At 38.4% G+C, this 144,179-nt stretch overlaps 1 protein-coding gene across 1 annotated transcript; it reads left to right on the top strand.

The window, feature by feature from the left end:
• Window positions 1-84,062: 84,062 nt before the first annotated feature.
• RAP1B (RAP1B, member of RAS oncogene family) lies at window positions 84,063-138,810 on the top strand. The gene is made up of 8 exons (XM_066368708.1): window positions 84,063-84,218; window positions 127,287-127,369; window positions 128,495-128,563; window positions 130,588-130,644; window positions 131,552-131,692; window positions 134,404-134,547; window positions 135,212-135,328; window positions 137,487-138,810. The coding sequence occupies exons 2-7, from the start codon at window positions 127,313-127,315 to the stop codon at window positions 135,296-135,298; spliced, it is 555 nt and encodes a 184-aa protein (XP_066224805.1). The 5' UTR covers window positions 84,063-84,218; window positions 127,287-127,312; the 3' UTR covers window positions 135,299-135,328; window positions 137,487-138,810.
• The last annotated feature ends 5,369 nt before the right edge of the window (window positions 138,811-144,179 follow it).

The following is a 144,179-nucleotide window of genomic DNA, read 5'->3' as shown; positions in this document are numbered from 1 at the left end:
GGTCTCTTCTCATGTTCACAAAGAAGTGCTATAAATCCTCTCTTTTTCCCCACCATGCACAGAGCAGCATCAGTACACACCAAAATAAATTTATCCATCAGTAAATTTTTTTCTTTGGCGAACTCAGTGAGAGACTTGAATAAATCCTCCCCTCTTGTTGTCTCTTTCATAAGCAAAACAGCAAGACTTTCCTCACGTAGTGTGTCACCGACAGCATACCTTGCAATCATGCTGAACTGGGATAACTGGCTTACATCTGTTGACTCATCCAAAGCAAGAGAAAAGAATGGTGCTGCATTTATGTCCTTCACTTGTGTTGCCTCAATTTGATTTGCCATCATGATGGTACGATGAAGAACAGTTCTTGCCGATAGAGGCATGTCTTTTATTCATTTGATTATCTTGTCTTTATCCAAAAAGTCATCAAAAAGTTCATTGGCAACATCAAGCATGAATGTTTGGCATACTCCCCATCTGTGAATGGCTTTCTGTTTCTCACAATGCTGAAGCACCAGCAAAGCTAGCCAAATTCCAGTTACCTTGTTGGGTCCAAACATGGAGTTGCTGCTGACTAGCTTGCACTCTGCACAGTAGCTCTTGACATGCTTTCTTCCTGCTGTCCCCTGCTGGATATTTCGATGCAAATGTAGTATGGCATGTGTCGAAGTGCCACTTTATATTTGACCGTTTCATCGATGCAATTTTATCATTGCATATTAGACACACTGCAGAACCTGCTCTCTCCACAAAGGCAAATTCCTCTGTCCATTCCTGCTGAAAAGTACGATACTCCTCATCTTTTTTTCTTTTAGCCATCTTCTTTGTCAAAAGGGTTTCTGCAATTAGCTAGCTGACTACTTGATTAAAAGGAGAGAAGTTTACTTCCTGACCTCACAATGACCAGTGTATGTTACACATTATCCAATAAAAATTTGGAGTTGTCCTGGAGGACAGCTGTGTTTGGCTCCAGCCACCCACAACCATGAACATGAGCGATAGGAAATGAATAAATTGTAATACATGAGACTGTTTTATACTTTTAACAGTAATTTTTTATTAAAGATTTGTCTGCAAGCAAAATGCAGCTATCAAAAGAGCCACATCTGGCTCGTAAGCCATAGGTTCCCGACCCCTGGTACAGATACTCACACATACATACACAGTGTTTTTATAAAGACTCTCCACTAAGTTCAGAGAACCCATTCAAGAACCAGCCCTCCCATTCCCATTCTAATCATTATAGGTTTCTGTCCTTAGTCATCACTCTGGGTTCTTCTTTCTCTCTTATGGTGAGTTTCTCCCTAAAAGCAGTTAATGTCTTTGTCAAATGACTTCAGTTTGGTCTATTTTAATCCATTTAATATTCTTCTAATAATATTAGAGTTTTATCTACTACTTCCCAGAAGAATCTTTGCACCTTATACAAGTATACCAATTTTTTTTTTTTTTGCAATCTCTCAGAAGGGCATTATTTGTCAATATAAAGCATAAGTTCTGTTACATACATTAATATCTATCTAAAAGAGATCATTTGAGAGATTCTTCTCAGATAAAAAGATACTTGTCTCAAGGAAATTTATACATTCTAACACTGGAAATAGAAGCTACTGACAACTTTGAAAAAACAATTTATCCTAATTTTTTAAAAAACTATTACAGCTTAGTGTCACTAAACACTCCTTTACAGAAGATTTTCCAAAAGTAAAAAGAAAGTTTTAGGAAAATGATCATAAGTGATTTGAAGAGTAAACCAGAGTTAGGAAGAGAGTTGGATCAGGATAATCAGTTATTAGACAGATGTAAAAGTCCGATTCATATATAAAAAAAGATGTGACCTAGAGATGATAGTCATAAAGGAAAGAATGAAAATAAGTGATTTTTAAATAAAGAGATTAATTAAGATTTGGGGAGTGAATTGTGGAGAACAAGAGAGAGAAGGAAGTCAGAGATGGCAAATTAATGGAGAAAGTGTCACACATCTTTAGAAAAAAATGGTCAGTACATAGTAAAGTATAAAGGGCAAGTCTGGAAGGAATGATGATCAGTTCACTGGTGGATGTGTTGAGTCTGGTTCAAATGTTGAAAGGCAGTAAAAAGTATTGAAGAATGGTTGGGTTCTAGTTGTAGCACTGCCACTAAATGACTGTGAGATAGTGGCAAACACTGTTGGAACCTGCCCAACATTCACTTCCCACTGTACCTTCCTTTTTTCTAATCTAAGAGAAATCATATTTAATTTCTGCATCTACTTAATTTGGTAGTGCCATGAGCTTCAGAGGAGGCTGAACTCAGCCTCAAAGGGTTCATTCTGATTGGTCTCTAAGCCAATTACATGTTTCCATTCCCACGGCATGTCACAAGTCTGACCAATGAAGCATGAAGGGAAGTAGGCTGTGTGCTTCAGGGTATTGAACATTTACTCTGAAGATACGGCCCCTTCTTTCACTGGACATTGTCAGGTCTCAATGGGACCCTAGGTGCAGCTATCCAAACAGAGCAGGCCTATGGACAGACCAACACTCTGAGGATGGCAGAGCCAGTAGATTGAGAGAATCTGGGCTCTTGCCACTACCATTGAACTCCTACATTAAGTGATTGTAGCATGCCATACTATTGTACTTCTTGTTATGGAAGAGCATAGACTTAAGTGAGTTACATTAGGACTTCTGTTATTTGAAGCTGAAGTCATCCTTACTGACCCAGCGGCCTTGGTTCAAATCAATTTACTCTCCACACCACCATTTCTTTCCCTGTAAACTGATATGCTCTCTCTAAGAACTCTTCCACTGATAATCACCCAAGATTTTTATTATTACAGGTATAAATAGATATATAGCAGTCTATTAAAAAGGAATATGGAACATCTAGAGAGAGATCAAAACAATAATACAGACATAAGAGTCTGCTGTGTAGTGTGAATCAAGCCCTTGGGATAAATGAGGGGAAAAAATGATTGCTACACATGTTTACAATGATACCTCACTGTACCCTCAGAACCCACTGCAAAGTTGACATCATTGCCATTTTTATGAGCAAACCAAAACACAAATATCAAGAAAAGTACAAACAATTCTCCATACTCTAAGTGATTGTCATGATTTCGACAGTGTCACATGTTCAGACAGGTCAGGAAGAATTATGAGGAAGAAAAGGTCCAATGCCTTAATGATTAGATGGTTCTTAATGCTTTCAAGATAACAAGAAATGAATAGACACTTCTCCAAAGAAGACATACAGATGGCCAATGGACAAATGAAAAAATGTTCAACATCATTAATCATTAGAGAAATGCAAATTAAAACCACAATGAGATACCACCTCACACCAGTCAGAATGGCGCTCATTAACAAAACAACACAGAATAAGTGCTGGTGAGGATGTGGAGAAAGGGGAACCTTCCTGCACTGCTGGTGGTAATGCAGACTGCTACAGCCACTGTGGAAAACAGTATGGAGATTCCTCAAAAAATTAGAAATGGAACTTCCCTTTGACCCAGCCATCCCACTTATAGGAATATATCCCAAGGACACCATATAACTGACGGAAAAAATAAATGCACCCCCATGTTTATGGCAGCATTGTTCACAATAGCGAAGATCTGTAAACAGCCCAAATGTCCATCAGTGGACAAGTGGATTAGAAAGCTTTGGTACATATATACAATGGAATACTATGGGGCTATGAAAAAGAAGGAAATATTACCTTTTGCAACATTATGGAGGGACCTGGAAACTATTATGTTGAGTGAAATAAGCCAGATAGAGAAAGAAAAATATCATGTGACCTCACTCATTTGAGGATTCCAAGGAATAAGAAGAACTGAGGAACGGAATTAAGACAGAGGAGGGATGGAGGGGACCAGAGGAAAAGAGAACAGAGGGAAAGGGGATGGTAGGATGGGATCAACCTGAAGGGAAGGGGGGAGGGTGATGTAGGGAGGGGGGCAAGGGAGATGTTGAGGGGAATGGGGGGAGAGGGGATGCATTCGGGATGACCCTAGAATCTATGTAAACACAATTAATTAAATTAAAATAAAAATAGCAGTTTCTGGGGTGAAAAAAATAGCACAGTCACAGGGGTGAAAGAAGGGAGTGAAGAGTGGGAGATGTTAAGGAGGTGAAGACCACTTTTAGCAGAAGTTTAACAGTAAAAGATGAGGGAAAGATGAACAGTACTTTAAGGGAGCAACAAGTTTGAGGGGGGGAAATAGTTTGTTTTGTTTCTTGTTTGTCAGGTGGAAAAGACCCAAACATACAGGTGGGCGGAAGACAGGGGCAAATGGAGAAGAGCGGAAGGCACAAGAAGGAGGGCCTCACAGAGGGAGCCGGGTCCGGGGACACAGGAGGAGGGCCTCACAGAGGGAGCCGGGTCGGGGACACAGGAGAAGCCGTGCTCTGGGCCCTCCCTCTGCTGCCTGCTCCCTGAGCTCCAGCTGAAGTGTGGGCTCTGATCGATGGCCAGACTGAGCTGATGTAATCACTGATACAAGGTATTAATAATGAATGAACGCTATATCTTTTATACATTATTATAATGGCCCTTTATAAAAGTACTATTGGAAAAAGGCCAAAGGGTCTTTTCAAAGTTTAATTTTAAAATACATAATTACTACAGGAAAGTGTCTCTGTACCATTAAAACCTATATTTATCTCATTATCCTAATAGACTATAACCTACAAAGAAGAAAAAAATGAAAAAAGTATTGTTAAAAATAAAATGGTTTTATAATGGGTCCCAAATTTCACTGTAAAATTACCTAAACCTACATGACAGAGCGAAAATTCAAATAGAATAATAGAAGTCACCATTTAATAGGAACTTACTATGTGCCAGGCCCTGTGCTAAGCACTTCCTATATATTATTTATTTAATCCTCATAACACCCCCTGAAAGGAATGTTATTAACTTTATTTTATGCTGAAAGAAGTGAGGCTCAGAGAAGTTATATCCTTAAGATATCACTATACTATTTTATACCAGCCTAACAAATATTCATATATCCTGAGTGTTAACTATGTTTCAAGAAGTGCTAGGTACTTCCTAGTCTCATGGTAGCCATGTGAGGTGTCTGTTTTTATTATCAGGGCCACAAAATTAACCATGGGATGGTAGAGTCCATCTTTTCAACCAATATGCTCTAATGCCTACAAAGATTTTAAAAAATAAAGTTGAAGTAAGACTAATTTGAAAATCGCTTTACAGCTTGACCGGGCGGTGGCACAGTGGACAGAGCATTGGACAGGGATGCAGAGGACCCAGGTTTGAAACCCTGAGGTTGACGGCTTGAGTGCAGGATCATCTGGTTTGAGCAAGGGGTCACTTGGTCTGCTGTAGCCCCCTCGGTCAAGGCACATATGAGAAAGCAATAAATGAACAGCTAAGGTGCTCCAAGGAAGAGTTGATGCTTCTCATCTCTCTCCCTTCCTGTCTGTCTGTCCCTATCTGTCCCTCTCTCTGTCTCTCTCTCTGTCACGAAAGAAAGAAAGAAAGAAAGAAAGAAAGAAAGAAAGAAAGAAAGAAAGAAAGAAAGAAAGAAAGAAAGGAAAGAAAGAAAGAAAGAAAGAAAGAAAGAAAGAAAGAAAGAAAGAAAGAAAGAAAGAAAGAAAGGAGAAAGAAAGAGAGAAAGAAAAAGAAAATGGCTTTACAGATCATGTAACATATCCAGCAAGTATGAGCCAAGTCCCCAATTCCTTGAAAGGAATAAAGTATGCTATAAATTTCCAAGGATGAACATGTTGCCTCCAGCAAATAAGCTTAATAGTATAATTAAAAATCTTTTGAGTCAAAATTGAATGCCAGTCACGAGACACTAAAGAGTGATATGTTTAGTATTTCCCCCTTTATAAAACAATCGGTAGCTGATGTTCCAAAGGAAAGAATGTGTTTGTTCTATGGTGTAATTCACTACTGGCTTCCAAATGCCTAAGCCTTTTAAGGGACCTACCTCATCCATTTTCTCTGCATTCAAAAGTAAAAACTAGAATAATCAGAAATACTGCAAAGCATCTTCTTGCAAACCAATGCCATTGCTCCATTTAGTAGAAAGGAGTAATACTACATAAAAAATTCTAAAGTCATACTGCCTTGGTTTAAGTCTAGGCTTTGCCACTTCCTTACCTATGTGATGTCTGGTGATTTTCTTATCCTTTCTTGTGCCTCATATCCTCAACTCTAAAATGGGGACATGATGACAACTAAATGAGTTAATGCATGTGAAGCCTGGCACAGAGTAAGCACTATGTAAATGTCAGTTGTTATATGCATTTGGTTGTTTATAACACATTTGTGGTGTCTGTAGTCTCAGTTTGCTCTTGCCTGGCTGGAAACATAAAAATTATAACTTTTTAAGGCATGTTTTCTGAAACATTCTTGCAAGGAAAACAAAAGCCCCTCTATGGAAGCCTTTTTCCACCTCTTGCCATCAGGACTGTCTATATCATTTCCAGGGCCCAACGGAAAAGTGAAAATGCGGGGCACCTTGTTCAAAAATTATTAAGAATTCTATGATGGTGAAAGCATTAAGCCAAGAATAAAGCACCTCTAAATGCAGGGCCCTGCAATGGCACGGACCACATGCCCGGCATCATCTCCTTTGACTAAAAGGTGAGATTCAGAGACTCTCTAACTTTACTCGGTTACTTATCTATTTTTTAGAATATTTGTGTCCAACCCGACCTTGTCCGGGAAAAGATTTAGGTAAGTCTCCTTCTGTGGAAACAGTCCTAGAAAGAAAATGTTCTTCAGAAAACCTACTTCTGTTCCCAGGGAGACTTTCACTATGTCATTAAACACAGCTGCTATCCTAGAGTGGGGAGTGGGGGATGGGAGGATTAAATAATCATCAAGGTAATATGGAGTCATTCTGTTCATCAAAAAGCTCAGAAACGTTTTCCTGGACTGGGAGCTGCCCAATAACCTCTCAACAAACACAGCATCAATGAAGGCTGAGGCACAGCGGCAATTCTTCACCTCCAACACAAAGCATGAGTAATATGTTAGCAACTAAAGGTTTTTATTCCCATTGAGAAAACAGACTGAATTTTTTAATGTGCTTTTCTCCTTTGAGATTTTTTTCAAGTTGTTTTTTAGATCATTTAAGAATATACAATGGTCCTGGCCGGTTGGCTCAGCGGTAGAGCGTTGGCCTGGCGTGCGGGGGACCCGGGTTCGATTCCCGGCCAGGGCACATAGGAGAAGCGCCCATTTGCTTCTCCACCCCCACCCCTCCTTCCTCTCTGTCTCTCTCTTCCCCTCCTGCAGCCAAGGCTCCATTGAAGCAAAGATGGCCCGGGCGCTGGGGATGGCTCCTTGGCCTCTGCCCCAGGTGCTAGAGTGGCTCTGGTCGCGGCAGAGCGACGCCCCGGAGGGGCAGAGCATCACCCCCTGGTGGGCAGAGTGTCACCCCTGGTGGGCGTGCCGGGTGGATCCCGGTCGGGCGCATGTGGGAGTCTGTCTGACTGTCTCTCCCCGTTTCCAGCTTCAGAAAAAGAAAAAAAAAAAAAAAAGAATATACAAGGCTGCCTGACCAGGTGGTGGCACAGTGGATAGAACATTGGACTGGGATGCAGAGGACCCAGGTTCGAGATCCCGAGGTCGCCAGCTTGAGCGCGGGCTCATCTGGCTTGAGAAAAAAAAAAAGCTCACCAGCTTGGACCCAAGGTCGCTGGCTCAAGCAAGGGGTTACTCGGTCTGCTGAAGGCCCATGGTCAAGGCACATATAAGAAAGCAATCAATGAACAACTAAGGTGTCGCAACGAAAAACTGATGATTGATGCTTCTCATCTCCTTCTGTTCCTGTCTGTCTGTCCCTATCTATCCCTCTCTTTGACTCTCTCTGTTCCTGAAAAAAAATATATATATACAAGGCTGAAATCTATTAACATTAGTTTTTTATCAATATTAGATTACCAGTGTTAACATCTATCGAACATTAAGAGAAATGCCAAGTCCCCTTCCTTTGAATGAAGAGCTCGATTTTATTAGATTCGACTAGCAAATAAGTATAAGATTGCACATAAATATAGTGTCTTTTATTTTTAAAATGTCTAGTGCCTAACCTAGATTTATACCATATGTTCTTCTTATGAGTTAACTTAATCTACAAAAGATTTGCATGTTCGCTCAATCTCCTCTGAACTCTTTGAACTGACAGCTAAGGAAGAGCTACTATTTGTTTAATTCATTTGCTTCATTTTTTTAACCTAGTCACCCTTCAAAACTCTCATCAGTCTTGAATCTCCAGGAATTGTTTAGAAATAAGGCAACCATGGTCTTTGCAAGTATTGGTAGATGTTAATAACACTAAAATATTAATATCTGCTTAAGTCAGCTCATTTTTTATCAGCACTTGGATTTCAGTTGTGGTTGGCTAAGCCAAAGCTAGGAAGCCAGACAGCCCTGTAATCAGATCATAGAATATGGCTAGGTGTCACTCATTAAAGCAAAAACAATAAGAATCTTGAGTCCAAAGGTTTAACACAAAACTAAGAAGACCTGCAGGATAGAAATACCGTGCAATAATCAAAGCAAATTCAAATGCTAAGGCACATATTTAAGCTGTAGTGGGACAGCTAAGCAATGGAAATCAACACAGGATGTGATGATCCAAGCAAGAGCCCATATGTATGATGTCTCATCATACATTGCAGAACTTGTACAACTCAGTCAACCCTGACTCAAGAAAGAATCATTGCAAAACTAATATTCAGGACAAAAACCAGTCTCTGCAAGGATGGTGCTATAAAGATATACTAGACAAAGACAATAAACACCCAAAAGTCACCACTTCTTAATTATTTTACTCCATTTTACTCTTTAGGTCATATCCATCTATTATAACTATGTGGTGGTAAAATAATTTATAATGACATGATCCTGTGTATCTCTTCCCACATCCATGTTTAGTGACATCACATTGGTAACTTGAAATTGGCCATGACAAAGCATGTACACTATGGAAATAAAAAAACACATCAAACCAATGCTTTGGAGAGGAAAGGGGGAGGAAGCAGCACAGTGCTAGTTAGTATCTCCCATTACAGAATTTATAGCATGAAAAGTATAATATTATGGATATAAAGAAAAAGGATTTTGTGACCATAATTTTCTGAACCCAGTATACACTATTGTCTTCACAATCTGTTCAATCTACCTGTTCAGGTTTAGCCCCTACCCTCTATTTACTAGCCCCATCTAGGCCCCTCTAATAATATACCATGTTTTCTCATACCTCTATTTATTCAATAGACATTTGCCAAGCTCCTACTGAATACTGGCACTGTGCTTTGAATTGAAGGATCAGAGATGTAAGGTATCCTTTCTGCCCTTAAGGATCTAACAGTTTAGGAAAGAAAAGGAAGCAGCAAATGAACAAATGCTTCTAATAGGGCATGGCAAGTGCCATGATAAAGAGAGATGTGTGTGTGTGTGTGTGTGTGTGTGTGTGTGTGTGTGTGTGTGTGTGTGTGTGTGTTCTCTCTGGGAACACAAGAGATGCACCCATAAGGAAAGACTTCCTGGAAGAGACAAGAGTTGAGTTGAGTGTTGAAGAGGCAATACACTTTAGTGATTAAGCACATGGGTTCTTGAATCGCATTTCTTGGGGTCAAAGCCCAAGTAAACTGGTTCACTAGCTAAGTAATCTTGAACAAGTTCATAACCTCTTTAAACCTCAGTTTTCTCATCTATAAAACAAGACCCCTTCTTCACAGGATTATTGTGAAGATTGAGTGACATACTGAATATAAGGCATTCAGCACATTGTTAATGATAAATAAGTGCTTTTACAACATATGCTTTATATTGTGTTAGCCAAGTGAAGAAGGGAGAAATAAGTGTTTCTGGTAGAGAAAATGGTGCAAGCAAAAATATACAAGCTTAAAAGATTATGACATATTTCTCCAAATAAATCTTTGAAACATGACTACAACCCAAAACAATAGAGTAGTGGGCATTTACTGTCTTTCAAAAAGAAAATGGCTGCTTCTGTAACTACCACACCCAGTTGTCAGAGAAAGAGTCATCTTACACTCCTTGCTTCCACCCACTCCCATATTCACTCAATCACCAAGTCATACAGATAAGCGCTTCTCAATCAACTGTGCTGAGGTTAATTTTGTACTCCCTGCTCATATGGTCTAATACTTTTCTAAAATACAATTAAAATAAGTTGTTTTAAAAAATAAAACAAAAAGCCAAGATTTATATATAACAAGTCTAATTTTTTTATTATTAGATTTAACAGTTATAAAATTCCTCTTTGAACTTACCACATAAGTTTCTAAATTCTTATTCTCAATTTCTTTATTTATCGCATAACAGACTGGTAACAAACAGTTCACAGGCTGTCACTAGTTCAGGAACCATATTTTGAAAAGCACTGTTGTGGAACACACTACCTCCTTAATATTTTAAAACATCCCATTTTCTTCCTTTACTTCGGCCATTAAGACCTTAGCATCTCTCCTCTAAATAGCAACCTTCAAAATGGCCTCACTGCATCCAGGATCTTATTTATATTCCTCCAATCCATCCTCCATTTTATAGTCAACCAGATCTTTTAAAATTCCAAATCTAATTATGTTACTCTCCTGTCTAAAAACTGTCAGTTGTTTTCCATTGCCTTCAGGATAAGAGCTTGTAACTCTACCATCTGACATCTGTCTCCACCAATCTTTATTTTACTACCACATTTTCCTCTATTTCCTTAACACACACACACAGTGGTCTATAGGCAAACCAAATATCACTAGCTGTAGCACATTTCCAAACCTTTGCTCATATTAATGCCTCTATCTAAAACACCTTTTTTCATCTTCTACCTCCCTCCAAAAATATCTACTTACCTTTCAAGGTCCAATTCAAGGGTCAGATGCTCTATGAAACTTTTTCTGACTTCTCCCTGCCCAATCACTGTCTCCAAGATCTGGAACATTCTTATGTATCTTCACTGCACCCTGTACATATTGTGATGACTATAACATTTATCAAACTTATTTATGTCTATTTTCCTCACAAGAATATAAGTTGCTCTTGCACAGAACCATATCTAGAGTTCTTCGTCTTAGTTTCCTAGCACTTAGCCTAAACAGTTTCCAGCACATTTTTGGTATTAGTGAATAGAAGAAAAGAAGAAAGGAAGGGAGGGAGGCACAAATAAGGAGAAAAAAAATTGGAGAAGATACAACAACGAAATTAAGAAGTGCCTTAAATATTTTGTAGTGGAATAGGAACTTTATCCTAAAAGCCATTGAAGACTTGATTTTCTTTAATAATTTTATTTTTTTATCCTGATTTCAATAAATCAGGATACATATATTCAAAGATAACAAGTCCAGGTTATCTTGTCTTTCAATTATGTTGCATACCCATCACCCAAAGTCAGATTGTCCTCTGTCATCTTCTATCTAGTTTTCTTTGTGCCCCTCCCCCTCCCCCTTTCCCTCTCCCTTTCCCCCCTCCCTTCATAACCACCACACTCTTATCAATGTCTCTTAGTTTCACTTTTATGTCCCACCTATGTGACTTGATGTATTTTAAATGAAAGTGTGCCTAAATCCCTAATTGGGTTTTTGAAAAATGGGTCTGGCATGGATTATAGCTAAGAGGAAGCAAACAAGTTCTGAGACAAGTTCAGTATCTATTGCAGCCATCCAAGCAAGAAGATAGAGAGGAGATGAAGAGAAAAAGATTGGCTCAAGAGATATTTAAGGGTTGAACCATGAGAACTTTTGGGTCAATAGGATTGATGGGGGATGATTTCCAGATTTCTGTTTTGAATCATTGATACCAACCATTGATCAGAGGAATAAGGATAAGAAGTGGGTTTGGGAGGAAAAATAACATGTGAGCTCCTTCCTCTGTACTCAGTGGCAACTTCAAAGCTTCACACTTTCCTGAAGTTTCATTTCAGATGCCCAGCGGACAGCCTCACTTATTTCCCCTTTAGAGAATATAACAGTCATCAGGCAAGAATCTCTCCACTTCCTTATTCCCCCTGACTAATTTGTATGCATCTTCCTCATTCAGACCTCAATAGAAGAGGTGCCCTGTGAGGTCTCACCCAACCCTGTGCCCCAGGACCTCTTCTTATATCTTTTTTTTTTTTTTTTTTTTGTATTTTTCTGAAGCTGGAAACGGGGAGAGACAGACTCCCGCATGCACCCGACCGGGATCCACCCAGCACGCCCACCAGGGGCGAAGCTCTGCCCACCAAGGGGTGATGCTCTGCCCCTCCGGGGCGTCACTCTGCCGTGACCAGAGCCACTCTAGCGCCTGGGGCAGAGGCCAAGGAGCCATCCCCAGCGCCCGGGCCATCTTTGCTCCAATGGAGCCTTGGCTGCGGGAGGGGAAGAGAGAGACAGAGAGAAAGGGGGGGGGGGTGGAGAAGCAAATGGGCGCTTCTCCTATGTGCCCTGGCCGGGAATCGAACCCGGGTCCCCCGCATGCCCAGGCCGACGCTCTACCGCTGAGCCAACTGGCCAGGGCTCTTCTTATATCTTTAACCTCTCCTTCTCCACTAGCTTTTCCACAGCATATAGCTTCACATATCTCTCATATGAAAATGTGATCACATCTCCTTCCACCTGTTGCTTATCCCTTACTTTTCTTTTTTTTTTTAAGATTTTATTTATTCATTATAGAGAGGAGAGATAGAGAGAGAGAGAGAGAGAGAGAGAGAGAGAGAGAAGGGGGGAGGAGCAGGAAGCATCAACTCCCATATGTGCCTTGACCAGGTAAGCCCAGGGTTTTTCAACCAGCAACCTCAGTGTTTCCAGGTTGACGCTTTATCCACTGCGCCACCACAGGTCAGGCCTCCCTTGCTATTCTTTAACAACCAACTTTCTTTAAAAGAAATGCCTATTGTTAACTTCAAGTATATTTGCAGTACATTATTATTGTAAAAAGCTCAAAATATAAAGGAGAAATTACTTGTGATTGTACCTCTAAAAATAGTTCTTGCTAATACACTGATATATTTCTTTCTAGAATATTTTTCTATGCAGATACAAGTATACATAAATATTTATTTTATCAATAGTTCTCATTTCAAATTATATTTTGCCATTTTTTATCATTGTTTTTCCTTTAGCGTTCTTTTAAAAAGTGTATGAATAGTCCATTGTCTGGTTAAACCAAAATGTATTTAATTTTCTCTTACTATTGGATCTTAAAATTTTTCTAGTATTTTGTGAAAATAAATAGTATTGCATATTATAAACAACTTGACTCACATTTCAGATTGTTTCCTTAGAATAAATTTCTAAAAGTGGAACTCTTGTGTCCAAGAGTATAAACATCTTTGACATTTTGGATATATATATATATATATATATATATATATATATTCCCAAATTGCTTTCCAAAAAGTTGTACCAAAATACATTCCTATTCACTTGGCCACTGTTATGTTTATTTTCATTTAAAAAAAAGGAACTTTTTTCATTTAATAATCAAAAATTGTATCTGGTTTGTTCTGTTCAGTATTTCTTTAATTAAAAGTGTAGTTGGAGGCCCTGGCTGGTTGGCTCAGTGGTAGAGCGTTGGCCTGGTGTGCAGAAGTCCCGGGTTTGATTCCCGGCCAGGGCACACAGGAGAAGCACCCATCTGCTTCTCCACCCCCCCCCCCTCTCCTTCCTCTCTGTCTCTCTTTCGCTCCCGCAGCCAAGGCTCCATTGGAGCAAAGATGGCCCGGGCGCTGGGGATGGCTCCATGGCCTCTGCCTCAGACGCTAGAGTGGCTCTGGTGGCAACAGAGCGACACCTCAGATGGGCAGAGCATCGCCCCCTGGTGGGCATGCCGGGTGGATCCTGGTTGGGCGCATGCGAGAGTCTGTCTGACTGCCTCCCCGTTTCTAGCTTCAGAAAAATACAAAAAAAAAAGTGTAGTTGGCCACTGAACTGTACACTCAAAAATGGTTAAAATAGTAAATTTTGTTATTTATATTTTGCAACAATAAAAATTTTTTTGAAAAAAGTGAAATTGAACATTTTTAATACTAGTCATATCTATTATTTCTTTAATAATTTTTTTTTTTTGAAGCTAGAAGCGGGGAGGCAGTCAGACTCTTGCATGCACTTGACCGGGATCCACCTGGCATGCCCACCACGGGGTGATGCTCTGCCCATCTGGGGCGTTGCTCTGTTGCTGCGGAAGCCATTCTAGTGCCTGAGGTGGAGGCCATGGAGCTGTCCTCAGCACCTGGAGCCTTGGCTACGAGAGGGGAAGAGAGAGATAAAGAGGAAGGAGAGGGGGAGGGGTGGAGAAGCAGGTGGGTGTTTCTCCTGTGTGCCCTGTCCAGGGATCGAACCCAGGACTTACACACACTAGGCCAACACTCTACTGCTGAGCCAACCGGCCAGGCCCCTTTGATAAACTATTTATTCATATCCTTTGCCCATTCAAATATCAGGCTCATAATACTCTTCTTATTGATTTTTATGAGTTCTTTACATATTAAAAGCATTAAATTCCTTGCTGTGAAATTTAATGAAAATGCTTTCCCTTATTTATTTTGTCATATAAGTTTGTTTATGAGGTTGGACATTTATGGGGGAGAGGTAGTGTAAGAATATAAATATAAAACATTTTATATTTTTTGCTGTATATTAAAATCTTTTAATAATCTTTTTTAGGTTTCTTTCATTGTTATTATGCTCAGTTCTTTTCCAGCCAGCCATCAGATAATTAGCTATTCATCTACATGATTCTATTACAAGCATTACTCACTAGTCCTAGCAGTAAAACACAGATGTAAACATTCGTTCACTTTCTCAAGGAAGTCTATTAGTGAGGGAGGTAAATACAAATGCATAAGAAACTGTTGAAGGAGAACTATTCATTTACTTAATAGAGGCTCATGACTAGGTGAGGGGACCAACTTTGCTGAAAGAGGTTCATTCCCTGTTTTTATTATTGTTTATTAATTTTGAACCATTTAACACATTCACAAAACAGTGCTGTTTTTAAAAATATATGAAATGGGAATATGATAGCTCATCCCAGCTAATCAGCTACTTCTTCCTAGCTTCGGAGGTTTTGAAAACAATGACTCATGTAATATTCCCAGGCAACCATCCATCCAGTCTTCCCACAAGTCTGTCTCTGTCAGCCTGTCTCAATTTCATCTAAGCAATTAAATCTCTATTTTAACATTATTAGCATGTTTACTGGTTTGCTATTTTTCAGAAAACACTTTAAAAAGAAACATGTAAGATAACAAGAAATGAAAAGCCTCCAGTACAATGACAATAATTGTTAAATGATAATTAACAAATGTTTCAAGAAATTAATCAGGCCCTGACTGAGTAGCTCAGCTGGTTAGAGCATCATTCTAACTTGCTGAGGTTGAAGGTTCAATTCCTGGTTGGGGCACATACAAGAATCAACCAATGAATGCATAAATAAATGGAACAATAAATCAGTGTGTCTCTCTCTGTCTCTCTCCCTCTTTCTCTAAAAATCAATTTAATAAAAGGAAGGAAGGGAGGAAGGAAGGGAGGGAGGGAGGGAGGGAGGGAGGGAGGGAGGGAGGGAGGGAGGGAGGGAGGGGAAGGAGGGAAAGAAGGAGGAAGAGGGAAAGAAAGGAGTGGCAATCAAGTGTAAAGGAAGTTCTAATAGAAATGCTATAATTTGAGGTTCTGGAAAATGCTCAGTCCCATACACAGTTAACAGGAGTATGAAATTGCTACAACTTTTCCACAGCATAAATTTTGAATATGAGTTGAGGCTTTAAGGCAGGGATCGGGAACCTTTTTGGCTGAGAAAGTCATGAACGCCACATATTTTAAAATGTAATTCCATGAGTACCATACAACGACCTGTGTACCTTACGCATTATCCAATAAAAATTTGGTGTTGTCCCAGAGGACAGCTGTGATTGGCTCCAGCCACCCACAACCATGAACATGAGTGGTAGGAAATGAATGGATTGTAATACATGAGAATGTTTTATATTTTTAACATTATTTTTTTTTATTAAAGATTTGTCTGTGATCCAGATGCAGCCATCAAAAGAGCCACATCTGGCTCACAAGCCATATGTTCCCTATCCCTGCTTTAAGGGGTTTATACCTTTTGATTAAATAATTCCATTACTTGAAATTTACCTTTAAAAATTCACCAGAGGTTTATGTATACAGATGTTTACTGCAGTGATATGTACTATGGCAAATATTCTAAATAGTCTAAACATATAGGAAAATAATTAAAGTGGTGGTACAGCCTACATAATTTACACAATCCTACATAACCATTCAAAACTTTGTTTTTAAAATATTATTATGTATAATGACATAAGAATATGCTTTCTGTATAGTGTTAAGATGAAAAAATAGATTACAGAGGTATATATGGTTGATTTTAACTTAGGTATACATTACATAAAAGAGATTGGAAGAAAATACACCAAAATGGTTTTCTCTGGCTAGTATAATTATGGACCCACTTTACATTCTAGATTTACCAAATTCTCTACAAGTTTCATGAGGAAAAAAGCTAGTATCTGTGAATGTTTGCTCTGCACAGTAAAATGACCAATCCTAGTGATCAGCTCTGAGTAGGCCTTTTTTTTTTCACAGAGACAGGGAGAGAGACACAGACAGACAGGAAGTGAGAGAGATGAGAAGCATCAATTCTTCATTGCAGCACCTTAGTTGTTCATGGATTCCTTTCTCATATGTGCCTTGACCCAGAGAGCTACAGCAGAGCAATGACCCCTTGCTCAAGCCAGTGACCTTTGGGTTCAAGCCAGTGACCATGGGGTCATGTTTATGATCCTACGCTCAAGCCAGCAACTTTGGGGTTTTGAACTTGGGTCCTCTACATATCAGTTTGACACTCTATACGCTGTGCCACCACCTGGCCAGGTGAGTAGGCCTTTTTCCACCCAGACCCATCTCCAGAAAGCTGACTGATATTTACAGATATGTAGGGTTCTAAATGCTTCCATGGAAAGGATATAAAAGACGTTTTTGACCCTTTACTTAAAAAATGAATCAAAACATACTCTAGGGTGACGTCACGGAAATGGCGCCGTGAGCAGCGCGTCCGACAGATCTCCCCAAAATCACACAAATTTATCAACTAGAAACAGGAAAATTTATCTTCGGAGCAAACTGAAAGCAAAAGGACTGTTATCACTCGAATCTGAGAGACGAGGGTGTGGAGGAAGCTACCGCAGGGACGTTCATTCAAGCCGCGAGGAAGTGCGCCTGTGGTAAGTCATCCCGCACTCGGAAGCCGCGAGCGGCAGCCACCGCCGCCAGCCGCCGCCGCCGCGAGCAGCGCCCGGGTCGGTTGCAGAGCGAGTGGCAAGCAGCCGCTGGCGCGCGCCCGGTCTGGTTGCAGACCAAGCATTGCAGACCGAGCACCGCTAACGTTCCCAGCGGCCCGCGCACGGGGAGCGGGAGAGGCCCCAGGGCGGTATTCCCTACTTGGGAGATTCTCTCCGCGGGCGGGGCACCTCACCCAGCCATTCAAGCTAACAATCAAGCGTTGGGGGAGGGGCGCGCGCAGGCAGCCTGAAATACCTTCGGGAGCACAGCTGCGACCCAATTACTAAAATTAACTTAACCCGTGAAATCTGCGCACCCTCGGTACTAATTGATAAGATCTCTCTCAGTTCACCGACCCAAGACAAGAGGCGTGATATTTTTTGGTGCCTCTCGCTAAAGGGGCGGGGGCAACTTCTGATTGATAGAGCCTCCATATTCAGGGATAAACGCTAACAAGAAGGACTTGGCAGATAATAAGATCTATACTACACTAGTCGCAAGCAGAGACTAGTGCCTCTTCTTACCAGCCAAAACAGGCTACAAAGTGTGGAAAGCCTGGGTTGAGAGGTCCAACGGAATGCTAGGCGCTGAACAGTCACCTTGACAACAATTGACTCCCACCCCCGCCTGATTACACTGGAGGCCCTGACTGTCAGAGCCCTCCCAGAGCCTTGCACTGAGTGGGGATAGAGTGGGGATTTCCCAGCTCTTTGAGCCTCTTACTCCCCAGGCAGAAGCAGTGGCAGCCTTGTGGCTGGATCGCCAGGCTGCTGGTTTGGGAGGGGGGGACTGGGAGAGAGAATCCACGAAGGCGAACTCTCTCGTCGTTGGACCCTGCAGACGCCGGCAGGCCTTGACTACCAGCAAGACTAAAGCCAATTGTATGACATTGCCGTAGAACCCCATCAACTGCAAGTCCCTGCCTGGGTGTGGCGCAGGGGCAGGGCCTGGGGTGCAGAGTCGCCGACCGGGAAGAGGGAGAGAGGAGAAGGAGGAAGAGGTTGACATCTCAAAATCAGGAAAAATCCACAGACTTTGCAGCCTGTTCCACTGGTTTTTTTGTTGTTGTTGTTGTTTGTTTCTTCTATCTTATTGCCTTTATTTCCTCCACCTCAGTCCTTCTATTCTCTGCCCATCTTATGCTTCCCTTTTCTTGAACTACACTACCCATAAGTGTTACATTTTATTTCTCTTCTTCATCCTCACCCTCCTTTAAGATTATACTCCAAAACACTTAAATCTCACTTTCTCCTCTTTTGTTTTTTTTTGTTTTGTTTTGCTTTATTTTGTTTTTTTCTCTTCCTTTTTTATTTCTTCCTTCGTTTTTCTCTTTTTCTTATTTTTTCCTTTCTATTCGTTTTTTCTTTTTTTTTTCTCGTTTTACTTTCCTCCCATTTAATTCTCAATCACGAAAAAATTAGTTAATTTGGGACTCAAGGCTTTTTTTTGGCTTTATTTTTCTTTTTTGCTTTTGTTTTTGTTTTTTTCTTGTTTGTTTATTTTTGTGGCATTTTGGGTCCTCCCAACCCAAGGTCTCCATTGTATTTAGTCTCTGCTCCACTTAATACAACAGATTTTTACTTATTATTTTTATTTTTTCTTCTTTATTATTCCTTTTTTTGTCCTTTTTTCTGGTTCCCTCTTATCCCTCTCATTATATCTCTTAGTTGACCATCACCCACAGGCAGATCAACTTATGCTTGTCTAAGATTTTCTTCCTTTTTTTTTTTTTTTTTTTTTTTTTTTTTGCCCCCTTGAACTCTTCACCGCAAACCAGGCCCTCCATTATAGGCACGATATTTCCCTGAGGAGGGGAGAGGAGGGAAGGAAAACAAAGAAAAAAAAAAGGGGGAAATAATAAATTATTACTGCTTTTTTTTGTGGGGTGTTTTACCCTTTGTTTTTTTTGTTTGTTTGTTTGTTTGTTTGTTTTTTGTTTGTTTTTTACTTTTTACTCTTTATTAATTCTAATTAGTGCTATCAACAAGACCACCCTCAGATGCCAATAAGAAAGAGGAAATCGAATATTATGGATACAAAAGAAAGAGAGGTAACACAAATAGATGTGGAAAAATCTATGGAGAAAAGACTTAACATATTGGAAGCCTTGGAGCTAAATGACAGAGAATTTAAAATAGAAATCTTAAAAATACTCAGAGATATACAAGAAAACACGGAAAGGCAATATAGGGAGATCAGAAAACAACTCAATGAACACAAAGAATATATTACCAAGGAAATTGAAACTATAAAAACAAATCAAACAGAAATGAAAAACTCAATTCACGAGCTGAAAAACGAGGTAACAAGCTTAGCTAGCAGAACAACCCAGATTGAAGATAGGATTAGTGAAATAGAAGACAAACAACTTGAAACACAACAGAGAGAAGAAGAAAGAGACTCAAAAATAATAAAAAACGAGAAAGCCCTACAGGAATTATCTGACTCCATCAGAAAGAATAACATAAGAATAATAGGTATATCAGAGGGAGAAGAGAAAGAAAATGGAATGGAGAATATACTCAAACAAATAATAGACGAGAACTTCCCAAGCCTGTGGAAAGAACTAAAGCCTCAAATTCAAGAAGCAAACAGAAAACCGAGTTTTCTTAACCCCAACAAACCCACTCCAAGGCACATCATAATAAAGATGACACAAACCGCCCTGGCCGGTTGGCTCAGCGGTAGAGCGTCGGCCTAGCGTGCGGAGGACCCGGGTTCGATTCCCGGCCAGGGCACATAGGAGAAGCGCCCATTTGCTTCTCCACCCCTCCGCCGCGCTTTCCTCTCTGTCTCTCTCTTCCCCTCCCGCAGCCAAGGCTCCATTGGAGCAAAAGATGGCCCGGGCGCTGGGCATGGCTCTGTGGCCTCTGCCTCAGGCGCTAGAGTGGCTCTGGTCGCAATATGGCGACGCCCAGGATGGGCAGAGCATCGCCCCCTGGGGGGCAGAGCACCGCCCCTGGTGGGTGTGCCGGGTGGATCCCGGTCGGGCGCATGCGGGAGTCTGTCTGACTGTCTCTCCCTGTTTCCAGCTTCAGAAAAATGAAAAAGAAAAAAAAAAAAAAAAATTAAAAAAGATGACACAAACCAATGACAAAGAAAAAATTCTCAAGGCAGCCAGGGAAAAGAAGAGTACAACATATAAAGGAAGGCCTATTAGATTATCATCAGATTTCTCAGCAGAAACTCTACAAGCTAGAAGAGAGTGGACCCCAATATTTAAAGCCCTGAAAGAGAGGAACTTTCAGCCAAGAATACTATACCCATCAAAGCTATCCTTCAAGTATGAAGGAGATATAAAAACATTCACAAATACAGAAAAGATGAGAGAATTTATCACGAAAAAGCCCCCACTCCAGGAAATACTAAAGGGGGTTTTCCAACCAGATTCAAAGAACAAAAGAAAACAACACCACAAGTAACAGCTCCACCAAGAACACAATAAAACCAAACTTAAACTGTGACAACAAAGGAAAAAAAAAAGGGGGGGAGAGAATGGAGATTAACAGTAGCAAAGGACGATGAAGTGCAGAAGTACTTATAAGATAGGGTACTACAATGAATATGGTAGGTACCCTTTTCATTACTTAATGGTAACCACCCTAGAAAAAAACACCACAAAAACACATGACTTAAAAAAGGTAGCAACAGAGGAAAGAAGTATGGAACACAAACAAACAGAAACAAATGATAGAAAAACAAAAGAGAAGAATCAAACTAGATACAAAACTAACAGAAAGCAATTTATAAAATGGCAGTAGGGAACCCACAAGTGTCAATAATTACACTAAATGTAAATGGATTAAACTTACCAATAAAAAGACACAGAGTAGCAGAATGGATTAAAAAAGAAAATCCAACTATATGCTGCCTACAAGAAACACATCTAAGCAACAAGGATAAAAACAAATTGAAAGTGAAAGGCTGGAAAACAATACTCCAAGCAAACAACACCCAAAAAAAAGCAGGTGTAGCAATACTCATATCTGATAATGCTGACTACAAGACAGAAAAAGTACTCAGAGACAAAAATGGTCACTTCATAATGATTAAGGGGACACTGAATCAAGAAGACATAACAATCCTTAATATATATGCACCAAACCAAGGAGCACCAAAATATATAAGACAGCTACTTATTGACCTTAAAACAAAAACTAACAAAAATACAATCATACTTGGAGACCTCAATACTTCGCTGACGGCTCTAGATCGGTCATCCAAACAGAGAATCAATAAAGATATAGTGGCCTTGAACGAAATACTAGAACACCTGGATATGATAGACATCTACAGGACACTTCATCCCAAAGCAACAGAGTATACATTTTTCTCTAGTGTACATGGAACATTCTCAAGAATTGACCATATGTTGGGCCACAAAGACAATATCAGCAAATTTAGAAAAATTGAAATTGTACCAAGCATATTTTCTGATCATAAAGCCTTGAAACTAGAATTCAACTGCAAAAAAGAGGGGGAAAAACCCACAAAAATGTGGAAACTAAACAACATACTTCTAAAAAATGAATGGGTCAAAGAAGAAATAAGTGCAGAGATCAAAAGATACATACAGACAAATGAAAATGAAAATACGACATATCAGAATCTCTGGGATGCAGCAAAAGCAGTAATAAGAGGAAAGTTCATATCACTTCAGGCCTATATGAACAAACAAGAGAGAGCCGAAGTAAACCACTTAACTTCACACCTTAAGGAACTAGAAAAAGAAGAACAAAGACAACCCAAAACCAGCCGAAGAAAGGAGATAATAAAAATCAGAGCAGAAATAAATGAAATAGAGAACAGAAAAACTATAGAAAAAATCAATAAAACAAGGAGCTGGTTCTTTGAAAAGATCAACAAAATTGACAAACCCTTGGCAAGACTCACCAAGGAAAAAAGGCACAGGACTCAAATAAATAAAATCCAAAATGAAAGAGGAGAGATCACCACAGACATCATAGATATACAAAGAATTATTGTAGAATACTATGAAAAATTATATGCCACCAAATACAACAATCTAGAAGAAATGGATAAATTCCTAGAACAATACAACCTTCCTAGACTGAGTCATGAAGAAGCAGAAAGCCTAAACAGACCAATCAGCAGGGAGGAAATAGAAAAAACTATTAAAAACCTCCCCAAAAATAAAAGTCCAGGCCCAGACGGTTATACTAGTGAATTCTATCAAACATTCAAAGAAGACTTGGTTCCTATTCTACTCAAAGTCTTCCAAAAAATTGAAGAAGAAGCAATACTTCCAAACACATTTTATGAGGCCAACATAACCCTCATACCAAAACCTGGCAAGGATGGCACAAAGAAAGAAAACTACAGACCAATATCTCTAATGAATACAGATGCTAAAATTCTAAACAAAATACTGGCAAACCGAATACAACAACATATTAAAAAAATAATACATCATGATCAAGTGGGATTCATCCCAGAATCTCAAGGATGGTTCAACATACGCAAAACGGTTAACGTAATACACCATATCAACAAAACAAAGAACAAAAACCACATGATCTTATCAATAGATGCAGAAAAGGCTTTTGATAAAATACAACACAATTTTATGTTTAAGATTCTCAACAAAATGGGTATAGAAGGAAAATATCTCAACATGATAAAGGCCATATATGATAAACCATCAGCCAACATCATTTTAAATGGCATAAAACTGAGGACTTTCTACCTTAAATCAGGAACAAGACAGGGTTGTCCACTCTCTCCACTCTTATTTAACGTGGTGCTAGAAGTTCTGGCCAGAGCAATCAGACAAGACAAAGAAATAAAAGGCATCCATATTGGAAAAGAAGAAGTAAAGGTATCACTTTTTGCTGATGATATGATCCTATACATCGAAAACCCGAAGGACTCCACAAAAAGATTATTAGAAACAATAAACCAATACAGTAAGTTCGCAGGATACAAAATTAACATACAGAAGTCCATAGCCTTTCTCTATGCCAACAATGAAATATTAGAAAACAAACTCAAAAAAATAATCCCCTTCACGATTGCAACAAAAAAAATAAAATACCTAGGAATAAACATAACAAAGAATGTAAAGGACCTATATAATGAAAATTACAAAGCATTGTTAAGGGAAATCGAAAAAGATACAATGAGATGGAAAAATATTCCTTGTTCTTGGATAGGAAGAATAAATATAATCAAAATGGCCATATTACCCAAAGCAATATACAAATTTAATGCAATTCCCATCAAAATCCCTATGAGATTTTTTAAAGAAATGGAACAAAAAATCATCAGATTTATATGGAACTATAAAAAACCCCGAATAGCCAAAACAATCCTAAGGAAAAAGAATGAAGCTGGGGGCATTACAATACCTGACTTTAAACTATATTATAGGGCCACAATAATCAAAACAGCATGGTATTGGCAGAAAAATAGACACTCAGACCAATGGAACAGAATAGAAAGCCCAGAAATAAAACCACATATATATGGTCAAATAATCTTTGATAAAGGGGCCAACAACACACAATGGAGAAAAGAAAGCCTCTTCAACAAATGGTGTTGGGAAAACTGGAAAGCCACATGCAAAAGAATGAAACTCGACTACAGCCTGTCCCCGTGTACTAAAATTAATTCAAAATGGATCAAAGACCTAAATATAAGACCTGAAACAATAAAGTACATAGAAGAAGACATATGACTCCAATGGCAAGAGAAGTGAAGGCAAAGATAAATGAATGGGACTACATCAGAATAAAAAGTTTTTGCTCAGCAAGAGAAACTGATATAAAAATAAACAGACAGCCAACTAAATGGGAAATGATATTTTCAAACAACAGCTCAGATAAGGGCCTAATTTCCAAAATTTACAAAGAACTCATAAAACTCAACAACAAACAAACAAACAATCCAATAAAAAAATGGGAAGAGGACATGAATAGACACTTCTCCCAGGAAGAGATACAAATGGCCAACAGATATATGAAAAAATGCTCAGCTTCAATAGTTATTAGGGAAATGCAAATCAAAACTACAATGAGATACCACCTCACCCCTGTTAGATTAGCTATGATCAACAAGACGGGTAATAGCAAATGTTGGAGAGGCTGTGGAGAAAAAGGAACCCTCATTCACTGTTGGTGGGACTGTAAAGTAGTACAACCATTATGGAGGAAAGTATGGTGGTTCCTCAAAAAACTGAAAATAGAACTACCTTATGACCCAGCAATCCCTCTACTGGGTATATACCCCAAAACCTCAGAAACATTGATACGTGAAGACACATGTAGCCCCATGTTCATTGCAGCACTGTTCACAGTGGCCAAGACATGGAAACAACCAAAAAGCCCTTCAATAGAAGACTGGATAAAGAAGATGTGGCACATATACACTATGGAATACTACTCAGCCATAAGAAACGATGACATCAGATCATTTACAGCAAAATGGTGGGATCTTGATAACATTATAAGGAGTGAAATAAGTAAATCAGAAAAAAACAAGAACTACATGATTCCATACATTGGTGGAACATAAAAATGAGACTAAGAGACATGGACAAGAGTGTGGTGGTTACCAGGGGTGGGGGGAGGGAGGACAGGGGGAGAGTTAGGGGGAGGGGGAGGGGCACAGAGAACTAGATAGAGGGTGGCAAAGGACAATCTGACTTTGGGCGAGGGGTATGCAACATAATTTAATGACAAAATAACCTATACATGTTTTCTTTGAATATATGTACCCTGATTTATTAATGTCATCCCATTACCATTAATAAAAATTTATTTAAAAAAAAAAAAAAAAACCATACTCTATATCTATGTTCCCTCTCAGGCTTACAGTATTCTCACACAAAAAATAAATAAATAAAAAGAAAACCATCACTTCTTAGGGAAAATAATTAAGAAAGAAAAACACATTGAACGCCTACCATACGCTGGGTGATTTTATATACATTACTTTATTTGATCCTCACAGAACCCTATAACATTGAGTTTGAATATATTTAAGAAACTTATCCAACTTTATGGAAGTAATAAGTACTAGAGCTAAGATTTGAAACCCAGTGCACCAACAACAAATCAAGAGGTTAGCACAGCTGCCTCCTATATGAACATCTGCACATTGGAGAGAGAGATGGTCCAAAAGTGTCCATGTTGTTTTAACTAGTAGTCAACTTAAAGAAATGAGACATTCATATATTTGTACTCATTTGTTAAGTATATAATTATATACATATATATAAACACACACAAGAGTGGGTTAAGGTAGGTTTACTGTGCCATTGTGGCATTCCTTTAAATTAATAAAGCTATTGTAATAAACATAAATTGCATGTCATTTTCCATATGAACAACTGTAAACCCACTTTTGTCTACCTCTGTCTGTGGTACTTTCTATTCTATTCCATAAGTATAAATATATATATATATATATATATATATATTCTTACATCCTTGCATAGAAATGACATTATTTTAGTTATTTTATGTTTATGGTAAACATTGATATCTGGTAATGCAAGTCCCCAAAATTGGCTTAGCTTTTGTTCTTTATAATAAATTTTAGTATCACCCTAACAAGTTCCACAAAAAAAAACATTGAATTTGTAGATTGATTTGGGAAAAATTACATTATTATAATATACAATCTTCCTTACCATAAAAATGTTATACATTTCTATTTATTCAGATCTTCTTTAATGTCATTTATTAGTGTTCTAATTTCTCTAGAAACTACTACAGATATTTTATTAGACTTATTCAAAAACCTCATAGTTTTGTCATTGTTATTAATTATATATTTTTTCCACTAATTTTCCACACTATAATTACCAACATAATAATGCTATTGTGTTTAGCAAATCCTGCTGGATTTTTTAAAGATTTTATTTATTGATTTTACAGAGAGAAGAGAGAGAAGGATGAGAAGTGAGAAGTATCAACTCAAAGTTGCTTCACTTTAGTTGTTCACTGATTGCTTGTCATATGTGCCTTGACTGGAAAAGCCTAGCATTTCAAACCAGAGACCTCAGTGTTCCAGGTCAATGCTCTGTCTACTGTGCCACCACAGGCCAGGCTATTGAATTCTTACTGGTTATAATAGATGGTCTTCAGGTCATCACATCCTTTGCAAATAAGAAAAAGATTTTATTTTCTTGTTCAATGTCTTATTTTTTTCCTTATCTTATTGCATTTGCTAGTGCTGCCAAAGGCCTCTTAGTCTTGCTCTTAACTTTAACAAGAATGCCTTCAAATTTTTACCACTAAAGTATGATATAAACCATTATTAGGCTTTTGAAGTCTCCTTTCTAGCCATAATTTTCTAAGAGTCAATATTTACATGTGGGTGAGTGTGTGAATATGTTATGAATTTTAAAAAATGCACCTTCTGCACCTACTCAAACGATCATATAGTGATCAGGAAGACAAGGATAACAAGGAGACTTATTCCTGTAAACCCATTTGTATCTGTTGAATTTGTACCAGGACTTCCATTTCTAACAATAGTGTGGGCTAAATAACTGGAATAACTCTCCAGCTGACAACTAAAAATACTAGATCAAATATTAGTATAATCTTTAAAACATCACAAGAATGTTAGGAAGAAATTATTAAGCCAAAACCTTAGTAAAGATGACAACTCAGAAATGAACAGGACACTGAAGGCATTTAGCAAATCTGGCCACACTTAACCTTGGTTGCCGTGGGCTCAGGAAATGAGCTGGAACAAAACCTAAAGCTCACAGCCTGCTTGGGGGATCTAATAGGCTACTCAGATCCCAAAGGACTGGTATAAGGACAAACTCTTGGTGTAAGAATGAATCAAAAACAAACTCCACAGCTTTGGCCCCAGAGAAGACAATAATAAAGGAGAGGAAGTCCCCTGATGAGCTGTAATGACAAGCTAGCCCTCATAAGGATTTACAGCCCAAATTCACAAAAGTTGATCATCCAAGAAAAAGTAAAAAACTGGTAGTATTCCCAAACATAGAGGCAAAGCAAAAACAAATCCCCACTGGAAGAACCCACTATTGAATCAAAAACAAACTCCACAGCTTTGGCCCCAGAGAAGACAATAATAAAGGAGAGGAAGTCCCCTGATGAGCTGTAATGACAAGCTAGCCCTCATAAGGATTTACAGCCCAAATTCACAAAAGTTGATCATCCAAGAAAAAGTAAAAAACTGGTAGTATTCCCAAACATAGAGGCAAAGCAAAAACAAATCCCCACTGGAAGAACCCACTATTATCCAAGGCCTCAAAGGATGTTCACAAATAATTTCCTAAGAAAATGAGCAGCTCACAGTTATTAAAGAGGCAAAGCTAGAGTAAAACACAGTAGAAATAATAGAAAGCAGGAACAGAACTTTAAAACATTTGATACTAAAATTGTCAGACACATTACAAAATGTATTAAATAAAAGTCAAGCTTAAAAACAAATCCAGAGAACAAAATATTATATAGTATGACCAAGCGGATTTTTAAAGAGAATTAAATGGAACCTCAAAAAGTGATAACTATGATTGTAAGTAAAAAACTAAATGAATGATTTTAACAACATATTAGGCATAGCTGAAGAAAGAATGATAAATGGAAGATAGACCAGAAGAACTTGTCTAGAAAGAAGCACAAAGGACAAAGATATAAAACTTGAAAGAATGGTTAAAACACATGGAAGATAGATTGAGAAAATAACATGCTTCTAATCAGAGTTCCAGAAGGAAAAAAGAGCAAGAATTAAGGAATATTCGAAGAGATGATAGCTGAGCATTTTCCCAAGTGAACGATCTCAATTACAAATTAAAGAAGTCCAATGAATTTTAAAAGGAATGAATTTTGAACTCTGCGAATGTATTACATATTTGAAATTTCTTTGATTTAAATAGTTTTTGAAAAATAAACCAGGTTGAAAAGAATGCAGCAGAAGATAATCTAAAAAAAGCTTTCATGTTGTATTAGCATCTCTGATTAAATTCACCTTTGTGAGTTAACTTGTACATTAGAAACTACACTGAAAATACAGGGAGAAAAACAGGTATTAATTTATTCATTTAATATTTCATTATATGAAAACTGCATATCTAAATTTTCCTTAAATCCAAATTTCCCCTACATCTATTGAAGTACAAATCATGTAACTTTCTCATTTAAAAAAAAAAAGTATTGGCTAAGAAAACTAGCCTACTGAGAACTTTTTTAACCACAATTTTGCTTCAATTACAGAAACATTAACTGAATCAGGAATCTGAACTAAAGTGAACCCTGAATCAAAAACCCAAAATGAAATATACAAATCTGCATAAACACGAAGGGAACTAAATACATATATGATAATAACTTTACAGAACCAAAAATATCTTAGAAAATTATTTGCTTATTTTTGTTTTCTTCCTGATAAACTATATTTTTTCAATAATTTTAGAAAAATATTATCCATCAAGATAATGTGTCCTTAATAAGAACAAGTTGGATATTAAATAAAAGGCCATTCCACTCTCCTCTCCAGAAACCCCTACCCAACGCATTCTGCACACAGGGTTCTGAGCACCTGGTCCTAAAGGGAACTCCAGAGAAGCTAGGAAAACACAATGAGGAAACCAAGAGAGGAGCTGCAAGTCCCTGGCCCTGTTCTGAGGTGGAGAAAGACCTAAAACCTGGAAGAAAGGTATGAGAAAGCTAACCTCTTTTTCCTAACTCTCTCTCTCTCCTTCTCATGATCTTTTCCCCCTTTTCTTCTCTCTTTTGTGTTCCTCATCTCTTTGTCCTGCATTTCTTTTGCTTATTTCCATGTACTGATTTCTGTGTCTTCTGCTCTTTTCTCCCCCATTTGTCTTCTCTCATCTCTTTTTATCCCCTTTTCTTTTCATTCACTTCTTCTACTACTTTTCCTTTCTCAGGACCCTATTGTTTCATTTTCCAATCTTTTTCTTCCTTCATTTCTTCAGTTATCTGATCTCCACCCAAAGCAGAGTATGTTTATAATCTTATGAAGCAGAGATTTGAAAGTACTTACTTATTTGCTTTATCCAACATGATGATATACATTGTTCATAACCTTAGGGAGAAAATATTATTTACACACTTATCAGGCTTTTTTGTTAAATGCTATTTTCATTTTTGCACCATCATCATTGCCCCATAATTTGCAAGGCACTTTTTAGTGAATATTGATAATCAATTCAAAATTCTAAACAGTGGTAGATTTTAAGATAAAACCCTGATATTTTTCATTGCAATGAGAGATTGGGAATCATCTGTAAGATGATTTACAATGATTCTTATCTCCTTGGATTTATGCTTTCATGTAGTCCCTTCCCAAATTGCATAAGGATTGGTTTGTGTGACTAGTTAAGCATGGTAGAAGTGATGGCGTGTGACTAAGCTTAGGTCACCAAAAGACGGTAACTCCCACATGCTTTACTTGAATCTCTTGCTCTAAGGGAAGTCAACGACCCTACTGTAAAGACATTCAGGCAGCCTTATGGAGAAGTCCACATCCAGAAGAACCAAGGTCTTCAGTCAACCACCAGCACATAAGTGCCAGCCATGTGAGTGAGCCATCTTGGAAGCAGATCCTCCAGTGCAAGTCAAGCCTTCAGACAACTGCAACTTCATGAACACTTCCCATCAGAATGTTTAAGCTGCTCTCTAATTCCTCAAAGAACGTGTAAGAGATAAATGTTTATTATTGTTTTAAGCCACTGAATTTTGTAGTAATTTGTTAGGCAGAAATAGATAAATATTTCTGCATATTTTGAAGACAAAACTAAAACAACTTGTACATACACACCTGAAAACAATTCTTCTTTTGGCAGTAACAAAGATGCATATGCCAATTTCAGAAAGGTAATTTTGAAAAATTTCCAGAACTTTCTTTCATACTTTCAGCTTAATTCAGCGGTGCTTCTGTTATTTTTATCTTATGAGGATGGAGAAAATAATATACATAGAATACAGTGAATAATTTTTATGACTAACAAGTTTAATTACATTATAAAACAGGCACTTATGACAACATATCAGAAATAAGATCCCTGCCCTGGCCAAATAACTGTTGTTCAGAGAGTCGACCCATGCACAAAAGTTGCTGGTTTGATCCTCAGTCAGGGCACATACAGGAACAGATCATTGTTCCTGGCTCTTTCTCTCTCTCTATCTCTCAGTCCTTTTCCTCTCTCTCTAAAATCAATAAATCTGGTGTGAATGAATCAAAATTAAACCTAATTTTTGTCAGATCCTCAAAAAAAATTTTTTTTAAAGAAAGAAAGATCATCCAAGAAAATCAAAGCAATAAAGTATGAAGTAGGGCCTGACCTGTGGTGGCGCAGTGGGATAAAGCATCAACCTGGAACACTGAGGTCGCCGGTTCGAAACCTTGGGCTTGCCTGGTCAAGGCACATATGGGAGTTGATGCTTCCTGCTCCTCCCCCTTCTCTCTCTCTCTGTCCTCTCTCTCTCACTCCTCTCTCTCTAAAAAAATCAATAAATAAAAATATTTAAAGTATGAAGTAGAAATAGAGTTTTGCCCTGGTCAGTTGGCTCAGCAGTAGAGCATCACCTGGCAGAAGTCCTGGTTCGATTCCCGGTCAGGGTGCACAGGAGAAGTGACCATCTGCTTCTCCACCCCTCCCCATTCTCTCTCTATCTCTCTTTCTCTCTCTCTCTCTCTCTCTCTCTCTCTTTCTCTCCCACAGCCATGGCTCGAATGGAGCAAGTTGGTCCCAGGCGCTGAGGATGGTGCTATGACCTCACTTCAGATGCTAAAATAGCTCAGTTGCCAAGCAATGGAGCAGTGGCCCCAGATGGGTAGAGCATCACCTGGTAGGGGGCTTGCCAAGTAGATCCTGGTGAGGACACATGCAGTCTGTCCCAGCCTCCCTGCCTGTCACTTAATAGAAAAAAAAACAAGAGTTCTGCTCTCTCAAAACAGTGCATTTGTATTCTGAAATATCTTCTTTAATTATCCATAATATGGAGCTAAAGAAAATTTTTAGTGTTCTCATTTTGGACATTTATACATTCCTTATTCATAATTATATATTTTTAAAAATATTTAATCAAAAATAATATTAAATCGTGTTAACTCTTATTAATGGATATTATTATCTAACTTCCACTGCTGAATTTTTTAAAAGTGAATCCATCTTTCTAATGCTATTAACCTAAAGCTAAAATTGAACATCGAAACATTCCTCCATATAAAAAACTGAACTCTGTTATATCATTTAATTGAATCTCTAGATTCACTATGAGTGCAAAAAGGCTATAATTCTGAATTTTTCTTTTGCAAAATATCCCAGTGTATATAATGTGATCATCACTTACATGATCCAGGATTAAAATGCCAATGAAAAGAAATCAGATCATAGAATATTGCAATGTAAATTTTCTTTATAATTATAAATAGGCCTGACCAGGCAGTGACACAGTGGATAGAGCATCAGACTGGGGTACAGAGGACCCAGGTTCAAAACCCCAAGGTTACCAGCTTGAGCCCAAGGTTGCTGGCTTGAGCATGGGATCATAGACATGACCCCATGGTCACTGGCTTGAGCCCAAAGGTCCCTGGCTTGAAGCCCAAAGTTGCTAGCTTGAGTCCAAGGTCTCTGGCTTAAGCAAGGGGTCACTCACACTGCTGTAGCCCCCCAGTCAAGGCACATATGTGAAAGCAATCAATGAATAATTAAGGAACTGCAATGAAGAATTAATGCTTCTTATCTCTTTTCCTTCCTGCCTGTCTGTCCCTCTCTCTTTCTATCTCTCATTTAAAAAATAAAATAAAAAATAATAGGCCCTGGCCGGTTGGCTCAGCAGTAGAGCATCGGCCTGGCATGCGGGGGACCCCGGGTTCGATTCCCGGCCAGGGCACATAGGAGAAGCGCCCATTTGCTTCTCCACCCCCACCCCCTCCTTCCTCTCTGTCTCTCTCTTCCCCTCCTGCAGCCAAGGCTCCATTGGAGCAAAGATGGCCCGGGCGCTGGGGATGGCTCCTTGGCCTCTGCCCCAGGTGCTAGAGTGGCTCTGGTCGCGGCACAGCGACGCCCTGGAGGGGCAGAGCATCGGCCCCTGGTGGGCAGAGCGTCGCCCCCTGGTGGGCGTGCCGGGTGGATCCCGGTCGGGCGCATGCAGGAGTCTGTCTGACTGTCTTCCCCCCCCCCCCCCCGCCCCCACCCCCCCCCCCCCGTTTCCAGCTTCAGAAAAATACAAAAAAAAAAAAAAGAAACAAAAAAATAAATAGATTCATTGTGACCTGTGAAGATTTTGATCATCTCTACATATTAGATGTTGAGTGAAATTTATTAAATAATTCAGCAAATATTTATTGAGCTCTGATTAGATACGAGGCATTATTCTAGAGTGAGAACATGAGTGAACAAGGAGCGCCAGTTCTCCGTTTTTATGGTCTGCATAGCAATAGCTGTCAGACAGACCCAAAGAGGTAAATTTAAATGAATAGGATCACTTCAGACAGTAATTTATTGTGAAGAAAACTCAAAAGGTGGTGTGCAAGGGAAAACTTTGTAATAGGTCATCAGAAAAGGCGTCCCTCAAGTGGCAATGCATCTGAAATCCTGGGTCAGAGTATTTCAGTTGTTGGAAACATCTGCTGACATTGAAACATTTCTTAAAGTCATATACCATTATGATTTTTATACCCCCAAATCCCTAAGACACTTTGAACTATGATCCAACATATTTTGTCCATTAATTTACACTGTGGTCCTCTAAATTGGATCTTAGAAGAGATATGATCACATGCAAAGGGTCCAATATGTTGATCATCTTTCACTTGCATCTTAGCAACCTTGGCTAATGAAGAATCCTTTGCTAATGTTAGCTAGCCAGTTTACCTGGTTCTGAATTTATCCGTCATTCTCAAGGACTTGGAATTGATTTTGGAAAACTGGTGTTATTGGATGTTTATGGAAGGTAAGGCTAGGATCTTAAAAGTTCTTTGTTATTCTACTAAAGCTCATTATTTTCCATCAGCTAGCTTCTTGTATTAAAATTATTTTTAAGTCTAGCCAGTTCAAAGACTGCAAAATCAATTGTGGTGCCTGGTGTTTTTCATAGTCATGTTTCCAAGCACCTATCCATGAAGTCTCTTAAGACCAGTAGGTTCTCACCAGTGATGACAATTCGTTCACCAAGTAGTCATTTTGCCCATGAAGTACCTGATTTAACCAAGATGCCACCAGGGGTTCTCTCACTCCCTCAGAGATTTCAGAAAACCTACCTAGATCTGTGAATTTCTAGAGGCCTTCCCACAATTTCTAAAATAATTCAATTCCTAGACATGTATTCTCAGCCGCTTTTCTCTGCCTCCACTCGTGGATCTACACAAATTAACTCTGTTCTCCATAGACACAAACTTAGCCCTCACACAGGTTTCTACCAAAAAAAACCCGGCTTGCACCAAATATTTAATCACTTCATTAATTTAAGCAAAATTTGTGCGGGGGGGGGGGGGGTGGGGGCGAGGAGCAGTCACGTGGAGCAGATGCGAGCCTTCTTCCGCGCTCTCATTGGCTGCAACCCCTCCCTGTCTCTCCAGACGCTGCAGCCAGGAAGTTCCTGCCAAAGTGCTCCCTCTGTCTCTCAGAAGCGTTCCACCCACACCCGAGCTCCTCGGGAGTTCTCTTCTACTCTGCAGCTCTTACCAGGGTAGTTTTCAAAGTAAATGTATTTCCCTTTCTGAGAGGAATTCTATTACCAACTGTTAAGAAAATAAAGTTCCTCCGGCTTATGACATGTGGCGCACCAATTTTCATATTGGGGGCCCCTTCCTCTGCAGGAATAGACAGTGGGAGCTTTCGTGTAGTTTAGAGCTTGGTAAGCTTAACTTTTCGCAGAAATAAAATAATTTAAAAACAAAGTGGAGCCACAGGGAGGGGTGTTTTGAGGAGAGGAACTAACAAGTGGTTTTCCCCGTTTGCTCAGAGGGGAGGCTGTTGATCTGTGTGGTTTGTCACCACCGGCTTCCAAAGCCAAGTTACATAAAGTTCAGACCGTCTCACTGTCTGTGGGTCTGTGTTTTGCTACAAACTGTTACATGCATAATGAATTTCTGATACATTTCTTTTTTAACTTGCTCCTATACGGTTCTGCGTTTTCTGATTCTTCCCCTCCTGAGGGATTGCCACACGTAAGATGACATCACAAATTCCTTAGTTTCATTAGAAACAGCCTGTACTTGACTTAGGTCAGGGCCGGTGTGAGAGTTGCTTTTCTGAAGGGAATACATTTAACTGAAAACCACAGAAAATTTCTAAATACAGGGTAATTTACTGAAACAGCAGGAGCTAGTACCTTCCATACTTATTTATATGATGCAATAAAATTTGATTCTTTTGAAATTGACAAGTAAATATAAATAAAGAAAATACTGTCATTTTTTATGGAAACATTTCAAGGAGATCTTAGGTTTCACATCATTACATATTCTTTGGCTTAGTTGATAATGGGCATGTAAACTGTTTTATGCAATTGAGAGGAGTATAATTTTCACATAATTTGGGGGTGTGATTATTATGCATAATTATCATAAACAAACACCCATAGATTTAATTCATCTGGGCCTGTATTTCCATGACCACCACCCCCCCATCCCTTCTTGACCCCTGCTTGGTAATTTCTTCTGACTCACTTTAATCATGTTTTATCATCACAGTACTTCTTAATAAGACAATCAGTTCTTGCCATCTCTCTGCAATGAAATGCAGTTCATGAAGCTTGATCTGCACAGCTTAAATAATTTCTGTAGTCAGTATCACAGAGTGGTTTGTCCCAAATGGACAATGAATGATTGTTTGTCCCAGATGGACAGTGAATGTTTCTAAAAAGCAGTTCTTAACAAACCCAATTTACAATGCTTTTCAAAGATATTATTAGTATTAGTGATGACTAGCTTAATCAATTTTCTCTCCGCAGCTGTTTGAGCACCTCATGAAAAAGCAGGTGACAAAGATGTAACCCAGAGGAGACAAAAATGACAATTCCTTCATCAAATCTGTTCAGAACTTCAATCGTCTGATTTCTACAAATGTGAGTCACTTCATGTACCCAAAGCCTCTACCAGCCCATAAAAATCAGGCTCCCCAGGAAGACCAGGGAACAGTAGGATCCAATCTAACTAGGGCAGGCTCAAAATATAGGGTGACATTTAGATGTATAGCATATGCTTTTGAGAAATACACCAGGAATTTATTTTTAGGGCAGTAGAGCTTCAAACACTCGACCTGACACCTGCAAGAAGAACATGCTGATTATAATAGTCATATTTTTGAGGAGCCTGGGGCCAAATGCAACACACTGAGATTTGTTAAAATTTGGATCCTATTCCATTAAATAGACAGTTATTAAACATCTGTTTTATACAAGGTATCAGGAGGAGCGCAAGATGAGTAAAATAGTTCTTTCCCTCAAGAAAGGTATAAAACCTCACAGTGAATAGAGTGTGTTAGCAGTAAAAATAACCCTAATATTTGCTGAGTGTTTACCGTGTGCCAGATGTTCCACACGCATTCTTTCATGTAATTTCATGACAACTGTTCAAAAAATGATTAGTTGTACATCTGAAATTTACGTGATATTATTACTAATTTTACATCAAAAAATTAATCAGGAAGACAATTTAGGTGATACAACTTCATGAAATTGATGGGCTTCTTTCAGAGAAGTGCAAAATAGGGCAGAAAACAGAAGCTTTATTCGATAAAGAATAAGGAAGAGACAGAAAATATCTGATTGTCTGGGGCCACATAGTCAACCTTGTGTGGGATGAGAAGGCCCAGAGTTGGCTTAGCATTTGGGGACTGACTGACTGAATGTACTGTATTCCAGGTCAAGCAGACCATTTACAGGGACAGGAAAGTTATCTAAGGTTCAGTTTGCTGACATGACACCCAGGCAGCATCAGCTCCATCTTGGGCCTAGGAATTTATTTTAACACGACCTTGATATAAAAGAATTGTTCATATTTCCATTTGCAGATGAGGAAACCGAAAGTTTAAAAAAATGTGCCAAGGACAAAAGAAAGGGTTGAAGCCAAGATTCAAATTCCAAGTCTGCTGCCAGCATTTCTACCCCTAATCATTTTACTATAGTGTACCTGTAATCATGATGTTGAAGCAGAAATGTGCATGGGGCCTGACAGACAGTGGGGAGCAGATAAATTGAAAGAGCTAGGAGAGAATTTTTGAAAAGCCAGTGTCTCCTCTCTCTCTCTCTCTCTCTCTCTCTCTCTCTCTTTCTCCCCACACACATACACACACCCACAGTGTCCATTCACTTGAACTGAGAAAACGAAAAGCACTATTCAAAAAAAAATGAGGAAAACATTTTTCCATTTCTATCCTTACTCTAAATATCAGTTTATTTCAAGTGAAAGGTTTTGAGGGATAAATTATCCTGACACTTAGATGTGCCTGCCACATTACACATGTAGTCAGAACTTCCATCCGGACTCACTCTGACAACTTGTATAAGGAAAAATGAGCTCTATGGAGTAGAAATTACATTAATCATGCTCATTTTAGTCCAGATATTTCAACTATCTCATATTCTAAGATTGTCAAGATTTGATTTCCAACCAGAATTCTCTACTTCATGGGCAAAGTTCCCAGCATCTTCAGTGGGGGCGAGTTTCACACATCAGGTCTAACAGCTGGATTGGTGGGAGGCCTTTATTGAATTAATACCCAAATAAATTAAGGTTTTTGAAAGCTGATTTCAATCCTCATGAGTCAAACACTGATAACACAGAGAAGAATATTATATCTCATCCAATTGGTTCAATTCCTCAATTTGTTAACCAAGTCATTTATGATTTTTAGGTTGACTCAGATGGAGACACACAGATCACTAGCTAACACAAACAATAATATTGACACATGATTAAAAGGTAAAGAGAAAAAAAGAAGAAATAATCCCTAGCAACAGAAAATAATACAAGTAAACAAGGCTAGCAGCAATGTGCATGTGCCTCAGCAATTTCCATTTTCTGAACATTCACACATTTCCTCCAATAACAAAGTTAAAACCATCTCAACAACTTCATACCTTCATCCTTCCCCTGCTCTCTCCACTAAAGAGCAACCCCAGTGGGTGATCCTATATCTCAGAAGTATTGGTAGATTGATGGCCTAAACTCTTTTTCTATACAGAGTGGAGGGAGGGTTTAACACAGGGGTCCCCAAACTACGGCCCGCGGGCCGCATGCGGCCCCCTGAGGCCATTTATCCGGCCCCCACCGCACTTCTGGAAGAAGCACCTCTTTCATTGGTGGTCATTGAGAGGAGCACATTGACCATCTCATTAGCCAAAAGCAAACCCATAGTTCCCATTGAAATACTGGTCAGTTTTTTTATTTAAATTTACTTGTTCTTTATTTTAAATATTGTATTTGTTCCCGTTTTGTTTTTTTACTTTAAAATAAGATATGTGCAGTGTGCATAGGGATTTGTTCATAGTTTTTTTTTTATAGTCTGGCCCTCCAACGGTCTGAGGGACAGTGAACTGGCCCCCTGTGTAAAAAGTTTGGGGACCCCTAGTTTAACAGATACTCCCTGGTTGACCTTGCCCTTGCTCTTAACGTGCCACCTTTAAGCAGGGGCAGAGACAGACCTCACAGATTCTGTGGGAGCCAAGAATGCATTGCCATATAGCCTCAGATCAGCCTTTGAATCTGGACTCTCTCTTCCTACATGGCCTTAGGTGCAATACTGAAATCCCCACTGTCTCAGATTCCTTGTAAATAAAATCTAAACAACACTTATCCTGTAGGGGAGCGGTAGTCAACCTTTTTATACCTACTGCCCACTTTTGTATCTCTGTTAGTAGTAAAATTTTCTAACCGCCCACCAGTTCCACAGTAATGGTGATTTATAAAGTAGGGAAGTAACTTTACTTTATAAAATTTATAAAGCAGAGTTACTGCAAGTTAAAGCATATAATAATAATTACTTACCAAGTACTTTATGTCAGACTTTCGCTAAGTTTGGCAGAATAAATCTTTATAAAACAACTTACTATAGTTAAACCTATCTTTTTATTTATACTTTGGTTGCTCCGCTACCGCCCACCATGAAAGCTGGAACGCCCACTAGTGGGCGTAGGGACCAGGTTGACTACCGCTGCAGGGCTTTCATACCGATTAAACTTTGTTTAAAAAATAACATGTCAGAAGCGTAGTAACACTCACCAGCTTCTACTTGTGCACCTTTCTCCACCCCACCCCCTATGTACTTCTCTCAGTTCCCTGCAATTGAGGACAATACCAAAGGATCTTTTCTTTCTATATCACACTATCTCTTCTCAATTTTTCCTACTCTGTCCCTCCCTACCATGAAAAGGATTTATCCTCACAGCCCCAGAGAATCTGATCTCAACCACAGGGGTTACCCCTTTTTCTTTTCTGCATTTTATCTTTGATAATAACTTGTATTTGCTTAGCCTCTGTTACAGTCTGAGTGGTTGTGTGACCCCAGAATTCATATGTTAAAACCTACTCCCCAATGCAGTGGTATTTGGAAGTAGGGCAGGATCCCCAATAATGGGATTATTATTCTTATTTTAAAAAACAAGAAAATTCCTTTGCCCCTTTCACCATGAGAGGACATAGCAAAAAGATGGCTGTCTATGAACCAAGAAGCAGGCTCTTACCAGAGAACAAATCTGCCAGCACTATGATCTTGGAGTTTCCAGCCTCCAGAGCTGTGAGAAATAAATTTCTGTTGTTTATATAAGCCACCCAGTCATTGGTATTTTTGTTCTAGCAGCCGGAACAGACTTAGACAGCCTCTGACAGTTTATGAAGCCCTGTCATAGTTGAGCTCCCATTTGAGCCTCCTCATGTTTCTGTAAGACAGGCAGGAAGGCTATTATTTTTCTCCTCATTATATATAAATAAATCAAGGGTCCAAGTGATGAAATGACTTGTTCAAGGTCACATCAAGAGAGAAAGAAGCAGAGGTGGGGTTTGGTGCCAGGTCTCCTGCGTTGAGATCCCTTGCTCTTCTTCACTTATCCGTTAGTTCACTCAATTATCTGTAGAGCGCGGGCTTTGCTCTGGGCACCATCCCAGAGCTGAAGGCTCATCAGACAGCAAGGCCATGTCTCTGCCCTGCTGGAGCTTCTGTGCTGAGTACGATAGACTTATCAAAAATAAATTAATTCCTATATAATAACAATTATGTGATTTATAATGTGAAGAGTTATAAGTATAATAAAAAAATAATAAAGCTGAGTAAGGGGATAAATAGAAAGTGAAGTGAGGGAATGGGATTAAAGAGGAGGTTCTTTTAGGTGGGATAGTCAGGAAAGAGAGCTCCTGAGCAGAGACCTGAATGAAGTGCTTCATGTGAATATCCACAGAAATAGCATTCCAGGTGGAGGGAACAGCAAGGGCAAAGGCCCTGAGGTGGGTGTGTTCTTGGCAGATGTGAGGAACAGTATGTCCACTGAACATTAATTTCACTGGTTGTCACTAGATATTGCTTGAAAGAAGCATTCTGTAGTCCCATAAGTTTTGGAACCTCTGGGTCAAGCAGGACATTCAAGAGCTTGTAACGTATGAGCGCACTCTGAACCTTCGTGAGCATGCTACAGCCCACGGCATTGTACAGTGTTATTCAGCCATGGAAACCTTGCCTCAAGGAGCATCTCAGGGGATTACTGTTCTACAGAACATCTCTGGAAAATGCTGCACCACACCCTGCTTTTACTGGAAAGAGGAAGCTAGGGTAGGAGCTAGACCTCCAGGCCCTGTGGATGGGAGGCCAATGGAGGACACCCGCAGAGGCCAGAATTGTGTCAGGCAGGGGCCGGCTCCAGAGATCCACAGGGGTGAATGAATGTTCAGCCAACCGTTTTGTCAACTATCTGAACCTACTCTTGGCCCCTATTTCCTATCTGGACCTCTGGTGTTTTCCATGATTTAACCCTGGCTGGCTGATTCCAAGCTCTGCTGACCTTCCTCGGGGCTCTCATTGGAGAAATGGAAGAAGAGCAGAAGAGGAACATAGATAAACTGGTTTAGATGGGGCTTCCCCTCAGGTTGGAGGTGGGAGGAAGGGCAGGGGAATTTCCATGGCCCTGAATGAGGGTGCATTTGATGGCCTCCCCTACAGTCTTGGGAAGGAATTCATCTCAGGTTGGGTGACATGCTCTCAGCCCTGGCTGCCATGCACACGTCCAGAAGCAGTTCGGCGGCAGGCAGGCGGGGGCTGCAAGAGGAAGACTCCCATTTGGCAGGAAATCGGCCAGCTGTGAAGAATGCTGATCACTTGAGAAGAATTCCCAAGCCCTCTGCAAGCAATGAAGCTAGGAAATGAATGGGAAGCAGCTAGAGTGGGCCAGGCAGAGGGGACAGCCCAGAGAGAACAAGAGAGGGCCAGCCGTGGCTGGACCCCAGGGAGCCCAGCAGAGGCCAGCTGGGCCCACATCACCAAAGGAGGCTCTCAGAAGGGAATGGCTGGTCCCGGGGATGTCACCCTGCAGATTTGGACCAGGTCACATCAGAAGAGTGCCAGCAGGAATAATCTGTTGGCTTTAAAAACAATAATAAACTGTATAAATAGAAGTTAATTCCAGATGTTGCTTACCCCTAAAGTACATAAAATGTAAGTGATCAACTATAAATACTAAATGAACTCTTTCAGGACTTCCAAAAAATCTAGCTAAGAGCTTGACCACAGAGTAACAAATACATCCTAGGTAAAATTAGAATGCTTTAATTGGGATGGCTTGTCATAGTAGTTTAAAACATCAACTCTGGACTATGATCTATGCACAACTGAGAAATTCTACTGAAAATAGCAAACGTCCAGGCCACAGTTTATGGGCATTGTCTTTTTGTGTGACATAATAGATAAAATTAAACATGAAAGAACTATTATAACTTCAAGTTAGTGTTGAGACCTTTTTGAGTGCCAGACATTTTACACACAGCATTTTTAGTATTTACAGTAAGTTAATATTTTATGCCTATTTTACAGATGGAAAAAACTGAGGTTCAGTTGTTTAACATGTCCAGTGCCACAAGGTTAATCAGGTGGTTGATCTGGGATGCAGATCCAGATCTCTCTGACTAGAAAGTCAAACTCTTATCATTCAGTGACTATGTTATCACACAGATAACACCACAGGGTAGAGAGAACTGAAGACTGGAAGTACAAGACATCATTAAATTTCTTCTTAGCACACCCATCCACCCACTAGCAATTTGCGAAATACATTTCTTTTTGTATCCTCTTAGTCAGATGTTAGCAAGATCAATAAATATTTGTCTCGTGCTTTGAGAGAATTAGAAGGAAAATATTAGATTAAAAAAAGAATCACTTATGCCAAAGATAGACCAGACATAGACTTAGACCAGTTACCCACACGTTAGTAGGTAGCTTTGAACCTTTATGTGAAGCTGCTGGATTAAAGCTCCACATGAGATATTAAAGGCAATCACAGAGCCATGGTCACTACCTCGCCAGCTTCTAGGAAACTTGTGTTCTTCTCATTCTTTCCTGCTCCTTAAACTACTCTTAAATTCTGAAGACCCTTTCAGAAGCAGATAAAAATGCAATCAAATAACTATCAAATTGGATTTGGTAAGGTGTTGGGCAGATAAAATATATTATGCTCACTTTGTTAAAGATGGTGCTGCCCACGTGGAGGCCGTCACCCAGGTGATATTAATGTGTGTTGGGGGCTGGCTGTGGGCAGGCAGAATCCTTGTAGCCTGGGGCTTGGTTTGGGGATTAAGCCTTTCCCACCCTTTTTGATGTGGGGTGGTACAATCCCATCATGCCCCAGATAAGTAACTTTGTATTAGAGCAGGGGTCCCCAAACTACGGCCCGCGGGCCACATGCGGCCCCCTGAGGCCATTTATCCAGCCCCCGTTGCACTTCTGGAAGGGGCACCTCTTTCATTAGTGGTCAGTGAGAGGAGCATAGTTCCCATTGAAATACTGGTCAGTTTGTTGATTTAAATTTACTTGTTCTTTATTTTAAATATTGTATTTGTTCCCGTTTTGTTTTTTTATTTTAAAATAAGATATGTGCAGTGTGCATAGGGATTTGTTCATAGTTTTTTTTATAGTCTGGCCCTCCAATGGTCTGAGGGACAGTGAACTGGCCCCCTGTGTAAAAAGTTTGGGGACCCCTGTATTAGAGACTTCCCTATTTTGTATATTGGATTAAAGGTTTTAATTTCTGCACTATAAAATGGGGACAGAACGAGAGCTTGCTCGCTTGGTTCCTGAGATTAGCATTAGAGAACAGAGAGCAGAGAAAGGCCACATGGAAGAGGCTAGGAGAAGCAGCCAAGATGGTGGAGTGTTGAGTGAGAAGCCAGTTAGTGCAGAGTTTGTGCAGGGAGAAGGAAGGAGATGGGGAACAGAGGTGAATAAGTCTGGTGAGCTAGAAACCTTTGATTCGAGGAAACTCGGATAAGTCAGTAGCTTTGTGAGCACTGAATGTGAGTGGGTTTTGGAGCCCAGTGTATGTTTTTACTTGCCCGCCAGGTGCAAGCTAGGATTAAAATGATGGCCCACCAGCTTTTGGCTCTGCTGTTTCTTTGCCGACTGTCCGAATCTAATGCGAACCTGCATGGGCCAGGCTGCTGTGATGGGGCCCTGGCTACTGGCTTTACATAAGGTCTATGTGAAAACCTCATAGATCCTCATATACTTGGTCACTTACATGGTGATTTTTTTCTCCTCCCTCCAACACTTCTTCTAAGAGCTATATGTCACTAACATCCCTAACTAAAGATTAAATCCTGCCTGACCAGGCAGTGTGCAATGGATAGAACATCAATCTGAGATGCTAAGGACGCAGGTTCAAAACCCTGAGGTCGCCAGTTTGAGCACAGGCTCATCAGCTTGAGCACGGGGTCACCAGCTTGAGCGTGGGATCATAGACATGGCCCCATGGTTGCTGGCTTGAGCCTAAGGTCGCTGGCTTGAGCAAGGGGTCACTGGTGCAGTTGGAGCCCTCCCTCCATCAAGGCACATATAAGAAAGCAGTCAATGAACAACTAAGGAGCTGCAACTATGAGTTGATGCTTCTCATCTCTCTCCCTTTCTGTCTGTCTGTTTCTGTCTCCTCTCTCGCGCGTGCTCTCTCTCTCTCTCACTAAAAGAAAGAAAAGATTAAATTCTTCCTGTTTAATTTGCTTTTATTTTAATATGTTATTCAATTATTCAATCCATAATCCTACTACTAGGTGCCAGCCATATGTTCTCACACAAAAAGGAGAGGGGAATTGGTTCCCCCCCAAAAATCAACCATTGGGGTTGCTTATATATTTTGTTCTTATTGACAAGATTGGGCATTTACACATTTTTAATCTACGTATCATTGCATACACAACTGGGGCTGAAAATAGTGCCTAAACTCAATCACAATGATAGGTTGATGAGTATATAATTCATACAACCCTTTAGTTTTCTCAAGTTATCTAACTTCAGTTGATAGTGGTAACAGTGAAAAAACACAAAAGAGAAAATATACGTTAGTTATATCAGTATGATGTGCACTCCAATATCATGATCATATCTTAGAAAGAGTAAAGTATTTATAAAAAACATTTTCCAATGGCTTTTATTTACAATCTCTATCCCCATACAATCATAGATTGAAAATATCTACAGCTGAGAGAGAAATCAAGGGACAAAATTATTTCATTTACATAAAATCCACCAAGAAAGTTAATAACAGTATGCAGTCTGAAATCTAGTTCAATTTAAGTTCAACATTAAAGCTCTGGCATAAAAATTTCTTTGTAGTAAAATGAGCTTTAATTTTAGAGGCTTTGTAACCATTCTTATAATCATTCAAGGTCAAATGCAAAAAGATACAATAAAAGAACAAAGCTTGCCCATGCTTGCAAAAAGAGTGGCAAATTTCCATTCAATCTTTTTTCTACCTCAACAAACTGAAATCAAACGTTTTTCAACCTAGTTCTATGCAACTGTATTCACTCTCACTTGCCTATCATCTGATTTTTTGTGGCTTTAGATGATTTATTTTAGCATGCGGACCGAAAGCATCATCCATTTTATGCAGAGGTGGAGTTATTTAATACTATAATCTGAAGACAGTAGAATAACTTCCCTTGTCCTTGATATTCTGAATTCCACTACCAACAAAAAAAAAAAATGCATTTCTTTGGGTGAAGATATTACCCTTTATTAAAACATAAATATTTACTTTTATCATGCATTAGAATCACTGGAGGACTTTAATCTATTAAAAGACAGACTTCTGGGACCCATGCCCAGTTTCTTATTCTAAGGAATAAGAAATTCCCAAATTCTTAGGACCAAAAATTTGCATTTTTAGCAAGTTCCTAGGTGATGCTGATGCTCTTAGTCCAGGGACCATGCTCTGAGAACTTACTGTATATTTAATGTTGCAGATCGAGGGAGATATCAGAGCTGGTTCCATCGGGGGAAATAAGGATCTGAGCCTAGGACTGCTAGCATGTATAGGGCTAGACACAGATTTCCAAGCAGCAAAATACCGTGGTGAAGGTGGACATAAAAATAAATAGGAATTCATGAAAAGGAAAACAAACACTGAAGGCATGATGGGAGAAAGTACTTCTGAGAAACATATCACCACTTTCAACTTAGAATTTGGATGTTTGATGAAGCAGTTTACAAGAAGAAAAATAGCTTCTCAGATGTTAAACTTGAGAATCCCAACACTGTTTAAGCTCCAAACAGTAAATGCATCCATGATTTGTTGAAAGAGAGAACTCCCAGGTTAAATGGGAGAGAATAAATATGTAGGTGTGTCCCAGTCAATGCTTGGATGATCAAAAGATTGAATGACTCTTCTTGAAATCATGGCTAGCCAGTGCTTATAGTGTAATATCTTTAGTCCTTTCCCTTGTTTCTTTCCTTTTCTTTTCTACAGTTTATATATTTTTAGTTCCTACTTCTCCTCCCTAATTGCTGTGTAAGACTCTTTCCTTAAATCTTACTTGACACCTCTAAAAAACATACTATTATCTTTAGGGAAAAATCATTTAGGTCATCAATCTTTTCTTTCTTTGTATTTATCCTCAAAGCCGCTCAGAAATCAAGAAAGAGCCACTTTCTTTTTTCTTTTTCTTTTTTTTTTTCTTTTTTTTGTATTTTTCTGAAGCTGGAAACGGGGAGAGACAGTCAGACAGACTCCTGCATGCGCCCAACTGGGATCCACCCGGCACGCCCACCAGGGGGCGACATTCTGCCCACCAGGGAGCAATGCTCTGCCCCTCCATGGCATCGCTCTGCTGCGACCAGAGCCACTCTAGCGCCTGGGGCAGAGGCCAAGGAGCCATCCCCAGCGCCCGGGCCATCTTTGCTCCCATGGAGCCTTGGCTGCGGGAGGAGAAGAGAGAGACAGAGAGGAAGGAGAGGGGGAGGGGTGGAGAGGCAGATGGGCACCTCTCCTGTGTGCCCTGGCCGGGAATCGAACCCGAGAGACCTCTGCACGCCAGGCTGACGCTCTACCACTGAGCTAACCGGCCAGGGCCGAGCCACTTTCTTTTTCTTTTTCCTTTCCTTTCCTTTTCTTTTTTCTTTTTTTTTTTTTTTTTTTTTTTTGAGCCTCTTGTCACATTATAAGGAAGAAATACCTAAACAAAGTTAAAAAATTACATAAATGTTAAAATTTGGCAAAATAATGCTTTGAACACTTCCCACTCAACCCCTCACAAAGCAATGTAATAGTCACAAGATAATTCCAGGATTTATTCTAAGATATTCACTCATGGTGATATAATCCAGTAATAAGATGTACATTTAAAGTTGTAGAATGGATCTTGTCACTGAGACTACATGATGATGACCACATTTGGGGTGACACATCAAAAAACCACAGTTAATGTCATTTGTGAATATAACTACTTCCAACCATGATAAGATCTTATTCCCTAGAAAAAATGTTTGGCAGTGTACTTTCTTCTAGAACAAAGAAGGAAAAAAGTAGATTTAGATTCTACTTTAACCATTAACTCTCAAAAAAAGGGATCTTGAGTCTGAATTCCTTAGAAAGCATTATCCTGCCTGACCAGTGGTAGCACAGTGGCTAGAGCATCAACCTGGGATACTGATGGTTCATGTTTGAAACTCCCAGGTCACCAGCTTGAGCTTAGGCTCATCCATCTTGAACATAGCCTTGCTGGCTTGAGTGCAGGATCATCAGCATGATCCCACAGTCTCTGGCTTGAACCCAAAGGTCACTGGCCTGAACAAAGGGACACTGGCTCATCTTGAGCACCATCCCCCTTATCAAGGGATGTATGAGAAGCAATTAATGAACAACTAAAGTGACACAACTACAAGTGGATGCTTCTCGTCTCTCTTCCGTCCTGTCTCTCTTCCTCTCTCTCCCAAAAGAAAGGAGAGAACAAGAGAGAGAAAGAAAGAAAGAAAGAAAGAAAGAAAGAAAGAAAGAAAGAAAGAAAGAAAGAAAGAAAGAAAAGAAAAGAAAAGAAAAGGGAAAAGAAAAGAGCCTAACCAGGCAGTGGCACAGTGGATAGAGTATCGGACTGGGACGCGGAGGTCCCAAGTTTGAAACCCTGAGGTTGTCAGCTTGACCGTGGGCTTATCTGGTTTGAGCGCGGGGTCACTGGCTTGAGCTTGGATCATAGACATGACCCCATGGTCACTGGCTTGAGCCCAAAGGTTTCTGGCTTGAAGCCCAAGATTGCTGGCTTGAGCCCAAGGTCACTGGCTCTGCTGTAGCCACCCCCTACCCCCATAAAGGCACATGTGGGAAAGCAATCAGTGAACAACTAAGGTGCTGTGATGAAGAGTTGATGCTTCTCATCTCTCTCCCTTCCTGTCTGTCCATATCTGTCCCTCTGATTCTCTCACTGTTTCTGTCAAAAAATTTTTGAAAAGGAAAGAAGGGAGGGAGGAAGGGATGGAGGGAAGGACAAAAGGAGGGAGGGAGCAAGGAAGGAATGGAGGAGAAAGAAGAAAGAAAGAAGAAAAAGAAGAGAACATTATTCCATCAGGAAGAATTTATTGAGTATGCAGTTATTTCTCTATACTATGCAACCCAACAATTTAAACCCTAAAAACAAAAGAAGAAGGCTTTACATATCAATGGCAGAGCACAGAAGCATATACATATTACTCATTCATCAAGTGTTAGAATAGTCGCAACACAAAAAGTTTAACTTAATAAACTAAAATCATGTTTCTTAAATTATTAAAATACTATACAAGGATACTTTAAAATAAACTACCTCTGATGCAATTTTCTAAGAGAAAAATTTCTACAAATTTTTATGGCTCCTGACGTATTTTACTATATTTTCCAGATGCATATCACAATTCTACCTGATTATATAAATTTGAGCCTCATTATTATGTAGTGGATTTCTTTTAAAATATGGTGAATAAATGATTTCTCATTCTAGTTTTAATATTGTCAGGGTTAACCTGTCACCACATTTCTTTGTCTATTTACAGAATGTATGGTTCATTTTTCTCTAACCTTTCAGCTTTGCTGGAAATGCTGGGCCACAGGAAAGAATGAGTTCATGACTCACCAGTTTATTAGGCTACTCTTTGCAGTTACTATAAACGCTGCCGTCAGTCTCGTTTTTATGGTGCTGATAAAGAAAGGTAACCTGTACAACGGAGTTAGTTAAATGATCCGAAATATCATTGCTCAACACTGGAGATGCATTAATCTGTAGTCCTATAATTGCAAAACAGGAAATGAAGTCATTAAGGTCTGGCTGGCCAGCTAGTCTACCAAATAGTATACCATTACAACAGCAAAAGGGAATGTCATATGGCTCTTCTCTAAGTGCATTACAGAAGTTATTTTGCAAATGCCTTCTTTTTATATTTTATTGAGTCATTTGCAGTTTATATTTGCTGTACTTTCTAACTAAAACATGCTTTACAAGACTGTGTCTTTTCTGAAAATTATCTGTTCTCATTTCCAAAGGACAGTTTCTCTGCTTAGCAATACGAAGTAGTGTTTGTGGTCATTTTGGAAAGTAGCACAGTTAATGAGATTACTATTAAATCAATAACACAGTAAAAAGCAGAGTAACTATAGTTTTATGCATTTTCCTCTTGTGACATTGACTTTTTATGATCATATTGTTTAAGCAGCCATATAAATCATTCAATACACAGAAACTAAACAAATTGATATACATGAGCACAGAAAACAAAGTGTGTCAGGGAATTAAAATCTATATTTAGGGATTAGACTAAGGTAAAGAAAAATTTTGTATAATTATGAAAATAATGTTGAGATGTGATTTAACAGAAGTACTTGCAGCTGAGGTCTTACTCTGCATTTAGTGATCATACCAACCACAAAAATATAGAGAACACATTCAACAGAGTGAAAACTCATTAGAGATTCATTTAAAAAGAGGACTAAAATAATGTACATTTAACCAAACCCAGACCTAAATAGAAATGAACATATATTATTGCATATAAAACCATAGGGTTAAAAGGTTATCCTTGAGCTTGACCAGGCAGTGGCACAGTGGATAGAGCGTCGGACTGGGATGTGGAAGGACCCAGGTTCAAGACCCTGCGGTCACCAGCTTGAGCGTGGGCTCATCTGGCTTGAGCAAAAAAAAAAAAAAGCAAGCTCACCAGCTTGGACCCAAGGTCACTGGCTCGAGCAGGGGGTAACTTGGTCTGCTGAAGGCCCGCGGTCAAGGCACATATGAGAAAGCAATCAATGAACAACTAAGGTGTCACAACGAAAAACTGATGACTGATGCTTCTCATTTCTCTCCATTCCTGTCTGTCTGTCCCTATCTATCCCTCTCTCTCTGTCCCTGTAAAAAAAGAAAAAAGTTATCCTTGAAAATGAAAAATACCTTGTTTTCAAAATTCCTGGAATAAAATTAAGTATTTACTATGGAAATGATCTATCTCTGAGTAAGATAGTAGCCAACTAAATAAAGGTATGGGCAAAACATGTTTTAATTATCTTGTGACCAACCTGAACAAGATTTTGTTTCAAGGGAAAGAAGGGAATAAAATAGACCAAAGAGAAGGTTGTGATAAGAAAGTTTCTGAAATATCTAAAGATTTCCATAGCCAACACAACCAGGGCCCCTCTGGTGATAAGTCAGAAGCATTGTTGAAAACCAAATTCACTTCAGTTTCACATGAGAGGCCTTTAATTTTGAGTAGGAGTCTGCAATGAATAAATCTAACTTGCTAAAGTAAATTCTCACCATCGAGCTGTGAAATACTGAAGACTCTTCACATTCAAGAAATAATTTCTATGTTCTATGAGTTCACAGGAGAAAAGTTAAGTTTATAATATTCTTCTAATGATACTCTTCCAGATATACCCACTTTATTTCATGAGTCTCCAAGAAGCTTTCCCAAATATGGCTCTTATAACATCAATCAATTCCTGATAGAATTCCTAATTCTGCCTCTTGACAGCTGCAGTTCAGCCGTAATTGAGAAGTAGGATGAAAAGCAACCTAAGACCAAATTCATGGCAATCATCAGTGCCTTGATCTCTAAGAGATTGCTATCAGCAGGCCTTCCAGATATGCTGGAGCAAAGGACATTTCACCTTCTCAATTCCCTCCTCTCTCTAGGAGTCAACTTAATAATAAGAAATTTGGCCAGCCCAAATTCTGCGCTACCCAACCATCTCAAGCAACTGAAAATTACTGCACAGGAGTACTTTGGCTTATTCCAAGTGAAAGGGTAAATAAACATTTATACCAAAAAAAAGTGATTTTCTTACTGACCCCATCCAAACTCAAGGACGCTTTATTATTCATTCATGATGCTGCTTCCACAAAGAAGGTAGGTGGATGAACCAATTGAAACACAATTAAACCTAGAAAAGAACTGTGAAATTACATTGTATAAAAGTATAATGTTATTCTGTCATAATTCTTTAATTATGCTCATGTAGAATCATCTAGATACCTCCCCTCTAAAAAAATGTGAAGACAAAAATTTTTATTCTTTTTTGAAAAAATATTTTACCCAATTTAATTAATTCATTTTTAGAAATTTGTCCATGTGCCCAGCATCATACTAGGCACTGGGGAAAGAAATGAACATTGCATAACAAATTATGTACTAAGAAATTGTGTCCCAGAGGAGACAAGCAAGAAAATCAATGATAACCATATAGTCTAACAAGCATTATGCTACAATTATGTTCAGGGAGTTGTGAGAATATACTGGAAGATATAGATTAAAGAGTCAAGACATGTCCACTGAGTACTTAACTTGAATAGAGAAGAATAAGTGTGATTCAGCTAGTCAAATGAAAGGGGAAAGATTTCTGTGCAGAGGGAATTGCATGAGCAACATTACCAAGGTAGGAAAGAGTATGGTACTTTGAAATAACTGTAAGCAGAATGTTATGACCGGGCGCACAGAGGGTTTAGTAGATTATAAGGCTAAAAAAAGACAAGAAAGTACTTTAAAAATCCTGTATGCAGTGCCGAAGAGTTTTCCTTAGATCCTAAAGGTGCCCATGAAGGATTTTTAAGCAAAGGAGCTATATAGTCAGTTTTGGCTTCAGTGAAAAGAAATATCAATAAGAAGACTATCTGTCAGAAGAGATGGATTGTAGTAGAGCAAAGCTAAAGCAGAGAGATCAGTTAGAACACCAGAAGCAGTTACTTATCCAGGGACTTGCAATGGAGCTGCAGGTTAGCAGGATGATTCAGAAGACAAAATGGAGCCAACAAGATCTAAGGATCAGTTAGTTACAGAGTTGGGAAAAGGAGAGTCTAGGATTTACTTCCAGGTTTCTGGCTTGGGCACCTAAGAGAAAACTTGGGGCAGTAGATTTAAGAAGAAAGATGTTCACTTCAGGACACTTTGAATTTGAGGTACTTGGAGACTACCAAGGGAAGCTCCCAGGGAGACGGTTAGAAATGCACATGCAGACGAACTGCCTGGTGGAAAGTACAGGGCTAGGAGTTAACTGTGCACAAACTGAAAGCCAAGGGTGTGGATTAGATGGCCCAGAAAGAATGTATATCATTGGAAGAGGGCTAAAAAGAGAACTTTGGAAACACTAACAAAATTAAGGTCTTTTTCAAAGTAATACATTTTGTTTGGAGCAGTGTTCCTCAGGTAGCAATTCATAATTAATGTTAATGATACTCAAATAATAATCTAAGTCTCTTTCAATATTTCATGCTTTGGGGCTAACATAAAATGGTGGCTTTCTCACTGCAAACCCAAATGTCCCTGTTCATAACAACCACCATGGATCCCAATGTGAGACTTGCCTAGGAACCACCAATTCAAATACCACTACAAAAGTATTTCAGGAAATCCATGTGATCAAACTTATTTTCATGACAAAACCAAGGCATTTTTTTTTTCTTTTTCACTGGCAGTGACATTGGACAAAACTGCTGGCACCGTAGCGCTAATCAAGGAAGTGGCACTAATTATACTAATTTTCATGATTTTCTTCACCACTATGCATTCACAGCAAAAAAAAAAAGAAAAGAAAAGAAAGAAAACTAGTACTTCTGTCACTAAAGATGCCCCAATGAAGCAGTAAAAAGCATTTGTTTCTTACATCTCAATCTTTGAGAACATTTTGTGTGATGAAATGGAAAATACACATAAAACACTGCTGCAGACCAAAGTCCAATGAGCATCTCTTGAATAAGCACTTGTACAAATGTTTGAGTTGCAAGGATGAACAAACCACTTTTTTTTCACAGACTGCATTTTTATTTAAAAGAACAACTGACAAAAAAAAAAAAACTATGATGATTTAGACCTGAATCTTTGGCAGACATTTTCTTGAAAAATGAATAAAGTGAGTTTGTCACTTCAAGGAAAGCACCTAACAATATTTGTCAGCAATGACAGAATTTAAGGTTAAAGTGAAAATTAGAGTTATGGAAAATTTATATTTACCACATTAAGCTTGACAACTTCCCAAAGCTTAAAGATTTTTCTGATGATAACAGTGGTGACATTAACAAATGTAATTTTTAAAATATTTTATAATGTGTCAACCTTTCAGATATTTGCATAATTCAGTGAACTTGTATTTTCTAGATGACCAATGAATTATGTTACAAAATGAAAACTTGCAAAATATCCATTCAAAGTACAAAATAAACTAATGGATTTTAATGTAACAGAGAGTACAAAAAGATCGTTGATATGGGTTCATATTGCAACTAACCTCTATGTTAACATGCAATAGGTCTACTATTGTTATTTAAAATAGTTTTAAATTTCTCAATTTAAGTTTTGAACACAGTAAATATTGGTAGATATAAACTACATAAACAAAAGCTCTTTAGGAGCCTCAATAAATTTTAAGAATATTAAATGACCTTAAGACCAAAAGTTTGAGTACCATTCCTTTAGACAAAAACAGAACAGGTTTTGGAAAGGATATTCTCCCTGCCCATTGCTCTCCAGTCTTCTCTTCTCTCTTACCTTCTCCATAAATCCCACCTAAGCAGTATTTAGGAATGTCAGTCCACTTCTTCCATCCATTGACTATCTGTTTGCTTCTTTAATACACCATTCAGTGACAGGGCATGGTTTTATTGCAGAGAAAGTTCTGCATTATTAAATTGAGAATCTGCCCTTCTCAGAAGCTGGTCTGACCTGCAACAACAAAGATATCTTCTCATTCTAATTAATACATGTTTTTCCTACAATATTTTTAGAATCATTAAGAACTCTGGTCATTTTTTTATATTATTTTTATTAATTTTAATGCAGTGACATTGATAAATCAGGGTACATATGTTCAGAGAAAACATCTCCAGATTATTTTGACATTTGATTATGTTACATACCCCTCACCCAAGTCAAGTTGTCTTCCATCACCTTCTATCTGGTTTTCTTTGTGCCCCTCCCCTCCCCCCACCCCCTCTCTCTCCTTCCTCGTCCCATTTTTATATGACTCTAGTACATTCTTAGTTTTGAATGCCTGTGTTTTATTATCTAAACTGTTCAAGCAGAAAAATAATTATTGCAAACTCTCCTAGTCAATAAAACTTCATTAGATCATCTCCATGCACATGTTGAACTTTAATTATTGTGGTTTCATCAAGATGTGTAAATACATTAAAATGAGTAAGTTATTCTGATCCCAATCAATGAAAGTAACAAGAAATTTATATTTATGAGCAAATAATATTCTTAATAAAATATCCACATGCCTAACTTGAGTTTAATGCTAGAACAAATGTTTTAATTTAAGAATAACGTGCTACAGACCTAGGTAGATGAATGTTTTCTATGCTTTCTACCTCTTTATTCAATCCGTGTTTGAGTTAAGTGAATTTCTTCTGCCCTAAACAAATTGTGTTGCATTGAAATAATTTCATTTCTAAGACATGTAGCCAGTGTTTGGGGGCTTCAAATAATAATTCTGATTTCATTGGAACACATAAAATTCATTCTGACAGATACTGTGGATGAGTAGTTGACACATATAACATATATTCTGACACACTTCTAGCAGAAATTGTAAGAGCAAAACTATATTTCTTAGACTCTTTTGAAGCTGGGTTCTGGGTTGACAGAGGATTCACCAATCAGATGCAATCATGTGAGAACTGGTTTTGAAAGGAAGTTAAGGAGACAAGAAAGAGCATAAGGTACCATTCTGGTGTGGATCAAGCTGGCTCTGATTGAGGCTGCAACAGTGAGACTCCAGAGTCAAGACCTCAGACAAGACTCTTGATTTAACAGATGGATTCTTTTTTTTTTTTTTTTTTTTTTTTTGGTGACAGTGACAGAGAGTCAGAGAGAGGGACAGATAGGGACAGATAGGAAGGGAGATAGATGAGAAGCATCAATTCTTCGTTGCAGGACCTTAGTTGTTCATTGATTGCTTTCTCACATATGCCTTGACTGGGGGCTCCAGCAGACCGAGTAACCCCTTGCTCAAGCCAGCGACCTTGGGCTCAAACTGGTGAGCCTTGCTTAAACCAAATGAGCTTATGCTCAAGCTGGGGACCTCGGGGTCTCGAACCTGGGTCCTCAGCATCCCAGTCCGATGCTCTATCCACTGCACCACCGTCTGGTCAGGCAACAGATGGATTCTTGATCATGGCAGGAGCAGCAGCACGGTTCTGTGGGGGCTTTGAGAGTTGTCCATGGAAGCTCAGCCTAGGGGCTGTTTCTTCAACTACCTATCCTCAATGGTCCTGTAAGCCATTTTAAATCTTGCAATATATTCAATTTTACTTCTGCTAGCTAGAGTTGATTCTGTCCTCTCAACAGTGACCAAGACTTCCATTTAAGACATTGTTCATCAGATATGATACTATCATTGAAAATTACTTTCTTTATCCATATCACAATTATAGTACATGTAGCTGGAATCACTTAATAGTCTGATGACACATTAGTTTAATTTCCATCTACTTAGAAAATGCATTATCAGAAGTTGACAAGTCAATATAAAGGTGGGATTATTTCTTGGTTTTTAGGTGTGCTTAGTTTACCGGGAGATCTGCTGAGCCTACTCGTCTCTGGTTATAGTTCTCAGGCATCCTGAAGTCACAACATACCTTGAATTTATGCAGTGTTTTTATAGTTGTAGAAGTGTTTTCACATGCAATGCCTCAGTTAAAGTTCACAATAATTGGAGAGCAGAAAGACAAAGGATGGTTACATGGACATTAAAAGTGAAAAAACTAACCCTTCAAAGAACTTAACTCACTTAAGGTGTTCTAGATAAAAGGTAGAAGCAGGATTAAGACCCAGCGCATGTCTGCCAGTCCACACTACTCATTCTTGAGTACTTCTCTAAGATGCGTGTTTATGCATATTTCAATCCCTGTGTATACACTGTCACAGGGACCATAGCTGCTAACAAATAGCTATTTCCTTTTCTCCTTTAGAAATAGAACCTCAGTTTGATTGAAGGCAAAAACACACCTAATTATGAAATTACATTTCCCATTCTTCCTTAAACCTAGGTGAGGCTGTGTGACTAACTTCTGTTCAGCAAAATATGAGCAGAAGTGTGAATGGCTTAATTAAGGAAAAGATCGCCAAAAAGAAAGCTATCTCAACTAGGAGACCTTTTTTATCCTTCTGTTTAGAAAAAAAAATAAAACCTTAATTTTGTAAATGTGTCCAAGGTTCTCTCCTGGGCCCTCTTTTAATGGTATTCACTCTATCTGGGTCATCTTATGTCTACCCCTGCTTTTCATGCTCATTATTTTATATACAGTCAACTCTTGGTCCTGTACCTCCCAAGAGGCAATTCCTCTGAGCTCTGAGCCAGCCTTTCCAATCATTTCCCTGGTACTTTCCCTTGGATGTCTTCAGGCACCTCAAATTCAAGGTGTCCCAAATTGAGCAACTTTCTTCTCTAATCTTTCCTACCACTTAAATCCAGATGTGATGGCAAGGACTCAATCTGCCATATTGAATCATAAGACTAGAAATCACTTTCTAAGAATGGAGTAGCAAGAAGTTAGAGAGATCCTGGGTCATTGACTTTACGGAGAGGTGCTCCTCCTGGACTTCTTCCCCCTGGGCTTCTTTTTTCTTTACAAAAAATAAATTAATATCTGTCTGCTTAAGCTACTATGATTTGGGTTTCCAATTATATGCAGCAGATCTTAATCTTAGCTAATACACATAATTTTCCTAAATTATTTCTATTTTAAGGTTATGTTCTTTTAAATAAATGCTTTCTCCAACGAGTAATAAGAGAAAGGGGTGATTAACTCAAGATAATAGCTGTCCCAAGTTACAGAGTCAACCTCTGGGTATACTATTAGATCGATGTTAAGTTTTCAAGAGTAAAAACTAGATTTCTTGTATTCATCTTTAAGACTAAGGACTTGCCTGACCTGTGGTGGCGCAGTGGATAAAGCGTCGACCTGGAATGCTGAGGTCGCTGGTTCAAAACCCTGGGATTACCTGGTCCAGGCACATATGGGAGTTGATGCTTGCTGTTCCTCCCCTCTTCTCTCTCTCTCTCTCTCTCCTCCTTCTCTCCTCTCTAAAATGAATAAAGTCTTAAATAAATTTTTTAAAAAAAGAATAAGGACTTGAGTTGAGTCAGTATGTTTTACATATTATGCATCCCCCTTAAGCTGGGTACAGGAGTACTTACCAACATAGGTAAACTTGTGTGTGGGTAATTAGCACAGTGCATAGAAACACCACAGTGCACCTGGGTTCGTGCCTAAATACTATGGATAAAAGCACCCTTGGCCCCTTACACGGGCTCTCAGATCTGTTAGCTTGAGGATCAGACTTCCTTGCTGAAAGCTGGAAAGGCAGTGCGACTCTTCCTCTTTCCTAAGATTCTCTGGACATCACACAGAGAGTTTGGCTTGGAAGCTACATTTGACCATAATGCCTTCGTTTCACGCACCTTTACACCAGCTCTCTGGGGGTTCTTAATTTATTTTGTTCCATGTACCCCTAAGAGAATTGCAAGCCAATTAAACTGAAATACAGTTATCAATAGATATTTTGAATTTGATATTGTGATATATGTGCTTCTTTCTTCAAGCATTAAATTTCAAGATATTGCAGTATTTCTAATAATTACCATGATGTTAAAGTAGAGATGAGGAAAAAAGATTTTTTGTGGCATCAGTAATAACTGTAATATAAAAGGAAAATATCTATATATAATTTCTATTAGAGTCAGAATCATGGTATTATCAATAGATAATGTGATTGTGGTTTGTGGCCTACATTTATAGGGGATAAAAATGTTAAATTTCAGCTAGAGATTAGTAAAAATAAATATGTGGATTATTTTAATCAGGTTCATGGTTCCCTTTTGCTAAACAAAGACACAAAAGGGGTCTATGAATCCCAGGTTACGGGCCTTGCTTTAAGTCATGAAGGAATCCCTGCAATTTCTGCATCCTGATTCAGAATGGTCTGTGATGTGATTAATGCCTGTAAGGGTTGGCCTTGGATTTTAGCACCTTTCACAGTTCAAGAACCTTATGAAAGCTGTAATGCAGGCAACTCTAATTCCAGTCACTGTCATCCCAAAAGACCTAGATTGTAAAATGTTAATTCCACTGTAAATGACAAATGACATCAGATTGCAGTTATAGCCCAATTCATGGATTAAATGAAAAATGATCTACCAGCGAGCCCCTCGAAGATCTCTTTAGTGGAGGATTGAGACCCAGGAGAGTAGCTATGCATCTACTCTGGACAGATTATGTTTTGGCAGATCTGCAGATGAAATACCTCAGTCATAAAGGCCTTATTTGGGACATTCTTCTGAACATTAAAATCAAATATGAAACTAAAAAATATAATAATAAAAATCAAATACCTTTGGAAACTCCCCATAAACATTAAGCTTTAAGCTCTCTCCAAAATTCAATTTAGTAAAAGAAAATTCTCCAACAAAGTGGCGCCTGACAAAACAATTTAAGGAAATAGTTCTGATGTCTTTGTCTACTATTAAAGAGACATACACAAGTAAAATATGATAAAGTGCTCATCACAAAGAACATGTTTGGAAGTGTTATCAACACAGTAAGAACCTGACCTGTGGTGGCGTTGTAGATAAAGTGTCAACCTGGGACGTTCAGGTCGCCGGTTTAAAACCCTGGGCTTGCCCAGTCAAGGCACATATGGGAGTTGATGCTTCCTGCTCCTCCCCCCCGCCTCTCTCTCTCTCTCTCTCCACCTCCTGCCTCTCTTAAAAAAAAACGTAAGAGATATTAAAAACCAGCCTCAGTAAAGGCTGGGTAAACGATGTTGGAAGGAGGCTTGACTTGGGGTGGTCAATATACAGACGATGCATTATAGAATTGTACACCTGCAACTTCTATAAATTTATTAACCAAAGTCACCCCAATAAATTTAATTAAGAAAAGATACAGCCTTCACGTTATCTACCTTATACATACTCAATTTAAAAAAAAGAATCTGAAAAAAATAAATAAAAAATATAAAAGACAGCCTCAGTGTTCTCCATAGAAACAGACTGTAACCCAGCTGTGGAGTAAGTTTTGAAGCCTATATTCAAATCAGTTCAGTGAAATTAAGAAAAATCAAGAGAATATTTCTGATTTAAAAAATAGTTTCAAGTGGACCATAATTTGAGGGTAAAATTAACTTTTAACAAAAAGATACATTCTGCTGAGCTTATTTATTACCACAAATTTCATTAATAGATGCAGAAATTACATAGAAAATTTATAAATGTGCCTGACAACTCTAAACACACAATTGCACCACGCAATTCTAGATCTAGAGTCAGAGAAACCTATTCTAAATCTTGGCTCTGCCACATATTTTATTGTGTGAGCTTGGGAAAGTTCTTAGCCTCTCTGATCCACAATTTTCTCATCCATAAGAATGATAATTTCACTTGTTTCTTAGACTTATAGTGAAAATTGAGTAAATAAATAACTTTAGGACACCTAAAGCAGTGTCTGGTATATCTAAGCACCAAATATATATATATATATTATATTATCTACTATTAAAGAGACATACATATATATACATACAAATATATATATATATATATATATATATTTTTTAGTGAGAGAGACAGAGAAAGGAACAGATAGCAACAGAGAGACAGCAAGGAAGAGAGATGAGAAGCATCAATTCTTTGTTGTGGCACTTTAGTTGTTCATTGTTTTCTCATCTGTGCCTTGACCAGCCGGCTACAGCTGAGCCAGTGACCCTTTGCTCAAGTCAGTGACCTTGGACTTCAAGCCAGAGAGCATAGGATCATGCCTATCATCCCATTCTTAAGCCGGCAACCTCAGGGTTTTGAACCTGGGTCTTCTGTGTCCCAGGCCAATGTTTTATTCACTGCACCACCATTGGATCAGGCAGCACTATATTTTTTATGATAAAAAAATTATTTTGAGGATTAAATGTGATATTACCTACAAAGTTCTTGGTATAGTATCTGACATATACTTAATGCTCAATAAATGGTATCAATAGTTTGTCTCTCTGGCCTTTTAGCTCAGCGATACAGCGTTGGCCCGGCGTATCGAAAGTATTGGAAGTCCAGGGTTCAATTCCTCGTCAGAGCAAACAGGAGAAGTCATCTCTGCTTCTCCACCCCTTCTCCTCTGCCTTCTTTCTCTCTCTTTCTCTTCTCTTTCTGCAGCCATGGCTCGATTGGTTCGATCATGTTGGCCTCAGGCACTGAGAATGGCTCCATGAAGCCTCTGTCTCAGATGCTAAAAATAGTTTGATTGCAAGCATGGCTCCAGATGGGCAGAGCATTGGCCTCATATCGGGGCAGCAGGGTAGATTTGGTCAGGGTGCATGTGGGGGTCTTTCTTTCTATCTCCCCTACTCACACTTAAATAAATAAATAAATAAAATTTTTAAAGAATGGTAGTTTGTATCAGAAATGGTAGCAGTACTAGTGTTGGCATTTAATGATATGGGAACTAGTGTTGATATTAGAATTAATAGAGCACTGCTATTAGTATGGGCATTGGTATTGGTTTGGCTACCAACACTGCTGTCGGTACAGTGTGATGTGACCCTGGAATGCAAGCCACAGTGAGAGATCCTCCTTGTTGTTCTAGGAACTCCTTTGCTGCCTTGCCTCAGAAAAGGAACTGAATACACCTGAGACAGTTTACACTGCCTTTGGTCCCTATAGCCACCAGCACAGCGCTGAAAAGACCAGCTACTTTTGTGTGCAGCTGGATTCATTAAGATAAAGTTCAATAGCCCACTGATTTACTAATTTGTTAAATTTGAACATTTTTTTTCTGTAAAATTCCTTTGTCTGGAATGTCTAGAAATAACATCTTTAAATTAACTACATTCTCTGGGAACAGAGATTACCCTGAAACCATCTGTAAATCACCAGTCAACTGTAACAAGGTCAGAAGGAGTGTCCCAGTTTCCATGCCCACCTCAGGAATTCTCAGCACTCTCATATTGGTCAAAAGAAATAATGATCTCAGTCACCATTACTTAAGTGCCTCCTGTGTGCCGGTTATCTTTCATAAAAATCCTCCATGTATCACAACAATGCTGTGAAGAAGGTATTGTTCTCTCCAATTAATGAATAAAGTAACAAAGTTCTAAAGCATAAATGCTTTGCCCAAGGTCACTAGGTTACTGGGTGGAAGAGCTAAGATTCAAACCCAGATCTTCTCAGCTCCAAAACCTTCTCCATCCTGCACCTATGGTTAGACAAGTTTGATAGGAAGAGCCATCACTATTCAGGAGCAAATCTCTCTTCTAACTCCAAGGTCAGCTGAGCTAGAGCGGCAATGCTGAGCCCACACATTAGAGCTGACAGCATTGCTGTTGTGGCAGGAAAAAGGGGAAGAGAGCAAGAACATTAAAAATGGTGGCCTGAGTGACAAAACAACAGCAAGGTGGCCGGGACTGGAACAGTTGCTGCAGAAAAGCTACAGTTGTCACCGGGCCCAAGTAATGTAGCTCAGAGGAGGCCCAGGGTGCAGAGCTATACTGAGTGCCAACCTCAGCCCTCCCACTTATACACACACCCTGACTGGGTGGCCTGAATAAAGAATGAGCATGAGTGCCAATTGGGCCCAAGTAGCAAGGTGCTAGGGAATTGTCACTAAGTGACAGGATCAGCTAAACTGCACCCAGATACAGGCAGAGCATATCCTCATACTTCTGAAGAAATATACTCACCCAGTGCCCAGAGGTTGTCCTGGGCCTGTCTCTGCAAAGATCTTTGTGTAAATCATTCCTGAATGAGCAATGTGCTATCTCACCCCTCCAAAAATGGCATACATCAGGGACTTGATCAGAAATAAATACAAACTGCTTTTTTTTTTAGAGAGAGTAGGAAGAAATATAAGGGAAAGAGAGGTTCTAAAAAGCTTTTGTAGTGCAAATGACATTTGTCTTTAGAATCTCACCTCCTGCCTGACCTGTGGCAGCACAGTGGATAGAACATCGACCTAAAATCCTGAGGTCACTGGTTTGGAGCCCGGGGCTTGCTTAGTGAAGGCACATATGAGAAGCAACTACAGGTTGATGCTTCCTCTTCCTCCTCCTCCTTTTGTCTCTCTCTCCTCTCTCTAAAAATGAATAAATAAAATCTTTAAAAAAATCTCACCTCCTTTTCTGTGCATTTGCACTTTGCTTTCTCTGGACACGTGTTCTCTTTATGCCCACTGGCAGACCACCATTTTGGGCACCCAATAAAGGTTTCTTCTCTCCTAAAACTCCCCCCACTCAAATATCTCCTCCCCCACTTCCCCACCCTCCTCAGAAGTCTCTTTCCCTCAGTTTAAGTATTATTATTTTTTTATCTTTTTATTTTAGTGAAGCGAGAGAGAGAGAAGGGGGGAGGAACAGGAAGCATCAACTCCCGTATATGCCTTGACCAGGCAAGCCCACGGTTTTGAACCAGGGACCTCAGCATTCCAGGGCAACACTTTATCCACTGAGCCACCACAGGTCAGGCCAGTTTAAGTATTAGAAAAGCAATCTGATTAAACTCAGCTATTCCAGGTGTAAATGAAAGATTATCCTACTTCAGGGCACCCTCCAGACAGATGTCTGATAGAAACCAAGCGAGCACTGTGGAGAAACTATCTTTGAGCCTAGAACCTTTCCCTTATCTTTGAGACTCCTACTAGTTCTCATTCACTTCTGTTGGGAGGAAGAGAAAAAAAGTTCGGAAAAGCTAGGGTTTTCTCCAAGAACTGCAGGGGTAACTATGCAGCCAAGTCTTCTCTCTTGGCTAAGGTGGAGCTGTTCCTTGACCCAGGTGTTCTTTGAGACATTCAATGCATCAGTGCAATGATGCATTGTTAGAAATCAGAACACAGTGATAACAGGAAGCAGGTGATAGTTTTGCTAAAAGCGGTGGTTCCATTACACTGCTCTGGGTGTTGAATTTGGCATTATTTTTACTAAGGATTGGATTCTGGTAGCTAAAACTTACAGATCCAAGCCAGAAGCTGATGGAGAAAGAGAAGGAAAATGCTGGCTGGTTCTTCCATCAGTAGGAAAGGAGGTGAGCCACTGTCCCTCCTCCCAAGGGAAGAGAAGTTCAAGAAAAGTTCTATCCCTCCTTCCAAAACCACTTCTCAGCCTCCTACCTTTTCCCAGATAAACAGCTTTCAAGGCCCTTGAGTAACAGATTCAAGACTCTTCAAAGAGGCCCTCAGGGCAGTTTTCTGCTCTTCTTCGTTTTATTTTTTCCCCTTTCATGGCTTGACTGTAGCAAATAATTACTATGACCCTTTAATATGTGGTACTTACCATTTCTGCCTTGTAATCATGATGCACAATAATAGTTATGGCTATCATTGAACATATGTCCAACTTCATTATAGGTATTATTTGATTGGAATTCTAAACTCTGTTCAAAGATACTCGTATTTTATAATTTATTGCTCAAGTGGTATAATCATTCACTCACAACTTTAAAAATGTTAGAGAAAACATTAATTAAGAGGTCAGGTTCTAGTCCCAACTCTGATTATAATTAGCCATGTGATTTGGGGCAATTCTCGTTGTATCTTTGGGTCTCAATTTTCTCAAACATAAAATGAAGTAATCGAACTAAAAAGCTAATTTATTGTCCATCCCTAAAATTCTGCAATGTCATGGTTACACTAATATTGAGCGTTCTTTAACATTATTAAGGAGAATTTTTACCTCAAAGGAAACTTACACAACCTCAAAAATTATTATAAAAGCTACCTATGTCATGATAGCTTGCCATCATATATGTCCAAAGTGTTATTTCAGGCATTTCACAAACATGGTCTCATATAATCTTCTTAACAAACATACTATTGCTCTGATTTTAGAGATAAGAAAACAAGCTCAGGGTCTCAAAGTCAGCAGAGCGGGATTTCAAATAACTGAACTTTGACTTTAAAGTCTGTGTTCTTCAAATCACACTGTGATGCCTCCAAAATAATCTCCCATCATGTAAATGGAGTAAGGGATTAATTTGCCCAAATTTGAAATACTGTACTTCCCCATGTACAAGACAATCCCATGTGTAAGATGCACCTTCATTTTGGGGCCCAAAATTTGAAAAAAATATATATTACATAAAGTTATTGAACTCAAGTTTTATTCATCAGAAAATTCATACAACTCCTCATCACTGTCAAAATTTCCATTCATTAGCTTGTCCTCATCTGTGTCTGATAATGAATCACTGTCTTTATATATTGCCTCGTCCTCAGTTCCATCTATAGCATTTGAAATGCTACAAACACTGGATAAGATGCATCCAGTTTTTAGACCCCAAGTTTTTCAAAAGAAAAACGCATCTTATGCATGGGTAAATATGGTACCCCCTTGAGATTTGTGTGCAATATGTGTTTATGTTGTATGTGTTTTTCTCCTCCCCCTTTTTTCTCCTCTTCCTTCTTACTCAGCTAAAATTTCTTATAAATTCACTTTTTTTATTATCTGTTTCTTTCTCATAAAATAAAAACTTGAGTGACTACAAATATTCCTATTACTGGAATTAACTGGTTGTTGAATACCTGATAAATTCAAATTTACTGATTTATCCTAAAAGTCAGCAATCATACAGAAAATGTTTTATAATGATTTATATACGGAGAAAGAACTCGGTGTAGTGTGATGTATAGGCTTTGGAACTAGATAGATGAAGTTTAAATACCAGTTCTGCTGCTAAAAGTCCTATTACTTGGGGTGGTTACTCAACTTCACTGGTTATGAGTTTATTCATCCGTTAAAAGATGCAATAATGTCTGCATCACAAGGTAATAGTAAGGACTAGTGAAAGTGAAGACAGCTACAAAAGTAAGAATGAATACTGATTAAGGGCCAGGTACTATGTAAATATTTTGTTGTATCATCTTATTAACCCTCACAAATGTATATGAACTGAGTCTTGTATAATTATTCCCATTTTATAGATAACAAAACAAAATACAGTAAGATTAAGTAATTTGCCCAAGTCATGTAGGTGGAGAGTAAAAAGGTCCAGATTTAAATTTATCTTCAGGGCCTAGACTCAAAGTAAGGTGCCTACAATAGAAGAGGAACATGATGAAGGTATATGTCTTTCACCCCTATAAATGTTTAAAGAGATTTATAGGCCCTGGCCAATGGTTCAGTGGATAGAGAGTTGGCCGGCATATGGACATTCCGGGTTTGATTCCTGGTCAGAGCACAAAAGAGAAGCAAACTTTTGCTTCTCCCCTTCCCTTGTCCCCTTCTCTCCATCTTCCCCTCCCACAGCCTGTGGCTTGATTTGTTTGAGCATGGCCCCAGGCACTGAGGATGACTCGGTTGGTCCGAGAGTGCCAGCCCCAGGCACTAAAACTAGCTCAGTACTCAAACATCATCCCCAGATAGCGTTGCCAGGTGAATCCCAGCTGGGGCATATGCAGGAGTCTGTCTAATTCCCCTCCTCAAAAAAAAAACTTAAAAAAAATATTTATAATAAGAACCTAGTCAACATTATTTGATAAATTGAATTTAATTCCTAGCCTTAAAAGTCCTAGATTTTGTAGAGTCTATTGTATCCAAATATTGGAAAGTATAGAATGACCTACTTTAAGCAAAGAAGCTTTAAATTAAGGTCTATTTTAAATAGCACACCCTAGAGTACTCACCACAAAAATTACCAACCATTTATCAAGTAAACTAGAAGTGTGTGTGTGTGTGTGTGTGTGTGTGTGTGTGTGTGTGTGTGTGTAAGAGAGAGAGAGAGAGAGAGAGAGAGAGAGAGATTGGGAGAAAGAAAGGCTATCTCATCCACTGATTTGGTAAATAGACTTTTGCTATTGTCTTTGTCTTTAGTACCAAATAATTTAGTCTGAACTTGACCCTTGAGCTTGAACACAGCCTGAAATCAAGGTTAATCACATTTTAGGGGGAAATATTTAGACATCTGAGAACCTTATTAGGTTTCTAATTTTGTAAGTTGATTTTTAATCAAATGATACAAATCCCACAAAGGAAGGAAAGAAGGGAGGAATGGAGGGAGTGGGGAAAGAGGCAGGAAAGATAGGAAGAAAGAAATGCAAAAGCTTGAAACTAAAGGAAAAGGCTATAGCCACAAACATCCAAGTCACTAGGAGAATATTTTAAAAGTAAGTTTAAAAGATAAGTTCATAAAGATGCTCATCAAATACTTTAAAGATAAAAACAAATGAAACACTTTACTGAGAAAAAAGCACACTGTTATTATAATTTTCATATGTATTAAAATTCAGGTATATATTCTGTAGGCCTGATGAAGAGAGAACCAGTATAGTCATGCAAATGAAACGGGAAGTGATTTCATTGGGAATAAAATGCATCACTTAGTAGGAATTGGGAAGGGAGTCTGCAGGCTTGTGGATGTGAACAATTATACAAGCAATGTGACATGACATCATATGTAAAAGGGCAGAAGTGTCCCTTCTGGTTAGAAATCACCAGTTCTGGGCTCTGTTTCAGCCCTGCTATTTAAGTTCCTATGTGGTTTATAGTAAATTATTTAAACTCTCTTAATGCATCAGAAATAATGGCACAACTACAATTAAGCTATATAATACATTTGAAACTCAATTTAGAAAAGCAGTTTGAATGAAATAGTGACATGATTTTCATATCTATTTAACTAAGTTTGTTTTCAATGTACTTAAAGTGAGTTGAGGCTAAACATATATATTTTAAAGATGATGGATTTCCCCATGTTTGAGGTGAAGAAGAAGAGCTGTGGATAGAGAATTCTTGCTAATGGGTTTTTTCTCTTGGAGTTATTTCTCCTGTTTTAGGAAAAAACTGTGTGTAAAACATTGTGAAAATATGAAGTCCATTGGAGAAGGATGTGGGTGTTAATCAAGAACAAAATTAAAGCTCTAGGAAGTTGCACAGCGTATGTCCTCAATTTTGTTTTTTTGATTAAAACATAAAAATCCTAATTACTGTGGAATTCAACAGCAGGAAGGAGAAAGTAACCAAACTGATCACAATTTATTTTCACTTAAATCAGTTTGCTAATTGGGTTAGAATACTATTGCTAAAAGAAGGAAGACTGAAGAAGATTAATTTTTAGAAGGCTGCTGTAAAATTCTCCTGTGCTTCTTTCAAATTGAAGTCATAAAAGGAGTAAATGATTTTTAAAGTAACAAAATGTGAAAATTTCTTTCACATTGGCAGCTTTGTTCTTTGAACAGAAGGTTTGATTTGAAGACATCAGATCTGTGTTCTCTTCCTTGCTGTCCACCATAACTAGTTCCCAAGCCTCTGGCTTCTATCCAGGGAAGTTTTACCTTTCCCATCGTTAATGTATTGTGGTTGAGCTCTTTATAATTTTAAAACATATACCACAACCTCATATGTATTAATTTCAAACTATTTATCAACTCACTATTTTTTTTCTTCCATGAATAATGCATAAGAGAATAAAATAAATAGAATCAGCCAGACTAAGTCAGATGACTGGGAAGTCACCAGTGATCGAGCCTCCAATATTTCAATTCTTCCTTTTCTCTTAAGACCCATCTCCTTGTCTGCCTTAGAATGTTATTGTTCTACCTGTCTTTATTCTCCTTTGTTAAGTCTTAATTTCCTTGAGAGCACTGTCTGTGCTTACTCCATCTTTGATTACTCTCCAAGGCCAACCTCAGTGTTTTGCAGACAGTGGATACTCAATACATTTTGCTATCATTTTTCTTTTTACAAAAGGGATTATCCTACTTTATAGATAAGAAAATTGAAGAATAACAAGACTTACCCAAGGTCACACAATTATTAAAAGAGAAAGTGGCAATTTGCAAGGTTGTCTCGTGGTCTTTATCATTCTGTTAAATGGGCCAATAAAATTATCTCCATCATTAAGTTACCTTGAGAACTTTAACTGAAAGTTCCCAGATTCATCTAGCTACACTTGCATAACTTCGGGCCATTCATTGTAAAACCACAAACCTCTGTACTCACTTAAAGCTTTTTTTCCAGTTTCACAAGGATGTTGGACTCTCAAAGCATGACGTTGTCAATTGTCACAAGGTGGATGTGGCTGGGCTGCTCTAACCAGTATTTGGTGGAGAGCTTCCAAAAAAGTCCAGGTAATGCAGGAAGTGGCAGGCAACTCACTGTGAGTAGCCTTCAATCTTAGTCACTCTCCACCAAACCCCTCAGGACAGTGCTAAGAAAAAGACTGAGCTAGAACATCGTGACCCCAGGGAATTTTAAATAAGTCATTTAGCTTTTTTCTAATTTCCCACTCTCTTCTCTGTGCTGATCTCCTGCCCCTGCGCCCCTCCGGTTGCCAGGCCTGATCACTACCATTCTTATCTTCCTTTTACTCAAACTGTCTTTCCTGATTCTGTAGAACCAGGTAATAAACTCCTAGGAAAGAAGCTCTTACTTGTGGTCAAGGCAATCTCTTCCTAGCCAAGAAATATGTTTTTACTTAACTATAGCTTTTTTAGTTAATGCCCATTTCATTCTCTAATCCAGGGGTGACAGGTAGGTTTCATCTTATGCATTAAGCACAACTGATTGGTAGCGGGGCGTAGGACGCTGAACTGATAAGGATGCTGAGGCCATACCTGAGCTCAGTGGTAAAGAGGTTTAATGGATAGTTGGTACTCTCGGCATGGGCGTGTCTACCATGTATTTGTCATCCGGCCTCACAGGAAGTACTTCCAATGGTAGGAATCTACAGAAAGGAAGGAGGAAAGGAACTACCATAGCTGTCCAGTATCCCACGCATATTTAAGAAGATCACACTTTGTGGCATTCTGCAAATTATTTAACTCAAGTTACTTCAGACTCCACCACATACATGCAGGGTCAGTTTAAGCCGGAAATACTATTCAACAGATATAATGTTCTTATGAGGTTTTAACTCACTTGTACTATCTAAAGCACTGGGGGATTTGTGTTTATTTCATTCATTTATTTTTGTTTCAAATATTTTTATTGTTTCATTCAAAAATAAAGGTTGTAACTCTATCTTTTGGTCCTAGTTATAAATTGGCTAATTACTTACTGTCATTTTTTTCTCTGTTGAGTCCCAACTGGACATATTATTTTTAGTTTTCCTTTCTAAAAACATTATCTAATGTCATTGCCTAGCTACCACATACCATTGAGCTGAAAATGCTGCAAGAGTTGATATCAAGTAAACGTGATTTACTATGTATTCACAGAAATATAAAATTTTTAAGAAACCAATGAATTTTCCTCTCTACCTTACAAATTTGAGGTGCTTCCAAACGAGTATAGGAGCCATACTTTCATTAAAAGTCATAATTTGCATTCCTCTTCTGTTCCATTCGCAGAGGTTCTAGTGGCACCTCTGATCGTGGCAGAGCCATAGCAACCACCACCAAGTTCTGTGGCCACCTGGAAGACTTCTGTACTTGTCTTTAAAGAGGAGACTTCTTCCAAGCCTGCCACTTTGGAGCCTGTTAAAGTGACCATTGCCAAAGGATCCAATTCATGACCAGCCGCTGAGAGCTCCTTGCCTACACTATCAGAGATATGATATAGTCACTGGGTCACCTGCAATGCCACCAGTGCAATCTCTAGAGGAGCCAAAGCCAGCCTAAGAAAACCGGGAAAGTGGAAAAATGTGTCTTCAGTGTTGTCCTTTTGCTGTCATCCAAAAAAGACTCTATACTCTGTGAGGGTAGAGACTACAACTTTATTGCTCATTTTTGCATCTCTAATATCTAGCACAGTGTGTGGTACCTAGCTGGTACTCAAGAAATCATTGTGGAATGTGTAGATCGTGGGTGGGTGGGTGGATGAATGGATGGATGGATGGATGGATGGATGAATGAATATTGTTCCCTCCAAGTGCTTTGTGCTTTATGTTAGCATGTTGGCATGAAACAAACAACAAACTCACAGATAGCTGCAGTCAGAGAAAATATTATAAATTTGACACAGGAAGTAACTATCAAGTGAGTTGTTTTTCGGAGTTGTTTTTTTTTTGTTGTTGTTTTTTGTAATAGAAGAAAACTTCTTTTCTTTTTTTTTTTTTTTTGTATTTTTCTGAAGTTGGAAACGGGGAGGCAGTCAGGCAGACTCCCGCATGCGCCCGACCGGGATCCACCCGGCATGCCCACCAGGGCACGATGCTCTACCCATCTGGGGCATTGCTCTGTTGTAACCAGAGCCATTCTAGCGCCTGAGGAAGAGGCCATAGAGCCATCCTCAGCGCCCGGGCTAACTTTGCTCCAGTGGAGCCTTGGCTGCAGGAGGGGAAGAGAGAGACAGAGAGGAAGGAGAGGGGGAGGAGTGGAGAAGCAGATGGGCGCTTCTCCTGTGTGCCCTGACCAGGAATCAAACCCGGGACTCCTGCACGCCAGGCCGACGCTCTACCACTGAGCCAACTGGCCAGGGCCAGAAGAAAACTTTTTGATGTAGCACTCAAACTGAAAGTTATTTTCTTCCTGTGAAGGTTAGGGCAGTATAATACATTGAAGAGAGAGAAAATAAATTCCTAGACATTAGCAGGCTGCTGTAGAAATCAGCATCAGAGAATTTTCCTTGGGGAATGGTTTCTTATATCCAGTAATGCTTGAATCTGTACAATAGCAAATAGAAATGGAAATAGCTAGAGCTGTATAAGTACAGTTCACAAAGACTTTTACCCAGAATCTCAATGCAGAGTACTCTTATACTCCATTGTCTATACATAATTTATCAACTCTGGAAATAGAAAGTCACTACTCTAGGGTGGATAAGTGGGGGAGATAGGGTGGGGCTACAAGGAAAACATTATGGATCAAAAAGAGGTTCAGCCTGACCAGGCGCAGGCGGTGGCGCAGTGGATAGAGTGTCAGACTGGGATGCGGAGGACCCAGGTTCGAGACCCCCAAGGTCGCCAGCTTGAGCGCAGGCTCATCTGGTTTGAGCAAGGCTCACCAGATTGGACCCAAGGTCGCTGGCTCAAGCAAGGAGTTACTTGATCTGCTGTAGCCCCACAGTCAAGGCACATATGAGAAAGCAATTAATGAACAACTAAGGTGTCGCAACAAAAAACTGATGATCGATGCTTCTCATCTCTCTCCGTTCCTGTCTGTCTGTCCCTATCTATCCCTTTCTCTGACTCGCTCTCTGTCTCTGTAAAAAAAAAAAAAAGAGGTTCAGCAAATAGTGTTGGACTGACAAAGATTTACTCTTAATTATTTTTAGCTAGAGTGTTGTACTGGTAACTCAAAATGAATATAGGACAGAAACATCTTATTAAAGTATAATTGGCACACCATAAAATTCACGTTAAAAAGTATACGTTTTAATTTCTTTGTAAATTTATGCAGTTGAACATCCATCACTACATTCTAGTTTTAGCACATTTCTATCACTCCCAAAATTTCTGTTATTCCCATTTGCAGTCTATACCCACTCTTATGCCTAACCCAGGCATTACCGTTCTGCTTCTCTGTTTCTGGTTTTTTGTGGGGTTTTCTTTTTTGCCATTTCCAGAAATTCAATATAAATAAGATCATGAAATATATAGTCTTTTCTGTCTGTCTTCCTTCACTTTGCATGATGGTTTTGAGGTTCACCTGTGTGGTGCATATATCAATAATTTGTTTCTTTGTATTGCTGAATAGTATTCCATTGTATTAATACTGATTTTGTTTAACCAGGTAAGGGGCATTTGCATCATGTCCATTTTTTAACTATTATGAATAATAAGTCTATGATAATTTTATACAAGTCTTTTTGTGAACATATGTTCTTTCTCTTGGGTAGATATCTAGGAAAGGAATTGATAGGTCATATTATAAATTTATGTTTTATTTTTTAAGCTAATGTCAAACTGTTTACAAAAGTGGATGCAGCATTTTACATCTTCACCAAAGTTATATGTGTGCATTCCAGCTTCCCCACATCTTCTGACCTTGATGAACCTGGTCTTTAGTATCACGGTCATTCTACTGAGTTCACGGTGATGGCCATTGTGATTTTTCATTTGCCTTTTCCAAATCAAGGATGTTGAGTATCCTTTCATGTGTTTATTAGCCATTCATATTGCTTTTTGGTGAAGTGTCTTTTAAATCTTTTGCCCATTTTAAAATTAGGCAGTTTGTCATCTTATTGAATTATAGTGTGTTGTCTTTTTCCTGGACACAAGTCCTTCATCAGATATATGATTTACAAATATTTCTTCCTGATCTATGGCTTGTCTGTTCATTCCTTTACTGGCACTTTTTGAAGAGCAAAAATTTTTAATTTTGATAAGTCCAATATGTCATTTCCTTTTTTATGAACTGTGCTTTAGATGTTGCAGCCATACTTTTCTTTTTGGGGTTTGGTTTTTATTTTCTTTATAGCTTTTTGTTTTACTTCTTTGTATTTCATATCCATATTTTTTAAGGTATTGTATCTATATTTATGTCTAAATTAAACTTAAAGGGTGTTTCATAACAAATAATTTATCTAATCACACTCCTTTTTCTTTCAAAAAATTACATGTTAAAAGAGCCCCACAGGGAATTTTTAAAGTGAGGTGAACCCGTTTGACAATTTCAACAAACATTATGATACCTCAAAGGCCAAATAATAATAGTGATTTATCAAGGGCTTATTGTGCCAGGTACTGTTTGAAGCTAATACCAGTAAATGGTATTAGCTCATTCAATCTTAATGCTCTCATGTAGTAAGTAGTATTATTATCACTACCCTAGAGTGAACAAACAGACACACAGAATATTTAAGTAAATTGCCCAGAAAGTGGCAGAGCTTGAATTTGAGCTCAGGCAATCCAGCTCCTGAGCCTACATTCCTAACCACTGCTTCTAAGCAATTTCCCTACTGAGTAACTCCCCAAATAAGATGTTTCTGTGGGGATATGTGGTGAGTCTAACCATAGTGTCACCCTAGCCCTTCTTCTCTGTAAACTGCCTGATCTGTCCACAAAGAGGGTTCCTCTTTCTGTGTGTGAACTTCCCACTGCACCCATTCCCTCCCCTCCCCACACCCAGCCATTGCTGATTAAGCCAACTGTGAACAATAACTAAGCTGAACATATCATATTGTCACTCTCGCTTGAGGCTTAAGAAATACTGGAATTGGGAGCCAAGTCAAGTGACTGAATTGCTAGAGGTTGGGACTCTACCAACTACCACTGCAGTCCCAGGACTTTCCTTGGATTCTCCCTTCCTGAGGCCTGGCTCATCTGTAACTCCATGGTTCCCTGAGATTTATCTGTGTTCTTCTAATATGTGCTCAGGTTGGCATCTCATACATGCAACCAACAAACCATCACTACTGCAGGCAGCCATGGCTGAGGCTTACTCTGTCTGCCCACTTAACGAGGCTGCCCCATTAAAACTTGAGTTTCAGGATGCTTCTCCAGACCTGCAGGCCTCACTGAGCCACTCACTGAGCACTGGTGACACTTGCTTGTCAACTGTGTATTAGAGGAGAAAGTTTTTCTAGGTCTTCTGGGAGACAACTAGCTTATCTGATCAACTAAATGGTGCTAATGACAGAGAGCTGAACTCCCAGGTAGCATGAGTACACTGTAACAGGGGATTTCTGAAGACAATGGCACTGTTGTTTTCCAAACCTAGTGGCTTTAATAGTGGCTATTTTGGCTATTTTAGCTTAGAAAAGAGAGTAGTATTTCTGGGCACTAGGGCCTTTATTGTGCCCCTCCATTTCTTTCCTCTGAGCAACAGTTTCTTTCCTCTTGACAGAGGGCGAGTTGGTGAGAAGAACCATCACTAAACTCCACCAATGACAGCTATAGTTCCAGAGAGTGACTTTGGAACCTACAGCAGCTCCAAAATGACACTAGCTCCAGTGACAGTAACAAGTGGCAAGTTCTGTTGGAGCGTGTGGTTTGAGAGGAGAATGTGCATTGGAGCCAAATCAACCTACTCTTAAATTCCAGCTTACTTCTGGGTCTATGTTCTTATCTTTACATTACAGTTGATGATAGTAGCGACATAGAAGAGAGGAGTCAATTATAAAAAGCTTGGCACACTGTTTCCCATATATTATTCAGGTTTCCCCTTTTCAAAAAGTGGCAACTCCATAGCTCCTTGCTATTGTTTCTCTCACACACACAAACACAAAATAATTCACAAAAGAATCATAATTCTGAGTGTAAGATTGAGACATTTCACAAGCAGGTTTGTGTAATTATTCAAGTCACCTGATACATATTCAGTGCCAGCTTCCTAACAAAACCATTATCTAGGCTACAGGAAATTTTCTTGCACTTGCAGCTTGGTGAGTATCTCTTGGATTATGCAGCAAACATTACCAAACAATTGAAAAGCTACCTGAAGTATCAGAATATTTTTTAAAAATCAGTGTTATTTTCCTTGCTACTTATTTTCCAACAGTTGCAAGAAAGTGGATGAAAATTTTCATTTTCCAAACATAAAGGGATACTTTTCTAATTTTTTCAATAACTATTTATTCCACCAAACTTCACAAACTCATCAGAACTTCATGCCATTCATTAGTATCTCTAGTTCAGCCACCTTTGTAGCTGATGTGGATATTGAAATAGCCCACCTGAAACTATATAATAAAGATATCTAAATCTGGAACACATTTTTTTTTTTTTTTTGTAACAGAGAAAGACAGTGGCAGAGAGAGACAGATAGGGATAGACAGGAAGGGAGAAAGACGAGAAGCATCAATTCTTCATTGCAGCTCCTTATTCATTGATTGCTTTCCCATATGTGCCTTGACTCAGGGTTGGGGGCTTCATCTGAGCCAGCGACCCCTTGCTCAAGTCAGCAACTTTGGGCTCAAGCCAGCGATCTTGGGATTCAAGCCAGCGACCTTGGGCTCAAGCCAGTGACCATGAGGCCATGTCTATGAGCCCACTCTCAAGCCAGCAACCCCTCGCTCTAGCTGGTGAGCCTACGCTCAAGACGGATGAGCCTGCTGGAGTGAATTTTTAAAAACCCATGGAAAAATCCACCAACCTAACCTTTAAAAGTGAGTCCAGATATAAGGAAATGAGAATAAAATCATAGTGGCTAACATTTGAGTGCTAACAATGTACAAAGCAATGTACAAAGGATTTTAAATGGATTTGTAAATGTAATCATCACCAGTCTATAAGGTACATACTATTGTTATCCCAGTTTTTTTAGGTGAAGAAACTCAAATTAATCATGTGGAACCAGCGTGGGTTCTCATGGCTAATAATTTATGGAGTCAGAATTTAAACTTTGGCTTTCTGACCCAGAACCCAAGTCCTTAACCAAGAAATTTTTTAATTGTAAAATTCCCATAACCTAAAACTTACCAATTTAAGTGTACAGTTTTGTGGCATTGAGTACAATGTACATCAATATTGTTCTGCAACCATCACCACCATCCATCTCCAGAACATTCTCATCTTTCCAAACTGAAACTGTCCCCATTAAACACTAATTCTCTATTGCCACCCCCCAGTCTCTCACAACCGCCATTCTGTTTTCTGTCTCTGACTTTGACTACTCTAAGTACCTCATATAAGTGAAATAATACAATATGTTTTCTTTTGTGACTGTCTTCTTTCACTTAGTACAACAACTTCAGGTTTTATCCATGTATCAGAATCTCCTTCCTTTGTAAGGTTGAGTAACATTCCGAGTAAACAAACCACATTTTGTTTACCCATTTATTTATTGATGGAGATTTGGTTGCTACCACCTTTTGGCTCTCATGAATATGCTGCTATGAGCATAACTATAACAAATATCTGTTCTAATTCCTGCTTTCAATTCTTTTGGAAATATACCCATTAACCAAGACATTTTAAACACTTTTCTTCTCTTTGCAATTGATCAATTATTCTTTGCACTTTGTTTGCATTTTGTAAATATCTCCATTTATGAATCAGTTACAAATATGTAATATCTAGGGAGATTCTTGTGTCCTCTTAAACTAGTATGTAGCATGAAGAACAGCAGGAAGAGCCTGGGCTGGCTCACAGCTTGAATAAATGTAGGCACATTCAGGCTGACTGTTGAAGCAGACAGAATTTTTCAGGCCAAATATGTTTTAAATATAATTTCTCTCCCTTGGCTAACATAGCATTTTGACATGCTTTTTTAGGCATTAAGAACATGACAAGCCACTGAAGAATTTAGATAGAGACAGTTAAAAGGGGAAGGGGATCCTAGAAAAAAAAGTTGTGGTTCTGAGGTCTTCTAAAAGGCAGTACGGAAATGTATAAGCACATTATTGATGTTAAAGGCATTTTTAAAAAGGCAAAAGGATGTAATTTAAAAAGAAAAAAAATGGACAGAATCAGCTAGAGCAGAGCACTGAGAGATAAATGCCCTTAGAAGGCTGCTTCTGCCACTGTTAAACTTTTATCAAACTTTTACCAATATTTTTTTTCTTTTTTTTCTTAAGTGAGAGAAGGGGAGATATACAGACTCCCACATGCACTCTGATCGGGATCCACCTGGCAACTCGCATCTGGGACCAATGCTCAAGTCAACTGAGCTATCCTCAGCATCAAAAGCCGACAGTAGGACAACCTAGCCACTGACTGCGAGAGGGGAAGAGAGAAGGGAAGAGAAGCAGATGGTTGCTTCTCAGATGTACTCTCACCAGGGATCGAACCTGGGACATTTGCATGTGGGGCTGATGCTCTATCCACTGAGCCAGCTGGCCAGGGCACTTTTACTAATTCTTATCAGAATCACACACCGAGTAATTGTTTTGTCAAATATAGTCACCATAAGCCAAAATAACCTCCTTCCTGACATTCGCCTGGATAGTAATCTTTTCTTTCTTTTTTATCTGGATCAAAGATCTACCAGTATTGTCCTTTGGTAATTTCCCCCCTATTTAAACCATCCTTCATTACATCATCACGTTATTGTTACAGCAGCATGGTGGGGTAGAGAGACCATGAGTCCTTGGGAAAGAGCGCCCTGGGCTGCAGTCCTGCCCTTGCGCCAGACTGACATTATAGCCTCATATTTTTTCCTTAAATTCCCTTAATCTGTTTCTTAACCTGAAAATTAGAATAAAAACACCCAACTCAAATAATTTTTTAAAGAATCATACAAAATAAGTTTCTAATACATAGTATATGTTTAATAACTGCATTTCTTATCTATATTTTGGGGTTATTTAATAGTTTTCAATCCATCTTCCATATTTTCTTTACACAATATAAAAATATCTGAAAGAGAAGTCCTTACTTTCTCAGCCTTGTATTTATACAGACATGGAATGTAAATTCTATAAGCTTTTTGCTACAGAATGTTATGAAAGTATTGACCAAAAGTGATGTTATTTATACAGAAGCTGAAAGATAAAGGCATATTGCAAAAGAAAATATATAAATAATCAGTCAACAGAAGGGACCATTAGAAGTTAGAAGAGATTTAAGAGACATAGTAGTTACATTTAATGTTTAAACTTGTTTGAATGATAAACTGAACAAATCAACAGTAAAAAGCCATCTTTGCTACAGATATTTTAAATATGGACTGGGTATTATATTTTGTTAAGTAATCTTTTAAAATTTTATTAGATATGATCATAGCATTGTGGTTATATTTTTTAAATGTTCTTATCTGTGGAAGATGTACACTGAAATATTTATAGGATTTTCCTTAAGGTACTCCAACCAGAGTTGGGGGTAGGGGCAAGACAGCTACAACAATAGTAGCAAAAGTTAAGAGACACATTGAAACTGAGTGATGTGTACGTGGAGCCTCGTTTCATTTTTCCATGTCCATTTGAAATTTTCCACTATAAAAAAGTTCTTTTAAAAATTAAGGCCCACTGGCCCTGGCTGGTTGGCTCAGTGGTAGAGTGTTGGCCTGGCGTGCGGAAGTCCCGGGTTCGATTCCCGGCTAGGGCACACAGGAGAGGCGCTCATCTGCTTCTCCACCCCTCCCCCTCTCCTTCCTCTCTGTCTCTCTCTTCCCCTCCCGCAGCCGAGGCTCCATTGGAGCAAAAGATGGCCCGGGCGCTGGGGATGCCTCCTTGGCCTCTGCCCCAGGTGCTAGAGTGGCTCTGGTCGCGACAGAGCGACACCCTGGATGGGCAGAGCATCGCCCCCTGGTGGGCGTGCCGGATGGATCCTGGTCAGGCGCATGCGGGAGTCTGTCTGACTGCCTCCCTGTTTCCAGTTTCAGAAAAAAAATAAATAAAAATTAAGGCCCAGTATTTAGAGAATGGCTGGGAGGAAGGACAAAAGTAAAAGTATATAAACCAACCAGACAGTGGAAATAAAGAAGTGGTCATATTTTAGTGATCTTGGAAGTAGAATCAATAATAGAGTTTAGTAAAGAATTTGACATAGAATAAGGTAGAGAGAAGTGTTAGATTTCTATTTTAATAGACTGGTACCATTTATTAGATGAGAATTCCTGGAGGAAGAGCCAGTTTGGGGGAGATCAATCAAGAAAAGCTTTTCAGGAGGAAACTGGCCCTCAGCAGCTGGAGCTCAGCAAAGAAGTCTAAATGGCAAATAGAGATCTGTGAGCCGCTGGCATTTTGATGGCACATAAAGCCATGGGAAAAACTAGAGTTGCCCATAAGAAAGTATATAACAAGGAAAGGGCCCAGGATCGAGCTCTGAGGGACCCCAGCCCTTAAGAGTCAAGAGAAAGGAGAAACAGCAAAAGACAGTAGAAAAACAGCCAGAGAGAACAAAAGAAAAATCACAAGAATATAGTACTGTGAAAACTGAGGGGACAGTGTTATAAATGCTGATTAGTACTAGTTGAAATAATACTTTTTAGTACCAATACATTAAAATAGGCTTTTTTTTAGCTTCTCTAATAATCAAGTCATGTTTTAAGCTACCCTTACTATAAACTTTATAGCATTGTTTCCATTGCATTAATATTTCCAAGTTACAAGCTACATTAGAATACAACCAAACTTTGCGAACTGTCATTAGCAAAGCAAAAGAAAAGTTTAACAAACATTTGCTGAATGCTTACTATATTTACACAAACTTTTATTGAGCCAGAGAATATAATAGACACCAGCATTCACTGAGAACCTTTTAGATGATGATAGTTAAGATTTATAGAGTGTTTACTTTGTGGTGGGCACTGTTCTACTTGCATTGTTAACTCTTTTAATTCCTCAATAATCCCATAATGTGGGTTCTATTACTGTACTCATTTTACAAATGAGGAAACAGAGGGGATAGAAGTAAATTCCCTAAGATGAATGGAACCTGTGTTTGAACACCTGCAATCTGATTTCAGAGCCAGTCTACTTAATAGCTACCCTGGTTACTTCCATTTTTATACAGAGGGTCCTCGGGTTACGACAGTCTCAACATAAGATGTTTCGAGTTTACGAAACTTTAAAAAATTGAGATGTGTTTCGGCTTACACTGTAAGCATCGTACTTACAGACTATGTGGACAAACTAGTTTGGTTGCATGTGGCAGAAGAATACACTGTATTCTTTTTCTGTAGCTTAGTTGTGTTTTTATGTTCTAGACTGATTTTACAACTATATTAGGATAGGTAAGTAAGTGACTTAGGCTAGGGTGTGTTTCAACTCACACCAAAATTCGGGTTACGTCACTGTCGTAGGAATGGAACTGTTGTACCTGAGGACCCCCTGTATCTGGTCTCTTATTTTCTTTAAAAAAAAAAAATTTAAAGCCCTACACTATAAATTTTTTTATGTGTGTTTACTTTTTAAATTCCTAAAAATAAACTTGGAAAGGCTAAAAAACTGCCAGAGGTCACAAATCCACTATAATCAGCTTGAACATTCTAACCAAGATTAGCAAGAACCTCCAAACTACATTTTATTTCTAATATGACAGAAAGTATGATAGCTACAAAGAAATGTAAGATATGGCTTTTGTTCTCAACAGGATTTCAGGCTGGAGGAAAGACAAAGCAGTTTAAGTAAGACAAATCTGATAAGTACCAAATGAGTGGTACAAACAGTTCTTGTTAGAGGAATTCTGAGAAGCAAGAAGCCACTGGGTCTTGAACAATTTCTAAAATTTAAGTAAATACAGAAAAGACTGATTTGTCTGTCTTCCAGAGAGCATTTATAAAGGAATAATAGGGCAACACGGTACCAAAAGAAGGCAGACAGATTAAAATACAAATTTCAACCCTGCCCACATATTTATATATGGCCTTGGTCACTTCGCCTTTCTAAGTTTTAGCATTCTCATTAACTTTCATCTTGAAATTTGATAATTACTACTGAGGTATATGATTCACACTCAGGACTTGGTATGGGTAACTGGGACTAGAAGCTAAATACTATCATGATGAAGTCTGTGGGACGCCAAGCCTGGAGCATCTTTGGCAGAGTTATATTGGTTGTTGGATTTAGGGACGGGCCAGATTCTGAGAGTACTTTTATGTCGTTTTTGAAGATTTTCTTTAAATTTCTTTTGAAAATTTCATGACATGGAATATTTTTGTTAAGTTGGTTCTTTCAGTGGTTTTCTGCTTTAACATTCATTTATATGATGGCTCTGAGAATGGGACTTTCATCTGCATAGTTTTCCTCAGCTACAGTGTAAGATAGGAGGAAGTGTTAAGTACGTATAATCTTCCTTACAGCACAGACATTAACAGTGACAAAATTATAGAACTGCTAGGTTTATTTAACGCAGTGAAGGCAGGTTTAGTGGCCAAACCTACAACTGCTGAAATAGAGTAGAGACCAAATTTGAAATATATCTTGAGACAAGTAAGCAGTTATTACACAGAGTAGAAAATATACCACATTGCCTCATTTTTCTTATATATAAGTACTTGGTTTCCCCAAGACAGAAATCTTAAGGAACACAAACTACCCTAGGAGAGTATGAGTTTTGAGTTGTTTTCCTATAATAGTAACAGTCTATTATGTTCTCACCTGGTCTCTCGAATGATTAAGTGCTAGAATTTATAAAGTAACTGAATAGAGTTTGAGCATAGTCTTTGACCAAGAGAACAGAATGAATCTAACTAGAGATTTTAAGACATGGTTTTTCCTTTTTTTCGCATCAAAAAGCAGCCTTCTTATCCTTCTCAACTTCCAATTCCAGCTATGCAGGGTGCTGCAAAGGAATAGAATTATATTTATATACTATATATACATATATACACACATATACATGTAAATATAATATTTATATAGATGATGTATTCATACATGCATATACAAATATGCACACACATAAAACAAAGAGAAAAATCTGTAAAAAAAAGTGCCCTGAAAGGCTCAATTTTCAATATTATTTTGTGAATGGAATAATATAATATTTAAGGGTAATGACTATCAATGCTACTGATAACCATGATTAATTAGAAGCTAAAAGCAGGACTCCTTTTAATGCTTATTAACTGTTAATTAGGAATATTATAAATTTGGAGTGTTTTTTTCATCTAACTTTCAATCTGCAATAAGACCTTTATTTACACGGACTTTTGAGATTAAACTAATGTGGTATAGATGTTATTTGAAGTAAAACTGTTAAGGAGGCAAATAACATGAAAAATCAGAAATTATCAGGTTAAATACATCAAGAGTTATGGGTGAACATACTATTAATTCATTTCCTCTAAAAGGGGAGAAACTAATGTTGAGCTTCTTCTAGTCTTCAGGGCTAAGACATGGCTATTTTCTATATTTTATCTTAAAACAGTTCTGTAAGGCAGGGGTTATTAAACCCATATTCTAGATGAGAAAACCAAGTCTTAACATGGTCAAGGAATTTGCCCAAGAGCACACAGCTAATAAGTAGTGGAGCTGAACATCGACTCTAGTATTCTCCACTATTTCACAGTACCTTGGGAATAGAAAATCTGACAAATATATTTTGGATGCCTATTATGTGAAAGTACCCTGCCAAACATGAGAAATATATATCTTGATCATATGGATTTTATGTTCTAGTCAGGCAGGACCAGCTATATAACTTGAAGGACCAACTGCAAAATGAAAACGCAGGCTTCTTGTTCAAAAATCATTAAAAATTTCATGATGGCGACATCAGAGCATTAAACTGATCATGTGGCCTTTCTAAGCACAGAGCCCTGTCACATGCCCATGAAGCTAGCTAGCGCTGAGTACAGAAGAGCACTGCCTATTTTTGTTTGGCCATGAGCTAAGAATAGTTACCACATTTTTAAATTCTTAAAAAGAATATTTGTGATGTGAAAATTATATAAAATTCAAATTTTAGTGTCCATAAACAAAGTTTTATTAGAATACAGCTACACTCTCTATGTGTCTTATGGCTGTTTTTGCACAAGAACAGTAGAGTTGAGTATTTACAGTAAAGACCATCTGGTTGGTCCATAGAGCCTTAAATATTTACTATCTGGCTCTTTATAGAAAAAGTTTGAAAGCCCCTGTTCTAGAGGGAAGGTAGAAAACAAGTAACAAAAGAAAAGAGCACTAGAATGTTAAATGAGGATTCAAAAGAGAAGAAACCACATTAGATTGGAAATATCAGAGAAAAAATGCTTTCTTGGAGAAAGTAAAGTGACTTTGAATAATGGGCAGGGGTGGGAAGAGGCATTCCAGGCACAGAAAATCACCTCTGGACACCAGAGAAGTGGAAAAGCACTATATTTGGGCAGGATAAAGAGTCTGCTCCGACTGTAAGACAGTTTTAAGTGAAAAGGAAAAGTAAGACAAGAATTTTAACTTTATTTTGGTAGGGTCAGAAGAAACTGAAGGCTCTTTGAGGAGAAGCTTAACTTGCTCAGTAAGCTTTAAGATAATTCATCTGGCAACAGTGTATAGAATGGATCCCAGGACCATAGACCAGACCAGAGACTGGCAAGGCAAGGTAGGAAGGTGTGGCTTAAGTCTAGGAGTTGAGAAGTGGTGCCAATCTAAACAAGCATAGTCTTAGTAGACATGAAATTACTATCTAACAGATGGGCCAAGTGACTGGTGCTTTGAGAAAAGGCAGAGAACAGGGTCGAGCTTGAAAACCAGGTAATTTCAAAAATAGTAATACAATTAACAAAAGAAAGGAGAGGAAACTGGTTTGGTGACAGAGATGATGAGTTAAGTTTGTACACATGACCAGTTCAAGTTGCCAATGGAATATTCTGGTGAAGATTTTTTTTTCTTAATTTTTTTAAGTTTATTTATTTATTCATTTTAGAGAGAGAGGGGGGAGAGAGGGAGAGAGAGAGAGAGAGAGAGAGAGAGAAGGAGGGAGAAGCCAGAAGTATCAACTCCCATATGTGCCTTGACCAGGCAAGCCCAGGGTTTTGAACCGGCAACCTCATGTTTCCAGGTTGACACTTTTTCCACTGCGCCACCACTGGTCAGGCTCTGGTGAAGATTTCAAGGTGATAGGAACAAGGGCTCAAACTCAAAACTGATTTAATGCTAAAAGATGCAGATTCTGGCATTCTCTACACAGAGATAATAGTTTAATTCAAGTGTAATGATTTCCAGTATAAAAGAGGGAAACGAATGTATTTCAAATTAAAATAAGCTATTTAACACATTCTCTCAAATTCTAAATAATCCTAGCTCCAATATTTTAAAATTGACTCTGTCTGAAAGAAAAACAAAAAACTATTGCCCAAGAATAAAAAAAGAGTTCAAAAAGAAAAGAAAGAAAAAAGAAAAAACAGTATACCCAGGTAACATCTGCTTCCATGAACTGAGTTTCAGGCTTTCAGACTTCTCAAAATTTCATGCAATAATTGAAAAGTCAATAAGGTCAAATTTATTTGAAATTCATTCATTCAGAATTTCTAATAATTCCTACAGATTGCTCTGAAATTTGCCTCTGAAATAGCCATTAAAAATGTTTCTTAAGGAAACAGCCATTATTGAAATATGTAACATATTCAATTAATTTAAATTGTAAAATACCTAGAAAGCACTTACATACAGAAAACTTAGGATAATTATCATTCAATCTTATCCCTTTAATTTAGGTTAGTTTTTAATTACTAGTATTCTTAAAAGTAAAATTAATCATATTTTTCATTAATCTTCCTATTTGTTAAAGTTCATATAATTATTTCAAGAATGATACACTTCAATTATGAATTAAGCAAAAGTTTGTTTTCCCCAACCCGTACTTTACCCTGCACCTTGCTTTCTTTGCATCTTTTCGCCCATCAGAACCCCATTTCATAAAAAAGGCTTGGTCTTGTACTAACAGTAGTTGCATTTCAGGCTTTTCTCTAATGGAGCTACAATTCCCTTAAGTTCCCGCCCTTTCTGGAATAAGGCATTTTTGGAACAGAAAGTGCTGTTACCAAGTAGTCACGTCATAAACTTACCTATGGATAATCTTTTAAAGTGCCCGAGTAGTACATTTAAATATGCAATTTATTTCACGCATATAAAGTGATTTAGGCACAGAGTACAAAGTTTGGGATCATCGATTTGTTAACTGAGTTTCGCAAAGTAATTTGTAAAGAGTTCACACAGGTTATTATGATACCAGTGGATGAAATACTTGTCAATTCAATAGAAAAACCATTTAAAGAATAAAAAAGACTATGCCCTGGCCTAAGCTCCTTCACGGAGCTCTGGGTGTGGAAACTGCGTGTTCTCAGTTACTTCTCCATCCACTTTTCCCAACACAAAAGGATCTGCGAGCACCAGCTGATTGGTAGCGTTGGTGACTGATCTACAGTTTGCCTTAAAGACACCTTTTGAGTTTTAGAGGGCTTCTAAGTCCTTCGCGCTACTGTAAACCTCAGCGTCCGGCAAGCCGATACGTGAAAGCTCCGCGAGCAAGCAGGCTGAGGAAAGGCTGAAGGGGCGGTGGGGCGGAGAGCAACATCACCGAGGAGAAGCCGCGAGGGCGCCGCGCGTGTCCGGCCGGCGCAGCGACGGCACGGAGTGCCCCGCCCCTCGGCTCCCTTCGCCCCACCCCTCGGCCCCGCCCCTTCCCGGGCCGCGCCCCGCCCGCGGACGGAAGCGAGAGCGAGGCTGAACGCCTGACGTCAAGGCGACACCGCCAAACCTCGCCCAGAGTCAGGCGTGTAAACCAGCCGGAGCGACGATAGCGCAGGACAGCCGTGGCGCCGGGAGCAGCGACCCAGAGGGAGCGCGAGGCGCGGGACGACGCTGCCTACGGGGACCCGGTGACAGCGTGAGAGGTTCGCAGAGTGCGTGCGTGGCTGCTGAAAGGAGCGGTGGCGGCGGCAGCCGTACGGGGCGGGGGCCCAGCGCCGGCTGAGGGGCGCGGGTGGGGTGCGGCGCGGGCCGGGCGGGGCGCGCGCGGCGGTCAGGGGCCCCGGCGGCGTAGACGGCAGTCTCTCGGAGCGCGGCAGGTGGTGCGAAGGCCTGGCGCCCGGCCGGCCGGCGCGCTGCCTCTCGGGCCGGCGGGGGCGAGCCGCTGCCGCCGCCGCGGGGGAACAGCGCGCTTTGCGGAAGGGGTCAAATGTCTGAAATATGGCGGAGGAAGTGAGAGCCCGAGGACCCCCCCACCCCCCGCGCCCGCTCCCTCCAGCCCGCCCGCGGCTGCAGCCTCTCCCCTTGCCTGTCGTCTGCGCGGCTCCCCGGAGGACTCGTCCCCGTCCCGGAACCCCCTCGCTGGCCGCCTCGGTTCCCTCCCGGGTATGGGTGGAAGTTAGGATGGAAACCAGAAAGTTGTCTTTTGCGAAGACCCAGCTTCCCCCAGCCTCGAGCCAGGGCGAGGAGCGTTCGGGGGAAACCACTCCCCGGCGCCCTGCAGGCTCGAGCCCGACAGGGAAAAAGTTTGCCTGAAACGGGGCCGGTTTGCTCCATTTGTTGCGGGAAGTGGCAGGAGTACGGCAGCGGAGGGAGCCCCACCTAGTCTGGCAGCCAGCACCGCGTAGAGAAAAACTGTTAAAGGGGCCTTTCCCTCCGTCAGCAGAGGAAATCTCTTTCTCTTACAATAAGAGAGAAAATCCAGGAAGTTTGTGGATTAGACACATCTCGATGTGTCTAATCCTAAAACTGGCTGTCAGCGCCTTGAATTTTAGTTAAAAGCTGCCCCCAGTGAACAGGGCCATCCGGATTCTTCTTCTGAAAAAACTGATGGCTTTCGGAAGCCTTGCTAGTTTAAGCAGATGATACTGCTTTCCCTTCGCCTGCTCCACTCCCAGCCTCTCTTTATTAGTTTGGGAAAATTATTAGTTTGCAAAAACATTTTTGCCCTGCTACTCCTGTTAGGAACATAAGCAACTCTGTTTTACAGTAACGGGAAAACAATTTTAACGGGGTAGAAAGTTGACACTAAATGAAGGTTAATTTTAATATTTTAAAATTAGTTCAGTACTTGAATTTTTGTTTTACTAGTAGCCTGTAATAGATACCGAGTGTTACAACTTAAAGCTTCTTGAAAATTTATTTTTCACCCCCCCCCCTTTTTTTTGTAATTAAAATGCTGTTTCGACTTGCTCAACAGAACTTTATCTTAGTAAGAAGTAACTTATAAAAAGGGAAGCCGATTATTTAATGTCAAGTTCATTTCACTCCCAAAAGCTGACTCTTGAATAGTATTTGAGTCATAATGGAGTCATGGGACTTTTTAAGGCCCGGAAAGAACCATTGAAATCATTCAGTCCCACCCTCTCATTTTATGGAGGAGGAAACTGAGGCCTAGGAAAGATAAGATAAAACTATATAGTTAGTGGTCCTTCTTATTTTTAGGAGAGTAGTCTATCCATAATAGGGAATCTAGAGGAAGAAATACAGCATTTTTATACATTTACAGAGGCTGGTATTCTCATCATACCCAAGAAAAGGGGGTGCCTTAGTCAAATATTGTGGAAGAACCACTTGGGTAGTTTCATTCCACGTTTCAGAGGACATTGCTACCCAGGAGCTTAAGTAACTTTAAGGACACAGAGCCCTGAGGATGGTTTTATTTGAATCCATTCATGCTTCCCTGCACTACACAGTGTTTTCACCTGCATTTTCTTGTTTGGCATTCACAGTAAATTGTGAGGCTGCCTTATTTGAGGACTCCCCAAAATAAATCTTTGAAATACATGTAGCCAGTTTGGTTTTAATGTGTCAGGTGTCAGGATACAACTGAAGAGCCCAATAATAAATTGGCTTGATTTTAAAATGGGGCATGAAAGGGAATGCTCTTGTCTTTTGCCTCCCCCCCCCCCCCGCCTTTGAAAGTCATCTCTTTTCCTGTCTATGACACATTATCACTTCCTATCTTCTGATATCTTTGTATGTATTTTTGTTATGTATTACACTGAATTGTAAACTCCAGGGACAGAATGTGTTCTTTGTATGCCCCAAAGCACTGTCGTGGAACCTTGCACATAGACAATACCAGTTCTTTAAGTGTAAGCACCGTGAGGGTAGGAACTTGATTCCTTTCATTCTCCACTGTATTCTTATTTCCTAGAACCTTGCCTGTGCACATAGTAAGTGTTTAGCATTTAGATTTAGAAATTAATTGTAATGAACATTTAAAGAGGATATTTGGAAGAGGACCTTGTATTCCTTCAAAAAGAAACATTTCCACATGACTTTGGAATCTTTAACATTACAACTTGATTTCCATTGTATTTTCAAAACAATTCTTTTACTATATAGAATTTCAATATTTTCTCTTAGTTATATGTAGGGGAGGTGAGCCCCTATGGCAAGAAGCTACCTTGTGAGGAGGGCCTACTAAAGAATTGATTATAAAAAGAAAACCTTGATCCATGTACATAGAGATCTTATCAAGTATATCTTCAAATATAATTCAAGCTTGGTAGGTCTGTGAGATTGATAACATGATAACCAATGAGACATGTTTTAAATATAAAGTCTTAAGATAGGGATGAGAAACTGCTCATGTTCAGTTTTCTTTTTAGAGAATTTGGCTGATTTTACAAAGGTGTCATTTCTTTTTCCCCAAAAAAAAGTATAGGCAGTTTTATTATTGAATATCAGGATCTTACTGATATGCATGATTTTCCTAAAGCCTTAAAATAATGTTTCCCTGTGTGTGTATTGATAAGAGGGTGAGTATTGATCTGTAGTGTCTAGGTTTAACTGGTACTGGGAATAGTTTAGTATTTATGAACTAAATATACAAAAGCTGTTTTTTCCATTATGACAATGGTGTCACATGTTTGGAAAAACTTAATAAAGATTGTGCTTTCTTAAACTTTTTGAGACTGTATAAGGTTCTGACTAAAAACATACCAGTACCCTGATTTTTGTTTTTCTCCCCACTATCATTTTTTGAGGACTCTATGTATGGTCTTAGAGATAGGCTAAAATTTATCTTTTTTCTTTTTTGTTTTTTTTTTACTTATTTCCTTTTATTATTGAGGGGCCTGGAGGCTGAGACGTAGACTCCTGCATGTGCACCACCCAGATCCACGTGGCAGGCCCACTAGGGGTCAGTGCTCTGCCCATCTGGGGCTGCTGCTCCATTGCTTGGCAACTGAGCTATCTTAGCATCTGAGGGGAGGCCATAGTGCCATCTTCAGCACCCAGGGCCAACTTGCTTGAATGAGGCATGGCTGCCAGAGAGGAGGAAAAAGAGAGAAGGGGGAGGGTGGAGAAGCAGGTGGTCGCTTCTTCTGTGTGCCCTCACAGGGAATCAAACCAGGGACTTCCACGTGTTGGGCCCAGGCATGTGGGGCCCAGGCTTAACCGCTGAGCAGAGCCTGAAGTTTACCTTTTTAGATTTATTTATTTTTTTTTAAATTGAGAAACATTTTGGCTGATGATAATGATTCATTGTAACATAGGACAGATTTTCCTGTAAACAGGAGTACTACCATGCCCTATCCTTGTGCTGAAAGCCTAGTATTTTTCACCATCTTTGATATTTTGCAATAGTTTTGAAAGGTACTAATTACCTTTTGAGGACTTAAGTCTTCATTTATTAGTTCTTTGGAAATCTGTTGAATGCAGTGTAAGCAGTATCTACATAGAATGAATTTATACATTTGCAGTAAAAACTAGCTTGAAATATATACAGGGTGAGGCAAAAATAGGTTTGCAGTTGTATGCAAAACAGCTTATTGTATTTATTAATTATAGTATTTTTCCATACAAACGACTGTAAACCTACTTTTGCCCCACCCTGTAAAATCTGTTAGTCTCATTGAACCTAGTAGAGTACTGATTGTAAAAGCAATCCTTTTAAGTCCTAGATTTCTATTTTAAAGAAGAAAGGTTATGAGGAACTTCTTTGCTGCCTTTTAAAAATTGAAATCAATTATTAAAATATACCACTAACTTAAAGATTACAGCCTAACAGTGGTGTGTTTATTACTCATATTAGTCAAATTAAGGGTACACAGCAACTGATTATTTCAGTAGCAATTTAGAAAGAGTCTTTGCTTTGCATTACTAGAGGATCAAAAATTTTTAAACTCATGTTTCCAAGGAGGCTTAAAACTTATAAAAGAAGTGAAAATTGAGAAGAAAGAATGGACCAGGTTTCATCTGGTTTCTATTATAAAGAAAAATATTCTAGAGTCTTACTATGCTTAAAATCATTTGATTGTGCCTGACCAGGCGGTGGCGCAGTGGATAGAGCGTTGGACTGGGATGTGGAAGGACCCAGGTTCGAGACCCCGAGGTTGCCAGCTTGAGCGCGGGCTCATCTGGCTTGAGCAAAAAAAGCTCACCAGCTTGGACCCAGGGTCGCTGGCTCCAGCAAGGGGTTACTCGGTCTGCTGAAGGCCCGCAGTCAAGGCACATATGAGAAAGCAATCAATGAACAACTAAGAAGTCGCAACACGCAACGAAAAACTAATGATTGATGCTTCTCATCTCTCTCCATTCCTGTCTGTCTGTCCCTGTCTATCCTTCTGACTCTCTCTGTCTCTGTAAAAAAAATAAATAAAAATAAAAAATAAAAAAAAAAAAAAAAAAAAATCATTTGATTGCATATGAGGTACTTGAGTACTAGAAATATATTCACTTTTAAATTAAGAATCTTAGTCTCTCTGATCATAGAGAAATTATCTAATGTTCTCCTTTTGAGTTTTACATCGAATGGTTCCTTAAGGTTTCTCTTGTAATTATGTTGTTTTATATTTTGTAGTTAATGTTACTATATACAGGCTTTATCAGTGAGACTTTTTATTTATTTGTTTTTTTAATTTTACTTTTTTAATGGGGTGACATCAATAAATCAGGGTACATATATTCAAAGAAAACATGTCCAGGTTATCTTGTCATTCAATTATGTTGCATACCCAACACCCAAAGTCAGATTGTCCTCTGTCACCTTCTATCTAGTTTTCTTTGTGCCCCTCCCCCTTTCCCTCTGCCTCCCCCCCCCCCCCCCCAACCACCACACTCTTATCAATGTCTCTTATTCTCGTTTTTATATCCTACCTACGTATGGAATAATGCAGTTCCTGGTTTTTTCTGATTTCCTTATTCAGTGAGACTTTTTAAATATAAACTGGATTCTGATCTCATGAAATAAGTTGTAGGTAATTTTTTCCAGTGGTGGGGGACTAAATGTTTTTTTAAAGGATGAGAGCATCTGTTAAAAGTTATAAATAATTTTGATTACTTTAAATCATTGACTTAAAATCATCACTTTTACTATATCACAGAGCTGTTGCTGATTTTCTTAGTAGTTGGTTTGAAAATTTCAGTAAATATGTTATTTTTTAAAAATATATTATTTTAATAAAATTGTTCCTATGTTTAAAACTTAGCATTTTGTTAAGTAATCTTATTTTGAAAATATGTAGTAAACTGAATGATTGCCCCATTGAAAACTGTTGGTGGGCTACCTCTATCGGTTGCTTTCATCTTGTAGGAAGGAAAAAAAGATGGAAGAAAATCTGTTTTGTCCATTTAATAGCAGTTTTTGGCAAAAGCTTCTGAAGAGGAAATGGAAAATGTTACATAAAATAAAAATCTAATTATCTGTATCTTCTAAAATCTGTCCTCATTAAAATTATTTTTGAAGTCACTTTATTCTAAAAAATAAAGTTGGGTGACTTTGTAAAAAGTTTTTAGTTAATGAAACTAAGTATTAATAAAGACTATTACTATAACTTCTTTTTACTTAATTAATAGTTTTTAGAAGTCAAAATGATACGCATATTGCCTCCAACTGTTAGCGTGTGTTTTAATGTTGCAGTGTGACTATTACTATTGCTAATATAACATAAAGAAGCAGATATAGCTGCTGCTTCTAAGATTGTTATTAAGCTCTCTGGTGACAATAGCAAAACTCAGGAATCCGTCAGGATATCTTGAATTGTGTACTGTATAGATAATAAGGTTAGGGATGAAGTATATAAATGTGTATTTTCTACTCTTAAAATTGTTAAACTGGGATAGTATACTGAATTTGTATTGGTAAGACTGCTTGAGTTTTCAAATATGTATGTCTTTCTAATTTTTTTGTTAAAGTATTTAGAATATGAAAAAATATAAAGAAGAAAGTTAGTGTCACTTGTAATCCTACCAGAATTTTTAGGCACAATTTGTACTTCCCTTTCCGAATCTTTCCTACTGCCTTGCTTCTTCAGTGGGAAAGATGACATAATATACTTAGAGTTGTTGAGGATTAAATGGAGTATTATTCATAAATGCTTATAAAAGAATATACTAATATACTATTAGTTCTTGTTTATTATAAAGCTTTTATTCCTCTGTAGCATTGCCACTCCCAGTTGAGGTTGATTTGATTATTTAAGATTCCCATTAAGGTATGAATGAAAAAATAATTGTGATTGTGAACAGTTTAACAAATAAATTGTCTAGCTCAGTGGTTTTCAAAGTATGGTCCAGGGAATTCTGGAGATTGCCTAGACATTTTCAGGGAGTCTGCAAGTACAAAACTATTTTTACAGTAATACTGAGATATATTTGCCTTTTCCCTGTGTTAAATTTGTACCAGTGATACAAAATAATGGTAGGTAAAACTTATGGCACCTTAGAATGAATCAGGTCAGAGCATCACACTGTATCAGTAATCATTATATTCCTCACTGCCGTGCACTCACAATTAAAAATAAATAAATAAATGAACCTTAAAACCGTCACCTAAATGCACTTGAAGAAGTAAACCTTTTTAAATCAAATCTCAATTCTTGTACACATCGTTTTAATGTACTGTAACAAAATGGAAAGTACACTTAAAACACTTCTTGCTGCCATGGTTGTCTCTAGGAAAAGGATTTGTGTGGTTATTTGAATTGCAAGTTGCCGTGGCCGCTATTTCATGACCACTATTTTTACTTGAAAGAATGCCTGACAAACTGGTTGTTTGGATTTGGATATAAGGCTGATGTTTTCCTCAAAAGTAAAGTGAGCCTTTAAGGTAAAGATTGACAATATTTATGGTCAGTGACCAAGGTCTAGTTTTCAAGTGAAAAATTAGAGTTTTGGAAAACTTGTACCAGCCACTCTGTGCTCTTGACAACTTACCCATGTTTTAAAGATTTTTCCTGATGATATTGGTAATAATCATGAACAGGGAAATTTTAAAAAAAATAATATGTAATGAAATATGTCAGTATTTGAAGATCTGGATAACTTTGAACCAATATTTTCCAAGTGACTAATGCATCACAAAACCACACATGGGTAAGAAATTTTTAATATTTTTTATTTATTGATTTGAGAGAGACATCAATTTGTTGTTCCACAAAATAGTGTTGTTCCACTATTTATGCATTCATTGGTTGATTCTTGTATGTTCTCTGACCAGGAATGGAACCTACAACCTTGGCATATGAGGACGATGCTCTAATCAACTTGAGTTAGAGGTCAGGGCCAGAAAGTCTTCCGAAGTTTTAGTTGGACTAGTGGATTTTAATGTTAAAGAGAACATAAAGTTTATTGATATCGTTTCTTATTCCCATATGTTGCAACCAATTGTCAGCTCTTGTTGTAGTATAAAGGGAAAATATCCACGTTTACCTGAAAAGGCTATTAATAAGATAGTCCCACTGTCTGTCTGGTTATTCACTTTTTTCTTTTGGTATTGCTTATTTTTCCATGCTGTGCTCTGAGTGTTTAACATCACTTTTGATTTATTTTGTTTGTTTGTTTTTGGAGGGAAAGAGAAGTATAAGAACTAGATAAATGTGAGGCATTGTTTTCCTGTGCTTTATCTTGAAATCTCTTAATATAGAAACATTTTAGGTTTAATTTCTGTGTAGTCTTTTTATACATGGTTTTTAAATTTTAGGTGACTGATTTATTAAACAGCTAAATAAGCAACACTTTTAGTTTTATTGCAAATAAATGTATTTACTGTCATCCAGTTTGCAGTCTTTTTTTTTTTCTTTTTTTTTTTTTTCCCAAAGTTGGAAATGGGGAGGCAGTCAGACAGACTCCCGCATGCACCCGACCGGGATCCACCCGGTATCCCCACCAGGGGGCGATGCTCTGCCCATCTGGGGCATCGCTCTTTTGCGACCAGAGCCACTCTAGCGCCTGAGGCAGAGGCCATGGAGCCATCCTCAGCACCTGGGCCAACTTTGCTCCAGTGGAGCCTTGGCTGTGGAAGGGGAAGAGAAAGACAGAGAGGAAGGAGAGGGGTAGGGGTGGAGAAGCAGATGGGCGCTTCTCCTGCGTGCCCTGGCCGGGAATCGAACCCGGGACTCCTGCACGCCAGGCTGACGCTCTGCCACTGAGCCAACCAGCCAGGGCCTCAGTTTGCAGTCTTTTGAATAGTCTATTCAACTTTTAATCACAGTGATGGATTAGGTAATTGTTTTTCTTTTAATCCTTTGTTTGTTTGTTTTAATTCTTGTTTTGTATACCTAATTACTCATAGGTAGATTGCATGTGTGTCTAACTTTTGGCCTAACCTCAAGGGAGCAGATTTTTATACCTTTTTTTTTTTTTTTTTTTTTTTTTTTAGAGAGAGGAGAGAGAGAGAGAGAGAGAGAGAGAGAGAGAGAAGGGGGAGGGAGGAGCAGGAAGCATCAACTCCCATATGTGCCTTGACCAGGCAAGCCCAGGGTTTTGAACCTGCGACCTCAGCATTCCAGGTCGACGCTTTATCCACTGTGCCACCACAGGCCAGAAGGGAGCAGATTTTTAAGATAATAGTTGACTTTCACAATTTTAAGATACGTGGTAGCTTTCTTATCATGAAGCTATGGACTTTTTCCAATTCTAGTTTAATAAAATAAGTGATAATGGATCACCTGGATATTAGCTTTATCATGTTTAAGAACAGTTGTAGCAATTCTTGTTAAACAACTTTTTATAAACCTCATGTCATAGGACAGCTTCCAATTTTAAAGGATTTTTAGGCTAATGTGCATTTGGTTCAGGTAATAAATTTAAGATTATGGAAGAAGGTAAATTATAGTTTATACTGTACTCAATTTCTTACAAATTTAGTGCCATTTATTTCCCTAGGGATAGAATTGATGTGTTCTCTGGGAGGAAAGAGAGGGTATTGAGTCTGAGCATCACTTCTTGAAAGAACAGAATTGACTTTGGAGGAAGAGAAAGGGATGTGGAGTGTGGTATAAGGAGGAGTCAGTGTAAAACTGCTAATTTCAGGGTCTCTTCAGAGATTAAACATAGAACAACAAGCCTGGTGGTGCTTAATCCCACAGGAAGTAAGGGAATTTAATAAGCAGCTCTAGTTCTCCCTATATTAAATAATTAACTGGTAGGCTTCTCTGTCTATTCTGAACTGGGGAACATAACTGAGATCATATGTTATGTCCAGAACATCCAAATTAGTCACATGGTTACCCCTGGCTATTATTGCTTATGCAGTTTTAGCAGCTAGTTTAAAAAAAAAAAAGTTGTTTGAAATTTTGTCTATTTCAGGATTTTTATATTTAAGCTTGTTTTTGTTTTCCAAGAGTCCAGTCACCTTACTTCAGGGGTCTCAAACTCGCGGCCCGCCGAACAATTTTGTGCGGCCTGCAGACTAATCCACGAAGTTCAATTCGTGGATTAGTCTGCGGGCCGCGAGTTTGAGACTCCTGCCTTACTTCATCATCTTTTAACAAAGAGAAGACGAATTTGCAAGCTTTTAACAACAGAACATTAATAACATTTTTGTATTGTTTACGTGAAAGTGATGGTGGTGATGATAAACAATGTAGAGGTGAGAGGGCAGTAAATAGAGCAGGAAAGAGTAAGGATGTATAAGAGGGTCTTGTTCCAATGAGCAGGGCTACTGTTATCACTCTTTAATTTAGAGTTCTGGTTTGAACAGGAATGACAAACTTCACTTTTAAAAGCACTTGTGATGCTCTCATGATAGATCTTGTCCACCAGAAGGCCCTGTGTGAAGATAAGTTGATACTGTCTAACAGATTATGGTATTAAAAGTTTCATCACAAAGCACTGTGAGTTGACAGTACTTGCGCATTTTTACTCCCCAACAGGTCCTGTTACACACTTTTCTGTGCTCAAATAGAACACATTTCATTTTACTCATAAGTTATAGCTGATTACTTTGAGCATGAGGGATAAATCTGAAAAATGATATGCTAATTTTGGTTGGTTGTTAAACCTTTGATTCTACACATAGTTAGTGGTGATAACTTTGACCTGGGTGTCCTAAGTTTCAGTTGTCTCGCAGGCTCTGGCCAGGAAACCTTGAACAAGTTAACTTCTCAAACTATAGAAATGATCCCTGAAAGTATAGTCTTAAGTTAACTTCTCTATGTAGAAAAAGTTTGATTGAAAGACTGGCAAAGTCTTTTGAGTTCTAAAATTCTGTGTTTCTGTGATAGGGTCCTTTTTGAAGCTACAATCAGCTGTTGTCTGGACTCCTACAGGAGCTTCCTAACTTGTTTCCATTTTTGTCCTTCTTTTACCTCAGTCTCCACCCAGAAGACAAAGTCATCTTTTAAAAATGTAAATCAGATCATGTGATATCCTACAGTCCCAATTTACCCCCCAGAGACTTAAAATAAAAACCAGATTCAATTCTTGCTTATTACTTCACAAGTTTACATCCTTCCACTAAGCTCTAGCCATACTGGACTTTTTTGTATTTTTTAATTAAGTATAGTGGATGTACAGTACTGGCCTTTTTTCGGATCGTGACCCAACAAGTCGTATGTCACTTTTGAGTTTTGGTACTTACAACTACTTTCTGTCCAGTATGATCTTTCCTCAGCTGTCTTCAATTCTGCCTCAGTCTTGTTACATTGCATTTCACCTCAGAAGGTAATTGTTCAATGATTTGTGTTTACCAGTTCTCATCATTGGCTACCTTTACATAATTTTAAAGTGCTATTCCTATTTCCAACTCTAATTCCTCACTAAGGGCATCTGTCTCTTGAGGACTCATTCACCTGATAACATGTTATTGAGAGCTAACTGTTCTCAGATACTGTTGTAGGATTGAATTGAATAATTATACACAAAATGTTCTTAGCAAGGACATGAAAAGTTAATCAATGTGAAATGTAAATAGTAGTTCAAAATAATTATACTCAAATTAGTAATATTGATTAATTCTTATTGGAACCGGAGAAAGATATAAAACTTAGGCCAGTGGTTCTCAAAGCCTGTGCCCTAGAAGATTTCCAGGTGCGCCCTCTGGTATTCCAGAGAAATATGTGCCTGTTGGAGTTTAGATTTTGGGGGGACAGAGGTGAGGGGAATTGGCTGTAAGCTGACAGTCTGCCCAAACCGCACCTCACTTGCCTGATTAGGTTGCAAAAGGCTGTTAAGCTGTGGTGCTGGATTGTTTACACTACACCCCCCATGTTCCCCAGAAAGACTGGAGGCAAGTTTCTTCTATCCTTCGTTATAAAGTTAAGATGATATGTATGGTGGGGGTTTTCTGCACCTGATAAAATTCCTTTTTTTTTTTTTTTTTTTTTTTTTTTTTTTTAAACAGAGACAGAGAGAGTCGGAGAGAGGGATAGATAGGGACAGGCAGACAGGAACAGGAGAGATGAGAAACATCAATCCTCAGTTTTTCATTGCGACACCTTAGTTGTTCATTGATTGCTTTCTCATATGTGCCTTGACCATGGGGCCACAGCAAATCAAGTAACCCCTTGCTCGAGCCAGCAACCTTGGGTCCACGCTGGTGAGCTTTTGCTCAAACCAGTTGAGCCCGCGCTCAAGCTGGCGACCTCAGGGTCTCAAACCTGGGTTCTTTGTATCTCAGTCTGATGCTCTATCCACTGCGCCACCTCCTGGTCAGGCTGCACTTGGTAAAATTCTCGAGTTGCCTTGGAAACATGATCACAGATCTCATTGATTTGCTAATGGCCCACTTTGCCCTAGAAAAAAAGCAAGATGTGGTTTTTGGGCACGCTTTGTTCTTGCCAGCAGCAATTACAAGGCCCTCCCGATCCCATATGTTCTTAATTCCACATATTTTCTTAATTCCGCACCATTCCCACTTAGGACCTAGAATTACTAGCAGCGCTGGTTCACAGCATGTACTCAAATAAAAAATAAATATAGGCCCTGGCTGGTTGGCTCAGCGGTAGAGCGTCAGCCTGGTGTGCGGGGGACCCAGGTTTGATTCCCGGCCAGGGCACATAGGAGAAGCGCCCATTTGCTTCTCCACCCTCCCCTCCTCTCCTTCCTCTCTGTCTCTCTCTTCCCCTCCCGCAGCCAAGGCTCCATTGGAGCAAAGATGGCCCGGGCGCTGGGGATGGCTCCTTGGCCTCTGCCCCAGGCGCTAGAGTGGCTCTGGTCGCGGCAGAGCGTCGCCCCTGGTGGGCGTGCCAGGTGGATCCCGGTCGGGTGCATGCGGGAGTCTGTCTGACTGTCTCTCCCCCTTTCCAGCTTCAGAAAAATACAAATAAATAAATAAATATACTTACTCTATTATACCATTTCATTACGGAAATACCACTCTTTTTGTTAACACATCATTATTATATTTATTAACACATCATTATATTATTTTTAGATAAATACCCCCAAATAAAATGGATAGATTTCTCAAAAAGAAGCGTTATATTGAAGAATCCGATTCTGGAAGTGAGCAAAAGTTAAGTGTAAATAAAATAGGACTTGAAGGCTGACGGGCAGAATTTAATATATAGCATTTTTTATCACTTAACACTGAGCAATACGATTGGATTAGAAATTCACTCGTGGAAGCTTCAACTAATTTTGGTTTAACATTAACAGAAGAAGAACTGGCAGCTATATCCACTGACTGTAGATTGATGATTAAACAAAAAGAATTGTCTCTGGAAGCCTTTTAGATTTCTATAAAAGAAGAATATGTGGCAATAGCTAAAAAAGCTTTAAACATTTTACTACAATTTTCAACATCCTATTTATGTGAATTAGGATTTTCTACCCTCAACACAATTAAGAGTAAAAAGAAAGGAATTCTTCAGTGTATTGACAAGGAAATGAGAGTTTGCCTTTCAAATATATGCCCAAACATTGAAGAAATCGCTAAGACACATCAGGCTCATGTTTCTCATAAACACAAGAATGAAAAAACTTAACACATTTGTGCCAGGACCTGCCGAATTGACTAAATCTTACTCTGTGTGTGTGTGTGTGTGTGTGTGTGTGTGTGTAAATAAAAAGATAACTTTGTTGTTTTTTTTATTTTTTAATACCTTTTTTTTACGAATTCTAAAAAGCATAACAAAAAATGTAACAAAAATGTTTTTAAATGTCAGAATAAATTTAATTTTGTCATATAATTACCATAAAAGCATGCTTAGACTTTATATATTATAACATATTTCTGAGAAATTTGTATATAGTGTGTCTACAATTATTTGTAGGATTTTAAATGTGCCCTGACTTCAAAAAACTTGAGAACCACTGACTTAGGCTCTAGTAGTCTAAGAAGACATTAAGAATGAGGTGGGGCCCTTGCCAGTTGGCTCAGTGGTAGAGCATTGCCCAGCATGTAGAAGTCCCAGGTTTGATTCCCAGTCAGGGCACACAGGAAAAGTGCCCATCTGCTTCTCCACCCCTTCGCTCCCCCTCCCTTTTCTCCCTCCTTTCCTCCCTCTCCCCCTCTCCCTCTCTCTCTCTCTCTCTCTCTCTCTCTCTCTCTCTCTCTGTCCCTCCTACCTTACTCTCTCTTCCTACTTCTCTTTCCTATTCTCCTGCTGCTATGGCTTGATTGGTTCAAGTTCATCAGCCCTGGAGCTGAGGATGTCTCCCTGGAGCCTCAGGAGCTAAAACTAGCTCACCTTCCAGCATGGCCCCAGATGGGGGTCTCTGGGTGGATCCTAGTGTGGTGAGGGCGCATGCTGAAGTCTAACTCCTTTCCTCTCATTTGGAAAAGAAGAAGAAAAAAAAAGTGAGGTGGGATCTTGCATGATATTAAAGGAGTAATATAAGTTTTAGGCTAACAGTGAATCTCAGAAAAGGCAGCAATACAGAAATTAGGAAGTACCAACTATTTTCAAGGGAATGTTTTTCTGTAGTAGATGTCTGAAATGGATTTATAGGCCTACAATCTCTTACTTATAACCCTTGGTACCAGGTATTTTGGAATTTTTGGAGAGTTACACGAATAGTCATACTAAATAGTAGGATAAATAAAATCTGTAAACAGCCTCCTATCGGTACTTGGGTGAAGTTTTGCTGTGTAAAAAATTTATATCAGATCAGGTTATGCCATCAATTAGTGGATAAACTTTCAGGTTTCAAAGATTTTAGGATTTCAGAATTTCTATGAGGTTCAGAATCATTACTTTGTGTCTTTGGAAGGGACATCAGGGCCTGAAAGATGTTACTTTAAAGCAGCATTATTTTTATCTTAGTAACAGTCTTTACCAAGGAATTCTTTTTGACCCTGACTCTGGGTGGAATGTACTTCCGGGGTGATGAGTGTTAAAGGCTTTGGGAGTACAGTACCACCTTATTCCTTAGATGTAGCCCAGTGGTCCCCAACCCCCGGGCCGCGGACCGGCACTGGTCCATGGGCTATTTGGTACTAGTCTGCAGAGAAAGAATAAATAACTTACATTATTTCCGTTTTATTTATATTTAGGTCTGAACGATGTTTTAGTTTTAAAAAATGACCAGATTCCCTCTGTTACATCCATCTAAGACTCACTCTTGACGCTTGTCTTGGTCACTTGATACATTTATCCATCCCACCCTAAAGGCTGGTCCGTGGCCCAAAAAAGGTTGGGGACCACTGGTGTAGCCCAGTTAAAGGTTTGGAAGTAGTGAAGATTTATCTGTATGTATTGATGCTTGGAAAATAGAAAGTATTTTTTTAAAAAAAGGTTCAATGATTGAGAGCTTATATGTTAGTCACAATTTCTTCTTGATAGATTTTTTTTATAACCTTATGAGATACCATCCTAGTTTTTCCTCCCAATTGATATAGTTTCTAAGAATTATATAATACATTTAATTGTGAGGTAAGAAGATTAGAATAGGAATGTTATAGGATGAACATAATCTCTTGAAAAATCCATGATGGAATTACTTGATATTGACAGGAAAGAAATAACTGAAGATGCTGCTCCTGAGCAGAATTAATTACATGAAGTGCCTATTCTCTTTTTGTGTTTTCCCCATATGCTCTGCTTATTCTAGCAGCCTAATAAACACCCAAACTTAAGTTCTCATGGTCTTTTTCCATTCATGGTATATACTAATGTCCAAGAAAAAAATTGCTGTTTTTTTGTGTGTGAGAGAGGGTGCTTTTTTTGGATATCTCATTAAATTGCAAGGACATGCATGTTTCAAAGCTAATTTTTTAAAAAGTGCTTAGTGACCTAACAATTATCAAGTAAGGGGAATAATATATGAGAAAGCCAAATGTAAGCATTATTTATGACTTCTAAAGTGGCATGTTTTTTATTTTTCTACGTGGTCTTTACTGGATACTAAGCACATTTTTTTTTTCATCGTTAAGTGAGAGTAGGGAAGATAGACTCCTACCTGCTGCGCCCTTATCGGGATCCAACCAGCAACCCCCGCCCATGGATGCTCAAATCAGCCAAGCATTTTTTAGCTCCTGAGGCTGATGCTCTGACCAACTGAGGTATCCTCAGTGCCCAGGGCCGACCCTCAAACAAGTGGAACCACTGGCTGTGAGAGGAGGAGAAAGAGGGGAGAGGAGGGAGGGGGAGAGAAGCAGATGGTCTCTTCTCATGTATGCCCTGACTAAAGATCAAACACAGGACGTTTGCATGCTAGGCTGACAATCTATCCACTGTGCCAACCGGCCAGGGCCTACGCACATCTTTGAATAAACTAAAGAGGGTAGAATATAAGGAAGAACTGTTAAACCAGTTTAAACAACTTCATAAAACAATTAGCTACACAAGTTAGTGTGGGCAATAAGCAGCCACTATAAATTACTGCTTAGATTGAATTAGTAAAATTATTCAAAAAAATTATGGGAAGTACCTGGGTTTCCATTGTTTTCTTGTTAGTTGGTTGGTTAATTTTTCTCTTGTGAACTTTTGGCAGGTTTGCTAGGGAATTTTCCATTATGAATGTCCTGGTCTTGACATTTTATTTGGAATGTAATGTAGTTGTGCAAATGATGAACCCACAAAATAAAATCATGGCATTTTTATTGTGGTTTCAAATGCATTTGGGGCAATCATGTTAAGCTTTGTCATTTAATCCTGGTTAGTTTAACAGTAAAAGGAAATATTTTTTGTAGTCATTTGTTCCCTTCTCTCATGGAAGAGACTAATTCCATTTATTTCTGAAGTCAGCCTTTCGTTGAAACAGACTGTAAAATTATGTTTTAAAAAATCTCCCATTCTTGTGTGGAGTGGGTATATTGTAAAATCTCAAATTTTATATTTAAAAGAAATATTTATGGCATTCTTCCACTTATGAAAATTGATGTGATTTGTTCTGGGATCCTTGGCCTTAACCTGAATTCTAGTTCATCTACTAGTACTAAGTGCTTAACCTCTAATTTTTTATACATCTACCCCCGAGAGCTGACAGACTGTACTTAGTATAGTTTAGTATAATATTTGTTTGAAATAACAGGAAAACCAGTATTTCCCCTAACTAATGGAGATACCTCTGTGGTTGATGTACTTATCTTATTCTGCAACCTGTCCAGCAACATTATTGAGCACCTTTGGTGTTAGTGTTAAATTCTGGAATCACAAATTCAGGAGACTTGGGGAAAAATGTGGCTTCAGCTAGGAACACAGAAAAAGAAGCCTTTTATACTCAGTAATGGTTATCCCTTTGGAGTGGTGGGATCTCCCTCCCACCCCACCCCCTTTGTGATTATAAACGCTAACACACATTAAAAGCAAGATATTTAAATTACTTTAAAACCTGATTTCTGGAAGCTTGAAGAACAACAGAGACCTTCCTTTTCTTACCAAATTGAGGGACACGTATTTGGAAACAAAAAGATGAATAAGATGGTCTCTGATGGAACCTGATCTTTTGCTAGAGATACAGGTCAGGTCTCAAGGTCTTTAGGAGAGAGGAAGGGGTTACCAGAGTCGCTAGATGTGCTTTTAAAAACGTACACACATTGCCTGTTGTAATAAGTGTTACTAATGACCGCTGCTTTCATAATTTATCATTTGACTAGGCTTCTGGGTCTTCAGATTTAAATTAGATCTGACCTTGAGACATCCCCTGCCACCATTCCGAGCAGTGACTTTGTTTTGCCACCTCTTTAGGTACCGCATGCATGATCCCTTCCTGTCATGTGGGGTGTGACCCTTCCCAGCCTGACTGTATCTACCGGAAACATAACATCTGGCTAAAAATGTTTCATTATATAGTGTTCATTCACATTTATCTTTGGAGACTCACAGTATCTTAAAAGACAGACTTAAATGAGTCTTGTTGGTCAACCTTGCTTTATAAAAATGAAAAAGTAAGGCTAGCTCTCTAAGTCTTCCATGTATTGTAGCTTGGGTATAAGTACTCGATGTAGGTCTGGCAAACAGGGTTTTTCTAAAATAATCAGAAGGGAAATTTTGCAGAGCCCCAGTGGCATGAATTCTTTAAATGTTGAGTGTTTATTATATTAACTATTTTCAGATTCAAAGTGAGCAGATTTAATAGATCAGATTCAGTTTCATATGCAAAAATATACTTTGCCCAAGATGTCCTTCTTTTTTATTTTATTTATAAAACTTGGCTAGAGTTTTTGAATATGTTGGGGGCTTACCTTCTTGCCATGTATTCCCCTGATAACAGTACTTTACCTTCACGAATGGCCATGAAAACTAAATCTGTTGACTAGTGAATAAGGTGCATGTTGAATGAATGTTGTAAAAACGGGCAACATCAAGTATTCTGGAACCAAAAATCATTATTTTTGGTAGACAGTCTTTAAGCATTCAGGTGGACCAGTCTCTGTGGTTCCTTTAACTGAGATGCAGTCACACTCTGCTTTCTATTGTAATCTAATCTTTTTTTTTCACTCTCTTTTTTTTTTTTTTTTTGTGATGGAGAGTGGAACAGATAGGGACAGACAAGACAGGAAGGGGAGAGAGATGAGAAGCATCAATTCTTCATTGCAGCTCCTTAGTTGGTCATTGATTGCTTTATTTTATGTACCTTGACTGAGGGGCTACAGCAGAGCTAGTGACCCCTTGCTCCAGCTGGTGACCTCGGTATTTCAAACCTGGATCCTCTGTGTCCCAATCCTATGCTCTACCTACTGCACCACCACCTGGTCAGGCTGTAATCTAATCACATTCCTATATTTTGCTGCCTTCTGTGCCTTTACATTCACTTTTCTTTTTCCTGGTATGTTCTTTCCTATTCAAAGGCTATAACTTTATTCATTACCACCTTCTTCATAAATCTGTTTCTGACTGCTCTTCTGAATTTCCATAATATTTTTGTTTCTCGTGATACTTTTTATATTTTTATGTCTCATCTTTCCTGCAAAACTCTAATCCCTCGAGAGCAAATATGTTTTGTTATTTTTGTAATTTTCATGATTACTTCATTTAATGCATGTTCAAATACTAAATAGATGAAAAGTATACTTTTCTAATCAAGCAAGTATTTCTTGGTAAATATCCTTGCACTTTTATCCTAATGAGAAAATGTATGTCAAAATACATGCTACATTGTAAGGGCTATACAAATATTGTCTGTTACCATAAACATTCAAACTTAGCTTGCTTTTTTTTTTAAAAAAGATATGGAGAGACAGACTCCTGCATGCACCCTGACTAGGATCCCAACCAGCAAGTCACCTACTTGGGGGGTGCTCTGCCCATCTGAAGCTGCTGTTCTGTTGCTCGGCAACTGAGCATTTCAGCACATGAAGCGAGGCCATGGAGCCATCCTCAGTGCCTGGGGGCCAACTTGCTCGAACCATTTGAGCCATGGCTGTGGGAGTTGAAGAGAGAGATAAAGGGATGTGGTGGAGAAGCAGATTTTCGCTTCTCCTGTGTACCCTGACTGGGAATTTAACCTGACACTTCCACACGCCAGATTGACATTTACCACTGAGGCAACCAGCTGGGGCCTCAAACTTGGCTATTAATCCTAAGTGCTGCACACAGTTTGGTTTGTTTTATTTCAGAAAATAATACGATTCTGTTGAGAAAAAAAGATAAATTGTGTAGTACCCAAAAAGTCTGCAAGATATATTTAAGCCTTCACAATTCCACATCTTTAAGATTGTGAAACATGAGAGAAAGCAAATTTCTATCAAGATGTGTTCACCCAAGATGACCAACCATGTTAGTTTGCTCAGGACTGAGGATTTCCTTGGACACAAGACTTTTCAGTACTAAAACGAGGACTGTTGGTCACCCTGATTCCACTTAATAATAGCCATCTCCTTTGCTATTATTGTACTATCACAGTTGCAAGGAAGAGTAGTAAATGCCTGGTAACTAAGTTACTGATTTGGTATAGGAGAATTATTGGGAGGCACTGGGCTTTTATTAAGTTTCTGAATACTTTGGACGAAGTCTTTAATGTTCAAATGAAAATACAAAAGTATTGGTTTAATTCATCTCTTTAAGGATATATTTGTATATGATATAGCGTACTGTTCTTATCAAAAGGGGATACCACTCAAATTTTTAATGCAAAGTTTCATACATAATCTGTCAGATGATAATCATTTAAATGTACTTTATTAGCTATAGCAACGTCTGAGGTAGCCTGAAAATTTTCTTAGTTCCCTTTAAAGTGGTTTATGCTTTAGTCATAGATTTGCAGCGATTGTTTCTAAAGAAATGTCTAGGACAGATAGTGTGTGCCTTATCATTTCTTTTATTGGAATTAGCATTTGTATGTGTTCATGTTCTATAAATCTGCTAACTCCATGGCTGAGATCTCTGTAATAGCAGGTATATAACTTAAAATAGCTACTAAAAATATCTTTGCAAATTTATCAGGAGTTAAGCCATAGTGAGACATAAACTATTCTGGGACATGCACTGTGCCTGATGGTATTGTTGGAAAAGAGCCATTAAAATATCAATACTTCATACCACAAAGGACATTAAAGACCTGCCCCCCCTTTTTATATTCCTCCCAGTTTGTAATGATTAAGTTTCACCATATCTCATGGGGCTATGTGGAATAATAAGTGTCCTTAATTTGATAAATCTGTTGGCTAATATAGACTCTGCTGGGGTGGTTTGTTAGTCTTTTTTTTAATTTTTCTTGTTCTAAGAATGTGAAGAGAGATCTTTTGATGGTATTTTAGATTGTTATCATTCTTTTTGCCAGCTTGTCAGACTTGCTAGTTTATTTCCTGGACCATGTTGTTGTAGAACAATTACTTTTGCCCTTAAAGTAAATGTATCCAACATTATATTCCTGTATAGAAAAGTGGAAATAATATTTGGGTGATGAAAAGACTTGAGAAGACAAGAAAAAGGGAAAATTTGAAGTTGAAAAAGAATGGTATTCTTTTCATAAGAGAAGGAGGAAATCTGTACTTTGCTTTATAGTTTTGGTTGATGTTTAGTAGGTACTTTTTTTCTTTTTAGGATTAGACCTTAAAACAGGGGTCCCCAAACTTCTTACACAGGGGGCCAGTTCACTGTCTCAGACTGTTGGAGGGCCGGACTATAAAAAAAACTATGAACAAATCCCTATGCACACTGCACATATCTTATTTTAAAGTAAAAAAACAAAACAGGAACAAATACAATATTTAAAATAAAGAACAAGTAAATTTAAATCAACAAACTGACCAGTATTTCAATGGGAACTATGGGCCTGCTTTTGGCTAATGAGATGGTCAATGTGCTCCTCTCACTGACCATTAATGAAAGAGGTGCCCCTTCTGGAAGTGCGGCGGGGCCGGATAAATGGCCTTAGGGGGCTGCATGTGGCCCGTGGGCCGTAGTTTGGGGACCCCTGCCTTAAAAGACTGTGAAGTAAACATTGGCAGTATCACCATACCGGTAGTATCTGTTTATTTCTAGAGAAATAAATGCTACTCCCCTGTTTACAAAAGGCTTCAGACAAAGAGGAAAGGAGCAAGTGGGCAAATGATTTTTATATGTTATGATTTATTGTACAGTACAAACTAGTCACTGAGTGTTACACACTGAGAAACTCATTAAGCCTAGAAAAGTTTTTGGTTTTGTACAATATTAATTATTTCTGTTCATGTTTTTATTTCTCAGATTCGAAGAGTCCATCAAATTTCATTTGAATGAAGCCTTACAACTAGAACTATGAAACTTTAGAATTGAGATTTGTAATCATCTAAATAAATTATATATTTCAAATAAGCCAGAAATATTACTGAGTGAAACAAATTACACCTAGTACATTTATAATCTCACTAAAAAAAATCAATGCTCTGTTCTATACATGAAACCTTTTGAACAAAGGCAGTATGCATCTTCTTTTAAATGTCTTTAGAAATAAGAGATGCTACTGCCTGTCCATGTACCATAGTCAGTTTTTACTCCACTGTTTTTCAGACTTACTCCAAAAGGTAAAAGATTTCTACTAAGCCAAATCTGTTTCTCTGAGGTACCCTATCTGGTTTAATGACCTCATTGCCCACCTGTTTAATTATGGTACATCTTCCTGTTCTGTTCACACTCATCTAGTCAGTCACCGTGTTCTCTTTATTATGACTTACACGTTCCTCAGCTATATCTTCTCTTAATTCCTTCTATCATTGCCCTGACTAAAATCATCTCTACCTGTGGTAACCTTTTACTAAATTTCCAAAATTCAGAAACTGAATATTTGGTTTCTGTGATCTTTCTAAAACAGGTATGCTTATATCATTTCCCAACTTGCAAACTCTTTCAGTTTCTTACAGAATACAGGTCATTCTTAAGCAAAGAAGTTCTCTCCTTCCTCTTCCACCTATTCCTGCCCCATGTACTCATGATGTGAATTCTCTTATGCTAATGCTTTCACCCAGAAAATCCTTATCTTCCAGTGAAATGTCTCTGTTCCCTTAAAATATCCACTGGTCTGGTTTAAATATCCACTTAGGCAAGAGGTCACCCCTGGCATATCCTTACAGACAGGTAACTCACTGCTCTGCACCCACAGCGCTTTGTTCTGTAGACCCTGCTTGATGGTGAACTAACATAGTGCAAACACTATAAACATGTTAAATGTTTTAAACTAACAAAGCATCACGGGGGTGTAAAGGTCCCTGAAATATAGTTGTCATTAAAACTAACATCTAATCTAGACATTGAAATTCAAGTGTATAATAAATTAGTGTTTTCTCTTTATACTTGCCTTCTGTATCCCTGTTTTCCCATGTGAGAAATAATGAGGTCTCTTATAAGGTAATGGAATGGAGAACATGAAATTGATTCCAGAGACACCAAGGTAGAATGAATCAGACTTGGTAATGGAGTGAAGAGAGACAAATCAATGACAGCTCCCCCAGTGTTCATATATTGATAGTATATTATAATATAGTGTCGTATAGTATGCTCCCCCCCAACCCCAAAGTTAGAAGCAGGGAGGCAGACAGGCTCCCCACATGTGCCCAACCGGGATCCACCCGGCATGCCCACCAGGGGGCGATGCCCTGCCCATCTAGGGTGTTTTTCCGTTGCTGCTGGAGCCATTCTGGCGCCTGAGACGGAGGCCATGGAGACATCCTTGGCACCCGGGCCAACTTTGCTCCAATGGAGCCTTGGCTATGCGAGGGGAATAGAGAGATTGAGAGGAAGGAGAGGGGGAAGGGTGGAGAAGCAGATGGGCACTTCTCCTGTGTGCCCTGGCCAAAAATCGAACCTGGGACTTCTACATGCGGACGCTCTACTGCTGAGCCAACTGGCCAGGGCCTAATATGCTTTTGAAGTCCTTTGAGTGCTTCATATTTTAAGCACTGTTAAATAGCTAGATAGGTGATATTTTTTAAAATACCAATAATTACAGGTCCTACAGGGCAAGTATAAGAACCTTTATTTTAATGCCAAAATTGATGTATGGTAGTTTGTTTTCAGTTGGGATTTGTGACATCTGTCAGTAATTGGCGAGAACTTTAATGGCAGTTTACCTATGAAAAGGTAACTTGTTAGTGGTCTTTTAAAAATCAATTTTAAGTTAGATTGCTTATATGTTACTCATTGGTGTTAAACATTTTTACATAGGATAAGTTATTTCATTTGAATCTTTAAAACTAAGCAGTAGATATTGTTATTGCCATTTTCTGATGAGGAAATGAAGCACAGAGAGGTTAAATAACATGGCCAAGGTCACTTAGCTAATCTGTGCTAGAACTGGCATTGTAACCCAGGAGAACAGATCTCAGATCTAAAGTTTGTGCTCATAACTGTTGTTATATATACCTATATCTATGTAGATACAGATATTTAATTTAAAATATAGTTAACTAAGGTGTGTATGTGTGTATCAAATTTTAATGAAGTTAACGTCCATACTAGGGTTATCTAAATTATGTTTGGAAGACCCAGCAGTTATTTAATTCTCACTATGTATGACTGTAGAATTTACAGCTAGATCTGACAAGAGGAAGAAAATATGGCAGGTTAATGTTTAGGTCATGTCATGTTCAAAGAAGTCTTGGGAGCAGGGGAGTGTTCTACGCAAATTCAACCTGTTTTGAAGGGATCTGCTAGAAACGAAGGAGACGATCTTAAGCTCGCTTTATTTTTTCTTGCCTGCTTTTGAAATGTTGGAATCTTTATTTTCTTGTCACTTAACTACCTTGCTCTAATGCAGGGGTTCCCAAACTACGGCCTGCAGGCCACATGCGGCCCCTTCAGGCCATTTATCCGGCCCCCGACTTCTGGAAGGGGCACCTCTTTCATTGGTGGTCAGTGAGAGGAGCATAGTTCCCATTGAAATACTGGTCAGTTGGTTGATTTAAATTTACTTGTTCTTTATTTTAAATATTGTATTTGTTCCTGTTTTGTTTTTTTTACTTTAAAATAAGATCTATCTTTTTATATATATAGATACATTCTTAGTAAGATTTAGTCAATTCGGCAGGTCCTGGCACAAATGTGTTAAGTTTTTTCATTCTTATGTTTATGAGAAACATGAGCCTGATGTGTCCTAGCGATTTCTTCAATGTTTGGGCATATATTTGAAAGGCAAACTCTCATTTCCTCGTCAATACACTAAAGAATTCCTCTCTTTTTACTCTTGTGTTGAGGGTAGAAAATCCTAATTCACATAAATAGGATGTTAAAAATTGTAGTAAAATGTTCAAAGCTTTTTTTTAGCTATTGCCACATATTCTTCTTTTATAGAAATCCAAAAGGCTTCAAGAGACAATTCTTTTTTTTTTTTTTTTTTAACAGAGACAGAGAGTCAGAGAGAGGGACAGACAGACAGGAATGGAGAGATGAGAAGCATCAAAAATTAGTTTTTCGTTGCGCATTGCGACATCTTGACCGTGGGTCTTCAGCAGACCAAGTAACCCCTTGCTCGAGCCAGCAATCGTGGGTCCAAGTTGGTGAGCTTTTGCTCAAACCAGATGAGCTCACATTCAAGCTGGCAACCTCGAGGTCTCGAACCTGGGTCCTCGGCATCCCAGTGTGACGCTCTATCCACTGCACCACCGCCTGGGCAGGCGAGACAATTCTTTATGTTTAATCATCAATCCAAAACCCCCACCATACATATCATCTTAACTTTACACCAAACAAAGGATAAAAGAAACTTGCCTCCAGTCTTTCTGGGGAACATGGGGGGTAATGTAAACAATCCAGCACTACAGCTAACAGCCTTTTGCAACCTAATCAGGCAGGTGAGGTGGGGGGTTGGGCAGACTGTCAGCTTACAGCCAATTCCCCACACCTCTGTCCCCCAAAAACCTAAACTCCAAAAACCTTGTTGGTTTTTTGGTCCCCAACAGGCACATATTTCTCCAGAATACCATAGGGCACACCTGGAAATCTTCTAAGGCACACCAGTGCACCCTGGTACACACTTTGAGAACCACTGCTCTAATGTATTGAATTGGCCGAGAAATCTATTAAGAAACTGGGTCTTCTGCATTTGTCATATTACTGATAAATTGTTATACTGTAGTTAATATATTGTCTCAGAGATGTGATCAAGCACTGAATGGAAATGTAATTAGTTGAACTCTAGTGATAAAAATAGAAAGCACGACTTTTAGTTGCATGTCCTGGTGCATGTTGACATAGTCTTTATTTACTGGCAATATTAATCCCTGGAAAGGGTAAACCAAGAGTTTTTCCTACTTGAGGTATAAATATGAGCAGAATAGCAAAAATGCTATAATAGTTTTATAATCTACAAATTCTACATTTGACTAGATTTTAAAATTTAGTTCACAGAGAAGACCTTACTCAGCAGACTGTAAGATAGGAAACTATTCCCGTTTGTACTCATTATGAGAGAGGCAGACAATTTAGAAAGTAAATATGGTAAGTAATGCTCATTTTAACTACTCTTTTATTTTTAAAAGAGGCTATGGGAGGTAGTGCTTAGGCCTATTATTTCGTCCTTCAAAACTAATTTTTAAATCTGCCCAGAAATTTTGCATTCTGTCATTGTGTCTGACATAATACTTGGTTCTTCTGACATTTGGATTAGTTCATTTTATTTGGCAGTGAGAAGACCAAATAATTACACAGTAATTCTCAATTGTTGCTAAAATACTCGCCTGAAGGGAGAAATAAGGTATCATCTCTTCCAGAAAGTGTTAGTGGGAGAAATAATGTCACTTGATTTTGAGAACCAGTAATTAAATGTTTTTACTTAGCCCTTTATTTATAATTTAAGATCAAAGCATTTCAAACTGGTTGGTTGGGGGTGGGTGTTGTAATTAAACAACATGAGAATGGGAAAATTGCTTGAGGTACCAATGTTTTATGATAGTTTTAATTTGTAGCTCTTTGGAGACCCTTTGACATAATATTTCATTCGAAAGGAATTGTACTTTTTATTTGTTTTTTAATTTATTTTATTGATTGTAGAGAGAGGAAGGGTGGGGAGAAAGAGACAGAGGCAGAAACATCTGTCTGTTTCTGCATGTGCCCTGACTGGGAATAGAACCTAAAACCTTTGCATTTCAGAACAGTGCTCTTAACCAACCGAGCCATCTGGTCAGGGAAGGAATTGTATGTTTTAAATGTTGATTATCACCTGTTTGGCCAGGGTCGCCGCTGTCGTGGCCATGCATGTACAGGTTCCCATTAGATTTGGGCAGAAGGTAAAGAAACAGTGGAGCCAAAAACTGGTGTGCCATTCCTTTATTCTAGCCTTGCTTCGGCAGGTGAGTAAAACATACACAGAGGGAAAACACTTCCCTTTCACTCAGAGCTCACAAAGCCAGTGACACACCCGGTTTTCCTAGAATTAAAGGCCCCCACCAGTCTCAGTCACCTCTGGTTCCCCACCTGCACACCTTCTCCATTCTCTCTGCATAAACTGGCTTCTCCTTCAGCACCCTGCCATCTTGGCTTCCTTCTTCCTCCTTCTTCTTTGTTCTCAGTAAGTTTTTTTTGGCACGAAACCCCTCCTCCAGCATACATTAGCATAACAATGGCCCTTCCCAAACAGGAAGGTACTCCGCTATCAACTGCTCTGCTCTGAGGGCAAGCACATGTGGTTGCCCAGTGCCATTTTTAACAATAAAAGGGAGCAAACTCAAATAACACAAATTTTACAAACTTATTTGGCCCATATCACCTTTCAAGGACTTGATTCCTATCATAATTTACTTTTTACATTTATTAATGAGATTAATCTAAAAATCAGATTATGAGGTTGAAAGCAAGTGTCTCTGGAACCCAAAAGTTATTGATTTTAACACTGTTTCTACTGTAGAACATTTTCTTTTCTCCTGGAATTACAGTTCCTACGGGGCAAGTATGAGAACTTTTTAATTCCAGGATTTGTGTAGTTTCTTTTCAGGTAGGATTTGTGACATCTTTCAATAATTGATGTGAACTTTATTATTATTGTTTTTATTATTCATTTTAGAGAGGAGAGGGAGAGACAGAGAGGAGAGACAGAGAGAGAGAAGGGGGGAGGGGCAGGAAGCATCAACTCCCATATGTGCCTTGACCAGGCAAGCCCAGGGTTTCGAACTGGCAACCTCAGCATTTCCAGGTTGACGCTTTATCCACTGCGCCACCACAGGTCAGGCTGATGTGAACTTTAAATGGCAATTTGCCTATGAAAGGTAACTTATTAGTGGTCTTTTTAAAATCTAAATCTTTCCTTTGCTGAAAACGAACTATTAGTCTTTAGTCATTCGTTTAGTCAACAAAAATTTCCAGACTAAGTAAGGGATGCCAAAATAACTAAGTGCCTCTCTGCATGTAGTTATTTGGTGATGATAATGACTAACACTTAAATCTGTCCCTCAACTGTGTGAAATGGGTATTGTCATTATTCATATTTTACTGATTAAGACACAAATCTAGAAATAAATGACATCCATCTTAGTAAATTTCATAGGTATCCAGTTCTAGGTCTCATTTCCCTATTTCATGTTTTACAACCTGAACTGCAGATAACGTACCAGGGGTCCCCAAACTTTTTACACAGGGGGCCAGTTTACTGTCCCTCAGACTGTTAGAGGGCCGCCACATACAGTGCTCCTCTCACTGACCACCAATGAAAGGTGCCCTTTCCGGAAGTGCAGCCTTGGCCAGATAAATAGCCTCAGGGGGCCACATGCGGGGAAGCCTGCTAGTATAGTATATTTACTTTTATGTGTATTAGGAAAAATCGGGTCCTCCAACTTAGCCAGATTTCTTTACTGATAATGAATTGACTGCACTTTGTTAAGAAAAGTCTCTAAAGATGAGTGTTATTTGGTTTCATCTTAAAATAGAGGATTGCTTTTATGTCATTTAAACAGATTCTGTCAAGGGGAAGACTGTCAATAACCACTAAGTCCTATATCTGAAACCACTACAAAATAAATTGAAAGAAAAATAACAACATGGATTTATTGTTTCAAAAAAATGAATCAGTTTATATACAGTTCAAAATCTGATTCAGTCACTTTCAAAGTAAACTTGGATACAAATGTTGTTACTGTACTGGATTAATGTAAACAAAGATTTCCCTACTTCTTTGATTTGGTGGTGTGTTATATTTTATCCTGGGTAGAATTAAAGCAGTCTTTAAAGATAAACTGTTGTTTACTTTATTGTTTCATAGGTCATCCTGGTGATACTTAGTTTCCTAGTCCACATTTTTGCATATTAGGTATATAGGTATTTCCTTGCAGCCACTTTTTACTCTTGATATTTTATTCGCAGTCACCAATATGTATAATCCCCTACACAACCAATCTCTTAATTTGGAGTGGTAATTGAAGAGAAGCATATTACCTGAGAGAAGACCTCATTTTGTGCCCTAATCTTAAATGAGTTTGAAAGAAGGCCTTAACTAAACAGAGCATCTTGGACTTGCATGCTAGAGAAAGAAAAATATCCCAAGATTTTTGCATCACCCACCCCCCCTTTTTTTTTTCTTTAAGAGAAGAAGGGAGATGCCTGACCAGGCTGTGGCGCAGTGGATAGAGCGTCGGACTGGGATGCGGACGACCCAGGTTTGAGACCTCGAGGTTGCCAGCTTGAGCGTGGGCTCATCTGGTTTGAGCAAAAGCTCACCAGCTTGGACCAAAGGTCTCTGGCTCGAGCAAGGGGTTAATTGGTCCCTTGAAGGCCCGCAGCCAAGGTACATATGAGAAAGCAATCAATGAACAACGGTGTTGAAATGTACAACAAAAAACTAATGATTGATGCTTCTCATCTCTCCATTCCTGTCTGTGTGTTCCTGCCTCTCTCTCTCTCTCTCTCTCTCTCTCTCTGACTTTCTTTCTGTCTCGGAAAAAAAAAAAAAGAAGAAGAAGGGAGAGATAGAAGCATCAACTCATTGATCCATGCATGCCTTGACCAGGGATCAAACCTGATCCTGGAATTAAGCCGGCAACCTTGGTGGTCTGGGTCTGCTCTCTACCCACTGCGTGGCCACCAGCCAGGCTGGCCTTTGCATCTTGCCTTGGTTGCGTTTGCAGTGGTGTTAATGAATTTTCGCAGTTGATGAGCAGCCTATGAATGGAGGATTGTCATGTATTGTTTTCAGCTCTTTTATTTTAGACTGAATTTTATTATCAGAGAATTTTATCTTTTTGTTATATTAAGTACAAAAATAATATTAAGATACTTTTAACTCTGGCCAGTTGTCTAGTGGGTAAAGCATTGGCCCAGCATGTGGATGTCCCAGGTTCAAACCCCAGTTAGAGCACACATAGGAAGCAACTACCTGCTTCACTTCTCTCCCTCTCCCCTCCTGCCCCCACAGCCAGTGACTTGGTCCGAGCATTGGCTCTAGATCAGGGGTCTCAAACTCAACTCAGCATGTGGGCCGCAGAGCAAGATCACAGCCGTTCCACGGGCCGCACTAGGTCTACAAAAGGCAACTGTTACGCAACACTTTTCTCACTGCAGTTGAAAACAAAAAAAAATCAGTACAAGCAGCACAGTCGTACATGCAGTTTACTCAGTGTCACAAAACGACCAGAAACTGTAGTTTGCATCACAACTGCTGTTAACTAAGCTAATATCTAGCTAGGATGCTAGAGAAATGAAAAATACAAGTGGGCCCCTAGGCTTACTTAATTTTATCCAAAATATTTTGAACTTCGTGGATTAGTCTGTGGGCCGCACAAAATTGTTCAGCGGGCCGCAAGTTTGAGACCCCTGCTCTAGACGGAAGTTGCCGGGTAGATTCTGGTCGGGGTGCATGGCAGGAGTCTGTTTCTCTATCTCCTCCTCTCACTTAAAAAAAAAAAAAACTTTTAAAGGTATGTCCACATAAAATTCTTCAAAACCCTGAATATATAACTACATTTTGGAAGTGAAAGGACCTTAGATTTCATGTAATCCAGAAGTTAAAAACTGCTTTCTCAGATTCCAAATCTCCACACCTCAAATAGATTTTCTTGATTTTCTCAACATTCAAAAAATTTAGACTCGAATGACTTTAGTGGTATAAGCATTTACCTTATTTGGCCATAGTCCACATCATTCCTTAATATTAACCACCTTACTGTTTCAGGCATTTATATGCCTACCTGGATGAAGTAAGGCGTCTCTCTGTTTAGTACTCTCCTCTTCCCCCTATTTCCTCATTTTAAAGACAGTAATCCTGGAAATTGAGAATAAAGTGATTTATATCAAATTATATAACTTTTTAAGTAGAACCAAGATAAAATCCAAGATAATGTTGCTTTCTACAGCTTGTTTGTCTCGTAGAAAACAATACGTTATTATAGTATATTATCATATTTATCGAGTCCTTAAGTATTTGCAGCCTGTCAGAAAGGAGAGTTATTCCTGGGCTGAGATTGTGTGAAAATACTTCAGACATATTTACTTCACACTATTCTCCTAAGGACTGCATCCTGACTATTTGCTAGTCAGGGAAATTCTATCCTGATTTATGTGTTATTCTTGCTACACAGTGTCGGGGAGAGGGGAGTATGAATATCCTTCACAGAGCGTGCAAAGGAAATCACTGAGTAGTATTTTGTACTGAGCAGTAGTCTGTAATAAGATCCTCTACATTTAGATTCCTCCAGAAATCAGAAGTCTCATTTATGCCCCTATTAGTAGAGGAAGAAGGGGCATTGAAGCCATGAGCTCTCCATTGGGTCTTACACAATTGCTATGACTCTCCCAATCCAAATTTATTATCACCCTCAAATTAGTTGGCATGTTACCCCACCAAAAATGTTGATTTAAAAATAAACAGCCTGGCCTGTGGTTGCGTAGTGGATAAAGCATCAACCTGGAACGTTGAGGCCCCAGGTTCGAAGCCCTGGCACATATGAGAAGGAACGAGTTGGTGCTTCCCGCGCCTCCTTTTTCTCTCTCTCCTCTCTAAGATAAATGAATAAAATCTTAAAAATACTCAACAGAACAAAGCCTAATGATAGAGCCTTTTGTTGAAAACAGGACTTAATATCAGTGCATTGAGGTCTGACCCATGGTAGCACAGTGAATAAAGCATCCACTTGAAATGCTGAGATCGGCATTTCAAAATACCTAGGCTTGCCTGGTCAAAGCACATATGGGAAGCAACTACTACAAGTTGATGCTTCCCACTCCTCCCCTTTATATCTCTCTTTCTGTCTCTCTTTCCTCCCCTCCCTCCCTTCTCTCTCCCCACCTTCCTCTCTAAAATCAATAAACAAAAATCTTTTAAAAAAAATACATTGAAAGGACTCTTTGGCACTAAACTATATATATTAGTTTCATTTTAACAGAAGTCCTTTATAACCACCTTGTATGAAACAAACCCTGCATTCCCACACTGTCCCTTTCTTTATTTTTTTCTCGGTAGTGCTTATTACATTTAACATGTTATATTGATTTTATTTGTTTCACCCACTCAGACCACTCTGAATTGTAAAGTTTTAGGACAGGGTCTTTTGTTCACTGTGCTATTCCCATTGCGTAGAAGAGTGTCTAACATGTAGTAGGCATTCATATATTGATGTTGAATACTAAATGCTATATTACAATTTCAAGAAGTTATTATTTCTTAGAATTTATATTTTTAATTCTCAGATTCTATCACAATTCTAAGATCAGAGTAGGTCCTCAGTAAATGTCAATGTCGGGGTTTTTAAAAATACATTATTTTATTTTGTTACACTTTTTCATTTCTCCAGTAATTTTCAACATAACTCTTGTAGTTATAATTAGAACAGTAGTATCTGAAGTTGAGGTTGTCTTATGTCTTATTAATGAAAAATATATGTAATTCAGAATGGTGGATAATTAAATCGGTTATTTGCTTCTTGATATGTACTTTAATATAGTGAATGCTTTTAAACTAAAACTTTATTAAATTTTTATTTTCTTTCACTCATCAGTCTCCAGAATTTTCTGCTCAGAATTTGTGTGTGTGAAAATGCCAGTTAATAATTTCTGACTGATGAAATACTATCTTATATAAGTTTACTGAACTTAACAGAGAATCATGATTTTGTCTGCTTTTCTCAACTTTCAAGCAATTATGAAGTGCTTACTGGAATCTGGAGCCTTAGGTGGTTTTGTTTTCTTGTTTTTTTTTATGTCTTTGCTATGATTTCCTGAGACTGGAACTAAGCAACTTCTTAAATTGATAAAATGAACCAATGCAAGCAAAGCTAAATCTGCAAAGTAAATAGAGACAGTTGTAAAAAGGTAATAAACAACTTTTTAAATTAGTGAATAGGGTACCTAAGAATTTTGCATGAAATACAGTAAACTGTAAGAACTATCAGTTGCTTTATTGATCAGGAGTTGGTTGTATCACAAACTCTAGAGGATCTAAATAAATAACTAAAATTAGGAATCTTTAAATATAAATAACTTTTAATACCTAAAATTACCTCCCCCCCTATTTTTTTTTTTATTTGAAGTAGCAGAAATATTTGAAAAATTAGTGTCAAAAATGCTTCTGGTTTTAGTAGTAGTGGAATTTTCAGTGTCATGATAGTTCTTTACAAATTTAATTGGTTTTCTTCATTTGTAATCTTAGATTGTTGGAAAAGCAATGGGAGTTATGCTTTATATTTATAACAGTAAATGCCTGCTTGTTGTAGAAGTTACACTTTCTTGCTGATGAAATACAATATATGTGAGAAATGGCACTTTTGATAATGCTCCTAAATTCATTTTAAATATATGCTTTGTTATTGCCTATTTAACCACCCAAAGAAAATGGGGATCTGGGAGTCCCTCATTCAATAATGAGTTAATAGACCCTACCCTTTTAGTTCAGTTGGTTAGAGCATTGTTTGATACACCAAGGTTGCAGGTTTGATCCCTAGTCAGGGCACATACAAGAATCAACCAATAAATGCATAAATAAGTAGAACAACAAACTAGTGTTTCCCTCTCTCTCTAGAATAAAATATTGGGTTGGGGAATAAGTTCGTAGCGTTTTTATATTTTCTTTTATTTTACAACGATTTGTTTGCTGTTTGGCAAAGGGTAAGTATTCATTCGATAAAACTCTTTCTGCTCTACAAAACTATGTTAATTGTATTTTTGAGTTATTTAATTTTTTATTAGTTTTGAGGCTTAGAAATGGAATACCCAGGAGCCAAAAATCAACATTTTCGACACCTGCTCTTCTTTGCTTTTCATCGAGGTCAAAAAGCTGCCGAAGCAGCCCGGGACATTTGCTGTATTTGTAGGTTAACATAGATACATTATTGTTAATTAGCAGTTTTAACTTTGAAACTGCATCCAGTTTTTTTTTCCTGTTTTTGTTTTTCTGAAGTTGGAAATGGGGAGGCAGTCAGACTCCGGCATGTGCCCGACCAGGATCCACCCGGCATGCCCACCAGGGGGTGATGCTCTGCCCATCTGGGGCGTTGCTCTGTTGCAACCAGGGCCATTCTAGCGCCTGAGGCAGAGGCCATGGAGCCATCCTCAGCGCCCGGGCCAACTTTGCTCCAATGGAGCCTTGGCTGCAGGAGGAGAAGAGAAAGACAGAGAGGAAGGAGAGTGGGAGGGGTGAAGAAGCAGATGGGCGCTTTTCCTGTGTGCCCTGGCCGGGAATCAAACCTGGGACTCCTGCACGCCAGGCCAACACTCCACCGCTGAGCCAACCGGCCAGGGCCTGCATCCAGTTTTTACAAATGAATATGTACTGTAAACCAACAAAATCTCATCACCTGTACTGGAATTCAAACTTTTTAAGGTTTTACAATTGACCAGGCATGATAAGTTTGTGGCAAAATGTTTAACCATATAGCCTGACACATTTTTATTCAACATTTTCTGATCCTGTTGCCTTTAACTTCTTGAAGATTGTTAAAATCTTTTTGACTGTCAATTTTTTAGTTGATTATAAAATAGTTTTAATTGTTCTTCCCATCTCTTTAAATGGCAGTTCATGGCAATAATATCTAATAGTCAGAACTCCTTTAATAATTTCTAATACCATCAGGTATCCTAGTTTTACTTTGTGTCTTTTTTTTTTGTCTTAATCTATTTTTTCTATTGATGTACAAGAAGATACAGTACACCACTCTCCTCAGAATAAGTTTACTTGTGGCATGCCAGATAAAGTGCTTATGACTTAAATCCTGTGCCAACCTACTTATCTTTTGTTTCTAGGTTAATATAAAAACAGATATTTGACATAAGAGGAAAATATTTAAAACATCAATGTTTACATTGTTTAGAGTTTTTTACATAAAGCACTTAATGTTTAATTGTAATTTTCAACAGTTAAATATCTCTTAGCCCTTTTTGAGAAAAAGCATACTGGTTATTAAGGTTTAAAAATAGTGTTAAAATAGACTTAGTTTTTTAAAACTTGCTTGGTTTTTTTTCGTTTTTTTTTTTCTTTTTTTACAGAGACAGAGATAGAGTCAGAGAGAGGGATAGATAGGGTCAGACAGACAGGAACAGAGAAAAATGAGAAGCATCAATTACTAGTTTTTCGTTGTGCTTTGCAACACCTTAGTTGTTCATTGATTCGTTTCTAATATGTGCCTTGACCATGGGCCTTCAGCGGACCAATTAACCCCTTGCTCGAACCAGAGACCTTGGGTCCAAGCTGGTGAGCTTTTTGCTCAAACCAGATGAGCCCGTGCTCAAGCTGGCGACCTCGGGGTCTTGACCTGGGTCCTCCACATCCCAGTCCAACACTCTATCCACTGCACTACTGCCTGGTCAGGCTTGCCTGTTTTCTTTAATAATGTGCTATTAGTGCTATATTATTTATCTTAAAAAATACTTTTGTCAGTATTAATATTTTATTGAGTTGAGAGTGACTGGTTAAATTTGGTATTTTTAGTTTCTAATAATCATTTTTTTTAAATGCCAATAATTATCAATATTTTAAAATGAAAATAACATGTAGTAATTACAAGACAACTCCACAACTTTATTTTAACCTTCAGTTTTTAATTTTTATTTGGTTATTTTATAAATTAACTTTATTTATTAGTTACAAAACTGTCAAGAAAAACAAGTAATAGAAGAAAAAACAATCCCACCACCTTATCATATATTTTTTAAGTTCAAAAAAATTAAAATTATTTTTACATTACAATCTCAATATTTTGTCACTATTCCCAGTAACACTGAAATTTTCCCTAGACTGTCAGAATTACAGTCTGCATAACTTGAAACACAGTACAGTGGTACCTTGACACACAAGTTTTAATTCATTTCATGGCCAATTTGCTCGTGTGTCAAATTGAATTTCCCTATTTAAATTAATGGGATGCTTTTAATTCATTCCGGCCCCCAAAAACCACACAAATTTTTGGTTTTATATGCTTTTAAATAAGAAAATGTACTTTATAATTAACAAATACATATATATGTATATATATATAATAATGTAAAGAAATAAACTGGTTTATGAAGTGTTTTTACCTTCAAGGTCAGGTGAAGATGCTGGCAGAGGGGGAGGAGACTGGTAGAGGAGGTTTTCATTTCGTGTGCTATTGCTTAACATAACTTACTCTCTACACACTTAATGCTACACTTAATTGCAAGATTTAACTTACACACTACGTATGATATGATATGATATGTAACTTTATTACTAAACTTAATTGCTTTTTTTTTTTTTTTTTGCTTAATCATTATTTTCTTTACTGACCTTTGGCTTTTTTGTCACACTTTCCTCGCTTTCACTTAGAGGCTGTGTCAACAAAAACCTTTCCATGGAAGTTTGTTTCTTCCTCCATTTCTGACCATTCTATCTAGTGGAGGGTGGCGGAAACTCGTGATTCAAATATCCACTTGAGACTTAAAGCAAAAAATCCCGCGAGTAACTGGTCATCTCTCAAATTGCTTGTGATTAAAATACTTGTGTGTCAAGGTACCACTGTACAGTAAAAGTTGTTGACTTGTGTAATTTAATTAATATTAAGGGTCAGAGAAAACACCAATAGTGTAAGATTTTTGTGTAATCTATTTTTTAAAGACAAAGGGTTTCTTTCCTAGTCTTTCTGCCTGAACTACATTTTTATTTATTTATTTTATTTATTTATTTATTTATTTATTTGTATTTTTCTGAAGCTGGAAACGGAGAGAGACAGTCAGACAGACTCCCGCATGCGCCCTACTGGGATCCACCCGGCATGCCCACCAGGGGCGACGCTCTGCCTACCAGGGGGCGATGCTCTGCCCCTCCTGGGCGTCGATCTGCCGCGACCAGAGCCACTCTAGCGCCTGGGGCAGAGGCCAAGGAGCCATCCCCAGCACCCGGGCCATCTTTGCTCCAATGGAGCCTTAGCTGCGGGAGGGGAAGAGAGAGACAGAGAGGAAGGAAGGGGGGGTAGAGTAGCAAATGGGTGCTTCTCCTATGTGCCCTGGCCGGGAATCGAACCCGGGTCCCCCGCATGCCAGGCCGACGCTCTACCGCTGAGCCAACCGGCCAGGGCCTACAGTCAATATTTTTAAATGGTTATTTTTATGTTGATTTAGTCAGTTGTATCAGTGTTTTTGTTTTTGGGTTTTAGTTTTTAGTTTCGAGGGTTTTTTAGTGCTATCATCACTACAACCAGTTTTAGAACACTTCCATCACCCCAGAATATTTCCTTGTGACTATGTAGTCAGTATACTCCCCCAATGAAGAAAGTCAGGGAATTATTGTGTGTTCATATGTCCCTTGGAGTAGCATAATGGGCCTTTGTACCTCCTTTTCTTAGTAAGCATAGAACATGGATTCTTCCTATGGCTCTACTTGTGCTATATACAGGTATTCTACTCCATAGACTCCCATTTCTTTTCTTTCTTTCCTTTTTTTTTTTTAAAGATTATATTTATTGATTTTCAATAGAGGAGAGAGAGAAAGTGGAGAGGGGGATAAAAAGAGTGGGAGGCATCAACTCATAATTGCTTCTCATCTGGTCCTTGACCAGGCAAGCCTGGAGTTTTGAACTTGTGACCTCTGCATTCCAGGTTAATGTCTTTATTTTATTTTATTTTATTTTATTTTATTATTTTATGACAGAGAGAGGGTCAGATAGACAGGAAAAGAGAGAGATGAGAAGCATCAGTTCTTTAAGGCAGCTCCTTAGTTGTTCATTGATTGCTTTCTCATAAGTGCTTTGACTTGGGGGGGAGGGTCTACAGCAGAGCGAGTGACCCCTCGCTCAAGCCAGCAGCCATGGGGTCATATCTATGATCCCATGCTCAAGCCACCGATTTCGTGTTCAAGCTGGTGACCTTGGGGCTTCGAACCTAGGTCCTACGTGTCGCAGTTCGTTGCTCTGTCCGCTATGCCACTGCCTGATCAGGCTTCAGGTTGACTCTTTATCCTGCACCACCACAGGTCAGGTGAAAGGCTCCCATTTCTTAGAACAAACACCTTTTGATTCTGTTTTCCTTTCCAGCTTGTTTACTTTGTGAGGGTCTCTGAAAATGCTCAGCCATTGTATATTTTCTAAATTACCAATTTTCCATTTTAAGTTTTCTAATCTAGTCAGAAAGAAAGGATATGTTCCCTTTACCTCAGCTATATTGTTTCCTGAATTCATCTTTATTTTTTTCCCTATCAAGTCATTTTTTTTTACAACATTTAAGTCTTGATCAACTCACCCCTAAAAAAGACTTCTAAAATAGAATCTAAATGGTTTCCTTTTCTCTAAAGGTTCATTTTTTTTTCTTTTCCAAGTGAGATGAGGAGGTAGACTCCCACATGTGCCACTAGCAGAGACTCCCCGCTATCCCTGTCTGGGGCTGTGCTCTGCCCATGTGGGGCATGCTTGAAACCAAGCTATTTTTAGCGCTTGAGGAGGAGGCTCCATGGAGCCATCATCAGTGCCTGGGGCCAATGCACTTGAACAAATAGAACCATGGCTGCTGGAAGAGAACAGAGGGGCGGGGTAGTAAAGCAGATGGTTGCTTCTCCTGTGTGCCCTGAACAGGGATCAAATTTAGGAAATCCACACACCAGGCCAAGGCTCTGCCACTGAGCCAACTGGCAGGCCAAAGGTTAACTTTTTAAAGCTATTTGAGTCTGTTGTTTCTTATCCTGCTGTTTTTAACCTTTTTTCTTTATGGAGAAATTAAGTAATTGGTAATTCAATTAGAATTCTGCGACAAATTTGTCAGTCCTTTTGAGGTTTCGGAAAATCCTTAAAACATAACTGCAACTAAATTCTAGGCCAGTGTTTAAATACAATTTTTATATCTTTGCCTTCTTAATTTAGCAATTAAAGGGGCCGTATATTGTTTTGTATAATTGTTCCTTTGCTGAGAAATCCTCCAGAAAGTTAGTTCATTTCACAGGTTAAGGGAAAGGAGCAGAAGAAATAGAAGGGTTTGTGGGTAGTATAAATAGATAGAATGATTCAAGGAGGGTAAGTTTCCAAAGGTTTGAGCAGGGAAGAAGAAGAGAGGCTATTTTAGTCATTATTTTGAAGCCCCATAGTACCAATTAAGTCAATTATTGAATGTTATTTTGTTTCATAATTCTTCTATAATTATAGTTCCTCGTAGGGTATTTTGATATTTTAAAAGATAACCATGGCCCTAGCCAGTTGGTTCAGTGGTAGAGTGTCAGTCCAGCATGTGGAAGTCCTGGGTTCAATTCCCTGCCAAGGCACACTGGAGAAGTGCCCATCTGCATCTCCACTCCTACCCCTTTCCTTTCTCTCTGTCTCTCATTTCCTCTCCCGCAGCCAAGGCTCCATTGGAGCAACATTGGCCCGGGTACTGAGGATGGCTCCATGGTCTCCTCTCAGGTGCTAGAATGGCTCTGGTTGCAATAGAGCAACGCCCCAGATGGGCAGAGCATCGCCTCCTAGTGGGGTTGGCCAGGTGGATCCGAGCTGGGCGCATGCAGGAGTCTGTCTCGCTGCCTCCCGCTTCTCACTTCAGAAAAATACAAAAAAAAAAAAAAAAGTTGACATTAAGTCCAGTTGTTAAGTCTCAATTGTCAGTCACAATTTTTATAATTTATCAATTTAAGTGTAAGAGACAATATTATATTGGAAGCTTGTAAAAGACACATTCTTCCTAGCGAAGACTTTGGCTTTGACAGTAAGAAAGAGATCACTTGAGTCAAGAAAAATGGTGTTGTGGTAATTACAATACCTAGGAAGAGGCACATTGGGAACTTTCTGGATAATAGACGTATTTTAAATCTAATGAGGGCTATGTTTGTGGTTGCCAGAGTTACTAGGATATGTCAAAACTAACTAATGCCCAAGATCTGCTTGTTTTACTGGATATAAATTATTCCTTAATAAAAATGATTTAAGAATGCTTTAAACATTTTTAAATGTTTTTAATTTGTTTATTGATTTGAGAGAGAGAAACATTGATTTGTTGTTTCACTTGTTTATACATTTATTGGTTGACTCTTGTATATGCCCTGATCAGGGATCAAACCCTTGACCTTGTCTTGTTGGGACAACACTCTAACCACCTGAGCTGTTCGGCCAGAGCAAAGATTTTTTAAATAAATGTGTTCTTACAAGCAGATTTTCAGGTTCCCTAACCAACTAGAGGGTAGGAAGTAGCTACCTATTAATCCCAGTTATGGACCTTACAATATGCCATCATGAAGGTTTTCTAAGTGACCCAAGGTGAAGTTTGATCAGGCATTCACCTTTGTTTGGTCACTGGTTTTAATCATTTTCAACCTTTTAGTACTTGGGGCTAGTTTGAATTGGATTGGAGGTTTATGGGGCCTATGTCTCCATCCATTCCAAATAGAGCATTCTGTTCAATGAATGAAACTTGGCAGTCTAGGACAAAAAAAAAAAAGAAAAAAGAATAAGACAAAACTTCTCACAAATAGATGAACCAGAGCAAAACAAATAGCTGAAGAATAACTAATGGCAAATATTTTTACCGAACAATGCACCTCCAGGCCAAAACCAAAAGGCCTAATTGCCTATACAAAGATCTATTTGGTACAAGGTCTAGGATAACAAAAAAAAAATGCAGTGTAAGCTCAAGGAACCAATTGGAGCTCCCTGATCATTGTTGATACTGACTCATCTGATAGCAAGTTCAAAGAACAAACAGAAGTAGGTCATAAGCAGCCCATTCAGTACACTTGTCCTGTGGAATGATGCCAAATTAGGACTTAGGTCAGCTGTCAAAGAATAAGACCACTCATATCTGAAACAAAAAACAAAGCTGAAGTTATTGATTACTTAAGGAACAGTTATCCTAGTCAGACACTGCCTCTCCTGAGCAGAGCAGACTGCTGGTCTTACATGGTTTTAGGGAATTAAGAGTTCAAAGATCGACAGACTTTCAAAGGCAGGAGCAAATTAGTATCAACTGTAGAGGCACTTTTCATTCAAGTGAGACATTTCTTGATTCGATGGTATTGTGATGTGTGTTCATTGGAGTGTTGTTGTTTTTTAAGTTGTAGGTGAAAATGACAAAGAAGTCATTAAAAAGTGACGTATCCCAGCTACATAATGGATAAAAGAATGCTAGAGATGAGTCTATTTGTATTAAAGTGGTTGGTTTGCTCTTTGGAATGTTCAGGTAATTCTTGTTCCTAAAGTTACCACATTCCCTCTGGTTGGGTTCAGAAACACAAACTTGGAGGTATCTTTCATTAGAACCCTAAGTTTTTTTCAAAAATATTTCTCAGATGGATCATTGTAGAGCTGTGTGGTTGGATAATGTCTGCATGGCACTGATAATAGAAATTTTACCTAAAAAAAATCTATTTTTAAATGATGTTTTAAAAGAAATAAACCTGACTGTGGTTTTAAATTTTTACAGAGTAATTTATTTGTCCCAAAATGATATGCATGCTATAGTGTGGAATATTCTTAAAGCTGAAATTTGGTTCAACTTTTATTGCATTTAGGTTCCTCTTTCCTAAAATTATGATCTGGTAGGAACCATTGCAGCTCACAAAATAAAGGAAGCTGTGTTCAAGAACTAGAAAAAAAAGTGTATAGGAATGATGGGTTCAAGATTAGAAATAAAATAGAGGAACTAGTAAGTGGAGAGTTAGTAGTTATAGGTTTTTTGGGGGGGAGTTCCTATTCAGAAACAGAAATATATATTTTGATTATAGTAGATAGTCCGTGTAATTAAAGGCAGAAGTGAAAGAGAAAGTTTGGGAAGGAAGCACATAGCAACAGACCTAGCATCCTAAAGAGAAATAAAGGAATGTTATAGAGAGAGAGGATATCTTTTCTAAGAGTATGGGCTGGAAGGAAAGAACATATTTAAAGAGATTTAACACAAATATACCAAAGTGAGTCCATTTGTGATTGACTTGGAAGTAAAGGGCTATTGATAATTTATTAGTTTAGTTTACAGAAGCATATTATTATTATTATTATTATTATTATTTTGAGACAGAGAGAGGGACAGATAGGGACAGACAGAGAGGAAGGGAGATAGATGAAAAGCTTCAGTTCTTTGATGCAGCTCCTTAGTTGTTCATTGATTGCTTTCTCATATGTGCCTTGCGGGGGTGGGGGGGATACAGCAGAACGAGTGACCCCCTGCTCAAGTCAGTGACTTTGGGCTCAAGCCAGTGACCATGGGGTCATGTCTATGATCCCACGCTCAGGCCGGTGACCTCAGGGTTTCAAACCTGGGTCCTCTGCATCACAGTCTGACACTCCTCTATCCACTGGGCCACTGCCTGGTCAGGCTGCAGAAGCATGCTCATTGAAGCAAATGCTTATTAGTCGATTACATGTGTTTAAACCAGTTCTGGTCGTTACTTGTTACTATGACTAAAGAACTGCCATTTCTTGATTAAGAAGATTTATTTAGTACCATGGCCACTGACTAATTATTTTTTTCTAGGAATGTGGGGGCTTTGTATTCTCTTGTCCCCCGTTCTGAAAACTTTTAGGATCTTCTTTCTTTATCCTTAGTATAGTGAAATCTTAGAATGATAAGCCTTGATTGATATGGTTTGCTTCTTCTTTTTTTATTTTACTGTTACTGATCTCCAGTATTTAATCATATTGAGCACTCAGACTTTTTGAGTATGGGCGTTCATATTCTTCAGTTCTGCCACTGATCCCTGACCATTTTCAGACTCTTTGTACCTCTCTGATCTCAGTAATGAGTATTTATTTGGTCTGCTTTCTCAGCTAACTCATTTACCATTCATCTCTCTTAGGAATCAGCTTTTTTTTCTATAAATGCCATAGTAAATGTTCTAAGCTTTGCAGATTCGATTGTCTCTGCTATACTTCTTAACTCTGCCATCATAGCAAGAAAGCAACGATAGACAATGCAGAAATGCTTGGGCATGGCTGGATTTGTTTACAGACTCCTGCCCTATCCTGTTCATCTTCTACAGCGGTTCTCAACCTGTGGGTCGTGACCCCGGTGGGGGTCGAACGACCAAAACACAGGGGTCGCCTAAAGCCATCAGAAAATACATATTTATTATTTCTGATGGCTTTAGGCGACCCCTGTGTTTTGGTCGTTCGACCCCCACCAGGGTCGTGACCCACAGGTTGAGAACCGCTGATCTACTAGATGGAGGCCGGATTATTTTTTCTGCATTGGGTATATTCCTGTATTTAGTGGGGATTCAACTACTTGTGACTCAAGATTACGGATGGGTAAGGGTACGTTCAAGATACCTTCAGTAAGGGTACTGAGCATGTATGTTGCTGCTATCTTGTAATTATTAAAATACCCCTTCATGCTTTACCTTAGCTTCCCCCTCCCTTTTTTTCTTTAATAGAGTAAATATTTTATTCTAATTGAATTTAGGATAGCACTGAAAGTCATGTCTGTAATTCTGCAGTTTTTTTGTTCCTATGTGATGTGTTATAAAGAATCCTACCAGTAACATTCTTTATAAGTTCTATTTATGGAATGTTCTATATTAGTATGGTATAATACTCATTTTTAAATAAATCTACTTGCTTGAATATTTTATTTCTATAAGAAACACACGAATACAAAGATATTACTTAAGAATTTCTTTTTCTTTAATAGGTACTAGCTTTTGACAAGCTTACACCATGCGTGAGTATAAGCTAGTTGTTCTTGGCTCAGGAGGCGTTGGAAAATCTGCTCTGGTAAGTCATTCTCATTATATCTAAGCTATTCACTCCAAGATACTTTCTTTTATTGAGTTTTAGGTTTTGATTATTTGTTTTCATTTATTTGTTAAGGTGAAATTTCAGTAATTTTAGAAGCAATGTAATATTTTTTATAATTTTAGTCTACCTTTAGTTGTATCTGGATAAATCATATTGTTTGGAACATTGGTTCCAGACCACCTTGAGATATGCCAAAATAAAATATGAGCTAAGCATAGAGTAAGAGCATGTAAAAACGTGTGTCTGTCTGCATTTCAGAGTGAGAGAGGAATTAATTTTGCTCTTTCTCATTGAGTTAACATATATATTTTTATGTTAGAAAATATTAAATAAAACTTATTTTAATAACCTGTTTCAAATAATACCCTTGACTCTGCAGTTTTTACATTATTTTGGCAGCCATGTTTTCGTATCAAGGAATTACAGCAAGAAAAAGCACCGCTTGGTGATTAGGAAAGGGAAGAATCTTAAGGAAAATGATGGTTAAGAGTTTAGCAAAGCTCCACAATAAGGTAGATCAATGATTTCCTTTGGTCACTTAGTGGCCACCTAGCACAGAACTTGACATGCTGAGATCAAACTGAGAAGTGTGTACAACAGAGCATGAGCTGCTTTTTCATTTGTAATTATATGCAGCGTTATGGGGAGGTGTGTCAAGTATGCGCATAAGTGTGTACACACAAAAAAATTAGCCACTTCCTAATTAATTCAAAATTTAAGCCCTTAAGACTAAAACTGGAACCATTTAAATTTTATTAAATATACAGGTTGGGGCAAAAGTAGGTTTATAGTTGTGAACACACAAAACAGTTTATTCTTATATTATTATTTATTATAGTATATTCCATAGGAACAACTGTAAACCTACTTTTGCCCCAATCTGTATAATCTCTTCTAACAAAGAGCACAGTGATTACTTTAAAAATACAAAATTTTTTTTTAAGTTTTCTAAAGTAATCTCACCAACTGCGTACATTCAAATGTAGTAGTGGTTGTGTTTTTTATCAATGGCACAAATTCCTGTGTGAAATCAATAATTTAAAATGTTACAGACATGGATTTGTTCTTTAGAAGTATAATGATATGTTAATTTTTTTTCAGACTGTACAGTTTGTTCAAGGAATTTTTGTTGAAAAATATGATCCTACGATAGAAGATTCTTATAGAAAGGTATATGTTATTTTAAAAGGCTTTTGATTTTATTATAAATATAAATTATTGTTTTTAGCTTTACAATTATTGAATGTTCTTTATAAAAGTGGGATAAATAAGCAGTTAATTTATAAAATAGTGGGGAAAGTTCATACTTGGTTTTCTTGGCATTGCATGTTTACCAGGTTATGAGAATCTTAAATACTTTCTCTTGCTGTTCCTCTCTTTCTCTTTCTCTCTCTGACGATTCTAAATTTATCCTGGTCCCAACATTATAATTTGGCAAACAGACTTAAGAGTTAGGCCATCCATTTAAAGTAGGATCTCCATGTTTCAACCCGCCTATACCCTAAAGACTAAAATAATACTTTCAGGCTCCCTTCTTTTTAACTAAAGATGTAAGGGGAGAAGTCTCCTTAACCTTCCTGCTAATAACTCCTTGAATTGCTCACAATAAAAGGTTTACTTTGATGTTTTGCTAGTACAACATATGACAATAAAACTTAATGTACAGACATTTTTTAAGTGTGGGAGAAAGTTATCTCCCACATATGTAACAGCCAGTATGGCCCCTGCTGCTGTGTATACATTGTGTTTCCTCCCTCTGTCCAGTCTACCAAAAAAAATTGAAACCCCTTTTTGTACCCCAGCTGTAAGGCAGTATAACTCCTTTTTCCACATCTCATTTTTTTTTAATAAATAAATTTTTATTTAAATGGGGTGACATCAATAAATCAGGGTACATATATTCAAAGAAAACATTTCCAGGTTATTTTGTCCTTTAGTTCTGTTGCATACCCATCACCCAAATAGAGATCGTCCTCCGTCACCCTCTATCCAGTTTTCTTTGTACCCCTCCCCCTCCCCCCCTCCCTCCTTCCCTACCCCCACCCCCTGTAACCACCACACTCCTGTCCATGTCTCTTAGTCTCACTTTTATGTCCCACCAGTGTATGGAATCCTGCAGTTCTTGTTTTTTTCTGATTCGCTTATTTCACTCCGCATAATGTTATCAAGATTCCACCAATCTGCTGTAAGTGATCCGATGTCATCATTTCTTCTAGCTGACTAGTATACCATGGTGTATATGTGCCCCATCTTCTTTATCCAGCCTTCTACTTATTTATTTTTTTTACAGTGATTAAAAGCCTTTAAGCAAACTCTTGGCCAATACAGCAAGAATCCATAAAAGAGTAGTGTCCTTAACATGTTCACCAAGTCCAAGTTGGCCCCATCACCATGCCAAATCCCTGAAAAATGCAACCCAACCACAGTTCAGTCTGTTAGGATCTGTCACAGGGAGCAGGAGTCCAGGAAAAGTCCACATCCAGGAAAAGTCCGCATGGCACCGGAATTGTCACCATTCTATACTTTGCAGCTCATGTCCAAGTCCCAGTGACTGCTGCTTCTAGATGGTAATGATTCAGGTAGACTGGAGAAGCCATTTGCAGCATGCGTGGATATGGACCTTCTATTCTCCTCTGCCTGGAGAGATGAGACCAGGTAGCTTTTCCCTGGAGCTCTACGACTGTTTTCCACATCTCATTTTAAATAACTTCTTTTCCCAGAAAACATTAGCTGAAAAGGGATAACAGATAAACAGTTTGTTTTATACCTGTTCTCTGCTTCCATGCTACCAGAAATTATGTTTCCAATAGAGTGAAGGGGATATGGTTATCTAGAGAAATGAAGATCTTTCTCAAGTATGGCAGATTGATACTATTGGAATTGTTACTGGTTTTAAGTTTTTGAGCTATTTTGAGATCATTTCCTTTCCAGAATTAAGTGCTGACTGATTCATATTGAGCTTGGATCTTGTAGGTATCCATGTATTGAATCAGAATGCATGGTTTTTGTACCTAATACAATTTGGAGTTGATGGACTTTGATTATCTAGCAATCTTTTCTCCTGTTAAAGTATTGCTTGAGATTAGAGTTACTATAATCTGTGTCGCTATTTTAAATATATTAATTAGCTTTTGTGTGCTATTAAGATAATGTTGTTTACATAAAATTGAAGGTGTATTTTATTTTTCCCCCAGCAAGTTGAAGTAGATGCACAACAGTGTATGCTTGAAATCTTGGATACTGCAGGAACGGTATGTAAAACAAAGTACCAAAGTATATGTACAACTTGTGCAATGTTGAACTTGTAAATGCTAGTGCTCAATAGACAAATATTGGTAAAGCTTATTTAAAAGGACTACTTGCATTAAGTCTTAAAGCTTTTTTAAATTCTTGAATTCTACATTTTTGTGTGTTCTTTGTAATTACAGGTGTCAGTTATTTAAAAATAGAAAATTGGATGAAAATTTTCAGTCTCACCAGTCTTAAAACAAGTTAATTTATTACTATATTTTAAATAATGTGGAAAATACTTGGGTATAGTTATTTACAAAATACATATTTACTCCTCAGTGGCTGTGTGAAGTATTTTGAATAATACCTTTCCTCCTTAAAAGCATTTAATGAATCTACTAGATATGTTGATATTTGATGTGATAGGAAGATTTATACTAGATATATGGTATTCAGCTAATGTTTGAGTACCGGATATGTGCCATGGACTGTGTTCTTACCCTCAAAGGCTCACAGCCTAATGAAGAAGAAAAAAAAATATGGGAAAATGACAAGATATAGACCATGCTGGTAGACACCACAAAACTAAAGCATTATGAGCTGACTGTGAATAACTTGGGTATTCAAATTAGGTGCCCTACACATTATGAAATATTTAAAAGCTGCCTTTAAGTCACTTTTAGAGACAGAGTATTTCTGTTCCACTTGAGGATATTTATTGCACATAAATCTGTTTTGGTGTATCATTTTCAAATTAAAACTTTTTTTTAAATACTAATTTTTCAAATAACTCCTTGCCAAGAACTATAATTTTAAGCTGTGTTACATAATACCACAATATTATTCTTTGAGTTCTAATTATAGACTTTGGAAATTGTCAGATTAACTCACAATATTATTGTTCTTTAATGATTCTTTCTATTGTAGGAGCAATTCACAGCAATGAGGGATTTGTACATGAAAAATGGACAAGGCTTTGCATTAGTTTACTCCATCACAGCACAGTCCACATTTAATGATTTACAGGATTTGAGAGAACAGATTCTTCGAGTTAAAGACACTGATGATGTAAGCTGACATCCTAATAAATGTATTTTATTTTAAACCCTTCTTGTAGTGATATCCAGTTTAGAAGTTAGAATTTAAACGCAATTTAAAGTTGATTTATCTTGGGGGGTTGTTTGTTTTTAAAGCTTTTTTCTTGTGATTCCAAAATATATCTTTGACCCTCATACTTATTTCAAAAAAAAAAAATATATATATATATATATAAATAATGTGGAAAGTAAGAAACACTCTTCTCTCCCCTTAACCTATGTAAAATAAAATTTATACCCTTCCCATTTTTAAATCACACATTTGGTGGGAAGGAAGGGGAGATGTGGGTGACAAATGTTGCTAGTAAAACAAATGATGTTTTGACCACATTACTGGTAAATTTTAAGAGCCTTTTTAACAAGAATCAGTATTGCCTGATCGGTGATGGCTCAATGGATAGAGCGTCAGCCTGGGACACTTGAGTTCCCAGGTATGGAACCCCGAGGTTGCCACTTGAGCATGGGACCATCAACATAACCTCGTGGTTGCTGGCTTGAGCCCAGATCTTGCTGACTTGAGCAAGGGAGTCACTGGGTCGACTGGAGCCTCCTGGTCAAAGCATGTATGTGAAAGCAATCAATGAACAACTAAAGTGATGCAACTACAAGTTGATGCTTCTCATCTCTCTCCCTTTCTTTCTCTCTGTTCCTCTCTCTCTCTCAAAAAAAAAAATCAGTATTACATATGAATACATCTGAAGCAGCTATGACAGAAAAGGAGCATATAAAAATAATTTTTAAAGGAAATCAAGAAACATTAGATTTATGTTAATTTATATGCCCCTTCAAAGAGCATCATAATGGCGTTTAATCCCTGTAGGAAACTTCAGAATGATTCATTTCATTCCTTATACTGTATATAGCATGGTTCTCAGAATTGATCTTGCATCAGAATTACTATTTAAAACTAGTTGAAACAGATTGCCAGGCCCTACTCCCAGAGTTTCTGATTCTGTAGGTCTGGGATTGAGCTTAAGAATTTGTATTTCTAACAGGTTTCCAGATGGTATTGATGCTGTTGATCTGGCCCCACACTTTTAAGAACCACTGTAATATCTATAGTTTTATTATAGTAAATATTGTGAGACTTCTGAGAATGCTTTCATTTTGGACTTCTGAAACAAGAACTTTGAGACACCCTACATATTTACAGCAACCTCAGTGAGCACTTTTTCTTTAAAAAATTGAATTTAGAGAAATAAGAAGGGAGAGAGAAAGAATACATAAGTTTGTTCCAATTTTTTAAGCATTCATTTGTTAATTCTTGTATGTGCCCTAACTGGGCATCAAACCCACAAGGGACAGTGCTCTAGTCTAACTAACTGAGCGACCTGGCCAGGGTCAGTGAGCACTCCCTCCCCATTCTCCCAGATGAGCACATCTTTTTTTTTTTTTTAGTACATTTTTCCCCGTTGATTTGAGAGAGAAAAGTATCAACTCATTGATTGCTTCTTGTATATGCTCTAACCAGGAATTGAACTCGCGACTTCTGTGCGCTGGGTCAACACTGAGCCACCTAGCCAGGGCCCCCAGTGACCACTTCTTAATTAGTAAATCCGTTTTATACTTTCTATCAGTTGCATTAAACAAGTATTTATTAATATAATACTCAGTATTTATTCCTAAAAAAGCCAAAATTCTTGATTTTCTAGTTTGTATTTTTTTCAGAAATTCTTCAGAAAGAATTTCAATCTATAAATGATTAATGGGAGTTTTGCAGAATAAGTATTATTTTTCCATAGTGTTCTCTCTTTTTTCTTTTTCTTTTTTTTTTTCCTGAAGTGAGAAGCAGCGAGGCAGGTAGGCAGATTCCTGCATGCGCCCACCAGGGGATCCAGCCAGCATGCCCACCAGGAGGCGATTCTGTGCCCATCTTGGCCGATGCTCAGTTGCAACTGGAGCCATTCTAGCACCTGAGGGGAGGCCATGGAGCCATCCTCAGCACCTGGGCCAACTTTGCTCCAGTGGAGCCATGGCTGCGGGAGGGGAAGAGAGAGACAGAGAGAAAGGAGAGGGGTAGGAGTGGAGATGCAGATGGGCACTTCTCCTGTGTGTCATGGTGAGGACTCGAACCCTGGATTTACACACGCTGGGCCGACGCTCTACCACTGAGCCTACCGGCCAGGGCTTTATAGTGTTCTTTTAAAATCACAAACATTACGTGTATCCAAATACATGATTGATGTGGTCTAGATTTTTGATAAACTACAAAAGACTAAAAATTCTACTTTAGGGACTTTCCAGATTTCTTTCTGAATTGTGAAATTGAGAACAAGTATTTGATAAATGCATGTCAGGAAACCAGAAAACTTGAAGTTGATTCACATCTCTAAGAGAAACATTTTAAAATTTTTAGATACTGGGTTTTTACAACAACACCCTCTTCTACTTTTTGAAAAAGTTTTGTATTTTCCTTACTATAATCAGTTATAAATTCATTATGATATAATGTTAAGGATTATTTCCTCTTTTTTATAAACAGGTCATAACTTGTTTTCTAAAAATTTTGTGTGAAAGTTTCCTAAATTAACATTAAGGCTTTCATATTTAATTATAAATTTTATTGCACATTATGGCATAATATAAAAAGTATTTTTACATTGTATCAATTTTATATCAGTTTTAATTTATATTATAAATTTATTTACTTACTTGGTTTTACCTTTCCAAATATATTTTTAGGTCCCAATGATTCTGGTTGGTAATAAGTGTGACTTGGAAGATGAAAGAGTTGTAGGAAAGGAACAAGGTCAAAATCTAGCAAGACAATGGAACAACTGTGCATTCTTAGAATCCTCTGCAAAATCAAAAATAAATGTTAATGAGGTATGGTGAAATATACTTTAAAAACTGGTTGGAATTCAACATTCAGAATTAATGGAAAATAATGTATGTGTATTAACAAACCCAAGTTAATGTTTGCTCAGGGATGTTTTGTTGATCCTTGTCAGCGGAAATCTTATGTTAAATATATACGTATTAATAAGCAACAGTGTTATTTTAGCCTCTGTATTAAAGTGGAATTTACCATGAAAAGAAGGAATGCTGGACAGAAAATACTACCCGTGGGGAAGACAGATAAGTCTTCAGGTATATGAAGAGTGTTATGTAAAAGAGCAAATTCAAAAAGGCTTGCATGCTTCTTGCCTTGAAGGGGCTTAAAGTCGTCTTGTAAAGATACATAAAAAAAGATTTGAAGAAGAATAAGGATTGTTTTCTTTGTATGATGGTAAATGTTCTAACTGAACTAAGATTAAGGTCTCTGCAGCTCCTTCAACTCAAAACTTATTTTAAGAACAATTTTAGCCCTCCCAAAAAATAAACAGAATAGAACTTGGCAGTTATAAAAATACCTGGTTTTACTCTTTATTTCTTGACTGAAAAGAAATTTGCTTTCTGAGTGCATTTACATCCACAGAAAGTTTTGTTTTGTTTATTTGAGGTTTTTTGTCTTCTGTAAATTAAAATAATAATAATAATATATTTACAGATTTTTTATGACCTAGTGCGGCAAATTAACAGAAAAACTCCAGTCCCTGGGAAGGCCCGCAAAAAGTCATCATGTCAGCTGCTTTAATATACTAAATGCATTGTAGCTCTGAGCCAGGTATGTTAATTTATTTTCTTCTAACTTTTAATCTTAATTTAATTTAGGGTATTCTTGTTAGGAAAGCAAGTATTGAATTTTTTGTTGTTCTAAAAAATAGTGATGACTTCCTTTTTAAGATCTCCATGGGTTAGTATAATTTCCTAGTGCTGTCATTTGCATATCATCATCAGAAGTAAAGTATTCCACATAGGTTCATATTCTAGTTCATTTCATACATAAATGCCCCAATTGGACACTGGTTTGTGCTGACAGTACAGAGCAAAACTTTCTCTTTGCCTCTTTATTGCCTTAATAAGATATTTAAGGTCTAGTGAAAGAGTTAGATGAACAATTGCAAATATGATAAATGCTGTTATAGAAATAATCTAGCATAGTACTGATAATAAGAACCCCTGGCATATTTATTCTGTACCAGGCACTCTTAAGTACTATTTATTAATTGCATCCTCACAACAATCTTATGAGGCAGTAACTACTATTATTCCCATATTACAAATAAATGAACTGAGACAGAGAAAGATTATTACTTGTTCAAGCCCTGTGCAGTTAGTTTATACAGAGCCAGAATTTGAATTCAGTTATTTTTAGTACATGGCTCATAATCTGAGCCATGGAATGGCTCCCAAGTTCATGCTTGCTTATTATGAGTACTATAGGAGCATGTGACTAGGGCACCAAACCCAGTATGTCACATAACTGTGGATTCAGGGAAAGTAAGACATTTAAGCTGACTTACGAAGGTTGAGTAAAAGTTGTTTAGGGGATGAACCAGACCATGATAGACACAAATACAACCCATAGATGAGACAGCGAAGGAAAACTGAACATAGAACATTTTTATATCGTTTTTGAAAATAATCATATTAAATGAGTTAATACTTATAAAGCAGTTAGATTAGTGCCTAACACATGCTAAATCCTCAACCATTAACTACTGCTGTTTGTCAAGAATAATGGTTTCCTGCTCAGTGTTCATTAAATCATATTATACTGTACTTTTATATATCACGGGAACTTTCAGTGTTTGTGGTTCTGCTTCTTCCTTATGTTAATGGCCCTGGACTACTATAGCACTCTGATTCTGTATCTTTGGGGGATTTTTTACTCTATTCTCTGTTTAAGGCTTCTGTTTCAGAGAGATATCCTCTCATTCCTGACCACATACATGCCCATTCTTAGCACATATGTGCCTGAGCTCACACATTCCCATCTGCCTCTTCCAGTTTGCTATACTTCATTCAATCTGCTAGCAAAACTTAGCAAACTCAGACTCTAAATGGGGTTTAAAGTATTTGTAAAATTAGCAACTAGATACATATTAACAGCATTTCTGGAGCTTGCAGTAAGTTTGATCCAAACAAAAACAGTAAAAAAGGAAACGTTTTTTAGCTCAGGCATGTATGCAGAAAATCATCCAAAGTAAATAAATACTTAGCAGACAATGGGTTTTGATTTTACTTCTTTTATTTATATCATTAACAATTTTTTAAGTTTAATTGCATGATTTTAGTGTAATATTGCCCTTTTCTGACATTCATCTAAAAGTTGATGGAACTTGTTTAAATATGAAATTAGAAAGTATATATATAACTAATTGTCAACTGTAAAAGAGCTATTGTGAAATAAATTCTATTTTGTGTACTTCTCTGAACCTGATTTTTAGCCGCTCTTACTGGAAGAGTGAGGAAAAAAGGTCTTGATTTTCTGATACTAGAAACCCTAGTGAGATGTGCATTCTATATTTATGATGTAATTCTAGGATTGTAAACACTTTTATAGGAGCACCCATTTTGTTAATATTGCTGTCTTTTAATGCTAATAAAGTTAACCTGACCTCAAATTTTAATGTGGTCTCCCCTACCCCACTTTTAATCTCTGGAAGGTAATACAAAGAAATTCACACTAGGGGATACTCCATTTTTTATCTAAAACTTTCATTTTACTGACTTACAAGAAGCAGAATAAATGAAGTCATTCTAAAAAGATGAAAATGTCTACCCTTGTTTGCTTTGCTATGGGTTGTGGTACAATGTCATTAATGTTATGATAAGGACAAGAGCCTGCATTCTATTCATTTGTAACACTTTAACACTGTTATCTTAATCCTTTGGCTTTTTTGTGTGCTATTTTCAACCCATGTTTTTCTTTTTAACAGGTCTGAAGAACTGTTGCCCAATTCAACAGTGCCAGCATTCCAACTTTGTTAAACCTACCAACATCTTAAATGGACTTTCTGTGGTGGTACCCTGTTAGGAGGCGGATGAAAGCTACTACATCAATTTGCACATTCTAATCACTTTTCAGTATCGCAAGAGAGATTTTTACTTATATAATAGTCCTAGAGTATGCAGCTGGTAAAACCAGAGGCTACAATCCAGTATTACTGCTAAGAGACATTTTCATCCCCCAATGTTGTACATGTATGAAAATGGTGTACTGTATACTTTAACACGCCCTATACTTTGTATTGGAAAGTACAATAATGTAAATCCTAAAAGCACCACTATTTTAGCATAATAAAAGAAAGTCCAAAGAGCTCCTATATAGACTACTCCAGATAACTTCGCTTCTTTGATACTTGTAGCTTATTGTAATTTTTTTTTTTTTAAGAAAATCAAGGTCATTATCATTGTATTGTATAAATAAGCGCTTTGATTAACACAGCTATATAGTTTTTTTTAAATTTTAAAAAAACCTGTGGAGACAGTGATCTTGTCTTTAAAATACAGTAGTCCTTTCAGTATAATGTCTTAGATTAAAGACATTGCCTTTAATATCTGTTGGGAAGGAAATGTCCAGATTTTTCAAATCTCTTACTGTTTCCTTTTTTGTTTACATAGGGAACAATGTTTATAGTTGTGTGTACAGTGGGGGTCTACAACAAGAAGTGTATATTTTCAAACAATTTTTTAATGATTTAACAATTTTTGTAAATCATTTTCAGGCTTCTGCAGCTGTAGATTCTCACTGTGAATCCCTTGCTTGTTCATGCATAAGTGTATTTGCAATACCAAATATACAGGTTTAGTATTTTTGCCTGTTAGTGATTGTTTCACATGTGTAACGTTTTGGTTGAGATGTTAAATGGTGGACGAGTACTGTGGATGTGAATGTGGGAAGTAATTTTAATCATGTGTAATTGGTCACAAGGCCTAAGTTGCAGTAACTTGCTGTTTTATTTAACAATGCCTTGTTGCTTTGTATGCATTAATGTTTGGGTGTAAAGATTGTGTGTCTATCCAACAGGGAGCTACAGTATTTAAATTGACCAACCTAATGTTACAACTACTTAGAGGTGGCCAAATGTAAACTAAAAGCCTTAATTAAAGTGGTGCAATTTTGTATAACTTAGCATCAGTAGTTCAATAAATTTGGGTTGCCATGCAAGGGCTTGCATTATAATTACTTGCCACTTGAATGTGTTTTGTGTAATGTTTAACAGTGCTAGTAAATAAATATAGATTTGACTTCTTTTTAAATGTAATGGGTGCATTTTACATAGTACGGTTTCATAATTTAACATTTGGGCAAGCCAACCTCATTCATTAAGTATAGAAATGATGAGTGAAAGATGTCAGATTTTTTCCTAGTTTTCTTTGATTATCCATTTATCCATCTTTTGGATTTTTCCTTGGGAAAGAATTTTGTAAATCAAGCAATATTACTTATGAACATATGCTTTCTGCATAATGTTCAATAGCTCTTTGAGGTGTAGGAGGAAGAATTGAAAATCCTTTGACAGATGTTATGCCTATGGATATTTTTTAAATATTGGATGAAGTTATACTTAGACTACTATGGTTATAAAAAATTTTTAATGAAGTGGACTCAGGTACTACTTTCTTTTTAGATAACGGATCTGTCTTTGTTTTATATGTGCTATAATTCCGTTTTGGGGAAGTTTTGACACTTGTAAACAAATCTTAACTCAGTATTTTTTGTCACCCACTGGAGCATATTATCAATTAGTGATATCAATTGAATTTAGGGGTGTCTGCTAATCCCTTAAATACATGCTATTTGTGTGGGATATTTAAAGGCTTTCATTTAAAAAAGAAAAAGGGTCTATTCCTTACATTTAACTCAGTGTATTTAAGGGATCAAAGTATCTATAAAAAAAGAAATGTTCTCATAGTAGCCCCACTTCTTTATAGTCATTGGGAGAAAGTTAAACCCAAAAGATGTGGAATGGTGGAGCTTCAATTTATTATGTCCTGTTGCATCTATTCAACCTTCTTTGAGGGCACCTTCATCAATTCAAGTACATGTTGCCTACCAAATACATATCAGGCTGAGTTCTAGGCTCTTAAAAATGTAAATGTTTGCCCTGGCCGGTTGGCTCAGTGGTAGAGCGTCAGCCTAGCGTGCGGAGGACCCGGGTTTGATTCCCGGCCAGGGCACACAGGAGAAGCGCCCATTTGCTTCTCCACCCCTCCGCCACGCTTTCCTCTCTGTCTCTCTCTTCCCCTCCCGCAGCCAAGGCTCCATTGGAGCAAAGATGGCCCGGGCGCTGGGGATGGCTCTGTGGCCTCTGCCTCAGGCGCTAGAGTGGCTCTGGTCGCAACATGGCGACGCCCAGGATGGGCAGAGCATCGCCCCCTGGTGGGCAGAGTGTCGCCCCTGGTGGGTGTGCCGGGTGGATCCCGGTCGGGCGCATGCGGGAGTCTGTCTGACTGTCTCTCCCTGTTTCCAGCTTCAGAAAAAAAAAAAAGAAAAAAAAATGTAAATGTTCAACAGATAAAATTTAAGCACTTTCATGTCAAGCATTGTTCTAGGTCTGAGAGTAAAGCAGCAACTGAGATCAACTTAGCACCCCACCCTCCTAGAATATATACTCTGTTGTAGGGCTGCTCAGCCTCAGCTTTATGGATGTTTGGTGCTGGAGAGGGAGTTGTAAGAGGCTGCCCTGTGCATTATAGGGTTTTTGTGGCATCCCTGGTCTCCACCCACTAGATAATTCCAGCCTCAAATTGAGACAACTAAAATTATCTCCAGACATTGCCAAGTGGTCCTCCAGTTAGATTTGGGAGGTAAAGGAGAAGGAAGCAAGTGTTAAAGGTCAAAGTCACCTGGTTGAGAACCACTTTCCTGGTGCAAATACATTAATGACAGGTGAGTGTTAGAGGTACAAAGTGGACAGTTTAGCATAGTAAATAGGAATGGAGGCTCTGAAACCAGATCTCCAGGGTTTCTAATCCCAGTTCTGCCACTTCCTAACATGTGACCCTGATTAGATGCCTCAATCTCCTTATCTATAAAATGGGAATGATAACAGCACCTACTTCATAAGAGTTAAAAAGAATAAAGTAAAATCCTCAAAGTCACTATATTTTTGTTTTTAGTTTTGTATTTTGCTGATAGAAATCAGGCTATGGCCTGACCAGGTGGTGGCCCAGTGGATGGAGCATCAGACTGGGACGCAGAGGACCCAGGTTCAAAACCCCATGGTCACCAGCTTGAGCCCAAGGTGCTGGCTTGAGCAAGGGGTCATTCAGTTCGCTGTGCCCCCTCCCCATCAAAACACATATGAGAAAGCAATCAATGAGAAACTAAGGTGTGCTGCAACAAAGAATTGGTGCTTCTCATCTCTCTCTCTCCCTATCTGGCCCTATCTGTCCCCCTCTCTGTCTCTGTCACACACACACACAAATCAGGCTCTGGTTAAAAAGAAAGCACCACTGTCTCCCACACAAAATAGTAACTGCACCTTAGGAATGCAAATCATACATAGAAAGACTAACATGCTTCAATGGAAAAAATGCTAAAGTAATTGACTTAGAAAACTCATGAGTTCCTTTTCATGTCCCCAAGGATACTTGAAGAAACTTGAATTTCAGGAGAAAACCAGAAGAACATTTTGCTTAATTTGTCTGAGAAGTGTAAGAACCCTATTTTGACTTTCATGTTGACTCAACTTTTTTCATAAATATATCATCTTTACCACATGGATATTTAGAGCAGAAAAATTTTAAACTTCCATTTATGAAAGTTTGCTTTTTAAATCATCTTGACTTTAGATGTGGGCAGCAAACTTGGAGTCAAACTCATCACTGCAACCTGCTTTTAGTTTACCTCAGTCTGTGTCTTCATTGCATTTAATCCCCATCTGTTAAATCTTGGAAATGTAGAAAGGAGCTATTTTATTATTAATATTCCTATGGCTTTATCTTAGAAATCTGAGTGTTTTGCAGGCTTATCTCTCTTAACCTATCAGCATTAACAAATTGTGATTTATAGGGCTCATTTTTTTTCATCTGTTTTGCAGTTTGTTGCAGTGTATCGATGCCGCTGGTATTTTATGAATGCATGAAAGAAGTGTAATAGATTGAGAGTAAAACTAAACTTACATTCCCTTAACTGACTACTGAGGGAAATATGCATGAGTCTTTGTTGGGAGACTGGTACTTGTCAGAATTGGCTACTAACCCTGTTAATGGAACAACTAAAGTTTGTAGGTTTGGTGCTAGTCTATCACTGAACGATAGAAATAAAATATTACTAAATAAGTTTTCTAAATGCTACAGGGTTTTTTGTTTTTGTTTTCAGATTTAAAAAATATATTCCACAGGTTGTATGTACTTTGAACTTACTTCCCTAAAACATCTTTGTTAGTGGCCTAAAGATTGCTAATTAAGAAAGACTTGTCCAAAATTAGAGAGCTACCTGATTTTTTGTACCTAAGAATCAACATATTCAATATTGCATGTTTACCTTGTTTTATCATTCATAGGCCATCAATAATTTCTCTTCTGATTTGTTGGAAAGGATGTGGAGACTTTTTTTTTAATTTTATTTATTTTTATTTTAGAGAAGAAGGAGAGAGAGAAAGGCAGGGGAGAAGTGGGAAGCAGGGCAAGCCTGGGGCTTTGAACTGCTGACCCCAGCGTTCCAGGTGGACACTCCAGTGCGCCACCACAGGTCAGGCAATTCTTACTATTTTCTTTTATGAACCTAATTTAACCTAGCTTTCTTTATACAGTGACATAAATGAAATATAGTAATTACTCAGGTTCAGCATTTGAGTCCAAATATGGGTTGGTTGGTTTTCTGAAAACACAGATCTTACAGTTTTGTTTTGTTTTTATTTTAGAGAGGAGAGGGAGAAAGAGAGGAGAGAGAGAGAAGGTGGGGAGGAGCTGGAAGCATCAACTCCCATATGTGCCTTGACCAGGCAAGCCCAGGGTTTCAAACTGGCGACCTCACAGTATTTTAATGTCAATAATCAAGTCAAAAGGTTTACAGCAATTTGTAAACAGGCAGAGAGATAAAAGCCTTGAATGTTTTTATCATCTGCCATTATTACCTATTCAAATTTCTACTTATAGTGTGGTAGTTAATGTCTCTTGTGAGCACTGAGTTCAAAACAGGAAATGTTTACATTGGTTGCTGCATGTTTCCACCAACAGTAGACCCCATATACGGTGATATACCTCACAGCCTAGGTGTGTAGTAGGCTATGCCATCGAGGTCAGGCAAGTGCAATCTGTGATGTTCATACAACAAATCACCCTACTACAAATTTCTCAGAATGTATCCCTATTAAGCTGCTCATGGCTTTATTGTCAAAATTTTGAATGTGCAATGTGCTGTGTTTGGGGCAGAGGAAAGTACAAGAGTAAATGATAAACCCAGTGCTTGCTGGCAAGGCGCTTTAATGCATCAATGATGGGGAAGACAAGTCACAGTATCAAGTAAGCAAAAATCTAATAATGTATCTAATAGCTTCATACTGTGTTATCTATACTAAACAAGTGACAGTAAAAATTGTATTTTGCTTTAAAATGAATGGACAATTGCCGTGGCCAGTTGGCTTAGATGTAGAGCATCAGCCCAGTGTGTGAAAATCCCGGGTTTGATTCCCCTCCAGGGCACTCAGGAGAACTGCCCATCTGCTTCCCCACCCTTCCTCCTCCTTTATCTCTCTCTTCCCCTGCTGCAGCCAAGGCTCCATTTTAGCAAATTTGGCCCAGTGCTGAGGATGACTCCATGGCCTCTGCCTCAGGCGCTAGAATGGCTCTGGTTGCAACAGAGCAATGCCCCAGATGGGCAGAGGATCACCCCCTAGTGGGCATGCCCATGCCAGTTGGGCCCAGGTCGTGCGCATGCAGGAGTCTGTCTCTGTCTCCCACTTCTCACTTCAGAAAAATACAAAAAATTAAAAATTTTTTTAAATGGATGATTTGACCTATTTTATTCAGGTCAATGTTCAATTTTCTGAGCAAATCAAAATACTGCTATATAAGTTTTCTAGTGCTGGAGAACAGGGAAAAAAATGAGTATCTTTCGATACTGAAAATCAGTACAATCAGGTTGGTGTGGTATATAGTGAGTGTAGTTAAGGGCACTGCTCTACTGTTTGAGTAGACTAGAGTAACATTTTGATAGCTGTGTGAAAGATAACCCAGGGAGGAGGAATGGTCGAGCTGGAGTTAGCCCAGCTAGCTGTAGGCTGCTTGGGTCTGGAAGCATGAAAGAAATAGGGTTGGAACTGGGATAAGAAGAGGAACCCAAGAGGTTTTTTAAAGGAATTACTGGAAAATTGGTTAATGTCTTAGATGCGGGGGCTGAAGGAAAGAGTAAAATATCTGATTGTATTAGCAGAACCAGAGGGAGTGAGCACCAGTGATGATAAATTAAGCCAGCAAGAAATCGGTTATAGTGTGTGAACAAAATTTTTTTGTAAGACTTGTTTATGTTAAGTCAAATATTTTAACAAGTATCTTCTGAGAGAGAATTTTAGCAGTCAGACCTTGAAGTCTCTCGGAGCAATATATTTGCTGATTTATCTCCACGGGGAAGTGAAATAAAAGACAGGATAAACAAATGGGACTATATCAAACTAAAAAGC

This window comes from Saccopteryx leptura, chromosome 2, assembly GCF_036850995.1.
Source record: "Saccopteryx leptura isolate mSacLep1 chromosome 2, mSacLep1_pri_phased_curated, whole genome shotgun sequence".
NCBI lineage: Eukaryota > Metazoa > Chordata > Mammalia > Chiroptera > Emballonuridae > Saccopteryx > Saccopteryx leptura.
Note: the sequence above shows the minus strand (reverse complement) of the source record. Positions and strands in the feature narration are given on the sequence as shown.

Excerpts from the sequence above, each read along its gene's own strand:
- RAP1B (XM_066368708.1), top strand. The coding sequence starts at position 127,313 with ATGCGTGAGTATAAGCTAGTTGTTCTTGGCTCAGGAGGCGTTGGAAAA. Across the intron at positions 127,370-128,494 it reads GCGTTGGAAAATCTGCTCTG|ACTGTACAGTTTGTTCAAGG; the intron begins GTAAGTCATTCT and ends ATTTTTTTTCAG. Across the intron at positions 134,548-135,211 it reads CAAAAATAAATGTTAATGAG|ATTTTTTATGACCTAGTGCG; the intron begins GTATGGTGAAAT and ends ATATATTTACAG.